The sequence below is a fragment of the Saccopteryx bilineata genome, chromosome 3, assembly GCF_036850765.1.
Source record: "Saccopteryx bilineata isolate mSacBil1 chromosome 3, mSacBil1_pri_phased_curated, whole genome shotgun sequence".
Lineage (NCBI taxonomy): Eukaryota > Metazoa > Chordata > Mammalia > Chiroptera > Emballonuridae > Saccopteryx > Saccopteryx bilineata.
In genome coordinates this window covers 102937616-103081794 of record NC_089492.1, presented here as the reverse complement: position 1 = coordinate 103081794, position 144179 = coordinate 102937616, and the positions used below count along the sequence as shown (strand labels likewise).

The window sequence follows — 144179 nt, the reverse complement described above, 5'->3', positions numbered from 1 at the left end:
AAATTTATACTTTTCCTAATAATGCATTTGAGGCAATGCAATCTGAGAGGAATTCTGAGGTGGTAATGAGTAGAATGTCTTATATTATATATTGTATAGTCCTTTATAGTTTCAAAGTGAGTTAGGACTTCATTTGATCATCACAACAACATTAAGGGGCAAATGAATTAGGTATTCCTAATTCCCGTTTAACAGAGGAAAAGATGGAAGTCCAAAGTATAGAAGAGAAATGACCATAGTCACAAACCTGATAAATGGCCGAGTGAAGATGACACCCAGGCCCTATGGTTCCTAATCAAATTCCTTTCTACCGTATTACCAGGATCAAGTTATTGACAACCCATGTTAAACTATAATAGCATGTTTTCAAAATAATATATCCCACAAACAACTCTGTAAGAAAATAAAAAGAACTCAATACCAGAAACTAAATAATAAACATGCATGTTTGACTTGTAAAGAAGAATGGTATCATTTGCTCAGTTAACAGATGATTTCCACACAGACTCATCTAGTTATTTGTGTGATTTATTTTACCACCCCCCAAAAAAGGAGTTTCCACCAAAATACTTTTTCTACTTGTAAAATCACACCTCATAAATCTTTATTTGCCATATCTAGAATATTTTAAAACTTTCCTATAAGAGATGTTGCAACCAATAGTGTTTTCCTCGCATTAATAAATTATAATTTATGTCTACCTGAGTTTTGAAACATTTCATTTCAAGTCAAACTTCTGTGAATTTCCGTACTATAGCAATCATTCAGAATTTCTGGGACAAGGAAGAAAGTAGTTTGAAGTTAAAGAATACATTAGCTTGTTACTGAGACACAGGCACAAGCATAAATAACATTATTACCAATCCATATAATGTTACTGTTTCTACTTTAAGTTGCAGAGAAATCCAATTGCTTCCATTTCTTGAAAGTTTGAGACTTAAAAATTATGAATGCTGACATTCTTGAAGAGGAACACTGTGTGTTTGTAATTTCAAAAAGGTACTGGTGTTCTCAAACATTGACAGTCAAATATATTTCCAACAAGTGGAAATATAGAACTATACTGGCAAGAGGAGCAGCCAACAAGAATTTTTATCATAATGTCGCTCAGTTTATGCTGGTTCTGACTTCCCAAAAGTGCATCTTTAAGAAGCACCTTCTACCTAGTAGAAAGCTGTCAAGAAGCAACATTAGAGGTGGCTGACACCAAAGCAACCTGAACTTACTTAAAACTTAAGAAAGTTTCCTCATTAATTGTTTAGATATGTCTCAACAAACCACAAACAAGGTTTAAATTTCCTGTTGTCCAAAACATTCTTGTGACTCTAATATCCTACCTACTCTGTGTTCAGGCTTAGTGGAAATACACTAAATATTTTGAAAGGTCATCTAACCTAAGTAGAAGAATGTTATCTTTCCGTGCAAGTAATACTTGGATATGGGAATGACAAAAAGAGACACAGAGCGAAAGAGTCGGGGGAATGATATAAAATTATTACTTTTTTGCTAGAAACAAATAATTGGGAGGAATTGAGGGGAGCTGGAGAATTTGGGTGGAAAAGCTTTAAAGAGAGGTGAGGTTTAAATCATTTGAGTAGGCAGTAACTCCATCTGGCTAGTCATAGGAATCTGTAACGGGGGGGGGGGGGGAGCCAGAGGTGATAATAGAAGGGAGGACAGTGGTGGCAGCATTCAGAGGCAATCTGCACTGCAGAGAGAGGGGGCTGCAGAGACAGGAGAGGCAACAGCATGAAGACGGGAAGTGCCCAACACGCCGCGCGAACCCAAGCCGCTGGTTGTTTTCTGTTTGCTTATTGTTATAGCTAGTTTTTCTCCCCCCTTTGCCTACATCTCCACACCTCTGCTTCCACTGCAAGAATTTGCATTCACTTGTTAGGCTTAGTCCTTGTTCACCCACTGAATGATTTGTGGAAACTGGGACAGGTAATCATCATTTAGCGAGGACTTCAGCATTAATCAATCAGAATTGGAATGATATAACTTTGTTCCCAGTCAACCCATTCATAACCACAGACTTCTTTGAGCTACAGCGCAGTAATGTGGTCTCTTAGGAATTCTGCTGCTGATTAATGGACCGGACAGAAAAATGTTGGAAGGGCCAATGTAACTCTCCAAGCTTTTCTGCCAGATTGACTTAAAACAAAAAAGAGCACGTCAAACCATGTTAGCCAAGACCTGCATTGTTTGCCTGAATTATAAAACACAACAGTACATCCTGTTCTCTTGGAATTTATTATTAGAAGAAAGAATGCGAGAAAGTGTTAGATCATGCCTATAATATATAAGATAGCTAGACAATCCTGTGCACTGCTACACTGCCCATTGATAACACATCCTTTGCACACTGATACAGTAATGATTACTCTCACAATTAGATATAATACCACCTCCTCTTCCCTTTCCTGCCCAGATGCAAGTACGTGAACAGGGACTCTCAGAGGCAGTATGAAAAGGACATAGCCTTGTCAGCTGTCGCTAAGAAGGACCAAAGACTTACCTACATACATATAGCTCATTCACTTGCCTCTTCCAAATCCCCCAATCCACATACATCATTGCCACAGGAGATATCAGGTGCTCAATGTTATCCTAAGGGTGTCTGTGGAGAGTAGTGGACACATGGGACTTTGCCTTTTCCTCCGCAGGAGGAGATTTTCTCCACAGAAACCCTTAGGATGGCCTTTGGGGGCTTGTGCACTCTCAGGAATCTGACTTTTCTTGTGTGAAAATAACAAGAGCCAGGAAGAATGGAACATAACATGATTTATCCCTGAATCCCTCATCCTGCTGGATGTGCCCCAGAGTGGAGCCATTATTGCCGTCACAAATAATTCAGCCCTTAGTCGATCAACAGGCTTAAAAGAAGTTTCCAAATACACTGTCTGTCTAAAACTCTAGGTGCAGAAACTTATGTGCCAATTAACAAGGGCAATTTAGAATAGAACAGAGGTAGCAAATTAGAAAAAGCCAAGAAAGGAATTTGGTGAGAAAAGCTTTTAGGAAATATATTGATTTCTGTTGTCTCTCCATAGTTTCTTTCCCCTTTCCCTCTTCCATTCCCACTGGTTCTATGTCTTTGCCTCAGGAGAGACTTGTGGCTGAACTCCAGCCTTTAGTTCTGAATAAACCCATCAAAGTGAATTATGGTTTGAGGAGAGCTGAATTTCCCAGACTGTCAAGATCTGATCTCCCAGAAGCAGCAAAGATGTCATCCTGCTTTTTGGCAGTACTCCTGTTATGTATACCTCACTCAGGGAGGTCATGTTTTCAAATAGCCCTTCTTTTCTAGAAAATAGCAGAGGCGTGAACCCAAAGGTACATGTAGATTGGGGTATGCCCATGTGAAGGTATGATGGGAAGGGCCTCCAGATGTTTTTATGCTCCTTAATATGCCTGGTCCCTGCCAGAGCCCTCAGTGAGTGTACACAAGATAATTCAGACCGACTGAAGTTGAATTTTCTGTCTACCCAACAGCACAAGGGCTCCAAGTTCAAGCTAAATTACCATATTCTGAAGACTCTAAGTGGTAAGATGACTTAATTTGTGTCTCATTATTTATTAAAAAACCAAGCCTAAACAAATCTTGCACACAGTAGGAAATCTACTTTCTTGGGGTTGAATTCACCAAAGGTTTACTTTTGCCAGCTACCCTGTCATACTTTTCCTGCACCAGTCCTTTCTGGCCTTCATGTTTCTCATTTGGGATATTTTTTTTGAGTCTCACCTTTGTCAGGATAATGAGTGGTACATCAGGAAGTATACAATGTCTGGCTGTTTCTCTGTGACTTTAGCATGTATTGATTCTCAATACCTAGATTTATTAATTCATTGTAGCCTGTAGAATATTCTAGTTTAGTTATTTATTTTTTGTTTATTAGCTGGAATATTTCTATAAAAAGTACTTCCTCTCATCTACTATTTGTTTAATTGGTGGTCCATTTCAGATAGAAAAAGCAAAGTAAATGCTTGGTTTTTTCCCTTTATTTACTAATTTTCATGATAATGAATATTTCCTGTCATCCTACAAAGGTGACTTTTTATTTTAGTCATCATGAATTCATGTATTCTTCATATTTAACGTGTTTTAAGTCATTGCAAACATTACCTTTAGTGAGGCTCAACTTGTCCCATTTTGGCCAGCGAGAACCTCGTCCATTGGCTTTTGAATCTTTTTGACATGACCTCAGTGGTCTTTGATAGCTTCTTTGCTATCTGACATGAAAAGATATTCTAGGTTCATCTTGTAGATCGCATGCCCCAGACTGGAATCTGCCATTTCTCCAACAAGTCCTGGTTTCCTTTGGTAAGACATGGTATTTTAAAACCACAACATAGGCACTAAGTATGTTAATCACTTCTATGTGAGTCACGGTTTCTAGGCCTTATTAAGTGAACAGAGCTAGGAAAATATATATATTTTTAAAGAGAAAATACATGATGAGTTTATTTTGATACTTCTAAGTTGAATTTAGAATCACAGGTTTAGAAACACAATAGGCTCAGAATAATTCTACCACCACCACAGTCAATATGATTGCTAAGAGCTACATTTTTTTCATTTGCATTAGATATTTGCCTCTGTTTTTAAAAAGTAATTTCTACTATCTCTACATTGTCTGAGTATATAGCCATTGCATACAATACTTTATCCGTTTTATCCCTCACTTTATCCTGATTCTACAAGTAGCTATAATTTTTTAACCCTCACAAATCTTCCTATTGATGTGGTGAGTCACTCTGAAACTTGTTTTCTAGTATTGTTCACAGAAACAATATTCCGTGAGTTCTTACATGCTGATAAAACTTGTGTTCTTTGTACCTGAGAGCCAGTTTTTCTAAATAAAAAAATTCTCAGCTCACATTTAATTATGAATCTTAAGTATGTTACTTCATTTTCTTCAGACATGTGTTATTGTTGAAACAGCTGATGCCAGCCTAATTTTTTCCCCTGTATAAAACTGTCTTTTAAAAACTATATGCCCAAAAGACTTTTCTTTTTCTTAAAATTTAGTAATTTTATTAGAATATGTCATAGTTCATCATTCTGAGTCAATATTCTCAGTTACATGGTACACCTTTTTAAATTTTTTGATTTGAGGAAAGTTTCTGGATTATTTTATTTTATTTTTTGTATTTTTCTGAAGTGAGAATCAGGGAGGCAGAGAGAGACAGACTCCCATATGTGCCTGACTGGGATTCACTGGCATGCCCACTAGGGGGCAATGCTCTGCCCATCTGGGACATTGCTCCGTTGCAGTTGAGCTACTCTAGCACCTGGGGCGGAGGTCATGGAGCCATCCTCAGCGCCAGGGCCAGCTTTGCTCCAATGGAGTCTTGGCTGTGGGAGGCGAAGAGAGAGATAGAGAGTAAGGAGAGGGGGAAGGGTGGAGAAGCAGATGGGCGCTTCTCCTGTATGCCCTCACTGGGAATCAAACCCAGGATTTCCATGCGCTCTACCACTGAGCAAAGTGGCCAGGGCCTCTTGATCATTTTAAAAGAAATATTTATTCTGGTGCCTTGTTTTGAGTTTCTTCTTTAGGGACTCCCATTATCATATGTTGGATCTTTTTTACCTATTGTCAATATTGGTCACTTTCTCTTCAACCTTTTTATTTTTCATTTGCTTATACAGATTTCACATTTTTCCCCTTTTTTTACTTTATATTTATGTTAAAGTATTATGGTATTTATTTGCTTTTGTTTTCCTTATAATTTAATTTTTAAATTCTGAAATAAATTTTCTTTTATTTCTAATTCTTTTCTCAGTTCTGCCTTATTTCTGATATTGTTCTAATTTTGATTTATGTTAGCCTTCCATGTGTAACTTTCTTAATGTCTTTAACTTTTTTTGAAATGGTAAGTTAGTTTTTATCTTATTTGAATACTTGCCTTACTGAAGTGATTTCACTGTAGGAATGTTATTCTGCTCCTTATTCTCTAGTAATGTTTGCACAAGATTGGACTTTCAGCCTTTTCTGTTGTTCATGTCTATGTAATATTAGTTTTTTTTTTGAACTTTTAGAAGGAGATATGGTTTAGTAAAAAGGTGTGGCTCAGAGTAAGAAAAGCTAACTCCACAGTGGTCTCCCTCTTTTGTTATTTTTGTGAACTGTTCAAAAAAGTGGGGCTAGCTATCTGGGATTTTCTGGCTGTGTTCTCCCCATTTTTATCTGAAATTTCTCTCCCTTTGTCTCTATTGTCCTAGTCTAGATTATATTTAGTGCTACTACACAAAGTTTCTCCTCAGAGTGGGCATTCCTGTCCTGGAAAGATGCCCTAGCTCGTCAGTCTCAAGAGTTCATAGGGTTTACATAGCTTCAAACCCTTTATTTCTTTATACTGTGAGCTCCATGCACTGACCCATTATGGGAAGCAAAATTTCTCCAGATTTAGCTATTGTTAATCACATTGTCCCACTAAATATTTCAGTGGATGTTTTTGAGCTTTACTGTTCTCAAATCTTTTGGATATACTATTCCTTCCCTTCACTTCTTTCTGCATAAGTACTGATAACATGCAGGTCTTATGTCTATTCTGTTCTGCTTGTATTTTGAAGTTCATGATGACACTTTGTCACCTAGATTTTTCTGTAAATATTTCAAGGGTCTTTCAGTTTTACTATGCACTCTGTTTTCATGAAGGGATTCAGAGAGATCCAAAGCTATCTGCCACCCCTTCTGTCTTCCCAGAACCCCTTCCTAATTTAAAATTTTGGTATATATTGCCAAACTACCTGGAAAATGAGGTGCTTACCGTGAACATTTGCTTTAAATTAAAATATTGCTATTCCTAAACAGCAAAAGGAAAATAATGAATGTTCTAGGAAGAGGCTATGCATCCTATGTATTTTTATTCTGAACCAAATGGCTGTGACTAGGTATCAAAGAGCTTTGAAAATAAGAGCTGGTGGGACTTTAAATTCTGTAGAACCTTCACAAAATGTTTATGGGCTGCTCTGAGATGATTCATGCAGCTGGAGGATGGGGGAACATACTGACTTTCAGAAGCCCAATCAGGAAGAAGATGCATATGAGTCCTTCCGTTACCACAGCATCTTTGAAACAGAAACTGAAGATCTGCAGAGTCAAGTTTGAATATAAATATATTGGAGGAGTTTATTAGGGCATCTCTCAAACCATAGGTCCCATTTCTGGTGTTTTGGGTTTTTTTCCCCCAGGTTTCTTCAAAAAATAAAGCAGCTGGGAAAGACAGTGGTTTTTTATTCTTCTATTTCAACAGACTTCTCATTAACAACAGGCAGCTTCGGATAAGGACTTGAAGTTAGGTTCTCAAAGGAAACTAGCTTTTTAGGAGATCTTAGTTAGCTTATGTCTCTACTGTGAAAATGAATCCAACACCTCTAAAATGAACGACTCACATAGACATACGCTGGTCATCTAGTACAGATATTTAAGGTAGAAACAGAAAATATTCTGTTTTGACTTCTCTTTCCAGACTAATGGGCAAAGTTCCTAGTCATTGAATAATTACGTATTTTAAAATACTAGATTCAGCAATCTCCTTTCTTATACTTGGGTCAATATTTGTCCCTATGAATTTTATATCTGCTCCCAATTTACCAAAATATGCCGCCTACTCAGTGGTCTGATCTTGTAAAGGTGACGATCCACCTACATCTTCATGCAGACCTGTGTCATTGAACCTGCCACTAGAAAACTCAGAATGAAAACTCAGTAGAGGCTTTCTTTGGGGAGTTCTGAAGCCAATGATGATTCTCAGATGAAAAGTACTCAGAACGGATCAATTAGGCAAAGATTGAAGAGACCCTGGAGCGCTTATCCTACCAATTTTCATCAGTGTTTTAAAAACAAAAACACCTTTTCCTGAGTGAATGAGTACAGTGCTGCCATTTTGAAGATATTACAAGGAAACATTAAAAAAGCATCAGTTTCTAGAATTAATTCATTTATTTAAATGTATATTGCTGCCATAGTTGTATTAATTCCACAGAATACTGGCCCACAGACTATCTCTAAGGTCCCAGAGGGAGTATTACAACCATCCATTCCATCCATTCCTTATCAGTCTATCACATGATTCCCATCCATCCATCAAAAATATTAACTACTTTAAAATTAGACTGCACAACATTGGAGTATAGTTTTAAAGCAGTTAATTATTACCTAAATGCAAGTATCCCAATTGGCAGTCATGAAGTATTAAGTATCAAAAACTGTGTTTTTAAGTTCTGTGCATGGAAGACAGTGTTGTTAATTGCTCAAGTTTATTTGGCTTAAGAGACCTATTTTCTCCTCACTGCATTGGCTACACATTAGCTGGAGAATGAGAAGTCTTTCCTTTTTTGTGTTTTTAAATTTTATCTTGTGAAAAAAAGATGAGAAAGAGCCCCTAGAGGCCAGAAAAACACACAGAGTGTAGTGAAGGAGTAGACAGAGTTAAGAGAAAATGAAGTATGTAGGGAATAGAAAAGGGTTTGTTGTTTGGAATATTGCAGGAGTAAAGGAGGGATATGTTTGTTTGGTTGGTTTGGTTTTTACATGTTTTTCTTTTATTCTGAGCACGTAGATGAGTGCTCAAGTGTGTATAGAAAACCAAAATTAGGGGCCCTGGCCAGTTGGCTCAGTGGTAGAGCGTCGGCCTGGTATGCGGAAGTCCCGGGTTCGATTCCCGGCCAGGGCACACAGGAGAAGCGCCCATCTGCTTCTCCACCCCTCCCCCTCTCCTTCCTCTCTGTCTCTCTCTTCCCCTCCCGCAGCCAAGGCTCCATTGGAGCAAAAGATGGCCCGGGCGCTGGGGATGGCTCCTTGACCTCTGCCCCAGGCGCTAGAGTGGCTCTGGTCGTGGCAGAGCGACGCCCGGAGGGGCAGAGCATCGCCCCCTGGTGGGCGTGCCGGGTGGATCCCGGTTGGGTGCATGCGGGAGTCTGTCTGACTGTCTCTTCCCGTTTCCAGCTTCAGAAAAATTAAAAAAAAACCAAAAAGAAAAGAAAAGAAAACCAAAATTGGGGAAGAGAACACAGTAGCAGGCAAGGAGTTTTAAAGGGATATCCTAGACAGGTATTTGCTATAGTAGGGCTGTTTCGTTCATTTGTTTTTGCAGTAAGGAAGTTCAAAACAGCATGAAAGTGTCTGAATAAAAACATAGCTTGATGACAAATGATTGTATGAAATACTGACTTGTTTGTTATTCAGGACTTCTGTAGATATCAACCTAGATATATGTAAGAATCATGGTAGTCTACACCTTACATGCTTATTGTCTACTCTTTTGGAAACCATACACACATCAAAACAAACATGAAGAACTAGAAAATGTCCAGAAAGGCCTCAGAAATGACTTGAGGACTGGTGGCTTACTGTAGTGAGTAAAGCTCTTTGGAAAGAAAATTGAACCAAAACATGACTAATTTTATGAAAATATGAAGTTTGTATACTGTGTAATCAGGAATGAGTCACCAGATTATCCAACACTACAATCAAAGGGGGGGAAGAGCACCTATACTTTGAAAGAAGTAATTTTAGAAGATGTAAGAGGAAATTCAACTTTACTCTTTGGGTTATAAATTTGTCATACCAAGATGTGCTAAAGACATGGACAAAATAAATGCTATAGGAGTTTAAGTACTACTATTTAAGATATATCTATTATAATTTTTTTAAATGATGTATTTATTGACCTTGGCTGGTTGGCTCAGTGGTAGAGTATCAGCCCAGCATGAGGATGTCCTGGGTTCGAATCTCAGTCAGAGCACACAGGAGAAGCTACCATCTATCTGTTTTTCTTCCTTCCTTCCTCCCACCCGTCCCCTCCCGCAGCCATGGCTTGACTGGTTCAAGCTCATTGGCCTGGACACTGAGGATGGTTCTGTTGAGCCTCTGCCTCAGGTGCTAAAAATAGCTCATGTGAGCATGGCCCCAGATGGGCAGAGCATCAGCCCCAGATGGGGGTTGCCAGGTGGACTCTAGTCGAGGTGCATGTGGAAGTCTGTCTCTCTATCTCCCCTCTTCTCACTTGGGGGGGGAAAGATAATGTATTTATTTTTATCCTTTTACAAAAACATTTCTTAGTTTGTCTATGAGAGTAATCTTCTGAATGAATCATACTAGGTCTTACCTACTGTGACATCCAGCACGTAGCACAGTACCTAGTAGATAGTTGACTGTTGATCTTTGCTTAATTTGTTGAATCCCTCTTGCACTTCAGAGAGGTGTGGTCTCTAGAAAACTGATGTTGTTGACTTAATATCTTAATATTTAATTTGGATGAGGAAGTCATTTGAGCAATGCAGATAATTGTCATTAATAAATAAACAAATGGAATGTATTGCTAATAGCAATCGGGTGTTAATGTGTAGGATGTAAGACTGAGTTAAGACTCCTGAGTTCCACTGTGGCTTCTGCTATTGCCCAAGAAATGGTTCATTACCTTTGATAAGTAAAATGACACAGATGAAGAAGGCTAGACCAAGACAGGCAGCTGCATTAATAGGCCAATTTGGTATTGCTTCAAACCCATATTCTTTAAATATGTGCTTAATATTTATTTAAAGACAGCCTGTGAACCAAGGGGGAAAGAGGGTAGGATCAGTCTCTTCCCTGTTGGCTTGAACAATGTAGTTCTGACCCCAACTTGTGCCCTCTTCTCAGGAGGAGACCTCGGTAGTTAACCACATTCTACCTCTTTGAAGGCAGGTGAGTGAACTTTTGTTGTTACTTGAGCAACTCTCTTTGGAGCCTCCCCAAGAAACTTCCTGAAAGGGTATTAGTAAGCATGATCATCTCTATTTCATTACATTTGGTATATTTTTTCATTGTATTTCAGTATATATTTCATTACATTTCAATATACTTATTCAGTATGCAGAATGAGTATACATTTCATGTACAGAATGATGCCTGGAGTTCCACCCTTTATTCAACTCTCCAGATAAAACAAAATGGAAGAGTGCTGCTACTACTATAGCAGTAGGCACAGATAGTCACCAGATTGGCATCCCATGAGGGTAGAGATTTTGTATTACTTTTGTATCCATAATATTATCTGACTGAGTGTGGGCTAACAGAGTGTGCTTACTCAGTGCTGATGGAAATAGTGCATAGATGATTGAAGGAAGAAAACACTGGGTCATTCTCTAATCCTTCTCTTTGTTTGGTCTATGAAGGCACCTTAATGACCACCACACTTTGTTATTACACTGACTCATGATGAGAATCAATTCATGTTTATGAAAGGAGGAAGCATCCCTAGGAGAGGGCTACTCATTCACGCTGGCCAACAGCACAGGAATTTCAGTTTTTCAAGCCCAACCATTTAAACTAATCTAATTTTTCTGAACAGCTCAATATGCATTGTATTAGACTGAGCTTTATGAAAAAGCCTATTTTCAAACATTTCTGACCTACGAAGAGGCTAATCACAGTGAAAACTCATTGTTTCAGCATGACTTGGTGGAGATCATATTCTGGAGTTCTGAATTAAAACCTAAGGACAGTGAAACTTTAGAAAAGCCACTTAGCCTCCCCCTGTCTCTGCTTAGTTGATAAATATTGAGTCGTATTATAAATAAGACTCCGTGGGGAACACTAAGATGTGTGAAACATAGTTTCTTCCTCCTTTAGGCTCACAGTTTACTTGGGGAGATAAAATTCACATGCAAAATATTATAAACCGAAGCAGTATATGGTGGATCAAAGTTGCCTTGTAAAAATTAACTTCATCCCCAGCAAGAAATTACTTCCTGCTGCAATAATCAGGAGAGAAAGATGGGAGACGACAGTTGTGCTTGGGCTTAAAGGATGATTAAGTTTCATTAAGCAGAGAATTGGAGGAAAGTAGTTCAAGCAAGTCACATGGCAGGCGCAAGGGTGCAGAGGCTGAAAACACCAGCTATTCTTGTGTGGCGGGCAGATGGTTTGTGTTGGTGGGCTGTGGGAGATAAGGCTAGAAAGCTGTTTCTTCCATAGCATGTAGTAGGCACTTTTTCATTTTAGTTGCTACACTGAATAAATGAAATAAGAAAGACCGGTAAAAGAACCCCAGAATGGGAATCAGGAGACCAGACATCAGTTTTGTCACCAATTTTCTGGACTCCCTTAATTGAATCACTATAGGACTGTGTTGTTTTCAGTTGTCCAAAGAAGGTTATTTGTTTAGTCTAGACATGGTTCTGACAGTTACAAGCAAGAAATGAACAATCAGAAGGAAAACTTTTGGAAAAGGAAAACTGCTGTATCTTTTCCCCCTAACAAAAATTGCTATGAATTAAAGTAAATTGAGATACTCGGGGTAACAACAAATCTGTGTACTTTCTTCCTAAAATACTCACGGCAGGGTAATCTCATTTCTCACATGTGAAAGAAGCTCGGGAGTGGGGGAAGCCTAGACTGTGATCACCTGGGCCAAGTAAGAATCCAACAAATTCTCTCAGATGGAGGCATGGACAGACCATATGGAAATAGCTGCTCAATATCAAATTAAACTCCCATCACCACATCCGAGAGAAGCCAGAGGAGGAAGCCTCCTGGAAGCAGGAGATCAGACGCAAGAATTCATTAGCCTCAGGAATATCATCAGATTGCAAAAACCTCTGGTGTCCTTCCAATTGTACACCGTGCCCTTGTCCCAGCAGCTCATGACCCATGCACAGGTTTCTGATGCAGAGCAGGGAGAAGTATTCCTTTCTTTGCCAGTGACTTCCCTGGAGCCAATCTTCTTTGGCAGCCAGCCACCAGGGCAGGATGGGTGTGCCTCCATCCTACTTCTTGGATGAGTCTTGCTGTTCTCAGCCAACTTTCCTCAGCCTCTGGTCCCAGAGTGGACTCTACAGAGTCAGAGTCTAGGAACAGCCCCACATTCCCCCGGTGATGTTTGGTTTGACGGAGTCTTCTCTGCCAACTCAGATCAGGTCAGATGCCTGCCAAGACATCCCCTATGCAGATTTCAGGGGATGCGGCTTCTTTTGGTGTATATACTCAGTGGGTATGAGAAAGCTACCAGTGGACAGACCCACCTAAGCGGCACTGCCACCAACGCCACAGGGAGGAGTAGCAATCTTCTGGGGAGTTTTCCTTGGCACTCCTGACCCGAGTCATTGCCATCTGCCAGGTCCATGACCCGATGAGCTCATTTCCCTCTGTGCAGTGAGTTATTCTAGAACATCTAGACCAAATCCCTATAGAGCCAAGCTTCACGGACTCTGGTTTTCACCGTGGAGTAGTCTCCAAGACGTCCTCCTAAGCAAATACAGGAACCTCCACCTCAAATTGAGCTTATGGGCAGTTTTAGGAAAGGAAATGAGGCCTGGGTGGTCATGCAATTGGAGCTGGGCAGAGATGCCCTGCACCCATTGCTTCTGTTCCCTTAGGCAAACCGATTGGAGGCATGTCTCAGGTATGTCTGGTAAGGAAAATTCTGAGCTCCTTCATTCAAGCTGACATTGAGAAGCATGAGTCAAAAAGGGAGAGAAGGCCCTGGCCGGTTGGCTCAGAGCATTGCCCCCTGGTGGGCGTGCCGGGTGGATCCCGGTCGGGCGCATGTGGGAGTCTGTCTGACTGTCTCTCCCCGTTTCCAGCTTCAGAAAAATACAAAAAAAAAAAAAAAAAAAAAAAAAAAAGGGAGAGAAGTCCAACTATAATGGGAAACTACCACCATGCCAAAGAGCAGTGCTGCTGGTTACCAGGTATGGACATGATGAAAGCTAACATTGCTTCCTGTGAAGAATTAGAGCAACACTTGTGGACCCTTGAGAAAGTTTCTCTGATAATTCAAGTAAGCAAGAAACATTCGGCCCAGGGCAGTTCTCCACTATGTAAGTCTCTAGGTCTGGGAAGCGATGTCAAACACCCCTATTTAAATCTGGAGGTAAAAATACTTGTCATTTCCTTGTGTGCCTTTCACTTACATCAATATTATTCCAGAAGGACTGGCTGGGTGCTCATGACATGTGTCAGCTACCACAAGATGGATGAGTTTCAGAAAATTATTGTTTATGGCATTTGAGAGCCTGTCAATGTCCTTGTTTTGTAAAAGAAGATAAAGTTAGGCCTGAGGTTCAACTCCAAGAAGACAAGCACAGAGCCCAGCGCGGAGCTATTAACAGGACTGGGATTGCACAGCAGAGCTCTGTGAGCCACACCAACAATAATTAATAACGTCCTGGAATACAGCTGGGTGTTGTTCAGCTGCCCAGAAAAGCCCTGTCAGGACAGGTGAGGGTCTGAGCCTCAGGTTATAGATTTGCATGCTGAGGCAGCCAGGTGGACCAGGGTCAAATGAGGTCTCTGAGTAATATGGCTAAGGATCCTCTTGTCTGACTCCTGAGGATGTAGTAAGACAGAGTAGTGAGGAGCATATGGATATGCTCTGTAGGGCTGTGTCCCCAGAAGCTCACAATATATAGATTTATGTATTTGATCAATCATAACACGTTTTGTATAATGATATATATTCACAGTAGATTTATGTACTGGATGTTATCTTCTCCTAGTGTAGATTATGCTAAAAATTTTAGGAAGCACATTTTTACCACGAGAGGTAGTTCATATATATGACATTTCCACGCCTCAAACAAGGTGACTTTGCAGGATTAATTGGATGTGTCAGATTTTAATTCTCTAATACTTAACCTTCTAGAAATGTGTTCAAAATAGTTTGGGTAAAGCACAGTTCCAAAAGCAACGGCACAGACACTGGAGTGCTTGGGCAGGACCTGTCCCTGGGCTTCCTGTGTGCCTGACTATTGGATTGAAAAGGATACTCCCTTTCAGCAGCTTTTCTTCCAGATGACCCCAGCATGTTCTGTTCACTCCTGTGCTGTGTGTGTCCCCTCAGCGTTGGACTCATTTCCTTTGGAATGGTTTAGCATATGTTGCCCTGTGATAATTCTTTTCTAGTAAGCCAGAAGCTCCCCGGCACTGGGACCTGCTGTCTTGTTTGCCAGGGTTTCCCCAGAGCAGGGACTGCTTCACTCGCGTCCAGCCTGGGACACACACAGGGATTCTTCACCTCCTGTCTTCTCCCCAGGCTTCTGAGAGAAGGAGCTCCTGTTAGCTGACTGGCCTCAGATTACCATCCAACCACATGGCTGCAGCAGGACCACAGGCAAATAAGCCTTTTCTTCAGAGTAAAAAATTCAGTCACACCCAAAGCTAATTCACAGACCATGGAGTCCACTGGGAACTGTCAAGTGGCTCATCCATCGAGTTTCCTCCTTCTCTCGGTTCCTACCCTTCTCTCTAACTCATGCTTTTTTTCTGTAAACTAGTTGGAAAGCCTTGAATGTGGAAGATTTTCTACATCTGTCTTGTACATTTTGCACAAGCTAAAATAAAACAAAAACAAAAAAGCAAAATAGTCTTTGTGGTCAGTGGGTGACATCATTGCCCGTAAGCTGGTGGAGTTGGGAGGTGGGCACGGGGGTGGTGTTTGGACGCCTGTTAGAGAATGTTGGAACCCTTCTCTGAGCTTCACCATATAGTATAGCCCCAAATTATTTGGATCTGTTTTGGGGCAACTGCTTGGCCTGGAATTGCCCCTGAGCGCTTCTTCTTCTTCTTTTTTAATGAATTGGCTGTATTTACCAGAGTAGAGTTAGTGTTTTTAATAGCCTGAAAAATAATATCCAGATGCTTCACATAAAGGAGGGGGCCCTTCCTCTAATCCCGAGCCTGCCACAGGCGTCCTGAGCCTCGTCCCTCCCACTGGACGGTTGCCCAGAGCTCTCTGGGGGTCTATCTTGGGAGACCGCCCGGGAGCTCCAACTGGTCCCAAACCCAAGGAAGGAAGGCGAACCATCTGGTATGCATTGTCCAGATCGGCTCCACATTGCCCGGGCACCCTGACAGCTTTTTGGGACTGCTCTAGGCTTCGATTTAATCCATCAGGCTCTCCAGTCAGAGGCCTCCAGACCTCTTTGTCTCCTTCCAGAATTTGGATTCCACAGAGGCACAATTAGGCCTTCTAGTCACTCCCAAGTTTGGCTTTCTCAGGAAAAGGACCAAGGTGTGCTCTGAGAGACTTTCCAGCAGATCTTGGACAAAGAACAAAGAAAAGAAAGGGAATGGTTTCAACAAGAACCTTGTCCTCTCCTTTCTTTCTGTTCCCACTGCAATATCCTGCCCGCCACCAGCCCTGATGACTGACATGTCTTTGGAGAGGAGAAAGGAAGCTGTCCCACTCCAGGGTGCTTTGGGAAGTCTCTATAAAAATGGCAACCTGGCTCTCCATATCGTCTCCTCACCAAACAAGGTCTGCTTGAGAGAAATAAAAGGGAAAAAGTAGTTAAGAAGAGGTTTGGAATGCACCTCAAACCAATTTGTAAAAAAAAAAAAAAGCATCAAGGATTATAAATACTATTTTCCTCTAAAACCATAAACCCTTTTATTGTCAACACCTTTATTGTAAATTATTTTTTTTGTAGAGCAATAAACACTTAGAAGGCAAGAATTACTAAATTATTCCTTTGCAAAGGCTAAACATTTTCCCTACCATCTTGTCTCTATTTCTGATTTGTTTCTTCATAGGCAAAGAAAAGAGAATTTTGCTCAACCTTCTGACCGAGGGAACACAGATTCCAAGTTAATTGGATCCAAATGAAAGAAAATCTAGTGTGCCTCATATCATGCTAGTTCTCTTAGAGTATAGTGACGTCGAATCCCAGCACCATCATCTAAGCGTTGCCTTTGAGGCCTCCAGTGTGTTTGGCAAACACGGAGAATGTTTCATATCCTTGCCTGAGTCGTCTGCCTGGCAGTTGTTTCTGGGTCAGACACTCCTCCCTGCTTCTCCCACCCCCACGCTTAGTCGCTGCTCACCCCTCTGGTGTTGACCACCTGGAACTAGGAGATGACAGCCTAGAATTGAGAGAGAATGCTGCTAGCTGCACAGGACTCAGCAAAGGGGAGGGGAGCAGGCCATACTTTTGTACACTGTCCTGCTTTCTCATGCTGCATGTCACTGCCACAGAAGCTGTACAGGTATAGCAAGATTTGGAGCAAAGAGGAGGTCAGATGGTCGCACAGCAGATAAATAAAAAAATGAACAGCAGAAGTTCACGCCACGTAGGGAATCTCTTACTGGCTACTTTTCTCCTGAGTCTCAGCTTTTTGTTTTGCCATTCATACTACTCCAGCATTATCTAAGACCCTCTGTGTATCTGCTCCCTCACCTCTAGGACCTAGCAATTCTTTTTGCAAAATAATTTAGCCAATTCTTTGTCTCATTCCAGACTATGCCTTTGGCGCATCACCTTCATATGAAAGGGGCCTTTAAGGTACTATGTGGATGGGTCTTCCGTTCTGGAGAAAAACTGAAAGTGTTTGCCCCATTTAGGATCTCTCTGTACTGGATCTCACGGCAAATGAGGGAATGTGACTAGGGTGAATGGGGGCTGGGGAACTGATCCAATGCAGAGGTTGGCTCTGGATGCCCAGTGATGGGTAGTTGAGCATCCCAGGGCCATGAAAATCTTAGTTTTGATTTCTTACCAGTCCAGCTTGGGGTTTCCAATTTGGCAACCAGAGTGCAGCCTTAAAGAATTCAAGAGGCAGTCAGTTCTCAGAAAGCCTCAGGGTGGGCAGATATAAGTGTAGGAGGTTTGCCCATGGGCTGCAGGATCCAGCCACCAGATTTTAGGCCAACTCTCCAGCCCAGGAATGGGACCAACAGAAGTACAGTCCCCCCTCCACTAGATGGTCATTCAGGGTGGAGCTCCAGCTTCAGAAGAAAACTTAGGTGCTAGGCAGAATAAATATCAGACAGCAAGGTCAAAAGCTCTAGTGAACATCCAGGTAGAAAGAGCTATATCTCAGCACCAATATGTATGACCTCTGGTCACTGAAGAGGCCCCAGATCTTTTAGTTCATTTATCAGCAAGGATATGAAGGAAATATAAAATAGGCATCTGACATTTGGGAATGGGCACCTGGCTATGGGAAGAAGACCTGCTCCTAAATTCCATTGGATGATGGGGTGATGGGCTGGGCTGAGCCATTTATGTACGAACCAGCAGGGTCAATGATGTTGGACTGGGGAAGGCGGAGGAAGAGAAAACAATGTAGATTGTAGTCTTCAGCCATAAAGGATAACATGTTTATTATTAGGATAGCACCTCCCTGGCACTCTGGCCATCCACCAACCTGAAATGGTAGAAAAAGCACCAGATTAGGAATCAGGAATCTCTGTTCTAGTCTGGCTTTAACCAATAACTAGTTGTGGGGCCTTGGACGTGTGCTTTCACTAAATGTTGGCCTTCAGTTTCCTCATCTGTGAAATCAGGAGGTTGACTTAAATCAGTAGTTCTCAAAGTGTGGTCCTCAGACTGGCAGCATCAGCATCACTTGGTAAGTTATGAGAAATTTAAATCCTCAGGCCCCATCCCCAAACTACTGAATCAGAAAGTCTGGGAGTGGGACTGAGCATTCTGCTGGCAAACCTCCAGGTGATTGTGATGTACAGCCAAGTCTGAGAAGCACTGGCCTAAATAATTTCTAAGTCCTTGTATGCTCAAATGCCTTCAGATCTGTCAGAAGAGATGAAATCAATCTCTCTCTCTCTCTCTCTCTCTCACACACACACACAAACACACACACACCAAGCTACATATAACTTGGCCACCTATAAAATACCAGTCTTTTGACCTTGTTGTTAAAAGCCCCACAGCATGTCCTCACTACCTGTCCCAGAAATCCAGTCTATGTCCTTTTTCTCCTCAGCCTGTCACTAAAACAAGAGCCTGCCTCTAAAATGGATGCATTAGTGTTCTAGTCAGCAGGTGGCAAATTGGATAATAAATTCTTGTCTCCCCTACCTCCTGCCCAATTAGCCAGAGAAGATAGGAAGATTTACTCTTTTCCACAAGCAAGGTCACAATCTGGAGTTGCAATAGAAGCCAGCTTCCATCCTCGCTCTCCTGAGGCTCCGGCAGCGGATTGGCTGCGAGGCAGGTGGGTCTGCCTGGTAGCAGGGATATAATAGGCAAAGAGACGCAGGGAGGAGAACCAAAGGGAAGAATAGCTGTGCTAAGCCTGTTGCCTTCTAGTTAAAAAAATTATAGATCTATTTATAGCCTGTCTTGCTCCACAGAGGATTTGAGGCACTGCCTTCTTGTTGGAAAACCCCTGATGCCAATAGTTGGCATCGGAGACTGTGGACTTCCTGGCCAAGTTTTGTCCACACAGCCTTTGTGGAGGGTCCTCCGGGCAGTCTGTTTCAAAACCACCTCTCCCCCTGCTCATCCCTTCCTTCTGCCTGCCCCCAACAGAGAAAATGTGGTCCCTGTGGTCCCATTTCCTTTTGTTCTTAAACCGCATAACCTGACTGCTGGCTGTTCGTTTTCTCATTTGAGCAGATAAACAAGATCAACCAGGAAAATGTTCAGAAGCTCAGTTGGAGGAGCGGTTGCCAAGGTCTGTACATAAGGGGAATTCTTCGGCTTCCCGCCATTTGACTGATCACTCATCAGCTGGATACATTCTCTGAGTTGATTTGGTTTGGGAGGGCTGAATTTAGATGAATTAGTACATGGGAAGTGACTAGCAGAGAGCCAGCTCCGAAGTAAATGCTTAATAAGTGTCAGCAAATCCAATAAACAGACACAACTACTAGCAATGGACATGGATTTGACTGGAACCAGCTCCATTCTCTCTGGGAGAAAGCCGGCGAGTGCTGTGGGTTTGTCTGGGTTTCCCTCGCTAGGAGACTAGCGGGTGCCTTTGAGCCAAATGCCCAACTCTGGCCTCATTTTCCATTTTCACTTATCTACGTAGGCTAGAACAGTGCTCAACAATGAAGTCACTGCTCATTTTTCTCATTTTCTGAATAAATAATTTCAGTTCCTAAATAAACCTCCCCAAAGCAGGCTTATGATAGAGGATTGGTATCTTTGCAATGCCCCTGGGCCACTGAGCTGATAAAAACAGGCAGAGGTAGCCTCATGCCACTTTCTGACATCGGCTAAGCTTCCGCATACCAGGTGGTCTGGTTCTGGCTCCCAGAAGCCTCGGCTCTGGGACTTCAGACATGCTCTGGTCACTGGCACCAGCTCTCATCACCTCCTCCGCCCTGAGCGGCCCTCCCCTCCCTGCTGTTTAATCCATGACACTGCCTGGCGGAGAGGTTCTTTTTGAAACCCAATGAACCATTAAAATTTTTTTACAGGAAAGATCCAAGAGCAAAGAATAAACAAGACACTTCTAAAAAGAAAAGTACCACATCTTACCAGATATCAAGACATCAATAAGCCATAGAAATTTTAACTGTGCTATTGGTGCAGGACTATATTAATAGACCAATGGAATATGAGAAGGAATCCAAAAAGAGATCCACACACACGTAACTATATGACAGAGAAGGCACTAAAGGTAGAGAAGGAAGATGAGGGTCTATTCAAAAAGTGGTACTAGGAAATTGGTTTCAATTAATATGGGAGAAAAAAATGGATCCCTACCATATACAAAAAATACATAGAATAAAAATTTAAATGTGAAAGGCACAGTTAAAAAATCTTTTAAAAGATAAGTTTATCAACTCAGGACAGGAAAGAGTATCTCATATAAGTCACAAAAGGCACACACCATAAAGGAAATGATCAATACATTTTTCTACATTAAAACTGAAACTTATATTCATCAGAATTCACCTTAAAGAGAGCAAAAAGACAATAATACAGTTTCAGAAAAGTATTTGCCACATATGTAACTAGTAAAGGATTAGCATTCAGAATATATGAAGGACACCAAAGAATCAAAAATAAAGAGAATCACCCCAATATAAAAACAGACAAAATACATAAACAGTCATCCACAGAAAGGAAACACAATGGACAATGAATGAGTGAAAAGATGCTCAACATTTCATTTGCTTGGCAATGAGATCCTTCCTTATTTCATACTCATCAGGTCAGCAAACATTTTAAAGTCTAACAATAACAAATGTTGGAAAGAATGTGGAGAAACTAGAACTCTCATACCTTATCAGTGTGAGTATAAATTGGTGCAGGTACAGGAAAACAACTCAGCATTTCCTGGTAAGGGGCAAGGTAGGCACATCCTGTAACCCAGCTACTCTATACCCTAGATCAGGCGTCCCCAAACTACGGCCATTTATCCGGCCCCCGCCGCACTTCTGGAAGGGGCACCTCTTTCATTGGTGGTCAGTGAGAGGAGCATTGTATGTGGTGGCCCTCCAAAGGTCTGAGGGACAGTGAACTGGCCCCCTGTGTAAAATGTTTGGGGACCCCTGCCCTAGATTATCTATATCCATATCCATAATCATACCCACACAAGAGATATGCACAAGAATGTTTCAAACCACATGTTTAGAATAGCCAACCTTAATATCTATCAACACTAAATGAACGTGTAAATTTTGCTGGGCTGACCTGTGGTGTTGCAGTGGCTAAAGCATCGATCTGGAATGCTGAGGTTGCCAGTTCGAAACCCTGGGCTTGCCTGGTCAAGGCACACATGGGAGTTGATGCTTCCTGATCCTTCTCCCTTCTCTCTCTCTCTTTCTTGTCTCTCTAAATAAATAAATAAAGTCTTAAAAAAATTTGATATAATGGTTCACTGCAATGCTATACAGCAGTGAAAATGAACAACTGCTACACACATTGAGATGGTTGAATCTCACAAAGTAATACTGAGAAAAACAAGACAAAGAAAAATATACTGTTTCATTTATGTAAAGATCAAAACCTAGAAAAACTAAAAATATATTGTCAGGGTCACAGATGTATTTTAGACCATGCTCTGGCAGAAAAGATATGGCACATATAAACTGAGTTGTTATGATAGCTTATTGAAGTGTAGGGAATCACCTATCTGATCTTGGACCCTCTATAACTTGGATTAAGGAACTTTAGTTAAAAAGCCCTGAGTGTGAATGGTGATGAGAATATAATCCCCTGCTGCAAGCACAGGGAAATAGGTTTCTTGGATGCAAACACCAAGAAGCTGTGTGAGTGAGTGACCTTTGTGAAACACAAGGGAATGTATGTAAATGGGCCTTAGGAAATTAGCACAGAGGTTTATAGATTGCCCCTTCCTTTGTGCTTGTTAATTAGCAAAAGAAAAAGAATGTACTGACCAAAACTAGCCCTTTTTCCATTTCAACAAGAAGTACATTAGTCATTCTTTCCCCTTCTCACCTGATCTCCCTCCCCTGCAATCCTGTTACCTTTGTTCTGCTCCTGAACAATAAAAGCTCTGGGAGAAGGAGACTCAGGAGGTTAGTCTCTCTTGACTGCCTCTCCCTCTTCTTTTAACAACAGTTTGTGTCTTGAGCAAGTTTTTTCCACACAATATTGGTAGTTCCCAGTGGGCTGGAGGACTACATTAAAGACATGCTTTACAAAAATGTGAGTTTAGTTTTGGCCAATTGGTGCAGTAGATGGATCATTGGCCCAGAGGACCAAGATCATCGGTTCTATCCTGGGGTCGCCAGCTTGATCCCAGAGTTGCCTGCTTGACCCTTGAGGTGGCTGGTTCAAACCCCAGTCAAGGCATATATGAGAAGCAATCAATAGTATAAGTGGAATAACAAGTTGATGCTTTTCTCTCTTTCTCCCTTCTTCTCTTTCTCTCTCTCTCTCAAAAAAAAATGTGAGTTTAGAGTTTAGTTAGGGCATGCATTCTCATTTAGGGCAGTATTACCCCCAAGGGGGTGAAAATTGGTTCTTGGGGACAAAAATATTATTTTCATGTAAAAAGCATTAAAAAGTTGTACAGCAGTCTGTCTGTGGTATTAAAATCTCATGGTGGGGAAGATGAGTAGGGGAAAAAATCTGAAAAGGCTACTTAGTAGGAAGTGATCATGAAAAGATTGAGAAATACTAGATTTTTGGGAACCAGCAAAGAATGGTACAATGTCCTATGGCTAACAAAACATTCTAGAAGCTTTACCATCCCCAGGCCTGAAGGAACAAGGAGATGGCGGAAAGGGAACAGCTGCATGGAGGGGGCTCTGCCTTTGACAGAGGATAGCAACCAATTTACGGCGGGTGACCCAGCAGGGAGAGGGCACAGGAGCACACACCCTGACCTCATTCTCCTCATCCTCAGATCTCCTGTCCATGCTTCACTTGGGCCAAACCCATTGGGAAGCCAGGGAGCAGGGGAGCCCTGGTTGGGAACAGGGCAGGATGGAAAAGATGAGAATGGATTCTGGAGGGGCAAATAGAAATTACACAGAAAATACACGTGGTGAAATTCTAGGAAGCAAAAGGATTATTGGCACACCTTTGAAGATTGTGGTTACCTCTGGGGCCGGGATGGGAAGGACATATGAGGGCTTCAATAATATTGGTAATATTCTATTACCAAAGGTGGGCAGTGGGTTCACAAGTGCTTATTTTATTCTTAACAAAGCACTTATGTTATTCCTATTCATTTGCAATGTAATCCATTTCATATAATATTTTTAGAAAGTTAACATGGTAGAAACTAGGTAGGAGAGGTAAAATAAAAAAAAGCTATCATAGGATCTGGAGATAGAAAAGGAGGATTAGAATCTAGCTTTTACCACTAACTAGCTGTTTGAGATTAAGCAAATAAGTTAGCTTCTTTAATGGACCTAGTTAGAGGCCACGGAATCCCAGCACCGCCTACTCCCAGGCATATTTGGATTAAGTAAATTTATAAATAGTATGTGAAATCATGTGATGCATTAACTGGTGCATAGTAAAAAATTTTTTCTCTTTTCTATTCTACCTATACAATCCCATGTCCTATTGTTTACTCTCTCACAAGTCCTGTGCTTTAGCCAACTCTGTCTCCGTCCTGACACAGACCCTGGCCCTATGGCCAGACGTGAGTCCATGCCCTGTGTTTTTCCCCAGCCTGGTCCTTCCTGGTGGCAATCAGCCTGGCTCAAGCCCCACCCAAACTCCACCCCTTCACATTGGCCTCCCTTTGGCTCCAGCAGTGTTTCCTTAGACCTGTTCCAATTGTGGACATTCATAAATATAAAAATTAAGATATCATCATAGATGGTCTCATCTAATGTAATTAGAACTATTGTTGATCAGTTACTTGAAAAAATGGGTTAGAGCTGATAAGACAATGAAACACCAACCTGAAGTGTCTTAACTTAAAACATATAGATATAGTTTATTTGCCAGTCTTTTGATAAGAAGCTTGGGCTTTTTGTTTGAGCATGAGTTCCTCATCATTTTTCTTGCATCATTTCAGATTCTCTAAGGTAGAGCAAGAACAAAAGTCACTTGCGAAGCTCAAGGTCACAGAGCTTGCAACAGACCAGGTACCAGCTGACTCTGGATTCCTCAGCGCAGTGCTGAGCGGAGGAGTGTTCTATAAATCTAGTTGAACTGCACAGAGCAGCTTGGATAGGTGCCCGAGGAGGGCTGGGATGGGAACAAAGAGAATAAGCTGTGAGATGCAGGCGCGTGCCAAAGAAAACTTGACTGAAAGTATTATAACACTGCCTCTGGTGGTCATCTCCAAATCAAGTACTGGGCACAATACACACACACACACACACACACACACACACACACACACACACACACACACACACACACGCAGCTTCAACCACAATCTTATACCCGCTGCTCATTCTGGGACATAATGCTTTTTTGGTGTGGGTGTTGGAGGTGGGTTTGGGGAGCTGGGAAGGAGAGAGGGACATGGGGTTAGGGGGGCAGGGGTAGCTTCCCTCTTAAACTCAGCTTCCCTGGCATCTTTGTCCGATTTGTGCTCTGAGGTCAAAATCTAGTCCACAGCTATTTAAAAGTCTTGCCTTGACTCTGGAATGCTGGCAAGCTCTAGCGGAATGAAGAGTTCATAAGTACAGTTTCCTAGGGCTGTTGATGCGTCATATAAGAGACTTAGCAAACCCCAAAGAGAGAGTCAGTATATATACATGCATATATACACATATATGTGTATGTGTGTACATGCATGTACATGTGTATGTGTGTGAGCCTTCCCCCTTATCTAGGCTAGTTGAGTACAAATTGCACAGAGGGCCAGAAAACGGCCTTCCAGTTCCTGGTTCCTAGAATTTCAAGGTGCACATGCTGATGTAGATTTTATTGTTTCTTATAAATATTCCTTATTTCCTCCACATGGGCAGTGCTCTCCCAGGGTGCAGGGGAGGCCGTGCAAGTTCGGTCTGTTTGTCTTGGCTGGGTAGCCCAGGATAAAGCGCGGTGGGAAGTGGCCCTTCCTGCGGTGCTGGCAACAGCAGTGGGAGAGCACACGGGCCGCAGAGGGAAGGATGGCAGGGGTGAGGCACACTGGCTCCAGCTGTGGGGGCAGGTGTGGAGGAGCAGGGACGTAGAGATCTGAGTGATGCAGAAACTGTTTAGTGCTCCCGATGTTTCTCCATCTCACAGGTCCTGATTTGGGAAAGTTAGAGCACGGCTCTATAACTGCTGCCTTGCTGGAAAAAGGCTGGACTAACCTGATGTGTTCCTGACTAAGGCCCCTTAAGTACTGATCATTTCTTTCATGTTAGTGTGAGGCAGGTTCTTGAGAGATTTGCGCTGGGCAGGAGGAAGTCCTTCTTGGAGAACAAGGGTAATTAACAACTAGGTCAGAAGCTCTTGGATGGCAGATCCTTGATTTTATGAATGTTCAAACTATAGCCCAGAGAACTTCATTGACTTGCCCCATATCACACAGCTCATAGATGGCACACTTCATGCAGTCTCCCACCTTTTTTTTTTTTAAGGGTTGAATCATCTAGGAAGTGTTCACTAAGTTTTATACTTAATGAGAGTGAACTAGCGACTGCCTTCTCTGTTTACCAACCCTGGTACTTTGTATGCAAATATGCATTTCTTCCTCTGTAAAATTGGATAAATGACACTTCCCAAGACCACTGGAAAGATAAATGGTAGTGTGCATGAGGCATCTCTCTCGAGCACTCCAAGGGCTCCATAAACACTGCTTCCTTTCCATTCCCTCAGCGGGGTTTTCTCCTCTCCGCCCTTTAAACTCACAATAAACAAAAGTGCATTAAGTTCACACCTAATTTCATTGACTGACTCACCTCATATCCATGAATGGAAATGGAAATGTCCTGGCCAGCTCAGATAAGTCAGTGGTGGTGTGACAGATACTGTGGGAAGGACCCTGAGAGCGAGGGCTGACGAGGCGGGTGGGTGTGGGTTTATTGAGGAGGAAAGATCTCCAGATGGAAGGTCAGAGGAGACTCTTTTCACAGTTAAAAAAAGAAATGTGCTCAAGGAGGAGAGTTCTCAGAGAAGGAAGGGAAGATGACAGTGACCACAGGAAATGACTAACAAGGCTCCCTTCTCTAGTGGGTACTCAGAACACCATCCGTAGAGGTCGGACTAAGCAAGGAGGCCAGTGACGACTGCACAGCCCACGGATCCGAGGAGAACAGCAAGCAGGGACTTCATATCAGTTCCCAGGGCAGGAATGGGCATGTCAGAAAGGTGGGGGCTCCTGGGAAGGCCGAGGAGAGACACATCGAGGAGAGACACATCGCACCTCTGCAGCACCGTGAGCTGAGGATGGTCAGTCTTGGGTGGCATGGGCAGAGAGGGGCTTACCAGCTTCATAACCCAGCCACCAAATCAGTGGTTCTAAAAACTGTGTTATGTGTTGTGCTGCTGCTTACAGCACCTCTGTCAGAGACACTGGGCAGTGGAAAGCAGACTACTTGATTTGTGTAATAGGCATTGTCACATACAGCATACATTAAAGCAAATACAAAAGTGTCTTAAAAATATTAATCTGGGCCTGACCAGGCAGTGGCGCAGTGGATAGAGCATCGAACTGGGATGCGGAGAACCCAGGCTCAAGACCCTGAGGTTGCCAGCTTGAGCTCAGGCTTATCTGGTTTGAGCAAAGCTCACCAGCTTGGACTCAAGGTCGCTGGTTCAAGCACGGGGTTGCTCGGTCTGCTGAAGGCCCATGGTTAAGGCACATATGAGGAAGCAATCAGTGAACAACTAAGGTGTTGCAACGAAAAACTAATGATTGATGCTTCTCATCTCTCTTCATTCCTGTCTGTCTGTCCCTGTCTATCCCTCTCTCTGAGTCTTTCTCTGTAAAAAAAAATAAAAAATTAATTTGGTCTTTTTCTAACAGCAATAGGAAATACAAAGACTTCATTATCGTGCTATGTCATACAGGATCTGTGGAACAAAACAGAATGTTCATGGCAAAGTGTTGCTAAAATGTAAAATTGGACTGAAGAATCACTTGGAACAGTAAAGGAGACCTGAGTGCTCTCTGTGTGACTCATCCTTCAAGCCCAGTTGAAGCCCAGTTCCAGTTTCGGAAGCTTTCTTAGCAGAACCCTAGAGACACGTGATGACTTTAGCTGAGTTTCCCCAGAAAAAAACATCAGTGTGTGGAAAACAATTCAATGGCCTCTGACCACCAGGCTTCCCAGGTGCTTGGTTCCTCCCACAGAAACCTCCACCTTCCCATTGCAGGGGAGTCTCCCCGTTGTGGTGCTGCATTCTGCAGCATCCCACCCACAACCCAACACTCCGGAAACCAGGGCTGAAAGGCCAGGCAGCAAGGTGGCTGCAGCCATCACCCAAATCCTCCTCACAGACAAGGGGGCCCGAGGCACTGGCCACGGCTGTGCATAGCGTCCACTTAAAGGGGAGAGATAGAATTTGCCAATACTGGATGCCAATAATTTGAGAAGGGCAGCATCCAGAGGAGAAATAGGAAAACCAAGTACCTTTCAATCCAGCCATCCTTCCAAAAGGGCTCAGGAGAGATGAAAAACTCATTTGGAGGCAAAGCAGTGCAGTCTGCAATAATTACCTGCACCCAAGAGCATGGCTCCAGCCCCTTTTTCAGAAATGAGGGTGGAGGAAAGGGATTGTGGCCTGGCTGGACAGCCAGTGTTCATTCAGTGTTTACTGCTCTTGCAGCTCGACCTGCAGAAGGGTTCTTGTTCTCTTCCTGCTGCTAATTACAACTCTTACTAGGTTTCCAAAATGTAGATTAACAGAACTTGGGGTGAGGTCTTTGGACTTGGCCGGAAGTCTAGCGCCGTTTGTGAGCATCGTTGCCACATCCCTTGCCAGAGAGATTCCCTTCACCTCACGCAGCGCTGTCCAATGCTCTGTGCCCCCAAGGTCCCTCCACCTAGGGCACATAGAGTGGTGTGCCTTGCCTGGCAGTGGAGGGCACAATCAAAAATAGAGCAGGAGAAGGAAGAAGGCTGAGTGAAGTGAATCGAAGTTGAGAGTCCAAATGGATGAAGCCAGAGAGATAATGCCAGGACAACAGTGGTTTTGAGTTGGCAAGCCAGAGGGCTGTCATGGCAGAAATGTGGAACATGCACTGGAGCCTGCCCCATCCAGGCTTTCTGCAGCCAGAGGAAGAACAGACAGCACTGGGGGCCACCGCAGCCTCGCGGCCCCACGCCCAGGAGTGGGCTTCTCCAGTGCCTCAACTTTCCCATCGGGGCTTCTGAGGACTTCTTCCCGGAGGCGAGGGCTTGTTAATTGTCTCTCGTAGTTCAGAAAAGTAAAGCCCTGAGTTTTAGGACCAATTATGGACCCTTAAAGTGCTCTTCACCGTTTTTCCCTAAAGGCCTAGAAGGTCTCTCATGCAAATGAGATCTTTAGGTCTGCCCCCAGTTCCTAAGTTCAGGGTGTTTTATGTACCCTGCCCCATCCCAGACTTTTACTACTTTACTCATTTGGCCATTTCCTTAAACTGCCAGTTATATATATATATATTTTTTAATTTTATTCTGATTGTATTGCTTTCTTGTCTTCAGGAGGAAAGACTTTGACTTCAAAAGTAACAAAATATTTGAGAAGGGCATTTACATCTTTCTGTTCTAGATGGTATTCTTCTGCTATTTTCTTAGAAGTCCATGTATCTGGATAAAGCTTATGGTTATTGAGAAGTGTCAATGCCTCGTCAATGGAAATTTTGCCTTTGGGAATGTTCTCAATATTTAGGTCAAAGTGATGGCCTTTTGGCAATCTGAACTACTTTGCCTCTTGAGGTATGCCAGCATCTTTCACCTGCACCGAAGACACAGGATCTTTGGAATCAACATATACATCTTTAAGTAACGACAGCAGTTTGTCATCTTTTCTATCAATTTCCCCCTAATATGTGGATGACTTCTCGTCTGCTCTTGCAGGAGGCTCTTGGTGGAGGGGTACCTGGGCGTGGGAGAGGGCTTCATGTTGCTGATTTCCCGTTCCGCCCGGTTCTCGAGGTTGAAATTCCTGATTACACGAATCACCGCAGCCCCCTCTCGTCACAACATGCCAGTTATATTTTTGATAATTATAGCAAATAATGTATGAATTGTCGTTCCAATTAAATAAGGAATGTTGTGTTTAATTATCCAGCACTTACTATGTTCTAGACCAGTGGTAGTCAACCTGGTCCCTACCGCCCACTAGTGCGTGTTCCAGCTTTCATGGTGGACAGCAGCAGAGCAACCAAAGTGTAAATAAAAAGATAGATTTAACTATAGTAAGTTGTTTTATAAAGATTTATTCTGCCAAACTTAGCAAAAATCTGACATAAAGTACTTGGTAAGTAATTATTATTATATGCTTTAACTTGCTGTAACTCTGCTTTATAAATTTTATGAAGTAAAGTTACTTCCCTACTTTATAAATCACCATTACCGTGGAACCAGTGGGCAGTTAGAAAATTTTACTACTAACAGAGATACAAAAGTGGGTGGTAGGTATAAAAAAGTTGACTACCCCTGTTCTAGACGCTTTGCTAAGGGCTTTGTATAGATTCTCTCATCTTATCCATGTAACAACCCTATGAGGTAATGTCAATACTTTATATCCCCACTTTTCCATGGGAGCTAGGGAACAGAGATATCCACAAACTTGCCCAAGGTTCGGGGGCTCCTTGTGAGAACTGAGCAAGTTTTTTTTTTTTAATTTTTTTTCTTTATTAATTTTTAGAGAGGAGAGAGAGTGAGAGAGAGAGAGAGAGAGAGAGAGAGAGAGAGAGAGAGAGAAGGGGGAGGGAGGAGCAGGAAGTATCAACTCCCATATGTGCCTTGACCCGGCAAGCCCAGGGTTTTGAACCAGCGACCTCAGCATTCCAGGTCGATGCTTTATCCACTGCGCCACCACAGGTCAGGCAGAACTGAGCAAGTTTTAACCTTTCTGTGCCTCATCTGTAAGTGGCTGACTAATTAAAATACCCACCTGGTAAAGACTGCTAGGAGAACTGAGTGAGCCAATGTGTGCCAAGTTCTCAGAACAGTGTCCGGCCTGCGCATGTTTGCTAAATAATAAATGAACATCTAAATGCTAGAGCTGGATGTTACCCAAGTGGTTGGATTCCAGAGCATCCATTCCTAACTGCTCTTCACTTCCTGTTGGTTGTGCCCTGTTCTGTTTCTTCTGAAAGCTTTGGCAGAGCTTTTGATTTCCACTTTAAAATGATGAGGAAACAGCTATAGAAGGTGATTTATCCAGGGCGACACAAAAGTTTCTCATCCTGAGAATTACGTGGTGACACTTTATGTATTCTTTGGGGCAAGTCACTGTGCTGAGCACTTTTCACATATTAACTCATATAGTTCACCCTCAGTCTTAGGAGGTAGATGCTGTTATTGCATTTTACAGATGAGGAAACTAAGGGGCAGACCAGCCTGACTCTGCTGCCCTATCTGTCCTCTACCCAAGACCTCCCTCAGGCCTGCCCTTAGGTCCTGGAGCCAGTTCTGCCCTCAGGTCCTATAGCAGGGGCTCTGGGACAGTAATCCAGGGACTCTCCAGAAAGGTACCTTACCTTGTCCCACCTTTTCTGCTTGGTCTATGACCAAGCCTGCCACCGGAACCCAGGTTTCAAAAACTGCCACAGCTTAACTTCCATGGGTGTATCAGACCTCCTACTCTGACCCATTTCTAGGGTATCTAACATCATGGTTTGCCCAGGAAAGTCCCAGTTTTAAAGCCGAAAGTCCTGAGTTATGGGAAATCTCTCAGTCCTGTGCAAACCAGGACCGTTGGTCACCCTACCCACTGCACAGGCCTGCAGCCATTTTCTGACCAAGGAGGTTTTAGTCTTGGTGCTTGGTAACCCTTGCATCTTCCTGTGGATCTTCGTAGAATAACTTCTTTTCTCCAAATTAGTCCTCAAATCACTTTAATTTAGCAACAGCTGCATCACATTTTAAATCATAAGGGCATATGAAATTATTATTAGGTAGACTTTCTGTCCTGATGGAGGAGCTCTCTCGGGTTTATTTTTCTAACACACGCTGATGGAGCATAACCAGCAAAGTCAGCAGTTTCCTCTCCGCCCTTCACAGATGACCCACGAAGCTATTATTTTCCTTCCGCACTTTCAATCTTCTCAAACACTTCTAATGGTTTCTTTTCAGCCAAATGCAAGCGGCAGAATAAAGAGATCTGGGCTTGGCACTGGGGGAGACAGCATGGGTTGAAGCAAGAACATAGACTTTGAAGGCAGAAAGACCTGGGCATGAATCTTGCCTCTGTCATTTTGTGTAAGTTATGTAACTTCTCTGAATATCATCTGTAAAAGGATTATCTGAGATCAGTGATAATACAGTGTGTCCGTAAAGTCATGGTGCTCTTTTGATGGGTCACAGGAAAGCAACAAAAGACGATAGAAATGTGAAATCTGCACCAAATAAAAGGAAAACCCTTCCCAGTTTCTGTAGGATGATGTGGCAGCATGTGTGCATGTGCAGATGATGACGTAACACCGTGTATACAGCGGAGCAGCCCACGGCCATGCCAGTCGAGATGTGGACGGTACAGAAGAAAGTTCAGTGTGTTCTGTGGCTAAGTTCGAATCCGTGACCAAAGTGCAACGTGAATATTGACGTGTTTATAATGAAACGCCACCACATAGGAATAACATTACTCGGTGGGATAAGCAGTTGAAGGAAACAGGCAGTTTGGTGGAGAAACCCCGTTCTGGTAGGCCATCAGTCAGTGACGAGTCTGTAGAGGCTATACGGGATAGCTACCTAAAGAACCCTAAAAAAATCTGTGTGTGAGCCCACATCGAACTGCACTGAATAGGTATGAAACTGGGAGAGTTTTCCTTTTATTTAGTGCTGATTTCACATTTCTATCGTCTTTTGTTGCTTTCCTGTGACCCATCAAAAGTGCACCATGACTTTACGAACACACTGTATATGCATGGGGACTTTTGTAGAGGGGAATGTGAGAGATACTAAATGCCTGACAACAGAGGCCACAGTTTAAGGTTGAAGTGCTCGATGGACTGGCAGGATCCTGATCCTAAACGGGACTTGAAGTTTCCAGAAGATGCGGCTGGGGGGCTGGTGCATGCCTGATGTTCTCTTCTTACCTTTGATGTCACTTCCCCAGGGAAGTCTTTTTACTCACTCACAGGATCCTGTACTCCTTCATATTGCTTTTCAGAGTTTGAATTCTAAGTTTATTTGGGAAATTATTTCATGTCTGCCACTCCTGCCTGCCCGTAGACTCCCTAAAGGCAGGCCCACGTCTATCTTGTTCACTGTTGCAGCTTCCGCAGCCAAATCAGTGCCAGGCACGCAGTAAATACTTGTTGAGTCAAATCAATAAATCAATCAAATGGCCATCAGAGATGTGCACTAGGGCAGTGGTCCCCAACCCATGGGCCACAGACCGGTACCAGTCCGTGGGCCATTTGGTACCGGTCTGCAGAGAAAGAATAAATAACTTACATTATTTCCGTTTTATTTATACTTAAGTCTGAATGATGTTTTATTTTTTTAAAATGACCAGATTCCCTCTGTTACATCCGTCTAAGACTCACTCTTGACGCTTGTCTCGGTCACGTGATACATTTATCCATCCCACCCTAAAGGCCGGTCCGTGAAAATATTTTCTGACATTAAACTGGTCCTTGCCCAAAAAAGGTTGGGGACCACTGCACTAGGGGAAGAAAAAATTCTGTAAAGAAAATCAGGCAGTGGCAAACCACTAGGTGGTGCTTATACCCTGTATGTAAACTACCCAGCTAGCTTCTCAAACGGACTCTTATTTCCAACATGAAGCGGTTCTGCTGATATTATAACATCTATCTCTTATTGAGCATCTTGGTAGAATTTTCTACAGTTCTTACAACAACTACAGGAGCAAGTATCCCATTTTGCAGAGGTAATAAATTCCTAGTAATTTTAAGTAACTTTTCTAAAGAATACACAACTTACAGCTCATGTATAAAGCTCTGAACCTGGGTCTGTTGGCCTCCGAGCCTGTGTTCTTTCCAGTACACCCCAGTGCTTCCACTTGAGTGGTCTAATGCAACCAATCACATGCTTTTTGCTGTAACAGGTCCCTCCCCCACCCTCCTTCGCAGCTGACGGTTATTTTCCCTTTCAACTTTATTTTGTATAGGTTTCAGGTGTACAGCTGAGTGGTTAAACAATCATATACTTTACATAACATTCCCCACATGATCACATATCCAATAAGAAACTCTCCACACAGTCATAGCTTTCTAAAAAGTCAACATACCGGGGAGGGAAAAATGAGAGGCAGGGTAGACCTAATGGCTCTTAGACCAGACATTTAAGTCTTGAGCTCATTGATGAACTAGGTTGTAGCATTCTGAGTAAGTAGAAAATAATCCTCAGTTTGTCAATCAATCAATAGTTCTTCATTCAGCATCTGTGTAGCCCACTCAGGGCTGAGCAAACATAGAAGGGCTTAGACTCTGATGGGGTATATAGGACATACACATATGGGACATAACAGTACACAGCAGTATCTAAGTGTCTTGTGTGTACACACACACACACACACACACACACACACACACACACACACTAGGACTTCAGAGGCCAGAAAGACTCTGACTGGGGTAGTCATAGATCTGAAACTCTGGGTTGACCTTCACAGAAACACCTATAGGTAAATCAGTCCCTTTCCACTAAAGATGTGGACCAACGATCAGGGGCATCACCACCACTTGAGAGCCTGTTAGAAATCTTGGGTCTCATCTCAGACCTCCTGAACCAGAATCTGCATTTAAACAGGACCCCCAGGCGATTCACACACATTAAAGACTTTTGGAGACTAAGTATTTGTATCCATCAGTCCCTTAAAATAAAATAATATTCTAACTAAAACATTCTTTAATTTCACTGTTTAGTTATAACTTTGGCTTTTGATTTGGTTTTAAAAGACTAGTACTAAATACTCTAAGCTTCTGCCCTGCCTCACTACAAGAACTGATGGGAGAGTCCTAATAGTTAAATTTTCTGTGCTCTGGAAAGAAATCTCTTATCCAAAGCAAGTTTGCATGTGTTCGTGCACTGGACATAGGTCTTCAAGATACTGGGCCTTGAAATGTTCTAAAGGATATTTTTTGAATCACTAAAGTAAGTTTACCTTACATTAAATATGGTTTTGGTATAATAGTCTATGTTTTTGCAGACCGCTTATCTACATGTAGTTTATCTTGGAAACATGATCAAGTCTCCTCGGATCACTCTCTACCTCCCCACACTGTCCTTCTACCCATCTTTTTGGGTATATGAAGGTTGAAATGTGGAATTCATGCTAACTCTGATGGAGAAAGTTATATACTGAGACACCAGCATATCAATAAGACTTGATTTAACATCTCAGTGAAGTAATGGTGGCACTACACCTGATTGTGGCCTCATTTCTCTTATCAACTCAGGGAGTTGAGTCCATTTGGAAAGGCAGCCTGGTATAAAGAGAAGAGAAGAGCCCTAGAAAACTAAGCGAGGAAACATGGCTCAGGGTCGACACGTGGGAGCCGTGTGGCGTCACTTCTGCGAGTCTCAGTTCCTCATCTATAAATCAGGAGTCGGAAGTAGATGATTGCTAAGGTTCCTTCTTGGTCTAGCATTATCTGAGCTCAGTTAACTACAAGTTAGAGCATGGGTAGTTAGTTAGTCATTAAACCCAGATTATGTACTCCCAAGGATAAATGGCCCACACTATCCTTACTTTTTATATAAAAGTTGAAGAGGCTGATTTCCATAGCCATTCACCTTCATGAAGTCATTCATAAATTCAATTCTGTAAAGTGACAATATTATGTACTGGCATCTGCAAAACTCCCTAAGGTTCCTTTGCTTCCGTTCTTGCTCCAGGTTACGGTGCCAAGAGTTGTCCTAATCTGGAGAGGCAGTCAGAGTTCTCAAGCTGCCTGTCAGTCTGCTAGAACAGAAGGTGCTGACAGGGGTGGGAGTGAAGGCAGGCCTCCTTTTAGTTTACTTATTCTGCAGCCGCTGTTCACCAACTTCAGCAAATATTTGGTGATGTTGCAAGGTGTTACGAGAAGTGAAAAGCAAGCTGTGATTCAGCTGGATAAAGACTGCAAACAAAAAAAGAGTGATCTGTTTTGCAGCAAACTATTATTCCTGCCAGAGTCCACAGACTGAAATACTACAAGAAATATTTAGGCAAGACATTGCCATCATGCATATTGGATTTTCCAGCTGAAAGCAACTTCACATTAATTGGCCCAGCAGGTCCTGACTTGTGGACCTCAAGGGATCTGCAAACCCATGTGCACCTTCTGACTGTAGACTGGATGAAAAATGTGCTCAGTCACATGGATTACTCCTCAAATATGCCTAAATGTTGTAATGAATTAAAGAAATTGACTCACAATTTTACTGAATGTATCTTAGCTTTTAGTTTATGTATTTTCTTAATCAGTTGATACTAAAAGTAGAGTTAATATCATGTTTGAGTTAAAAAACAATATTTTCTCTTCACATTTGTCATCATTTGACTTGATTCTTAGCTCAGGGAATACAAACCCCTTCCTATCAGGACAGAACATTTCCCCCCAGTTTTTGGCTCTACTTTCATGGCATATGTTAAATAGTATATCACCATTTGGTTTCTAGAATCTTAAAACCAGTAAGGAAGACATTTAAGTGGCTAGTTGAGCACTACTCCTTTATGAGAAATGTCATCCTGGAATATTTTTATTATATGCGGCTTAAGTGTCTGTTTGTTGCTGATAGCTTATTGGTTGCTTGCATAACTGTACTAGCCAATGGGGTGAAGTTGCCATGGCATTCAAATAGTCCCGCCTTCTGGCATGCCACTTCACAAATTGAGGTTAAAGATTGGAGCAATTATTATGCTGTTAAGAAATCTTAACACCAGAAGGGGTCTTTGCAATGGTATAAGACTAGAGGTTCTCCAATTGAAAAATAATGTCATAATAGCTAAGTCTTTGACTGGCTCCTCTAAAGGTGAAATACATGTCATTCCAAGAATTGATTTGGCTCCATCTCAAACAGGGTTGCCGTTTCAATTGAGACGTAGATAATTTCCTGTAAAACTTGCCTTTGCTATGACCATCAATAAGTCTCAGGGCCAAACACTTAAGCGTGTTGGCATTTTTTTACCTGAGCCTGCATTTGGACACGGTCAACTTTATGTTGCCTGTTCAAGAGTTCGTGAAAGAACGGACGTAAAATTAAAAATAATTGATGGTTCTCTGCAAGGCAAGCTTAAAAATGATGGAAAGATCTACACAAGAAATGTTGTGTACAAAGAGATCTTTGATATGTGAATTAACATTTTATTATTTAAATCACCTTTATTTATTGAGCTAGCGGTGGCTCTTAAGAAATGTACCGCCAGTGGTTTCCTTCATTGCACTCTACTTTAAGGAATTAAGCAAGTAGAAGGGGGAAACCCCGTGGGGCACTAAGCAAAGGGGTGTCCTCACCGCCTGCCCTGGGTAATTCAGTTTGAATTAGCAGACACCTTTGCACAAATCATTTTAATTACAATTTATAATATCTAGAACAGCGGTCATTTCATATGACCACCGGGCTTTCTAGTAAGCTATAAGCAGTGGATACATTTCTTAGTCCACAAATTTATATACACAAGTATAACCTAATTTTTATTTCAAGCTTCCACTTCTTTGCATTGTGAGAAACCTGATCTCAGTGAATTCTATTTCAGTCTCCCCTTTCCCTAGGATTGTGTCTAGTTTCTGGGAGGAGCTTATCAGGTGTTAGACCGCAGAGGGAGAAGAACTGGTCCTCGAGAGCATCCTCACACGCTGGTATTTATCAACCCATCTCTCACCCTGTTTGCATGACTCCTTCAGGTCCAGGAGCACCCTCCATTTTTCCATTGCTCCCTTGGGCACAAGAAGACATGCTTCTGCGTCTCACTGGGGCATAGAAAACTTTGCAAGGAAAAATATGTCTTCTCTATTTCTAGACCCCACAGAAACACCTGGGATTATGCCACCTTCCTGGGGTGAGCCTGCGGAGTAGCACTGAGACTCAGCAACATCTCTGCCCTTGGTATTTCCCCATGAATTGACATCATTCCCCGCCCCCCTCTTGCCTAGAAATAGCACACTTATTCTACTCTATCTTTTCTTCCAAATACTCTGTCTATTCTGGTAATTTTTTTCTCCTTTTTTCTAAGGGCAGCTTCTGAAACAAAAAGCCAGGAAGACACTCTTGTTCCTCTGTCTCTTGCTCTCATATCCCTCCTCTGAGATAAAAAGCACAGAATAGGCTAGGAGCTGAATGAGGAGAAGGAAGGAGGAGGGTGAACACGGGGAGGGAATTGGTTATTATTCTGCCACATAGGCAAATTAATATAGATTTCATGACTGCAAAGAGGAAGTCAGCCCCAAATGAAATCAGACAGTGTAAGGCCAGTGGCTATGGCCATGCAGGTTTACATTGGATTCAGGCAGATGGTAAAGGAACTATGGAGCCCAAAAGTGGTGAGTCATTCTGTTTATTAGAGTCTCACAATGGCAAACGAGCAAGCAGGCAGGGAAAACTGTTTCCCACTCTCCCTGGGCTGATGAGCAAACAGTCCAAGGTTAGGGGAACCCCTTCTCTAGCAAACAATGGCAAAAAATGGCCCCTCCCAATGGCGGCAGGCAATCTGCAATCTCCAATCTGCCCTGAGGGCAAGCACCTGCAGCCTTACATAGACTATACACACGTGGTGCTGCCCCATGCTCATGCACCAGTCAGGCAAAGTACAAGCGAGCAAGCTTAGCACACTTGTTTGCCCAACACTAAGCAAAAAGTAAAATTTTACAGAATAACTAAAACAAGACCTTCAGCACTGGTACAGTTTTCTTACACACCTTCCACATTTTCTGCAGTGTAGCACCTGGAGCTAAGTGACTTTTAGACACAAGGCTGAAATAAAGGCACCTTTCCCAAGAACTGGGTAAGCAATGAAAGCACCATCTATGGTATGTGGAGGCTCTTCAGCAAGTCATACTAGCATGCTGGGAGCAGAAGAGGGGGATAAGAAGGGAGGGCAGCTGCACCCTGCCAGGCACCACTTGAGGCTGTCCTCTCGTGCCGGTCCTTTCTGAGACTTACCTGTCCCTGGGGCAGATGGAAAGCCAGCTGCCTTTACCTCCAAAGTTCCTGCCCCCCCCCCCCCCCACCACAGATCTAAAATCCCATCATTCATTCACTTAGTCTTTCATTCAAAACCATTGAATTTCTAAATGGGGCTAGTTTGGTCTTGGTGAACTTTTAGAGTTTTGTTGAACAAAAAAGACATGGTCTCTGGATTTAAGGATCTTAGAGCTCAGTTGGAGAAGGGAGGAGCCGTGCAAAGACAGATGAAGAAGTGACTCAATGATGGGTAAAATGCAGGTTGCATGGGACCCTGAGGCAGGACACCTAGCGAAGCCTTGAGGTGTCAGAGAAGGCTTCCTGGGTAGGACAAGAAGGAACAGATGGTACTTGAGAGAAGAAACACCAGGACTCTGGGGCAGGACAAGCTCTGACAGGCTACAGGCTAGACAACTCTGAAGTGGGAGAAGGATCAGGGAGCAGCTGATCTGGCTGTGACCCAGCCCCAAATTTCCAGTCGTGATGATGGCTATACATTTCAAATTTGGTAATTATGTACACACATTTTTCTCAAAGAGCTAGCTGCTGCCTGTCTAGGCAAGAAGTTTCTATTTCTGTGTTGTTTCTCAGCTTGTGCTATTTGAATCAGGAGCCTTGGGGAGCAGCACGGGGGTGGAGGGTCCTCCACAATACAAAAACCTCAATGTCTCTCCCCCTTGACTCTTGGAGAAAGAGTGACAGATGACATAAAAGAGCCTATATTTCAGGCAAAGAAGAGTATTATTTTTATCATCAAATTCTTGGCTAAAGCTCCAAGTGGGCAGCCTTACCTGGGTATGCTCGCCCGAGTATGGGGTAAGCTACTTGAAAATATGAGTTTGCTGCAAATGATCCGCAAAGAAACAAAATTAACATTTATTTTATTTAAAAAAATAAAGATAGGATGAGAAGGTTGGAGGCTCTTTAGCTCACTAAGTCATGAAATCGAATTATGTTTCTCCCTCTGTGAAGAGGGAAAATTACCGTCGTGTTTGGGGAACCTCAACCACATCGCTGAAAGGCCCACTCCATGCCATGAAAACAAATCAGAGGTGCATTTGGAGAAAGACCCAACGTTCCGGATCACACAGGATCTAAAGTACGTTCTATTATTCTTGAGTGAATGTAGAAGGTGTAATCCTTGGGTAGATAACCAGAACAAACTAAAGGCATTGAGGTTAAACTATAAACAATCACTAGATCAAATTACTTAATAGTTTAGTTATCAATGTAGAATAACATATCCTCTAGCTTGTGCCAGGAAGACAATCTTTAGAGATGTCTGAGTGACTTCTTGCCCTAAATTTTGTCCATTTGGCCCTGGCCGGTTGGCTCAGCGGTAGAGCGTCGGCCTAGCGTGTGGAGGACCCGGGTTCGATTCCTGGCCAGGGCACACAGGAGAAGTGCCCATTTGCTTCTCAACCCCTCCGCCGCGCTTTCCTCTCTGTCTCTCTCTTCCCCTCCCGCAGCCAAGGCTCCACTGGAGCAAAGATGGCCCGGGTGCTGGGGATGGCTCTGTGGCCTCTGCCTCAGGCGCTAGAGTGGCTCTGGTCGCAACATGGCGACGCCCAGGATGGGCAGAGCATCGCCCCCTGGTGAGCAGAGTGTCGCCCCATGGTGGGCGTGCCGGGTGGATCCCGGTCGGGCGCATGCGGGAGTCTGTCTGTCTCTCCCTGTTTCCAGCTTCAGAAAAATGGAAAAATAAAATAAAATAAAATAAAAATAAATTTTGTCCATTCAGTGATTAAGGAATTAAGAAACAGTAATAATTCCCTGGGAAAACATTGTGCGACTACTCTGAGACCACTAACCTTTTTACATCAACCCAAGGTTTTTCCAAAAATGCTGATCATTTCTAGAACTATCTAGAACATGGGTCAACAAACTTTTTTTTAAAGAGCCAGGTATTTTTAATTTATTTTTTATACTTATATTTTATTTTATATTTATATTTTAAATATTTCAGGCTTTGCAACTCTGCCATTATATACAAAAGTAACCATAGACAATCTGTTAAAGAGTAGCTGTGGCTGTGTCCCCAAAAAACTTTATATACAAAAATAGGCGACTGCTCTATGGGCCATCGTTTGCTGACTCTTACACAATTGCATAAATGTAGAGCAATTATAAGTTCTTTTGGAAAAATTATGAGTCCCTTGGAGCTCCACAGCAGACCAATTTCTGAGGGCTGGGGTGGCAAAGGTGCGTTGGACTACTGGCAAACACGCTATGGCCTTTATCTATAAACATTACAAAGAAAGGCTGGACCAGGACTGTCTGGTGCTGTCAGAGGCCAGATGACTGACAGGCTGAACTCTGGGTGAGTTGTTAATTTCAGGTACAAACTGCTAATACAGATGGAATAAGCACACTATGCTCATCTCATCGTCTATGCACTTATCACTCCCTTACAGTGGCTTTGAGAGGTAGCATGGGGATTCTGTATCTGATACCAACTACAAAAGGTAAGACTGTACACCAACAAGCGCCAGCTTCCTTTCTAATTCAGATTCATTAAAACAACCATTTCCTTTGGGATTGGGCAGGTCGACTTTCCTGCCATATTCATGGTTGCTGCTGAATGGACATGGCTGTGTAATCCCTCCCTCCCCAACCCACCCTCTGCCAGAGTTGGCCGCCCAGTGAACTTTTGCACCCTGACTTGAAAGGTGGAGCTGGGCCCTCATTTTCTTTCAGGAATTTGAACTGAAAGACTAGAGGAAAGATGTAGTTGGTGACAGAGATGTAGCCAGAAAGGTCATGTGGCCTCAGGATTACCGACCTTGTACAGACGTGTTCCCTGAAAAAGCAGAAGTGAAATAGAGTGTTTCAGTGCCTTTTCAGTGCCATGATCCAAGAAGGCTGGTGTTCTTCAGGAGTCCCTATATTCCAATGTCACCACTCTGTGGACTTATAATAGCTTCCCTTTCCCTTTTCTTGTGTTGTCTTTGTTTTCTCTCAATAATAAAACCATGTGATGCTTTACTAGGCGCATTTCCTGCCACAACCAACATTTTATTTAATGTGTTTTAGACCTGTCATCCAGAATATAAGATTCCATAGGTTAAACTGTGATCTATTTAACTTCTAAAAACAGCCAGTAGGCCTGACCTGTGGTGGTGCAGTGGATAAAGCGTCAACCTGGAACGCTGAGGTTGTCAGTTTGATACCCTGGGCTTACCTGGTCAAGGCACATATGGAAGTTGATGCTTCCTGCTCCTCCTCACTTCTCTCTCTCCCCTCCACCTCTGTCTAAAATAAATAAATAAAATCTTTAAAAAAAAAGTGCTGTTAAAAATAAATAAATAAATAAAAATAATAAAAACAGCCAGTGGTAATAAATACAATCAAATTTTCTTTGTCAACTACTTTACAATCTATTCTGCTCCCATCCCTCCTGCTATGGCCTAGTACTGTATCACTCCTATCTGGATTTCAGCCGCAGTCTCCTAGAAAGCTCCTTTTCTTTTATTCATTCTCTATTCTTGCCCATCTGTTGTCAGATTAATTTCTATAAAACCTACTTTCATCAAATCACTTCTCAGATGGAAAATCCATAATGCTTTCCTATTTCTTCTTGGATCTAATTGGATCTCTTAAAACTAATATTTTAGCCTTCTTAATCTGATCCCACCTTTTTTCTATTTATTGTCTTCACACCTCTCATGACTCTTCAATATCAACTTCAATTTTGGCTAGGTTATCTCCCAAACCCTCTGTTTAATATCTCACTCTCCATTCTTCCATGTCTTTGCTTCTTTTTGTCCCCACTACTTCTCCTCTTACTTGGATAATCGCCTCCCTGGGTTAAAATATAGGTTATCTATAGGAAAACATGGTGAGTAGGGAAAAGGCCGTATCTGTTCCTTTCTACCTGACAGTCCACATTCCGAACAATGTCTGGTGACCATTCGAAACATGATGAAATCATCAAAAATCAATGATGAAATGGAAACTTCTGGATAAAGAGAGCAGAATAAAACTCACATCTAATTTTTATCCTTCCCACATAAAACTACATTAAAGGTGGTTTGGGGGGTTGACATAAATCCTAAGAGTAAAGAGAGTGAAAGAATACCAAAGGAACCAAAGTGTTTGGAAGGTAGCGAGCAGACAGACAAACAATATCAGTCTTGGCACACTTGAAAAACCACATTTTAAACTGACATTAAATAAAGATAAAAAATAAATTTAATATGCATCCAGAATCTTCCAGAGACTCAAGGCTTGATGGCAGCTTTGGAAGTGGGGTGAATTAAGATGTTGAATTAAGGAAGACTGGTTGAATAAAGCCTATATGAGGATCAGGTGGATTCCTGGATTTCTCCCCTGTCCACCTGCAAACCACTGATTGATTGCTCCTCCCACACTCTGGCCAAGGTCTAGAGCAGTGGTTCTCAAACTTTTTGAAATCCGGGCACATTTAAAATCCTACAAATAACTGTAGGCACACTATATACAAATTTCTGAGAAATATGTTATAATAATTAAATCAAATATTAAAGAAAAATATAAAGTCCAAGCGTACTTTTATGATAATTAAATGAAATAAATATGACAAAATTAAATTTATTCTGACATTAAAAAACATTTTTTTTTTTTACAGGGACAGAGAGAGAGTCAGAGAGAGGGATAGATAGGGACAGACAGACAGGAATGGAGAGAGATGAGAAGCATCAATCATCAGTTTTTCGTTGCGACACCTTAGTTGTTCATTGATTGCTTTCTCATATGTGCCTTGACTGCGGGCCTTCAGCAGACCAAGTAACCCCTTGCTCGAGCCAGTGACCTTGAGTCCAAGCTGGTGAGCTTTTGCTCAAACCAGATGAGCCCGCAATCAAGCTGGCGACCTCGAGGTCTTGAACCTGGGTCTTTCTGCATCCCAGTCCGATGCTCTATCTACTGTGCCACCACCTGGTCAGGCAAAAATACATTTTTATGTTACATTTTTTTGAGTTATGTTTTTTAGAATTCGTAAAAAAGAGGGGTTAAAAAATTTTAAAAATGACAAAAAGTTATCTTTTTATATATATATAGATACATTCTTAGTAAGATTTAGTAAATTCAGCAGGTCTTACGCAAATGTGTTAATGAAACATTCTTGTGTTTATGAGAAACATGAGCCTGATGTGTCCTAGCAATTTCAATATTTGGGCATATATTTGAAAGGCAAACTCTCATTTCCTTGTCAATACATTGAAGAATTCCTCTCTTTTTACTCTTAATTGTGTTGAGCACAGAAAACCCCCACCATATATATCATCTTAACTTTACACCAAACAAAGGATAGAAGAAACTTGCTTCCAGTCTTTCCAGGGAACATGGAGGATAGTGTAAACAATCCAGCACCACAGCTTAACAGCCTTTTGCAACCTAATCAGGCAAGTGAGGTGGGGGGTTGGGTAGACTGTCAGCTTACAGCCAATTTCCCACACCTCTGCCCCCCAATAATCTAAACTCCAAAAACCCTGTTAGTTTTTTGGTCCCCAACAGGCACATATTTCTCTGGAATACCATAGGGCGCACCTGGAAATCTTCTAGGGCACACCAGTGCGCCCTGGTGCACACTTTGAGAACCACTGGTCTAGAGGTTTAGGCCCCAGAGTCTGGGAAACAGATATTTTTGAATTGGAGGAACACCAGGCACAGGTGAGGATGGGTGTGAATTACTTAAAACAGGAAGAATATGTGAATGCATGTATATTGAATAATAAAGCTCCCTGAATTCTTTCCACTTTACCCTGCAGGCAAGAGAAATTGGGGGATGATTTTGTGGAGACTTATCTCAAGAGGAAATTGCTAAAGATACTGACAAATAGCCCAGATAGATCATTCTACATCAGTAACTCTCAGCTAGAGGCATCTGGCAATGTCTAGAGACATTTTTGGTTGTTACAATCCTCAGGGGAGTGCCACTGGCATCTGGTGAGCAGAGGCCAGGGATGCTACAACGCACAAGAAAAGCCTCCCACAACAAAGAATTATCAGGTCCAAAAATGTCAATAGTGTCATTTTTGATAAACTCTGCCTTACATGAAATCATGGTCAACTTGCCCACCAACACACAGTTTCCAATAGTCCCCCTACCTTATTAAGAGTGAGCAGAAAACAAAAACTGATCAGACATCTGAGAAAAAAAACCAAGGAAGATAGAGATCTAGACAGACAGATAAAAGTGACAGGGAGGGAAAAGACTCAATAGGAAGAAAACTCTAAAAAACTGTCCTTGACTTCCAGTTAATGACCATGATGGACTCCTGAGGACCCAATTTACCTTTTTGTCTGAACAAGAAAAGTGGACAAAATTTAGAAAACTGTTTTCTGATATTGGACAACAGGCAGAGCAGGACTGTCTTTCACATCTATGTCCTGGATTTGACTTTTGTCCACTTTAAATTCGCTGAAGAATTTCCCCACTAATTTACAATGCCACCTTTCCATGTACGTATTCAGCTACACCTGGCCTCTTTGTTTCTGTCTTTGTTAATACCATACTGCCTTAATACTTCAGTTTTATAATAATCATTTATACTTGGTACATCAGATCCCTCCAACTTGTTATTCTTTAAAAGTGCTGTTTGGCCCTTTGCTCTTCCATATAAATTTTATGATCAGCTTGTTGAATTCTACCTTGTTCAATAAAATTTTATAACTTTCTATACAGAGAACTTGAATACCTTCTATTATATTCTTCTATTACATTTTTGGTCACTATTACATAGAATCTACTTTTAAATTACATTTTCTGTTTTTGCTGCTATGCAGAAATACGTTTTACTTCTGTGTATTGATCTCCTTTGTGGCAAATTAGATAAACTACGTTTATTTATCTTAATAATTTCCTGTGGATTCTTTTGGAATCCACAGAATACTGAAATACTGCAAATAATAAGGGTTCTGTTTCTTCTTTCTGATCGCTATACTCTTTTTTCCTCCTTTGTCTTATTTTATTGCACTGGCTAGGATCTCCAGTACGTTGAATAGAAATGGTAAGAGTGGACATTTTTGTCTTGTTACTGATTTTAAAGCCAGTGTATTTAACACTTGATATATTTTCTGTGGGCTTTTTGATGTTACCCTTTACTAGGTGGAGGAATTTTTATTCTAGTTTACTAACAGTTTTATTATGATTGGTTGTTGTTTATTTTGAAAATGGTCATAGTTTTTTCCCCATGAATTTGTTAATGTGGGTATTAATAGTTTTTTCCTAATGTTGGCCAATCTTGCATTCCTGGTATTAATTCACATTAGTCACAAAATATTAACTGTTATGCATTGCTGGATTCCTTTTCTAGCATTTCCATCTTTGCTCCTGATCAATAATGCCCTGTAATTTTCCTTTACAAGACTAGCCTTGTAAGTGAGTTGAGGAATATTCCTACTCTTAGTATGTTTGAAAAAATGTGTGTAAGTTTGGAAGCACTTGTTATTAGAATTTTGGAATAACTCACCTATAAAACCATCTGACTCTGGAGTTTCTTTAACTTCTGATAATATTTTTTTAATGATTATAGATCCTTTAAAATTTTTAATTTCTTCTTGAGTCAATTTTAACCCCTATTTTTTTAAAAAGATTTTATTTATTTATTTATTTATTTACTTAGAGACAGAGAGAGGGATAGATAGGGACAGACAGACAGGAACGCAGAGAGATGAGAAGCATCAATCATCAGTTTTTCTTTGTGGCACCTTAGTTGTTCATTGATTGCTTTCTCATATGTGCCTTGACCACGGGCCTTCAGCAGACCGAGTAACCCGTTGCTCGAGCCAGCTACCTTGGGCTCAAGCTGGTGAACTTTTGCTCAAACCAGATGAGCTGGGCTCAAGCTGGCAACCTCAGGGTCTCGAACCTGGGTCTTCCGCATCCCAGTTTGACGCTCTATCCACTGCGCCACCGCCTGGTCAGGCAACCCCTATTATTTTTATAGAAAACTATTTCATCTAACATTTTTCAAATATGTTGGCATGTTTATTCAAAATATTCTTTTTAAAAATATTTGTTGCATCTATAATTATGTTCTATTGCTTATACTTAAGATTGATCATTCCTGACTTTTTATCAGTTGCTAGAGGTTGTACAATTTTACTAGTCTTTACAAAGCACTGACCTTTTGCTCTGTTGAGCTTTATTTCTTTTATGGTATGTTTTATGTGATTCATTTATATTTTATTAATTTCCTTTTCCTTCTATCTTTGGACTTCCTTTTCTAACAAGTTCAATTCTCAGCTCCTACTTGCATTCTATTTTCTAGTGCTTTAGTTATTATTAACTCCACAAATTTGTTACTGTCATCTTATACAATCAATGTTTGACTACAGTTCCCTACATACAGGGGTGGGCAAATGCAGGCTTACAGTTGTGAGTACACAAATGTTTATTCTTGTCATTTTTTGGTATGAGCTATAAACCTACTTTTGCCAACCACTTTATTTACCGTTTTCTGGAACTCACTATTCTTTCTCATGTTTTCTACCTTCCTTCTGAGCTCATTTCCTTCTTCCTGATATACTTTTTAGAAATGTCCTCTAGTGAGGATCTGTTGGCTGTAAACTCACTTGCCTTCCTAAAAATGTCATTTCATTTCATTTCTGATTTTTAAGATTATTAAAAAAAAGTTAAATATATCTGTTCTGGAACTTTGGATGGTATGGGAGACTCTTCTACTTTTCATGTCTTAATTTCCATTTCATATATATATATAATATATATATATATGTATGTATATATTTAATCTTTGGATCTTTGTGCTGAAGTCTCTGGAGAGATTTTTAATCCCCTCTCCTCCTGCCCTGGTCTTCCCAGGGTGAAGGCCAAGATAGGAAAGTGTCCCCACTGTCTTTATGTGTATGTGGGTGCTGTGTTCTATATTTTAATGGCACCATATTCTTTAAACCCATCAATATTACGAAAGACAAAGAGAGGCTAAAGAACTGTTCCAGATTTAAGAGTCATGATAAAGGAACATATAATCTTAAACTAGATATTGTAACAAAAAATAAAAACCTAATTGAACAACAAATGTAATTGGAAGGGGGACTGTAGATGAAAGTATTGTCACCGATGTTAAGGTCCTGAATTTGGTAACTGTACTTAGTATGCTTATTCTTACGAAGCATAGACGTAGTGTTGAAGAGTAAAGGATATGATGTCTGCAATATACTCTCAAATGAGTCAAGGAAAAAATATATAACAAGAGATAGAGAAAAAATGGTAAAGTAAATATGAGAAACACTATAAAAATAAGTCACAGTGCAGAACAATATGTTAAAATTCCAAAAGTATTGCCTTTATGCTTTATGCACATCTCTGATCTAAGTTCCCATCTTGCTCAAGTCCATGACTTTGTCTTCCATGTGTGTGATGCCCTTTAAAATTATGCTTTAGAGACCCTGGGGATTGGCAGATGCTCCTAACGGTAAGCACTGGCTTTGGTGTTAGTTTACCCTTTGAATTTGCACTTTCCCTTTGTTTCTGGCTTTTGAGAATCATTATTAGTTTCTTGCCAGTTTAATTATATACATATTTATTTATTTTTGCTTGTTTACTTCTTTTTTATTATTTTTATTTATTTATTCATTTTAAAGGAGACAGAAAGAGAGAGAGAGGGGGGGGGGAGCAGAAAGCATCAACTCCCATATGTGCCTTGACCGGGCAATATCAGGGTTTTGAACCGGCGACCTCAGCGTTCCAGGTCGAAGCTTGATCCACTGCGCCACCACAGGTCAGGCTCTTTTTTTTTTTATACATAAATTTTCATTAATTTTAATGGGTGACATCAATAAATCAGGGTACATATATTCAAAGAAAACATGTCCAGATTATCTTGTCATTCAGTTATGTTGCATACCCATCACTCAAAGTCAGATTGTCTTCCGTCACCTTCTATCTAGTTTTCTTTGTGCCCCTCCCCCTCCCCCTCCCCCTCTCCCTCCTTCCCCCCCCCCATAACCACCACACTCTTGTCCATGTCTCTTAGTCTCGTTTTTTTTTTCTTTCTTAGTCTCATTTTTATGTCCCACCAATGTATGGAATCATGCAGTTCTTGGTTTTTTCTGATTTACTTATTTTACTCCGTATAATGTTATCAAGATCCCACCATTTTGTTGTAAATGATCCGATGTCATCATTTCTTATGGCTGAGTAGTATACCATAGTGTATATGTGCCACATATTCTTTATCCAGTATATATATATATATATATATATTTTTTTTTTTTTTTTTTTTACAGTGATTAAAGCCTTTAAGCAAACTCTTGGCCAATACAGCAAGAATCCATAAAAGAGTAGTGTCCTTAACATGTTCACCAAGTCCAAGTTGGCACCAACACCATTCCAAATCCCTGTGAATGCAACCCAACCCCAGTTCAGTCCGTTAGGAGCTATTCCAAGGAGCAAGAGTCCAGAAGAAGTCCACATCCAGGAAAAGTCCGCATGGCACTGGAATTGTCACAATTCTATACTTTGCAGCTCACGTCCAAGTCCCACTGCTTCTAGCTAGTAATGATTCAGGTAGACTGGAAAATTTTGTATACATATTTAAAAATGTGTGTGTGCATGTGTGTGAATGTATATGTATATGTATATGTATATGTATAATATGCGTGTGTATATATTTTCCCAGGATTTGTATGGCAAGTTTCTCTGGCTAACTTGTTCACAATGTTGTTGGAAATTTTTTTTTATTATTATTATTATTTTTTTGTATTTTTCTGAAGCTGGAAACGAGGAGAGACAGTCAGACAGACTCCCGCATGCGCCCAACCGGGATCCACCCGGCACGCCCACCAGGGGCAACGCTCTGCCCACCAGGGGGCGATGCTCTGCCCCTCCGGGGCGTCGCTCTGTTGAGACCAGGGCCATCTTTGCTCCAATGGAGCCTTGGCTGCGGGAGGGGGAGAGACAGAGAGGAAAGCGCGGCGGAGGGGTGGAGAAGCAAATGGGCGCTTCCGAACCCGGGTCCCCCACACGCCAGGCCGACGCTCTACCGCTGAACCAACTGGCCAGGGCCTGTTGGAAATTTAAGTCTACTTATTTGACCTTTAAGTTGCTAAAACTAAATCTTTTAGCAAGATGGAAAACCAAAGAACACCATTGCCATCTGGTGGAGAAACATACTATTACCACATCTAAATGACACCCACTATGACTCTTCTCATTCCCCCCACACTCAGATGACAAATCCTGTCAAATTTATTATCCGGTTTTTCTAAATCTCCCTTTATTTCCGTTTTCCTAGTACCACCTTAGTTTTGTTCCTGGTTTTTTGTTGTTTTGTTTTGCTAAAATTTTTGCTTTTGAACCACTTTCTCTCTTTAGTCAGTATTCTTTCAATATATTTTTCTTCTATCTATTGTCACACCTTGTTATAATTTGACATTAATTTTATGGGTTATCAATTTCTTGCTTATAAGCAAAAGTTTTAGCACCTATAACAGTAGTCTAAGGATGAAAACAAAGTAGAGGTACAATAAATGTTAGATGAATTGAAAAAAAGTACTTAGTACCATTTGTTCATTTGTCAAACTTTTCTGGGACGCAGCAAATATATATTGTTTCCAAGATTTTTATGTAATGACAGACTGATGAATGACATTTGCATGTGTGTAATTTGCCTGTGGGGTTTCCTAGATTTTCTTTTTAAAGCTTAAAATTATTTTTTAATTACAAATACATGACCACTATGAAAATCGAGTAATTATATTGATGATGTTGGGAGCTAAGGTTCTTACTGTGGAAGAAGACACAAATATATATATATATATATATATATATATATATATATATATATATATATATTTTTTTTTTTTTTTTTTTTTTACAGAGAGAGAGAGAGTCAGAGAGAGGGATAGACAGGGACAGACAGGAACGGAGAGATGAGAAGCATCAATCATTGCTCATTGTGACACCTTAGTTGTTCATTGATTGCTTTCTCATATGTGCCTTGACTGCGGGCCTTCAGCAGACTGAGTAACCCCTTGCTCGAGCCAGTGACCTTGGGTCCAAGCTGGTGAGCTTTTGCTCAAACCAGATGAGCCCGCGCTCAAGCTGGCGACCTTGGGGTCTCGAACCTGGGTCCTTCCACATCCCAGTCCGATGCTCTATCCACTGCGTCACTGCCTGGTCAGGCCAAAGACACAAATATTGAATGGAGAAAGGCTCGGAAGAGTCTGTGGGGTTAGATTGGAATTGGAAATATCAATAGAACATGTAATTTTTAATATATACATTTTCTTGCTTTTTCTGTGGAAGAGGCCTAGATGCAATGACATCCCAGTAGGCCCAGATCTTAGGTTCTAAACACAATAAAAAAAAAAAAAATAGAATCTTTGGAAAAATGGATGATTTCAGGCTGGGTGGGAAAAGAAAAACAGTAAGATAAACTTGAAACACTTGTGCTGGAAAATAAGGCATTTCTCAAAAAATGGTAAGGACATGTCAGAATGAGCCAGGAGCCAGCTTGAAACATCTGGCCAAATCTGGGACGATTTAATATATAAACAAATGAGAGTAACAGACTGAATCAAAGAGGAATACATGAGTTCATACTAATATAATAAAAAGAAAAAGCTTTTCCTTACAACAGAATGCCAACTAATACATGCACAAGGAATGACATAATTGAAAAACCAACTGGCAACCATCAGAGTAATAATTAATTCAGCCAAGAAACATCACTGGATGCTCAATAGGCATGAAAGTTCGCTGAGAAATAAAGTATTCACAGTCTCAAAGTATCTCTCCACAAAATGCTTACTAAATAAAAAGATACTTTATCATGGAGAATCTAGCAGATGCCATCTAAAAGAAGTGGTAGAAATTGACACTTTGAAGTGGGACAACTGACATCATGATGATGCACTAAAAAGGACACACCACTTCGAGGACATTCTGCCAAAAATGCCTAAGCTCACTCTAACCAGTAAGAACCATTAAAAAAAAAAAAAAAAAAAAGAAGGGCCTGACCTGTGGTGGCGCAGTGGATAAAGCATCAACCTGGAAATGCTGAGGTTGCTGGTTCGAAACCCTGGGCTTGCCTGGTCAAGGCACATATGGGAGTTGATGCTTCCAGCTCCTCCCCCCTTCTCTCTCTCTCTGTCTCTCTTCTCTCTCCCTCTCTCTCTCCTCTCTAAAAATGAATAAATAAAATAAAAATAAAAAAAGAAGCTAGGATTAAGGGGCATTCTATAAAATAATTGGTCATAACATGTTTCACCTTGACATTTTTGAAAGACAAATTGAAGAATTGTTCTAAACTAGAGACATGGAAGCTAAATTTAATGTATTATCCTGGAATGTGTCCTGATCCAATTTAAAATTCAAAAATAAAGGCCATTTACTGAGTATGGCTCTGTGGAGCTTCCACCTCAGGTGCTAAACATAGCTCAGTTGTGAGAACGGTCCAAGATGGACAGAGCATTGGCCCCATACAGGAGTTGCCAGGTGGATCCAGTTGGAGCACATGCAGGAGCCTGTCTCTCTATCTCCCCTTCTCTCACTTGAAAAAGAAGAAAAAAGAGTTTTTTTAAAGAAAAGAGAAAGCCCCTAGTGGAAGTTAGTGAAATATGGAAAATAGTATTGCATTAAAGTTAATTTTCTGATTTTGATAATTGTGCTGTGGTTACATTAGAAAATATCCTTGTTCTTAGGAAGTATACAAATATTTGAGGTAAAGAGGCATCATATCTGTAGCTAACATGCAAATGGTCAGGAAAAAAAAGCATTTATTTTGTACCGAAAGGGAATTTTAAATAGAAGAAATGCATATATTGTTCTACACTTTGACTTTAATGTTTCTCATGTTTGCTTTACTATTTTCTATCCCTTGTTAATTATATTTTTCTTTGACCCATTTGAGAGTGTATTGTGGACATCATACCTTTTACCCTTCAGTGCTATGTCTGTACTTCATAAGAACAAGCATACTAAGTAGTTACCAAATTCAGGACCTTAACATTGATAATATTTTCATCTACAGTTCCTTTTCCAATTGCATTTGTTGTTCAATTGGGTTTGTGTTCCTCTATCACAGGGGTCCCCAAACTTTTTACACAGGGGGCTAGTTCACTGTCCCTCAGACCATTGGAGGGCCGGACTATAAAAAAAAAAACTATGAACAAATTCCTATGCACACTGCACATATCTTATTTTAAAGTAAAAAAACAAAACGGGGAAAAATACAATGTTTAAAATAAAGAACAAATTTAAATCAACAAACTGACCAGTATTTCATTGGGAACTATGCTCCTCTCACTGACCACCAATGAAAGAGGTGCCCCTTTTCGGAAGTGCAATGGGGGCTAGATAAATGGCCTCAGGGGGCCGCATGTGGCCTGCGAGCCATAGTTTGGGGACCCCTGCTCTATCATAACTCTTTAGCCTCTCTTTCTTTTGTAGTATTGATATATTTGAAAAATATATAACAGTTTAATGCATAGGACATCCCACACCTTGGGCTTTTCCAATGTTTCTTTACGTTTAAATTCAGGTTATGCAGTGTGGGTTGAAATACTGTGAGTGATGTGTCTTTATTGGTAATGTTCACTTTGATCACTTCGGTAAGATATTGCCAGTCACTGTGTAGTTACTGTTTCTCTTTTGCAATTAGTGGTTAATTTGTGAGGAAAAAAAATTGAGACCATGTTGATATTCTATTCCTCATCAAACCTGGCCCTCCTAGATTAGCATACTTTGATGATTCTTACCTGAAAAAAATTTTACCATGATGTTTACAAAATTTTGATTTGTCTAACTACATCATTCTTCTGCTATGCCACCAAACTAGTTTGCCCACATAATACATTAAGTACAACACTAATGGCGTAAACCAAAACACTCACGTCTTAATATTTTTAAGTTTTTATGGGAGCGTCGCAAACTCAAAATACCGTATATTGAGACTGTCATAACCCAAGGACCCCCTGTATTTATTTATTTATTTATTTATTTATTTATTTATTTATTCTTCTTTTTTTGAAGCTGGAAACGGGGAGAGACAGACAGACTCCCGCATGCGCCGGACCGGGATCCACCCGGCATGCCCACCAGGGGCGACGCTCTGCCCACCAGGGGCGATGCTCTGCCCCTCCAGGGCGTCGCTCCGTTGCGACCAGAGCCACTCTAGCGCCTGGGGCAGAGGCCAAGGAGGCGTCCCCAGCGCCCAGGCCATCTTTGCTCCAATGGAGCCTTGGCTGCGGGAGGGGAAGAGAGAGACAGAGAGGAAGGAGGGGGTGGGGGTGGAGAAGCAAATGGGCGCTTCTCCCATGTGCCCTGGCCGGGAATCGAACCTGGGTCTCCCGCACGCCAGGCCGACGCTCTACCGCTGAGCCAACCGGCCAGGGCGGACCCCCTGTATTTAAATATTAAATGCAGTCATATTTAAATGTAGTATGAGATTTAAAAAAAAATACCTATTTTATCATTTTTCTGTTTTCTTTAAAACTATACTTGGCCTTAGGGCCCTTGCCAGTTGGCTCATTGGTACTATCAGCCTAGTATGTGGAAGTTCCGGGTTCAATTCCTGGCCAGGGCACATGGCAGAAGTGCCCATTAGCTTCTCCACCCTTCCCTCTCTCCTTCCTTTCTCTCTTCACCTCCCGGAGCCAAGGCTCCATTGGAGCAAAGTTGGCCCAGGTGCTGAGGATGGCTCCATGGTCTCCATCACAGGCGCTAGAATGGCTCTGGTTGCAATGGAGCAAAGCCCCAGATGGGCAGAGCATCACCCCCTGGAGGGCATGCCGGGTGGATCCTGGTCACGCACACATACACACACAACAAATTACACCTGGCCTTAATTCTGTTATCTTAAATGTTTTATGTCTTCTTTTAAAAAATATTTTATGTTCATGTTTTGTTTTGGGATTTTCCTTCTCATCTAATAAACCCTATTAAATGTATGGCAATCATATTATTTCAATGATATGAAGATTTGTAATACTGTATTTATGTTCTGTTCTGAGTGAGGCTTAACACTAATAAAAACCTTCATAGGAAAACCTGAGTCTGGCCTCTGGATCACTTATGGAAGGAGGCTACTCAAAGCATAAATACAAAATGTGAGTTGTAGTTGATTCCAGTTAATATCCAAGAAATGTACCTTTCCCAAAGTTGGCCAACCTGACCTCTAACGTTATTTGGGCCACCTTCTCAGTAACTGAGCCCCATTATGAATCCCTTTTCTTGGTTCTGACTAAAAGTCCCAAATTGATTCAAGCATGAGAAGCCATTTCCTACCTTCACAGATATAGTTATTATAGTTTACATTATCCCTGTGATTTTTCTAGATACTAGTAACAACATATGCCAGAAACACAATTTAAAGAACCTGGCCCTGGCCAGTTGGCTCAGCGGTAGAGCATTGGCCAGCGTGTGGACATCTGGTTTGATTCCCATTCAAGTCAGGGCACACAGGAGAAGCGCCCATCTGCTTCCCCACCACTCTCCCTCTTGCTTTTCTCTCTCTCCTCCATCCTGCAGCCAGGGTGACTGGAGCAAGTTCTCCATGGGCACTGAGGATGGCTCCATGGCCTCGCCTCAGGGTCTAAGAGCTCGCTTACCAGGCAATGGAGCAACACCTCAGATGGGTAGAGCATTGCTCCCTACTGGGCTTGCCGGGTGGATCCCAGTCAGGGTGCATGTGGGAGTCTGTCTCTCTGCCTCCCTTCCTCTCACTGAATAATGAAAAATAATTAAAATAAAAAAACCTTATAAACAGTCAAAACTTTATTTTCCATGATAATTTTAAAATAAAAATGCAATATCTATACTACACATATCATGTTTTCTATTTTACACGTTTAATAGAGGTATTTATACATACTGTACTCAGCCACAGGGGTTTACTGTATTGGTCTTCCCTAGCAGGCTGCAGGTTTCCAAAGCAGAAGTCCTGAATCTCTGAAAGTAGCATAAGAAAATTCTTCCTTTGAATCAAAATGTTCTTTTATTTTGTGTAAGGGGGAGTTAACAAAGTTTCATTTTTACTTCAAAGAGCTTTCCCAAAAGAGTGGTGATTTATTTTCATTATACATCATCACAATAAACACAATCTCCTGGCTTTCATAACAGTGTGCATTCAAGGTCATGAGTGTAACATGTTTTCCTGAAATTCGTGAGTTCAATTGGGTATACTGTGGGGTGTCCCTTGTGTTATTCTCACATGAGTGGTGGTATTAGCACTATGGCTTCAAGAATAAATTTTTAAATATCATTAAATACAACTTGTATTTCATTTGGGTCAAGGCTAGTTTCTAAGAAACCATTCAGCAATAATAGTCTCAGATAGTTAAATTAAATACCCAGATAGTTAAATTAAGGTCTTTAATTAACCAGATAGTTAATAATGGTCTCAGATAGTTAAATTAAGGGACTGATGATTCTAAGAACTAGGCAACCAACAGGGAGTGAGGGGAAAATTATAATTCTGGATGTCAAGTTCTGAGCAAATATCAATAATCTCTTTTTCATTCTTGCAATAACTGCAAGTAGAGGGAGAGGATAATAAGAATTATGTGAATAATGTTAAATAAAAAGTGCATGTAGAACTAGGATAACATTTTTTTCCTGTTCAACAAAATGCTATAAGGCAGACTAGTAACACTGTTAATATTAAGACTTCTGAAAACATGTTATTTTGTAATTTGAACATGATGTATGCCCTGAAAATTTACAACAGAAAGCAAAATCATATAGAAAGCCAGACGCTTCATCAATACACCTAGACAGACGTTTGCTTGTAGTTTTTGGTATCCAAAACCTTTTTTCCACACATTGCACAGATGCCTAAAACAAAAGAAAACATATGAGCATCAAATCATAATACCAACAAATATCTAATTCCAACAGTTTGGCTAATTTAAATTAATCCTGAAGCTAAAAGCATAATTTTACTGCATCAGAAAAGGAAAAAAGAAAATATATACTTTTAATGACAAGTTCTATTTTACTTTAGAAAGAAAGGATTTGACTTTAATAGGATGTATAAAGGCTACTCCTTTTTCTACATTATCCAAATCAGTACCAAATAAAATGTTTAATACAAAAATGCTATTAAACTTACCCTTTTTGTAGGCACAGCCCTGGCAGTAATTAGAACCTGGTTGGTGCACAGAACTTTTACAAATTCTGCAAGTGGAGAACTTATTCTTTCCGTATGGATCAAATCTAGAGATTTTTAAAAAAGAAATAAAAATGTGTAATACCATAGAAACACTCTCAGATAATCTCACTTAAGCAACAGATGGGATTAATCTATGCTCTCCATTCCTCAAGCAAACTCTATACTTGATAGGCAAGCACTCTTCCAGCTGGCTACTCTATACTTGCTTATGGCCAATGTATTTGTCAATCTGTGTGACAGAATTAAATACTATGGAAACTGATAAAATAATGAAATATGGGTACAAAAAGAGTGATTGATTCTATTAAAAACTAAGTAAATGCTTTAGGATGACTAGTTAAGTGTGAACTATTAAAACTGCTATTGATCTAGGTATGGGAAAGACAACTGTTAAAAATTGGGAAAAAGGCCCTGGCCGGTTGGCTCAGTGGTAGAGCGTCGGCCTGGTGTGCAGAAGTCCTGGGTTCGATTCCCGGCCAGGGCACACAGGAGAAGCGCCCATCTGCTTCTCCACCCCTCCCCCTCTCCTTCCTCTCTGCCTCTCTCTTCCCCTCCCGCAGCCGAGGCTCCATTGGAGCAAAGTTGGCCCGGGTGCTGAGGATGGCTCCATGGCCTCTGCCTCAGGCACTAGAATGGCTCTGGTCGCGACAGAGTGACACCCCGGAGGGGCAGAGCATCGCCCCCTGGTGGGCGTGCTGGGTGGATCCCGGTCGGGCGCATGTGGGAGTCTGTCTGACTGTCTCTCCCCGTTTCTAGCTTCAGAGAAATACAAAAAAAAAATTGGGAAAAAATCCTAAATGGCAGCATTTGGCACTTTGCAACTGTCAGTTCTTATTCCACTTTAAAGATACTGGAGATATATAATCTGGTTATGAATTATATGAGGAAAATGAAGAACTCATACTCAAAAGGCTTTGTCTCGATACTAAATGACTAATGAATGTATGTTGAATTATGTGCTTTAATTTAAAATAAAATATGTATATTTTTAAAGATTGCCTACTTTCAATGATGTCTTCAGTTAATTGATCTAATATCTTTGGATAAAAATGACCCTACTATATAAAAATGCCACCTTACAGTGACTTATAGGGAAAATAACTTCAGAGGAAATACTTTCCCTTAAATTGGCAGTAACTTTTTTTAACAATACTCATATACTGAATACGAACCCTCTTTTCTCTTGGGGTAGATAGAGTACAATAGCTCATATTCAAAGGTTAATTTTGTCAAACCCAACAGAATGTTACTTTGCTCCCCACAAGAGAAGATAGGCACTATTTGTTTTTTTCAAAAACTTAATTTGTTTCAACCTGTATGTCTGGAGATTACTTTTTCTTAAAACTGTATTTTATCATTCTAAGATGTACATTTTCATATTTCTGAAATCTTACAACTGGCAGCTTTTTCTTTCTTAAAGTAATGATGCATCTTATAAATTATGGTATTTTGATTCAATGCAATACATTAGTGCACTTTTCAAAGTGACATATTTAAAGACCCCCAACAGTAATAGTTACTTTTTAATGATTGCGGAGTAAATTTGGGAGTAAAAAGGAACTAGAATTATCTAAATTATACAATCTTTAAAAATAAATTATTAAATAACTAAATGGTCTTAGAAGACAGCAATATGTCAGTTAAAATATATAGTATGACACTGCTCATCACTTAAAAGATTAAGTCTATTGTGCTATTTTTGTGCCAGGCACTGGATATAATAAAAGCTTTACTTTTATTATTCCTTCAATCCTTGGGATGATGTTATCAATAGGTATTTATTTCCTCAGCAAATTTATACTGAGTGCTATATACAACATGCCTGTGACTGTTTTAAAACAAGCTGACATTCTACTGAGAGGAGAGGGACAGTAAGTAATGAAACATGCTTTTTAGATAGTTATATGTACTGCAGAGAAAATTCAAACAGGGGACTGTGGCAAACATGAGGAGAAGGAAGAGTTTAGATATTGGTTAGGAACCTTCTCTGAGGAGGTAAAATTTCCACTGAGACCTGAGTAATAATAGGAGCCGACTCTGTAAGGTCTGAGGGGTGAGCTCTGGAAGAAAGGAACAGGAAACACAAACCTCTCCCAGTGGGAGTGGGCTTGGATACCTGACACAGGGGTTGCTATAATAAGTCAGAGAGGTGGGAGGGGTCAGATCATGGGGGGCCTTGTAAGAGCATAGCAGGGGGCTTAGATTTTATTCAACATGAAAAGAAAACCAATGGAGGTTATGAGCAAAGAAGTTACATGTCCTATAGTGGACTGCTCTGGTTACTGTAAGACTTAACTATAGGGAAAAAGAGAGGAAGCAGGGAGATAGAAAGTTAATAAGATACACAAGTAAGAAATAACAGTGGTTTGGAACACGGAAATAGTAGTGAGATGGACAAAGGCAGATGGAATCAGGTTCCATTTGGGTAGCAGAACCAAAGAACTTGCTGATGGGTATGGGAAGTGAGGGTAGGAGAGCACCAGTGAGGAATTCTAGCCTTTAGGCTTACACAACTGGATTGGACAGTGGTGCAATGATGAGAAGACTGAAAGAAAAAGAGGTTACCTGTTAAAGACATCCAATTGGATAAGTCAAGTAGACAGCTGGATGTATGTTTGGAGCTCAGAGAAGTCAGGACTAGAGATATACATTTGGAAATTATTAACAGATACTTTGAATTTAAAGCCATTGGACTAAAGTCAATTTAGTAGAAACTATAAATTTATAAATAGAAAAAAAAAAAGGCTAGGACTGAGTCCAGGGGCACCTGATTGAGAAGGAACAGCCAGTGAGTTGGGAGAAAAGAAGTGTGGTATCCCAGAGCCAAAAGAAGAAAGGGTTCCAAAAATAAAGAGCTGTTAAAGGTTACTAACGAAAGAATAAAGAAGCAGACATCAGTTTTAAAGGTCAGTGTGATTGATCTTGATAAAAGCAGTTTCAGGGGTGTGGTTGGGATAAAGGTTTGACTGGAATGGCTGAAGGAGAGAATGGAACTTAGGCCAGAGAAAGTATCTAGATAAGGTTTTTGAAAACTTCTGCTGTGAAGGGAAGCCAGGAAATGGGTGGCAGCTGGGACGGTTCACGGGGTTTTTAAGACTGGATATAATAAAGCCTGGTGTCAAGAACTGTTTTTAAGGTAGAAGACATTTTAATTGACATTCTAAGATGTAAAAGTAAAGTTCAGAAAAGTAACTGGCTTAACTTGTGTAAGGTCACAGAGCGAGACAGTGACAGAATCTAGATTCAAATTCAGGTCTGACTCCAGAACTTATGCTCTTTCCACTTTCCAAAGTGGTTTACTTTGGTGCCACAGACTGTGGTTTTCTCTGTTGCCTGATTTGCAAGATAATTAAGAAGTAGAAAAAATAAAAGCCATATTTTCTGGTGAAATTAGAAAAAGCAAGTAGGACTAATATCTTCATTGACAGTGAGGAAGAACAGGGTGAAACCAGCAGGCTGTAACAGATAGCTTGGTTTTGCATGCTAGGAATTATGTGTCTTATTATAATAAAATGGCACACACCAAATTCACTTAAGTATGCTTAATAATAAAGAGTAGTAATTTTATATATTACTGCTTTATAGATGTTCCTATACCTACCTACCTTGCTTTTTTTGAGGTCAAAGCTTTATTTTCATTCAGCTTTCTTCCACCACTTTCTATATTGAAACATACATATTTCAGTGAGTTATTTCAACATATTTCACATATAATACATACATATAACATTAAACAGTTAAAAAGCTCACTTTTTGACCTCTTACCAAGAGACTACCTTCTATCAAAATTTTCAAAAATCTTCACTGAATAGCTAGATTCTTAAGACATTACTTAATAGAAAAGTTATTAAAAACAATGACAATTTAGATAAAACACAATCATTTTATTTCTCAGACTCAAAGGAGGACTTTTGGAATGGATCTACATTTAATTTATGCACTGTAAAATCTAGAAACCATTACTGTGGTTTACTTTGGTGCCACAGACCTGAATACAGTGAAAATGTTTTTTTCCTTCCCTTTGACATTTGCACTGTTTTTAATGATTAGGAAGGTGATACTAGGTAGTCTGTAATAAATTATCTAATAGCAAAAAATTGATTAAGAAGGTGGAAACATTTAAATCAGTGGTCCCCAACCTCCGGGCTGCAGACTGGTACTGGTCCGTGGGCCATTTGGTACTGGTCCGCAGAGAAAGAATAAATAACTTTCATTATTTCCATTTTATTTATATTTAAGTCTGAACGATGTTTTATTTTTTTAAAATGACCAGATTCCCTCTGTTACATCCGTCTAAGACTCACTCTTGACACTTGTCTTGGTCACGTGATACATTTATCCGTCCCACCCTAAAGGCCGGTCCGTGAAAATATTTTCTGACATTAAACCGGTCCGTGGCCCAGAAAAGGTTGGGGACTACTGATTTAAATGATTTAAGAATGTAACAATCAATTGAAGAGAGGGGAATCAAATACCAACTGTAATTAAGCTGAATCAAATCAATTACTATATTATTCATTGCTTGAAAATCATTTAATTATTTTACAATCTCCTGCCTACCAAATTAGGAACCTTGATATGTAACTGAGAGAACTAAATAAGATATTAAATTGTTGAGGGATCCATTATAATTTAATGTTTAATAGATGAAATATTTTGTACATATAACATGTCATTTTACAAATAATCTAAAAGTTAAAACATTATTCACAGGAAGTATTTGATCCAACTTCTGTGTTCTAAAAGGAAAATACCTGTGGTATTCCTTGCACCATCTTTCCATGTGTCTGGAGTGATAACAGTACCAAGTTTCTTTTCACCTGTTATAACAAGATAGTAGAAGTGAGGGGAATTTACCTAATAAATACACAATGTTGTGCCTAAAGTTCACAATGATATCAACAGTCATATTATAGTAGGAGCCTATTAATGCTAGGGTCAGGGCCAGTGAACTGAGATATTAACTGTGGGCAATGGATAAACGACTTTGGTAAAATTTGTAGTATAATAGGCTTATACGAGGCTTCCTCTGTATACTTTAAACAAATCTGTTAAGTCTATTCATTCCATAAATGAATCTATAAACCATTTATACCAAGTAAAAAAACAAAACAAAACAAAAAACTATGGTACAAAATACAGAAAAAACCACCCAATGAGGCAGATTAAGTTCTAAATTTCAAGGAGCCTTGTGATTTCTCTAACAGTAGTTCTTAACTTGGGTTTTAGGGGTGGACCTTAGGAGAAATTATTTATATATACAAACTTTTTGTATACAGTATTCCCTTTTTTTCACAGACTCTGATGAGTGTACAGCTTTTTCAGATTTTCAAAGGGTTCAGAGAACCCCCCCCCCCAAGTTAAGACCCATTTAACTAAAATATAAGGTGGCAAATAAAAAGTATAATAATTAAGCCTGACCAGGCAGTGGCGCAGTGGATAGATCATCGAACTGGGATGCAGAGGACCCAGGTTCGAGACCCTGAGGTCGCCAGTTTGAGCGTAGGTTCATCTGGTTTGAGCAAAGCTCACCAGGTTGGACCCAAGGTTGCTGGCTTGAGCAAGGGGTTACTTGGTCTGAAGGCCCACTGTCAAGGCACATATGAGAAAGCAATCAATGGACAACTAAGGTGTTGCAACGAAAAACTGATGGATGCTTCTTATCTCTCTCCGTTCCTGCCTGTCTGTCCCTATCTATCCTTCTCTCTGACTCTTTCTCTCTTGTCTCTGAAAAAAAAAAGTATAATAATTGAGAGCTAAAATAAATAGAAAGCTAACACACTTGAAGAAATTCCACAGAGAAAGAAATAATCTTGGCTAGGGAAATCCAGGAAAGCTCTGTGGGAAAGGTGAAAGAGAGGGTATGTAGCAATGGGACTGTGAGGAAAGAGGATGAAGACAAAGGAGAAAAAGGACACATCTCAAGGAAAGGCATGGAAAACGCAGGGTACACATGAGCATGCAAGATAGTCTGGTATGGCCAAAGCGTGAAAAAGATAAAGGCTAGTGAAAATGAAGTTGGAAAGCTGTGAGGCTTTATTGTGTAGGGTGGTCCTGATGCCAGGCTCTAAATATAAAAACGCAAAAGTATTCTTTGCACACTGAGAATTTATTAAAGTAACTTGTCCGTGGCCATTCTTTTACTTAATATAAGATCTGTGATTCAAACTCATGGGTGTCTGTGTTCAAAGTCGTATCTACTGAGGGTATACAACCAAAATGGATTCTGTTAATTAGACAGTAGTCAGGACACTGGCTTCAGGCTGTCAGATAAAATACAGGATACCCAGTTAAGTTCAAATTTCAGATTCACAATACTTCTTTTTTTGGAGAAAGATTGTTCTAAAAGTGCTTCAGGACAAAGCACTCTTACAGTAGTAATAAGGAGCAGCAAACAGAACCAAGTCACCAATACTTAGTGGGATATACTTATACCAAAAAGTATTCATTGTTTAACTGAAATTCAAATTTAATTAGGCGTTTTTATTTGCTTAAATCTGGCAAATATATGTGACTTTTAAGATCCTTTCCTTGAGGGTCAGTGGGGAGAAGGAGCCAGTCACAAAGCTGTATGGGATGAGACCCAGGATTGGACGGAAACAACACAAATAAACGAAGAGGTGCAAAAACAGAGCCACCTAGAATGCAAAATATTTAGGGCAATATGGTCGTTGGGGATGGGCCGGAATGGTCAAAGGACAGTAGGAGGACAAAAACTAGAACCAAAGACCAGCGGCCGAAGGGAAAAAAAGAAAGGACACAGTTCCCAGGGAACTCCAGTTAGGTTCTCCTACCCTCTCTCTCCTGTCGAAGCGGCACCTTAACTCACATTTTTCGCACACCATCCTTCCGCAAAGGTTCTCTTAGCCGTAGTCGCTGTAGCTGCTTGAAAACATCAACACAACCAGGAAGGATTCCCCTTCCGGGTTATAAAAATCCACTTCCTGCCCCCGGCCCTCCGCCCCGCCTATTCTACACCTGGAAAACCGAGGGAGGAATAAACACCAGTGGGAAGGCGGGGCTGTTTCCTTTGCCTGCTCCTCCGCTTCTGAGATTGGCTGTGCGGCCTTGGGTCTCCGCCCCACAGGCCTGCGCCTGCGCGAAGGTTCTCAGGGCGAGTCGCACCTGATGGTGGGAGGTAGTAGCTCCCCTTACCCTTCTACGGGCGGGAGTTAGGTAAGCCCAGCCGAACGGTCCGGCACGCGGACTTCCTGCGGGTGCAAGCCACCCCTGCCAACTACCCAAAGAACCGCGAGTCCCTGTGCCCCCGGCCCGCCCGCGCCATCCTTCCCGCGTGACCCAGGGGCTGCCCTGATGGACCGGCCTTCTGACTTTCTGTGTCTCTCCGTTTCTCCTGGTCTCCATGCCTGTGCTTTTTGATTATGCCTTTCAGCTCGTACCCCGCTGCCCGCACTGCGGCCAGCTGAGCTTGGACAGAGTCCCAATAGACCCAGTTTAAGATGGGGCTGCAGAAAAAGGCCCGGCGATTGCCGCGAAGTCTCCTCCGGGAGCCGCTTAGAAGGGCCTTGTCTCACCCCACGATGTATGCGGACCCAGGCCAGGTCAGACCGCGGACGCCTGGGCCGAAGCCTGATGGTTGTCTTCGTGCGCTCTCTCGCCACGTCCTAAGTAGGCTGGTATCTCCAGAGGGGCAAACAGTTGACTCAGTCTTGTTGGTCCCTCCTTCATTCATTTATTCGTTCGTTCATTCATTTATTCAGTAAGCATTTGAATTTGGGTGCTGCTCACTGTATTGCATCCAAATATGCTCGTGTCAGTTGGGATTCTGAGAGTGGCCCAGAAGAACAATGTGCTAAGGGATGTCTGTTGAGACAGTGTATTGTAACTCAGCTTCCCTGCCCCTCAGCTGAGAATAGCACCTCTGAGAAACTTCCTTTAGCCCATCTTGTCATTCATGCTCTTCTCAACCCCTTGTGTGTATCTTTATTTGAAATGGCTTTAGCACTTGGAAGTTTGAGACCTTGTATGTGTCACCTAACCGGTTTTAGCCTGTTTCCTTATCAGTAAAAGATTTCCCTTTGAGAATTATTGTGCGCATTAAATAAGAGCTGTTAGGGTAAGGCGTGGGCTAGTTTGTGATAGTGAGTGCCTCCGTATATGTGTGGATAAAATATATATATTCTGGAATAACCACAATTACATGTGGACTATTCATATTTTTGAACTTTCTTGATTACACTGGTCATCATTTGAGTATTCAGGTGTAATTTGGCATTTGCTAGAAGATGTGAACTACTGTAATATTAGACAAGGACCCACCATGGTAAAAAATGCCAACAATTTAGCCAAAGTGTATTCATGGGGTTTCTAGAATGCATAGGTTATATTTCCAACAGGCGCAGATCATTAATGTGTCACCACATTAATTCATGCAGCCTGTTTGGAGAAAAAAAAAAAAAAAAGATTCATTTAATTTACCCTTTTGCAGAAAGCAGTCACAAATAAAAATTAGAAAGTTTATCCTTTTTAGGCTCTGAGAACTGTTTACCATATTAGTCTACATGTGCATTTACACATATGCATCTTTCTACATTCTGAAATTAGTACAGAGAATTGAGGTTGGTTCATGACTTATTTTTAGGTGTTGAAACATTTAAAACAATGCAAAAGTCATTGCATATACTCTTTTTAATTTGTTTTTCATTAGAGAGCAACTCAAGAAAACATGAAAAATTCTGATATCAAGAGACTACTGTATACCCATCTTTTATGCATATTCTCAATTATCTTAAGCATCTTCATTCCATCATTCTTCTTGGAGAACTTCTCAGTATTGGAAACACACTTGACGTGGTTGTGTATCTGTTCTGTTTTTGTAACTGCCATCAATCTAGTATTATATTTAGTGGTGAAACCAAATGCATCCACTAAAAGAAGTTCATTATCATACAAGGTAAGGCTTATTTCTTGACAACTGATTTTTAGATAGTGGTAGTGGTTATTTTAATGGAAAAAAGACATTAGGTCAAGTACTCAATTGAGTTACTTATAGTGACTAAAGGGAACCTGTTTTTGTTGTTGTTTTTTCCAAATTAGTGTCCTGTTACATGCTGGAAGGCTGTCCACGACATTTGATAGATCCTTGCGGTGCATTAATTGTTGAATTAGGGTGTCTTCAGTGAATAATACAGCAAATATTTCATGTATCATCACCGAATAAGGACTGTGTTTGTGTTTTCTTGTATTCTAGCAGTCTGTTAAGGGTAAATAAAAAAATCCTGATTAACAACGTAGCTCAATATATACTATAGAAACAGATGCTTTTTGCTACAGTGCTAGTTTGGTGGGTAGAATGGGGGGTGATACTTGCCTTATAGCCTTTTTTAAAGGGCTGTATTGTGGGCTGTGTACAAGACTGCACAAGACTTTATCTGACTTCAGAATACCCAAATATAAAGAATATTAAACTGTTCACACATGGGAATAAGTTATGTTTGTACACAAAATGGAAATATTTGCTGTCCTTTAGGCATTATCTTGAGTCTTTAAATTATTCATTTCTTTTTTAGGTAACCAGATTTTTGAAATGCGGTATCTACTTTCTTATGTCTTGTTTCCTCTTTCACGTAATTTTTGTTCTATATGGAGCACCATTAATAGAGTAAGTCTGAAATTTCTATCTTAAGGCAATTATATCTTAAAATTCTTGTTTACTAAACAAAGGGCTAATTCTGTTGATGATTAGAGAAAGACTTGTGTGTTTGATTATTGGATCATGGAAGGATACTGACATAATTGCCCTTCCTTAGCAGCGTTATTCTTTTAAAAACAGAAATAACTTAATTCATCAAATGCTCTTATTACCTACCCTTCTATTATGCAAGTGTACGTAAGGGTAGAGGGAGGTAGATGAGAAACTGTACTATACCAATAAATGTGTGACGCTTAGAACCTCTCAGGGAACTTACTACAGTGAGGAACAGATAAGTTAATTACTATACATATTAGCACATCAGTTCTTGGTAAATGTGATTCTGAAGTGCTTGAAAAAGAGTTTATTTTCTTAAGAAAAATCAATAGATTCCTGCATTTAAATGTTTAATATGCTTAATAAGCTAATGTTCATAGTTTATTTTTATTTTTTATTTTGAGAAAGAGAGAGCGAGAGAGAGGAAGGGAGTGAGGGTAAGAAGTATCAACTCATTGGTTTCACTTTAATTATACATTGAGCTTCTTGTAAGAGCCTTGACCAGGCCCTGCTAGTGTCCCCTTGCTCAACCCAGCAAGCAACCTTGGGCTTTTCATGCTAGTGACTTCTTTGGGCTCAAGCTGGTGAGCTTTGGGTTTGTGTAGATCAGTGGTAGTCAACCTGGTCCCTACCACCCACTAGTGGCTGTTCCAGCTTTCATGGTGGGCGGTAGCAGAGCAACCAAAGTATAAATAAGAAGATAGATTTAACTATAGTAAGTTGTTTTATAAAGATTTATTCTGCCAAACTTAGTGAAAATCCGACATAAAGTACTTGGTAAGTAATTATTATTATATGCTTTAACTTGCTGTAACTCTGTTTTATAAATTTTATAAAGTAAAGTTACTTCCCTACTTTATAAATCAGCATTACTGTGGAACCGGTGGGCGGTTAGAAAATTTTACTACTAACAGAGATACAAAAGTGGGCGGTAGGCATAAAAAGGTTGACTACCCCGGTCTAGATGATCCCCCGCTCAAGCCAGCAAGCCTGTTCTGACAAGCCCCTGCTGAGGAGCCCACACTGAGAGCCGTTGACCTCTGGGTTTCTAACCAGTGACTTCTGGGTCAACACTTTATCTATTGTGCCACCACTGGTCAGATGCTAATGTTTATAGTTTAAAGGTAAAATTCAACTCAACACTTTTTCAAAACTGACCAATTTTAAATTAGTGAAAATTAAATTCATGAATATTTCTTATATAATGTTCATTATAGTTTGGGAAACTTGGCAGTGAGAAATGATCATGTGGTCAAATGAGTGATTTATATATATACACACAAATACAGCTATGTATATAGTTATATATATTTAAACAAAGTTTTTTATATATATGCACATTAAATTAACAAGTAATTGTTTTCTAGAGAAGGGAAGACAAGACCTTTGCAATGATAAATGGATATTTTTATCTAATCCGTTAGAGTAGAATGAATGTCTAGAACAATGATTCTCAAAGTGTGCTTCTAAAACCATCGTCAGCATTTTATTGAAATGCACATTCTAAGGCATCAGTCCATCAGAAACTCTAGAGGTGGGGACCCCATCTTTGTTTATTCAGCTTTCTAAGTGGCTCTAATATAAGCTAAAGTTAAATCACTGGTTGCAAAGAAAGTTCCAGAGACAATGGAGGAGGAAAGATAATTTCTAATTATTTAGAAATGGCATTTTTACCTTGGACAAAATGAATTGTAGGATATTTAACACTTCTGAACTCTATCATTCTGAAGTCATATCTAATCAGATATTTGCTAGATTTTTTTTTATAGTCATCATTTTGGTAGGACTCCCCCTACTCTTCAAAGTAGAGTACAATAAAATATTTTTATATTAAATCTGTTTAAGTAACAAGGATTATGTATGTGTGTATATGTGCTCTTTTAACACTTTTAAAAAATTAATGAAGTTCTTTTTTTCTAGGTTGGCGTTGGAAACATTTTCATTTGCAGTTTTTTTGTCTACTTTTACTACTGTACCTTGTTTGTGTTTGTTAGGACCAAACATCAAAGCATGGCTAAGAGTTTTCAGTAGAAATGGGTAAGTTTTAATTTTTTATTTTAATGATGTTTGAAAAAAATTTTAAATTGATATATTTTTCTATTCATGGCAGTTAGCTAGCTAGCTGTTTGTTCCATGAGTGTTTCTCAGTACTGTATAGTTCTCAGAGTTGCCTTAGAGACCAGTGCCTTTGAGGACTGGAGAGAGGGAAGGAGTGGTATACAACTGAGCGGGACCCAGGCAGGCAGAGCTACAGGCCTCTCCCTCTACTTTAGCGTGATCAGCTCTGCATGTTTCAGTGGTAGAATTCCACTTAGCCTTTTGTTTGGAAAAAGGCCTGCTACCAAAGGAAAGCTTTGAAAACCACTCCTCAGTGATAATTTGTCTTTGTGATAAAATTGCTACAGATAAAATTGCTTCTATGCATCTTATAATGTAGAATTGGGGTCCACAATCTAAAAATGTTTAGTTAGTTTAACAACAGCCATCTCGTAGTTATACTTATAGACTAGTTTGGTTGTGCCCAGTGAAAGAATATGCAGTACAGTGTACAGTACAGTAAGTATATTTATGTCCTTTTCCTTTTTCTGTGGCTATGTTTTTATGTTCTAGACTATGATTTTTACACCTGTGTTAGGACAGGTAAGTGACTTAGTCTAGGGTGTGTTTTGGCTTACATCAAAATTTGGGTTACTTCACTGTCATAGGAACCAACTGTGTCATAACCTGAGGACCCCTGGTATTTCCTTAGTGACCATGTGCATTTTCAGCATAGCTAAATGAAGATTTTAGCTTCTTTTTTATTTTTTTTTCTTTTCCAAGAGAGAGGAGGGGAGAGAGACTCTCACATGCGCCTAGACTGGGATTGAGCTGGCAACCCTCATCTAGGGCCGTTGCTCTGCTCATCTGGGACCATGCTCACAACAGAACTATTTTTAGCACCTGAGGCGGAGGCTCCATAGAGCCATCCTCAGCACTTTGGCAGTGAACTCAAACCAATCAAGCCATGGCTACAGGAGAGGAATAGAGAGAGAGAGAGAGAGAGAGAGAGAGAGAGAGAGAGAGAGAAGGGGGAGGGGTAGAGAAGCAGATGGTCACTTCTGTGTGCCCTGACTGGGAAATGAACCTGGGACATAACACACACTGGGCTGATGCTCTACCACTGAGCCAACTGGCCAAGGCCAGATTTTAGCTTCCTGAAAGGCTTTGAGATGATGTGTAGCAGAAATGGTTGAGTCGTAACTAGTAAACTAGAAAGTTACTTGGTGCCCATAGTTTTTTCCTGTTTATCGCTTAGCAGCAGGAACTCTTCAGCTCTTGCTCTGTGTGCCTTGTTGTGCAAGCTCTGTGTGGATTCTGAAGTGTTGGTCATGATTCTCTCCCCACGAAGCTTGTGTGTTTAAGGGACAGGAATGAAATGAGCTAACGATGTGAGGCTAGAATTGTGTAAATCAAACAGTAAGTACTTTAGGAACTCAGAGGGGTAGGAGAGCTGGAGATGTGAAGCTCTGTGAAGGACTGGGATCAGGAGTGTGAGATTTGGTGAAACTAAGGGGAAAGGAAAAGACTTCGTGCTAGCAGAATGAATGAAACCGTAGAACTGAAATGAACATGGTATTTTCATGTGATTTGGAATAGAACAGCTCAACTAGAGCAGAGGATGTCTGATGGGTAGCGAGGCTCCATATATTACTGACTTTTTCTTTTTGAAATGAATACTGTTTGTTCCCCTTCAGAACTATCTTCTAGTGTTCATAAAGTCTTTAGAAAACAAAAGTTTAATTATTGAAAACTTTTCCCACATTGTTAGCACATTATCCCAAATGGCATTAATTTCTTTTAGCATTTTAGGTTGAAAATTTTAAACAATGAAAATGTTGAAACCTTATTGGTTTGGATTGGTGATTTACCCAGCTTTGAATTCTGTTCCTGATAATAGTGTATTTGGGGAGACATCTTATTCTATAGTTAGTCCTGCTATAATATGGCATATGCAGTACTAAAAATCCCTGCACTATGCAAACTTGGACAGTAAAAAACATATAACCAGAGACCAGAACTTAATAAAAATGGTAGGACAGTTTTATACATGTTAAACATGTTAAGAAATACATAAATGTTATAATAAATATAGCTCTTTTACCTGGAAAAAACCTGCATTTGATTTTGGCAGTAGGTGTGGGAAGAGTTGCGTCTTCTAAGTTATTATAACATGATAAAGAAGGGTTGTTGGAAATCTGACACAATGTTAAGACCAGATGTAGAGGGTGTGGCTCATGCACAGGAGGGGAACTGAGGTAATTGGAAGATGAGCTTTTTATTTTATTTATTTATTTATTTATTTATTTATTTATTTATTTATTTTTTGCATTTTTCTGAAGCTGGAAACAGGGAGAGACAGTCAGACAGACTCCCGCATGCGCCCGACTGGGGTCCACCTGGCACGCCCACCAGGGGCGACACTCTGCCCACCAGGGGGCGATGCTCTGCCCTTCCTGGGCGTTGCCATGTTGCGACCAGAGCCACTCTAGCGCCTGAGGCAGAGGCCACAGAGCCATCCCCAGCGCCCGGGCCATCTCTGCTCCAGTGGAGCCTTGGCTGCGGGAGAGGAAGAGAGAGACAGAGAGGAAGGCGCGGCAGAAGGGTGGAGAAGCAAATGGGCGCTTCTCCTGTGTGCCCTGGCCGGGAATCGAACCCGAGCCCTCCGCACGCTAGGCCAACGCTCTACCGCTGAGCCAACCGGCCAGGGCAAGATGAGCTTTTTAAACAGTAGTATTGAGATATAATACATGTATAGTGCACGTCACTTATTTGAAGCATACAATTCAATGGTTTTTAGTATATTCACAGACATATGCAGAAACAATCATCACAGTCAATTTTAGAACATTTTCATCATCTCAAACAGAACTCTATTTATTTATTTTATTTTTTTGTGACGGAGACAGAGAGAGGGACAGACAGACAGACAGGAAGGGAGAGAGATGAGAAGCATCAATTCTTCGTTGCGGCACCTTAGTTGTTCATTGATTGCTTTCTTATATGTACCTTGACCGAGGGGCTACAGCAGACTGAGTGACCCCTTGCTCAAGCCAGTGACCTTGGGCTCAAGTTGGTGAGCCTTGCTCAAACCAGATGAGCCTGTGCTCAAGCTAGCGATCTTGGGTTTTCGAACCTGGGTCCTCTGTGTCCCAGTCTGACGCTCTATCCACTGTGCCACTGCCTGGTCAGGCTCAAACAGAACTCTATACCCTATTGATATCACTTCTTTATTTCCATTTCCCCAACCCTAGGCGACCACTAATCTTTTTGCAATCTCTATAGAATCGCCTATTCTGGACACATCATAAAAATGAAATCATGTAATTATGTGATCTTTTGTAATTGACCTCCTTTCATTTAGGTTAATGTTTTCAAGGGTCATCCATGTTGTAGCATGTGTCAGTGCTAAATTCCTTCTTATGGTTGAATAATGTTCCATTGTATGAATATATGCCACCATTCATCAATTGATGGACATCTGGTTTGTTAACACTTTTTGCTATTATGACTAAGCTGCTATAAACATTTATGTACTGATTTTTGTATGGATTTTGTTTTCATTTCTCTTAAGTATATGCGAGGAGTGGACTTTCTGGGTGGTCATATAGTAACTCCATGTTTAATCTTTTGAGAAACTTCCATTTTCTAGGTGAAGATATTGGAAAGCTAACAGGTTAAGTCATTTGCCAAAGCCCAATAGCCAGAAACAGGTAGGAATCCCGATCATCTAATGGTATAGAAATTCTTAGAGGACTCCACTAATTGAGGGTCAGAAAATGAGTTCTTACTCTGTCTTCACTATTTAGTGGCCAGTGACGTTAGACAAGCTATTTAACTTTACAGATCCTCATAGGTAACATTGTTAGAATAATACTGATTTGTACTTTACAGGCTTATTGTCAGAACTGAGTGAAATCAAATACATACTAAGTGCTTCAAGAAATGTTTGTCCAATGGATTAACAAATGTCAGGGAGCATTTTTATATTACATACCTTCGGTCTGTTTGAATTAGCACCTCTTCCTGGATCAAGTAACAGATCAAGGAGTGCAGGGTATATACAACCATGAAGAAGGTACAGTTTTTTTTAGTTCATTGAATGTGAAAAATAATTTGAACTTTTTCATGAGAGGGGAACTTAAGTCTTCATGTCTCCCCTATCCATTAGTGATAGTTCACTTTTTTCCCTAGCATATTTATCATACTTTGAGAATTCAGAATAAAAAGCATGTCAAATTTTGGATGACTTAGGAAATAATTTGATAGCTTAATTTTTTTAATGTTAGAGTTTCTTAAATGTTTATTGTTAAGCAAAAATATTTTCAAAATTCAAAGATGTGGTGGTTCTGCAGTGAGAATATAAAATACAAAAAACAATTACTTTAGTGTTATTTTGAAATTGTCCCAATATACAGTTAGCATCATTTATATTGAGTCACAACTTTAATTTCAGACAATTATATTATTATTTAAAGAGGTTATACAGGCCCTGGCCGGTTGGCTCAGCGGTAGAGCGTCGGCCTAGCATGCGGAGGACCCGGGTTCGATTCCCGGCCAGGGCACACAGGAGAAGCGCCCATTTGCTTCTCCACCCCTCCGCCGCGCCTTCCTCTCTGTCTCTCTCGTCCCCTCCCGCAGCCAAGGCTCCATAGGAGCAAAGATGGCCCGGGCGCTGGGGATGGCTCTGTGGCCTCTGCCCCAGGCGCTAGAGTGGCTCTGGTCGCAACATGGCGACGCCCAGGATGGGCAGAGCATCGCCCCCTGGTGGGCAGAGCTTCGCCCCTGGTGGGCGTGCCGGGTGGATCCCGGTCGGGCGCATGCGGGAGTCTGTCTGACTGTCTCTCCCTATTTCCAGCTTCAGAAAAATGAAAAGAAAAAAAAAAAAATAATAAATAAATAAAATAAAGAGGTTATACAAAACATGAATAATGTGTTTTTTCCTGCCCAATAATTATTTACAACAGAAATTAAAAAGTTCTGATTTGAAGTTCTAATGCGATAGTCCTAGTTAATTAAAAGTTTTAAAATACTTTCCTTTCTTCTAAAGAGAAGTAGTCTGACTACATTAAAGAGCTGATTGAAGATTTTAGAGCTTACAATATTTTTATCATTCAACCTGTGTACTAGTATATTATACATGGTAGAATTTTTGTTTTGTTTGTGTAGAGTTGACCCTTTTAGTTAGTATTATATTATCGAAATATGGTAATTTAGATGTGCAGCATGAACAGGCCAATTTTGTACTGGGTTGACATCTCACTCAGCATTGAATCGATATACATGTTTTATATTACTTTTAAGTGAAATAACTATTGCAGCCTAATATTTAATGTATTTATTTGCATGTTTAAATTGAGTAGAAGATAATCAGTTGAAAACTGAGAAACACAAAAGCATTAATTGTGAGAACTGAGTTGGGATTATATCCCAAGAGTAAAGGACCTTGGGATACTATCAAGATTATACTATTTTAACAAGACTTTCCCTTAATGCATATGTAAAGTTATTCCAGATTTTTAAAAAATGCTGATTTAAAGAAACTTGAAGGTAGAAAAGTCATTTGGTTTCTTTAAAAGTTCTGTCAACTTTTTAATATGCTATTACTGAATGATTATACTCAATTAGTTCTACTTTAATTTAGTTTGTTGCCTTTGTGTTATAATTATTGTGGGGTTTCTTTTCACTTGTAGATTTTGTTCTAAAGGAAAATAATAATCTGACTACCTTAAACCTGTATTTCTCATTGAAGTTTGCTTTTTGATTTATTAGTTCTTTTATGCTGTTATGTAGATGTTTAAGTGAGAATCTGGTCACTTTTGGTGAAATGAAAAAATTGAGTTACTGAATAGGTTCCTGAATCTGTAGTTATGTTGCCAAGGTAAAGCCAGTAAGACCAATTTGTGTAGACAAAGACAACAGGCCTCTTTTTTCTTTATTATGAAAACTTATAAGAATAAACCAATGTTAATGCTGCTATATATTAATAGGAAGAAATTTTTTATTTATTTTTATCATAATTGTTTATTATAAGAAACATATTGTAAAAATTTTAATAATAGAAAAATGTAGAAAGTTAAAGATGCTAGTAATCCTATCAAAAACAACTATTAGTAACATTGTCTATATTCTAATTTTGTCTATATATATAGCATATATGTAATGTAAAAACAAAATTGGTTACATTAATTATTCACTACAATAAAAATGAAAAATAATTCATTTTTATTATTTATTAGGAATGTCTTTATATGTGTACATAACCTACCTCTTTTTACATAGTATCCTTAGTATATTTTAATCTGTAAGCAATGGAAAACTTCAGTTTATATTGGTTTGAACAGTAAGGAAACTGATTATCTTACATAACAGGTTGTGTGGTTCTAGATACAGATAGTCAAGATGTGGCTGTGCTTCTCATTGATGCTCCTGTTTCTCATCCTTGGGCTGGTAGTGAGATGGCAGCAGTCCCTTGTCCTTGCGTTTTTATAAACTAATCATTTGGAAGGAGAATGGGATGACTGTTATTTACTTAGTGTAATCAGGGACGAGATGAATGTTGGGCTGTTGATCATTATTACAAGTATTCCATGTACTGTGAGCTAGTTATATAACTAGTTTACTATTGTAGGTTATTATCACATTTTTTATGATTATAAATGATATTGATATGAACATCTTTGTACCATTTAATTTTGAATACTTATGCAAGAGTTTCTGTTGACTAGATTTCTGGAATAGAATTCCTAGATCAAAAGAAGTTGATAGATACTGCCAAACTAAATACTAATTTAAAGAATAGGTACATACGAATATAAACATATACATACATATATACGGGTATCTAAAAGTGCCAGTTTCCCTAAATCCCCATTAGGGCTGTTGTTAGCGGTCTACTGGGGCTGCTGCCTTATGGGCTCTGCCATGGGGGCAGACTGTGTGCTACAGTGACTTTGTCTGTTTTCTAATGGGATACATACACCCTGGTCAAAGTTTTTTAAAAGTTTAATTTATGGAAACATAAGTTATTAAATTTCAGCTGAATATTACTGATGAAACTCTAGAGATAGCATTTCCCTTTCCTTTCCTCCATTTTCTCCTTCCTCGTGTTACAGAAACCGGATAGAAAATAACAAATCCTCAAAATACAGCTTCAATTCAGGAAAAAATTGGTGTCAGTTAAGATGGGATGACAGTTTCAAACATAACTCACTTATTGTATCGGAGCAGAGAGGTGGTGTGGGCAGCCTGCCCATGTGAAGTATTAGCAAGATGAAAAGAAATGGCATGGCAACCCTGAAGACATACTATTGAAGAAAAACATGTGCAGAAGACAAAGAATCCAGCTCAGAAGAAAATACTACCCAAGGAACAGAAACAAAACAGAAATACCAACAGTTTACCATAGAAAACTCATCTGACTGGTGGTGGCGCAGTGGATAGAACGTCAACCTGGGATGCTGAGGACCCAGGTTTGAAACCCTGAAGTCACCGGCTTGAGTATGGGCTCACCATCTTGAGCATAGGGTCTTTGGCTTGAGCATGGGATCATCAACACGATCCCATGGTTACTGACTTGAAGTTCATGATTGCTGGCTTAAGCTAGAGCCCCCTGGTCAAGGCATGTATGAGAAGCAATCAGTGAACAGCTAAAGTGCCACAACTACAAGTTGATTCTTCTCATCTCTCTCCATTGCTATCTTTCTCTCTCTTACTAAAAAAATAAAATAAGAGCTCAGCCCTGGCTGGTGGCACAGTGGATGTAGTGTTGTTCTTGAGCACCGAAGTCGCTGGTTGGATCCTGGGGCACCAGCCTCATCCCAAGGGTGCTGGCTGGACCCTGAGATTGCTGGTTCGAGCCTTCGTCAGGGCATCTATGAAAAGCTATCTGCATGCTATCCACAACTAAGTGGAATATGAGTTAATACTTGACTCTCTCTCTCTCTCTCTGTCTCTCCCCCCCTCCTCTATTTCTTTTTCTCCCCCTTCCTCTCTCTCAAAAAGTTAATCAGTGGAAAAATAAAGAGCTCAAAAATGAGATAATAAAACAAAATTAGGTGAGAGATATTCCACATTAATGAAATAAATTGAGAATTCAAACCATACCCTTATAGATCTTAAGTTAGAAATATAGACAAATTAGAAACTAACTTTCTAGCATGGAGGAAAGGTCTGACCTAATTAAAATGAATGAGGGGTAGGAAAAGGGGAAGAATAAAGCAATTCTAGAAGAAATGATGTAGAGAACTAAGGTATTTAGTATACAGTTTTATACCAATCACCACAATCTCATTTGAGAACATTTTACCACTCCAAAAGGAAACCATGCCTATTAGCAGTCATCCTCTATTCCTCCCTTCCCTTCTCTTCCACCTCACTCCCCAGCCCAGGGAACTGCTAAACTATTTCTGTCTCTATAGATTTGCCTGTTCTGGACATTTCATATATAGTATTCTAAGGAGAATAAGAAATGAAGAATCACTAGACATTTGATGAACACCTCTAAAATGAAATCCAGAAATGAAAACAACAAAAAGGAAAGTGAAAACAAGGGCAATATAAAGACCAGAAGATAATGTACATTTTTTTTTACATCCATAAAACATGAATAGGGGCAAGCAAGAAGTATTCAGAGAACAAGAAAGCTCTTGGTAATTAAAAATATGGTAGAAAAAATTTTAACAGAAGTAGAGACAAAGTTGACAATATCCCTTAGTCAAATTAAAAGAGAGAGGAGAAATTAGTTAAAAAGGTAAGGAAATCAGAAGACAAATTTAACAGTATAATATTTCCACAAAAAGATTAAGAAAAAGCAAGTCATTAAATAAAAGAAAATTTCAAGAGCTGAGATTGTAGATTAAGAAGGGCCATGTGTTTCTACCATAAGGGATGAAAAGACAGCCACATCAAGACCATTAGTGTAAAGTGTTGGATAACCAGTAATAAAGAGATGATTCTTTTTTTTTTTTGTATTTTTCTGAAGCTGGAAACGGGGAGAGACAGTCAGACAGACTCCTGCATGCGCCCGACCGGGATCCACCCGGCACGCCCACCAGGGGCGACACTCTGCTCACCAGGGGGTGATGCTCTGCCCCTCCGGGGTGTCGCTCTGCCGAGACCAGAGCCACTCTAGCGCCTGGGGCAGAGGCCAAGGAGCCATCCCCAGCGCCCGGGCCATCTCTGCTCCAATGGAGCCTTGGCTGCGGGAGAGGAAGAGAGAGACAGAGAGGAAGGGGGGGGGGTGGAGAAGCAAATGGGTGCTTCTCCTATGTGCCCTGGCCGGGAATCGAACCCGGGTCCCCTGCACGCCAGGCCAACGCTCTACCGCTGAGCCAACCGGCCAGGGCTAAGAGATGATTCTGAAGGGTACCAGAGATGGGGTGGTAGAAGAAACATGCTACTTTCAGAATACTAGGAACCAGAATGGCTCTGAATTTCTCGGGCTAATCAAAACAGTGGACCAGTACTTTTAAAATTTGGAGGCAGATCCTGACCGATTGCTCATCGGTAGAGCATTGCCTGGGGTGTGGATGTCCTGGATTTGATTCCTGGTCAGGGCACACAGGAGAAGCAACCAGCTACTTCTTGACCCCTCCCTCTCTCCCTTCTCTCTATCTCACTTCTAATAGAGCTATGGCTGCAGGAGGGAAGAAGATGTTTCCTGCTCCTCCCCCCTTCTCTCTCTTTCTCTATCCTCTCTAAATGAATAAATAAAAAACATTTAAAAATTAAAAAAAAATTGACTGGCATTGGTAGGTGTTACATCAGTGGTAGTCAGCCTGGTCCCTACCGCCCACTAGTGGCTGTTCCAGCTTTCATAGTGGGCGGTAGCAGAGCAACCAAAGTATAAATAAAAAGATAGATTTAACTATAGCAAGTTGTTTTATAAACATTTATTCTGCCAAACTTAGCGAAAATCTGACATAAAGTACTTGGTAAATAATTATTATATGCTTTAACTTGCTGTAACTCTGCTTTATAAATTTTATAAAGTAAAGTTACTTCCCTACTTTATAAATCACCATTACTGTGGAACCGGTGGGCGGTTAGAAAATTTTACTACTAACAGAGATACAGAAGTGGGCGGTAGGTATAAAAAGGTTGACTACCCCTGTGTTACATAAAATAAAGAACAATAAATCCCATCAAGTATATATAATGATTGTCCCCAACCTTTTTCTCACCCCAATTTTTTTTTATTAAGTGAGAGGCAGGGAGGCAGAGACAGACTCCAGCATGTGCCCTGACTGGGATCCACCCTGCAAGTTCCCTACCAGGCAATGCTTTGCCCATCTTGGCTGTTGCTCCATTGCTTGGCAACCAAGCTATTTTAGCGCATGAAGCATCCTTAGTGCCTGGGACCAACTTTGCTCAAACTGAGCCATACATGTGGGATGGGAAGGGGGGTACGTGAACGAGCAGATGGTCTCTTCTGTGTGCCCTGACCAGGAATCGAACCTGGGACCACCACATGCCAGGCTGACGCTCTACCACTGAGCCAACCGGCCAGGGCCAAACCCCAATTTTCAATAGAAACAAGCTTAAGCTCTTGTGTGAGTGAGAGGGAGGAATAATAAGATGGACAAGTGATGGATTGGTTTATGAACTGACTTATCATCTGGGACTTCTTTAACTCAGTGTACATTTTGGTGTAATAATTGGCTTATTTCTAATGAAAGAAATCATCTAACATAACAGATGTTTGACCCTTATTCCACAGTGACGGAAAGAAAGTACTTTTCATAAACTTTATAATAACCCTGCATTTATACAATTAAATGTTTGGAGTACAAATACTCCAAATTACTGCGTTGTGGTGGGGTTTTACTACGGTAACCAGACTGATATTCCACACAGCAGGCTGAAATAGAGACCTACTAAGAGAATGGCTGAGTGTTGTCTTTCCACCTTTACACTTAAAGTGGTAGGCAAAATTGCTGAATCTTTTGAATTATTTTGTTCTTGTTCTTTAATCCTCCACCAAATACAGTTGACTTGTGTAAACAAAATGTGCAATAAGAAGGACCTGAATAAATGAAGCTCCCTCTATACAATGGAATACTCCTGTTATGGAAAGATAGTGAAACTGAGTTCATAACATGATGCTTTGAGTTTTGTTTTGAAGGACATATACATATATGTGTGCATATATGCAAATATACATATATCATTCTAAACAGAAGGGTGTGTATTGGTGCATGCATAAAGTATTTCTGGAAGGATACATGTAATAAGTTGGTAATAGCAGTTGCTTCTGGGGAGAGGTACTAGCAGTGATAATAAAGGCAGGAAGACTTAGATTGCACTGCAAGTGCTCTTTCATATTGTCTGACTTCTACTATGTGCACGTTAGCTTTCCAACTGAAAAACATATCTTCTTGCCAGTTAATTGTTAATAGTTCACGGGAAATAAATGTCAATTTGAGGTGCCTATTTTAAATGAACACTGTATGCATGTGTTAATTTGTGCTTCAGCTTGGATACATACTACCACTGATTTACATATTTGTGTTTTACAGAGTTACATCCATTTGGGAGAATAATCTCCAGATCACTACAATTTCCAGTTTTGTAGGAACATGGCTTGGAGCCTTTCCTATTCCACTCGATTGGGAAAGACCTTGGCAGGTTGGTTTCAGTTACTTAAAGCAACAAAATAAATGTTTGTACAATAATAAAACTGGTGAAGCTAACTCATATATATATATGTGTGTGTGTGTGTGTGTATACATACATATATATATATATATATATATATATATATATATATATATATAGTTTTGTTGTTCATTTTAGGAGGGCTGCCAGTTCTGTCACAGTGATGTAGGTGACTTCTTATTGGAGCCTGTCTCAGTGCCACAGGCATCCAAATCAGCCTGGTTCTAATCTCCCAGCACTGGGTTTTTTCCTACATATATAGGTGAACAAACAAACTTAGTCTGTGAATATATATAGGAGGTGTTTTTTTTTTAAATAGGCCAGAAGTTGCAGGAATTCCCTATTTCCAACTTTGATATTCATTGCCTCTGTGGTCTTACTTAAGTCATGTTTTTGTTAATGTGATTGATGGCGGCATTGAATGTTGACTTTGAAATATTTTTTTTAATTTAGATTTTTATTTATTTATTCATTTTAGAGAAGGGAAAGAGAGAGAGAGAGAGAGAGAAGGGGGGAGGAGCAGGAAGTATCAACTCCCATATGTGCCCTGACCAGGCAAGCCCAGGGTTTTGAACCAGTGACCTCAGCATTCCAGGTCAACGCTTTATCCACTGCACCACCACAGGTCAGGCAAAATATTTTTTTAAAAGCATGTAGCAAAGTAGGTTTTTAAAAGGGATACATGATATAGATGGAAGCTCATTAACATCAGGTTTTCTGTTTTCTTTCAAGATAGGATATATAGCCAATAAGCTTAGGTAAGCACTGTAAGTGTTTTTTTAATTCCCATTTTACAGATGAGGAAACTGGTACCAAGAAGATATGTAATATTTTAAAGTTCACTGAGCTACTAATGCATATATCATTGTCTTAATTTTCAATGGCTTAGTACAGGGGTGGTCAACCTTTTTATACCTACCGCCCACTTTTGTATCTCTGTTAGTAGTAAAATTTTCTAACTGCCCACCAGTTCCGTAGTAATGGTGATTTATAAAGTAGGGAAGTAACTTTACTTTATAAAATTTATAAAGCAGAGTTATAGCAAGTTAAAGCATATAATAATAATTATTTACCAAGTACTTTATGTTGGATTTTCGCTAAGTTTGGCAGAATAAGTCTTTATAAAACAAGTTAATATAGTTAAATCTATCTTTTTATTTATACTTTGGTTGCTCCGCTACCGCCCACCATGAAAGCTGGAATGCCCACTAGTGGGCGGTAGGGACCAGGTTGACTACCACTGGCTTAGTAGTATACTATAATATAGTAATCCCAAAATTTATTTAACAAATTCACTGTTGATTATTTAGGTTATTTCAATATTTTACTATTATAAACAGTGCTGTCATAACACCTTTGAATCGATAGCTTCACATCTTTTCAATTATTAGTATGATTTGGAATTGTAGAATTAAAAATATACTTTCCAACATAAAATGTTGGAAAATTTTGTTAAGAATATATTTTAAGATAAAATGGAATTGTAGTATTAAAAAATATATTTTCTTTTTCTAACATGAATCTTTTTTCTGGTTACAAAGACAGTGGATATTTATTTAGAAAATTTAAGCAATATTAATTACAAAGAAAGTAAAAATTATCAAATATCCAACTATCTAGATGCCTTTAAACTTTGGACTTTAATGTTACTATCTCCAAAATGAAATTAAGCCAAATAATCCAGTCTCCCCTGAGCATACTTACTTCTTAAAATGCATAATTGATTGAGATTTTCTTTAAAACAATTTAAAATTATTTTAAAGTATTTGTACTTATTCCCATCAAATACCAGATAAATGAAGCATTGTTGTTTAAAAATCCTTTTTTTCCCTCTGGTTTTATTAGGTTAAAATTTTAATATTTGGGAAGCATATATTAATTTTCTAAAATCACAGCTGCCATAGATAATTCTTTCATAAATTGAAGCTAGGAATTATAAGGATTATAACTAAATGAATTACTATAAATAATGCTAGAGTGAGAGACAAAACTAAGATTATGGATTTAATTATTGAAGAATAGCCTGCTTTTAGGTTACTTAAACAGTGTTTGAGACAGACCAAAATAAGGTCAATTTATATGAATGATATGTTCCAAGTATGGGAAAAAAACTATAATACTTGTAAGGTATTTTCTGCTGAGGAAGAAAGGAGGATGTAGCAACAAAGTGTGGACAAGCAAAAAAGCTTTATTTAGAGCAGTGGTCCCCAACCCCTGGGCTGCGGACTGGTACCAGTCCGTGGGCCATTTGGTACTGGTTGCAGAGAAAGAATAGATAACTTATATTACTTCCGTTTTATTTATATTTAAGTCTGAACGATGTTTTATTTTTTAAAAATGACCAGATTCCCTCTGTTACATCCGTCTAAGACTTATTCTTGACTTGTCTCGGTCACGTGATACATTTATCCATCCCACCCTAAGGCCGGTTCATGAAAATATTTTCTGACATTAAACTGGTCCGTGGCCCTGGCCGGTTGGCTCAGCGGGAGAGCGTTGGCCTGGCATGCAGAAGTCCTGGGTTCGATTCCCGGCCAGGGCACATAGGAGAAGCGCCCATTTGCTTCTCCACCCCCCCACTCCTTCCTCTCTGTCTCTCTTCCCCTCCCGCAGCCAAGGCTCCATTGGAGCAAAGATGGCCCGGGCGCTGGGGATGGCTCCTTGGCCTCTGCCCCAGGCGCTAGAGTGGCTCTGGTCGCGGCAGAGCGACGCCCCGGAGGGGCAGAGCATTGCCCCCTGGTGGGCAGAGCGTTGCCCCTGGTGGGTGTGCCGGGTGGATCCCAGTCAGGCGCATGTGGGAGTCTGTCTGACTGTCTCTCCCCGTTTCCAGCTTCAGAAATATACAAAACAAAACAAAACAAAACAAAAAACCGGTCCGTGACCCAAAAAAGGTTGGGGACCACTGGTTTAGAGCTCTCCCCGGTGAGGTTCACTGGTCCACAAGACAGGGGCCAGGGGAGTCGCACAGCTTCTCCCGCGGCGGGGAGGGGTAATTTATAGCGTTGGTAGGGTGGTGGTGGGTGACAAAATTTCACTGGCTGACAGACAGTTGTTCTTTTTCAAAATGCTCCTGGGCTGTTTCTTTTGGTGGGCATGGGCATGTGGTTCCTCATGTGACCTTACCCCATTGCCAACCAACCAAACATTCCGACCTTTTATGTTAGATGGGGCTCTGCTATTTGTCTGGCTACTTCCTGCTGATTAGGAGCTTCATGGGGAAAGGAGCTCCGAAGGTGGTGGCTCTGCAGGGAGTTGTGTATATGGGTGTAGGAGCATCTGGTTGCCCGTGACTCGAGAAACCTTGTGGATGCGGCCCTGAAAGAATCTAAGAAAAAGAGGAGCAAACGTGAGTAATATGCTGATAATTAGAAGAGGACCTAGGGTAGGGGCAACTCAGGTGAGGATGGGTAACTGCCACCAGGAGTTAAGTGGGTTGTAGGAAGAGAGGTCCTTGCAGTTTCTCTTGCAGACAGTTGAGGACATTGATGTTTTCTTCCACCAGGCCAGTCTCATTGCTCCCTGTTTTAACTCACTCTGGTGGCAGGTTCCTGGTGGGAGGGACAGGAGTAACAAGAGGATCTGCAGGGCCCAACCTTTTGGTGAGCCGGAGATGGGTGGGGCCCAGTGGTTCCGACTGCCAGTGGTCCTGTATGGGGGCAAGCTTGAGGCGAGAGACATGATACCAAGGTGTTTGCCCTAGGAGCTTGGCTGCGGTAGGAGTAGTCAGTATTACCGTACGGGGTCCTGTCCACCTGGGGTGTAGGGAGCCAGGCTGGAGCTCCCTCAGAAGAACCCTGTCTCCTGGCTGGAGGGGGACCGCTGGGTGTGCTTCATCTAGACGCCCTATGGGAGGAAGGGTCTGGTCTGTGTGTTCCCAGAGAAGATGGCAGAGTAAGGATAGAAAGGGGAGGTACGTGGCAAGAGGAGCCAGGTTAATAGGTAAGTTGTGATTGATTAGGAATGGTCTACTGTGAACCAGCTCAAAGGGGCTGAGTCCAGTGAGGTTTTGCAGGGTTGCTGTGATTCTTGTGAGTGCCGGGGGAGGAGGTTTGGCCAGGAGAGTCTGGTCTTGATGGAAAGTTTGGTTAGCTGACCCTTCAGGATGCCATTAGCCCTCTCCACCTTACCCGACGATTGAGGGTGATAGGGTATATGGATCTTCCAGGTAATGTTGAGAGAGGTGGCAACCTGCTGGACTATTTGGGCAGTGAAGGCCGGGCTGTTGTCTGACTGGATGGTAGTCGGCACTCCAGATTGCGGGATGATACGTTCAACGAGAATGGAGGCAATGGTGTCTGCTGTTTCTCGAGAGGTGGGAAAGGCTTCTATCCACCTTGAAAAGGTGTCAACAAAAGTTAGGAGATAGCGGAGTTTTTTGTGAGGGGGCATGTGAATGAAATCGATTTACCAATCTTGGCCTGGTAAGTGCCCCCTCAGTTGATGAGTAGGGAAGCGGGGGTGAAGACCCCCTTGCACAGAGGTTTTGGAACAGGTTGTTCATGCTGTGTGTACCTTTTCAATAGTCTGCTGTAGGCCTGGGAAGAAAAAGAGTGGTTGCAAGAACCAATAGAAAGCTTTTGGCCCTATGTGTAAGGAACAGTGGATATCAGAAAGGAGTTTCAGCCTGTCCTTTTGGTAGGGCAATTCTATCTCTGAGAAATATCCATCCCTGGTTGCACACGTCTCCACCCTTTCTGAGGAGGGTCTGTTCTTCCTCAGGAGTGTAGGAAGGTTTCAAGGAGGTGGAGAGAAACATGAGAGGAGATGGGGAGGCTCCCAGGGTGAGGTTTCGAGCTGTCGCGTCGGCCCGAGCATTTCCTAAGGCCACTGGGTCCTGAGAGGTTTGATGGCCCCTACAGTGTACCATGGCCACCTCAGCAGGAAGCTGTAATGCCTGCAAAAGTTTAGAAATGAGGGTAGCATTGATTATGGGGGAGCCCTTGGTAGTGAGGAAGCCCCTTTCCTTCCAGAGGGCAGACTGGCTGTGGGTGTTAAGAAAAGCATATGTAGAGTCAGTATATGTGGTTACGCGTTTTCCCTGGGCCAGAGTGAGTGCCCGCGTGAGGGCAATCAGTTCTGCCTTCTGGGAGGTGGTGCCCTCTGGCAGCTGTTGTGCTTCTAGGGTGGAGGAGGTGGTGACCACTGAATAGGCCGCCTGTCATTGTCTGTCAGGTCCCTGTACAGAGCTCCCATCTACAAAGAGTATTAGATCTGGATCTTTTAAAGGATAATCTGATAATCCATCTCTGGGTCTGTTGAGGAAATCTGTTAGCTCTATACAAGAGTGGGTGGGTTCTGGAAGTGTCGTTGGAGCTGGCAATAGAGTGGCTGGGTTGAGTCAGGGAGAGGGCAAAAGAGTGACTGAAGGGTTTTCGCTGAACAAGAGATGAAATTCTTGTAAGCAGGAAGGACCTAATAGAGAGAGAGAGACATAGTGAAAGGAGGTCGTGAGTCGGTGGGAGAAGACAGTGATGGGTTGAGAAAGGGTGAGCTTAATAGCCTCCTTGGTGCATTCAGCTGCCGCGCCCAGTGCCCAGAGGCAGGGCTGCCAGCCATTGACAGTGGTGTCTAATTGTTTAGAGAGATATGCCATGGGGCGGTATGTAGGCCCCATAGGTTGAGTCAGTACTCCAGTTGCATTACAATGCTTTTCATCAGTGAAAAGGTGGAAGGGGCATCTGGAGTCAGGTAAAGCAAGAGGGGGAGAGGAGATGAGGGTGTCTCGAGGGTAGAGAAAGCCCTTTTAATGGCTTTGGGGGATATGAGAGGTCCCAGTGGGAGTCTCTTTTGCAGCCTCTTAGAGGGGTTTGGCTAAGAGAGCAAAATTGGACTCCAGTGTCTAAAGAAGCCTATTAGACTGAGGAAAGAAAGGATTTGATCTGCGGTGGTAGGTGGTTGGAGATTGTGGAGGGTCTCAGTTCGATCTAGAGTCAGACCTCAGGTGGTGGGGGTTAAGGCGATGCCCAGATAGACTACGGACTGAGAGTGAAGTTGAGCCTTAGTAGAGGAGACAAGATACCCCTTCACGGTGAGGAAGTTAAGAAGGGTGGCGCTGTGTTTCCTTGAGGCGGACAGGGAGGGGCTGCAGAGGAGTAGGTCACCTACATACTGCAAGAGGATTCTTGTCTTGATCGCATGCAGCTAGATCCTGAGCTAGCGCCTTTCCAAACACGTGTGAGCTGTCTCTGAACCCCTGGGGCAGGATGGTCCACGTAAGCTGCTGGGCTGCATTAGTGTCCAGGACAGTCCAAATAAAGGCAAACAGAAAGTAAGAGTCAAGGTGTAGAGGAATGGTAAAGAAGGCATTCTTGAGGTCTAGGACTGTGAAGTGAGTGGTGTCTGAGGGAATGTGTGACAGTAATGTGTAGAGATTAGGGACTACTGGATGGAGGGGAACTACTGCCTTGTTGATTAGGCGTTAAGTCTTGTACGAGGTGATAAGCCCTGGAAGGTTTCATGGGGATGAGTAAGCCTTGGTTCAAGAGGCAGGTAATTATTGGTTTAAGACCCTGGCGGTGACTTGCTGAAATAGGGAATTGGGGTCTAGATGGGAATTGGGAGGGATTCTTCAAGCAGATGTGCACAGGTGGGTGGTGGGTCGCTACCACTGGGGTCGAGGCGTCCCAAATTTGGGGGTTGACAACGTCTGGTGTGATCGGGTTAGGGTGATCTGTAGTAGTGGGAGAGCCTTCAGTAAGGAGTGGTAGAAGTAAGTGGGAAGATGTCAGCTGGATAGTGGCTCTGAGACTGTGTAGAAGTCCCAATCCAGGAGGGGTACAGGGCATGAGGGCATAACTAAGAAGGAGTGCGAAAAGGGGATTCCATCCAAACTGCATGTCAGGAGTGGCGTGCGAAGAGGAAAAGGGGTCCCATCAACTCCCATAACCAAGACCTGTGAGGGAACTAGAGGTCCAGAGTGTGATGGCAAAACAGAGAAGGCAGCTCCCGTGTTCACAAGAAATGAGATGGACGTACCCGCTACCTGCAGCATTACTCTGGGCTCGGCGAGGGTGATGGGGTCTTCGAGTCCAGGCCACGTCAGCCGTCCATGAGACCGAGAAGTTCGAGCGATGGGCCTGCCTGGCTGGCCTGGCCTCCCATTTGGGTGGCTTATCCTCCGCATGGGGACACCAAGAAAGAGCCTGTTACCCGAAGGGGGCAATCACTGTGCCAGTGACCGGGCTGATTGCAGTCAGGGCAGGGCTTAGTGGGCGGCCTCGGGCAGGGCACTGCCAAGCCCAGTGACCCTCTTTGCCACATTTAAAGCAAGCTCCTGAGGGGGTTCCTCTTTGCAGCCTGGACTTGGGTCGGGCACCTCCTGTGCCTTGCCCCTGTTGATCTGCCAGCCTCAGGGCTGGACAAGAGCCTGGGTTTGGAGTGTTACCTTCTGCTGCATGTGGGCCTGGCGAGCAGCTTCGGCCTTTTCCTCTCAACCATTAAAAACTTTAAATGCCATATTCATCAGGTCTCGGATAGGGGTTTGGGGGCTGAGAATAAGAGGAGGGGGGCTCCTGGGGAGCCTGGCACCCAGATCTGGCCGGAAACGCTGGAGCCAGAGGCAGGATAGGGCCAGGCCTTCCTGCAAGAAGACTAGGGCTGGGCTGTGGGGTCAGGAGCCCTGCAAACCCGGGTGGGTGCCAATGGCTGGCGGAGGGTGGCCTGACGGGGAAGGGGCTTAAGAACACAGTGGAGAAGAGAGGGGCTTCTGGCCAGCGGGGGAGGGGGCTTCCTGGAGGGAAGAGGTCCGCCAGAGGGACCAGAGAGGAGTCCCGAGAGAGAGGGTTTAGCTGAAGTTACTCTGGCTAAAAGGACCTATGCCATAGAGCAGGCGGCACAGAGATTAGGACGGGAGCGCAAATACTAGAAGCCCTGAATGTAAGGGATCTCCAACCATTTCCTAGTTCTCTGGCAATAGTTCTGTAATTCCGTGAGGGTGTTAAAGTCGAAAGTCCCTTCAGGAGGCCACCTGGTCGGGTTATCCAGTGGGTACTGTGGCCAGGCCACAGTGAAGAAGATCAGTGTCTTCTTCTTTAGAGAGGGATCTATGTTTGAGAGTTTCCGGATAAGGCACCCTAGGGGTGTTTTTGAGTCAGGTTTAGATTCCTGTGCCCCCATGGCTTCCCTCAGCCTTGGGGAGATCAGAGATGAGAACTGGCATCCTGTAACTCAATCTCTGGCCACCAGTCAGGCAGAGTGGATGTGTCCGGGACGTCCCCACAGGCACTCACACACTCAGAAGGGGTAGGAGGTCCCTGACGCAGCTGTGATTACGGACAGGGAGTCTCGGAGTCAGAAAGAACTGAGGGGAGGCTGAAGGCAGGGGACTTACCACACCATGTGCCAAAGTGGGTGGGAGGTCGGAGGTTCCTGGTCTTCCTTGGAAGGGAAGGGGAGAGGAGCGGCCTTTGTGGACTCAAGCTCCTCCTGGGTTTTGGGACCAGATGTAAGGTATTTTACGCCAAGGAAGAAAGAAGGATGTAGCCACCAAGTGTGGACAAGCAAAAGCTTTATTTAAAGCACTCCCGGGCGAGGTTCACTGGTCCGCAAGACAGGGACCAGGGAAGTCGCACATCTTCTTGGGGTGGGGGGGGCAATTTATAGCATTGGTAGGGTGGTGGTGGGTGGCAAAATTTCATTGGCTGACAGTTGTTCTTTTTCAAAATGCTCCTGGGCCGTTTCTTTTGGCGGTCATGGGTGTGTGTGGTTCCTCATGTGACCGTCCCCCATTGCTGACCGACATTACAATACTTAATTGACAGCAAATGGTTTTGGATTTAAAAGGTGGATTCCTAAGGTATCATGTTGCTAGTGTTAGGACTTTCAACATGAGAGAGAACAGTGCTGGCCAGAATAACTCATTTGCATAATCTTGGCAAGAACCATTTAGCATTATTTTGACTAGAAGTTCCAGACTGCAGACTACACATCACACCACAAATAGCTCTTCCCAAATAAGTACTGTTAGGCATAGGAGAGTGGTAGAGTATGCAAAGATCAGCAGACATTTACAACTAGAAAACTGTGTCCAAATGAGTATATTATCTGTGCATATACTCTTACATCAGACAATGGCATTTGCTTTAAGAACATCTGGAAAAACATATTACTTACAACCAAATTCAGAGGAAAATATAAATGGTGATTTAAAACTAGAAGTCTCAGCAGGTTTTGAAAGATAAATTGTGATGCAAATGCAAATTTGTGATAAACACAACAAACAAAACCATTAAAAAGGAGCTTGTGAGAAATAGTAGAACTGGCTGCCTGGGTTTAATCTTCCTTTTTTATCTGAAGGAGCTAGTAATTCTAATGGCTGTTGAATTGTTCTGAGTGTTCTAGATCAGAGAGGTCAATTTCCTTATCTGTGATGGCATATAACTCTCCAAAAATTACAATTATATTGCAACACATTTTTATGGATTTATTAAAATATATCCCAAATAATCTTAGTTTGTACCTTAACTGCTTGGATTATAATAGAGCCCCAATAAATAGTTATGAATGAATGGAGTAATTCATATTGAGACTCTTAATAATGATACAAATACCTAACAGTAGTTCATTTAGAACTATTTTCTGTACTTATGCTTTTTAAAATTATGGAAAAAAAAAAGTCCTGGCCGGTTGGCTCAGTCTTAGAGCATCAGCCCAGCATGTGGAAGACCCGGGTTCGATTTCCGGTCAGAGCACACAGAAGTGACAATCTGCTTCTCCACCCCTCCTCTCCCGCAGCTATGACTTGAATGGTTTGAGCAAAGTTGGCTCTGGGCGCTCCACAGCCTCACCTCAGTTGCTGAGCAATGGAGCAGTGGTCCAGATGGGCAGAGCATTGCTGGGTAGGGGCTTGTTGGGTGGATCCTGGTCAGGGTGCATGTGGGAGTCTGTCTTTGCCTCCCTGCCTCTCACTTAATAAAAAAAAAATTGTATTACAAGGACAAGGTAATACTGTAGTTCTTACAGCAAGGTATAATATTGCTTATGAACAATTTTATTTGTTCTAAACTGCTGAGTCTAATCATTACCTAACAGTATCAGTTACCTAAGAAATACATTAGTGATCATATAAGTTTAACTTTTTTCAACTTAGAACATGTAATACACAAAATTATACCAATGCATGGTACTTTACAGCTTTCACGACAATTTAAAAATACTCTTTCACTTAATACAGTAGCTCCGTGTTTTAAGTACAAGAGGTGCTATTATTCCTGTTCTGCCCATTGGAAACTGAGGCTCACATGGCCCATAAGTGGCTGACCTGGCCCTGCAAACTCAGATCTTTCTCACTCCACTGTCCCTTGCTTCTTCCCAGAAAAGCAAAGTAAAGCTCCTAAGTAAAATATGAAGTATTTTTTAAAGCAGCCTAATGTTTTTGTGTAATTATTTTAAAACTTTGTTGAGTATTTTTAACTAATTTCAATAAATCATAATTATCCAATAAATACCTGATTATCATTTTAGTAAGTCTGCAGGAGCTTATACACAGCCATAGTCAGTGACATACCAAACTAAGTTATGTAAAGTATTAAAACATGTGACTATCATTTTAATGACATTAAAATCTTAAAAATCTATTTGCACTTAATACATACTAAAGGGACCTACATAATACTGTGCATATTATAATTAAGCAAAATGTATTTAAACTGTTTACTCTCAAATCACAGAACAACAAACAAATGCCATCTACATCATTGAACATGACCCTTAAAATGAGGAAACCAAAAATATAAAGGGTCATCGTATTTCTTTGGCCAACAGAGCAGTTAATAAAAATACTTGTCAGAGTGATGGGATTTCTAACTAGGAGTCCTTAGTTGGGCTTCAGAGATCTGTGAATCCCTGAAAGTAGATGCACTTTATATATATAATATATGGATCATGTTTGACAAGGAGACGTAAATTTTGTTAGATGTAGTTTTTAAAAATTATTTTCCAAGTACTTAAAATTTGGGCAGGAATTTTTAATTTTTTTAAATAGGAGCAGCTTTAGAAATCTTAGCTGTAGAGATTTGAAGAATGATGGTTTTCTATACTGTGGTAACTTTGCAGGGTAGGGCAAAAGTAGGTTTACAGTTCTGAGTACATGAAAGTTTATCCTTTTATTTTGTCTAAGATTTTGTTTATTGATTTTATGGGGTGGGGGGGGGGAGCAAGAAATATCAGCCCATAGTTACTTTAACTTTAATTGTTAATTGATTTCTTGTCATATGTGCCTTGACCAGGCAAGCCCAGGTTTCCAAACCAGTGACCTCAGCATTTCAGATCAACACTTTATCCACTGCACCACCACAGGCCAGGCTCTTGTATTATTATTTAATTACTGTAAAGTTTTTCTTATGAACTACTGTGAACCTACTTTTGCCCCACTCTGTATGTACTGATTTGGGACATGAACTAAAAGATATCAAGTGTAGCTCACATATATCAGTCACTTGTACTGTGTATCAGATACTATTACAGGTATGGTTGGAAGTTCTGCATAGTGTGTTATCTCATTTAATTATTACAGCAACCCCAGGAGGTGAGTTTTATGATGATCCTCACTTTCCAGATGAGAAACCAAAGTGCAGAAAAGTAACTTGCCCAGATCACATATTTAACAAATGGCAGAGCTGATTCATTCAGTCTAATACAAAAATCAGTGTTCTTCATCTCTATTCTGCTCTACTCAGAACATGCTTTGAAAAACACTACATAGATATATTAATATGTTTTCCTTTCCTAGAATGTAAGCAGAGTTCTATAATAATGCTCAGTCAGAAGAGAGCAGTGTGGTCTTTGGGTGGAAATAAGCTTGTATAATTTTGAAATGCCGTTCAACCAGACACAGTATCAACTTGAGAGAGAAAACACAGTTAAAACTATTATTTATTAAAGAGTCTTTTTAGCTTATTGGGATGAAATTGTTTTATTTCTGAGAAATAATTTATTTCCGGATACCCTGTACCCAGAACCTATAATATTAGGCCCTTGTTAATGCTGATTGTTTTAGCACTGGCCTTTCTTAAGTGATGAAAAATATAAGGTGTGTCATTTGATATAGAGAAAGGATAATAGTACGCTAAGCAAGATACTTTCTTCACGATATAGCTGTTCATTTTTTCAAATGTTTTTCTTTTTAACAGTAACTTTAATAATTTTACCTACTTGCATTGTATTATGTTTTGTTATGCAATGGGTTTTTTACTCTATTTCATGACTTGAAAATTTTTTTAATTTATAAAAAATTGGATAAAAAGAGGACCATCATTTTGGTGGCAAAGACTTATGATGAATGACTTCCTTTACGTAAATGTCTATGAGTATTCTATTTCCTTAAACAAAACAAGATAATTATATATAGCCATCTCAGATTATTATAATTGGAGAAATGTTTGTAACAATGCAGTTGAATTGTCTATTTAATAGAAGATACCATGTGTTGGTTTTAACCCTTTTAGACATGAAGAATGTTAAATAGAAACATCTGTGTGTTAAACAAGTAATTTTAAATATAAACTTCAAGATCTAATTATGAATACATGATGAAGCTAGGATTGTTTGACAAGTCTATGAATTCTGTTGCTCGAGTATAGGTTTAAAGTTTTTGAAACAATTATAGGAAGGTTAGTAAATTTTTTAAGGAAAAATTATTAGTGGGCACTCCTCCAACTACTTTTTAAAAATTTCTAATATTTTTTAAAGACTTTATTCAATTTTCAGAGGGTGGGGGAGAGAGAGAGAAAGAGAGAGAGAACGGGGAGGAGCAGGAAGCATCAACTCCCATATGTGTCTTGATCAGGCAAGCCCAGGGTTTCGAACCAGTGACCTCAGTGTTCCAAGTCGACGCTTTATCCCACTGCGCCACCACAGGTCAGGTTCAGCTACTCCTTTTGCCATTCCCTATCTTGGTATACAAAAATCAAGGAAGTTACCCTATATAAAGAAATTCTCTTAAAATAAAAATGACTGTAACAAGACTCAAGAAAGCCTGATCCATCACTAGGAAACAATCTTCAAAGCCAGTCCAACATTTTAATTTGCTGACAGCATAGATTTCTTGAAACATTTAATAATAGCAAGTATTCCAAGAAGCCTTAACCCCTCATTAGACAACATTTTTAAACCGATATTTACTTCATTTTTGGCATTCCACTGGAGGTGAAGTACAGTAGCTTTTAAAGAATGTGTGTGAATATATGTATGTGTTTAGAAACACAGGGCCACACTGAAATTACAAAATAATTAAAGTAGAATTTAGTAACCCAAATTGGATTTTGACTGGGATTCCCAAGGAATTATTCTCCCTACTCATGGACAGTGTGCTTTTTAACAAAGTGCAGATGTTTACACTTGGCCGATGATGAGTAATGAGAAACAGAGGAAAGAGTATATTATCCCAAATGTTTCCACAGGGTGTTAAATAAAACTAAGGTAAGAAGTTCAGTGCTTTACATAGACAGTAAACTATGCATGATATTTTATTTGTAACCCCATGTATTAAGATGGAACACTGTTAAAGTAACAATCACTTTAAAAAGCAACAACCAACAAACCAGTACTTAATTTGGTACTTAAGAATAATTAAAAATCAAATGGAAGTAATGTCTAAAGTAAGATAATTCACAATAAAAACCATAATTCAGGCTCTACTTATTGGAAATACGATAATTCAAAATGGGCTAACCTAAAATATACCTTGAGAGATAGAATGAGGGTATAAGTTAGCCAAGTGTTAAATGAGATTTCAGGAAGCCTCTAAAATTACTTTTAATAACTTCAGAGCTGATTATATATAAAAAATGTTAACTATAAGTTTAAGTTCATTCATACCCTTATTAGAAGCAGTATATTTCCACTCACTAGCAAAATTCATGTCAGTATTTTTGAAGTATTGTATTTCACTATTTTCAACTAGTTGTCCCAGTGATTAGTGTGAATTTCTGTTGAGCCTTTAATGAAGATGTTTTCCTGAAAATAAGGCAATTTTCTACAATCTGCATATGAATAGAAAACAAATCTTTGGTTTTTGAAGTGGCAGAAAGGATTTTGCAAAAAGAAATACATACTAGAGAACCACAGCAATGAAGAGGCTCTTAATAAGCAATGGGAAACTCCAAACCCCATCAAGGTCAATAGAGTACCTAAGGCACCTCAGGTTCAGACGACACACTCATCTTTGTTTAGCATTCTAACAATCTGTGCACAGGATTTGTACCATCGTAAGAATGTAAAGCTGAGAAGGTAATGTCCAACCATGATTATTGTGAAAAATAAAAAAATCCTAAGAACTAAAAAATGGAGTGATATTGGAGATCTTCTGTTCTATCTTCCATATTCAGAGATGAAGAAACTGAGGCCCATTCATGAAACAGGAGTTACCAGAGCTGTGTTTCCAGATTCCTAGTCCATTTCTCTTAGAGGACAAATTCCCGAGTTTAACTTTCATTGGCTAGTAAAACCAAGTGTGAAGTTTCAGAGATAAGAATTTGAGAAAAAATAAATTCCCATCAAATCCCCAAAGACAAGTTGGAAATGTGCAATACTTTACTGTCTTAATTCCTTTATACCATGAGTTGGACAACTTAGCTAATATACCAACTGATTTATACAGTTTCTTTCAATTCTATCTAAAAATAGCAGACCAAAATTAAATGAGAGCATTACGTAAGATTCCATTTGAGCATACATAATAAGGCCATGGCACTTAATGTGAACTACCACTTCTTGGGATAAAGAAGGCATCCGTTGTCCAGTTCAGAGAGAAAGCTCCTGACTAGTTATCCAGTAGACGCTCTACTCTTCAATGGGGAAGGTGATGCTTATGTTTTAAAAAATGTTTACAAAGCTCACATACAAGATAGTCCATCCTAGATTTGTGACTGATGTATTTAAGGCTGTCATTTTCAAGTATAAAAGTTTAGTGTTCCATTACCCAATCTGTGCAATAGACATAGCTGTATGCTCAAGTCATGGAAATTAACAGATCACTAAAGATATAAAATCATAATTTAGGCAACAGCAAGTTTAAATGTAGAAAAGGCTGGGGAAAATGTATAGATTAGATTATGCTTCTCTGCACTGCACTGGTTTGTCCACACTGAAACTTTGTCTAACACTATTTATTGCATGGCATTTGGAATAGGCAGATCCACAGCAGACCAAACAGAGCCTTTCACCTAGGGACCAACTTGCACTGCCTGTGGACTGATTAAATCAATATTATTTACTTCTGGCTTGGTGTAATATTGTGAAATGTAATATGGCTGCAAAAAAATGGGTATCTGGAAGCCAGTATTTTGTTTAACCTTACGCTCTAGTTGTTTGACGTAAGTTGTAGTTCTGTAACTTCTGCTATGGTTCCAGTATTTGTATCTGAAAGGTGACATCAGTTTTATAATGGAAGCAATTGTTTTGTTATAAATTCCAGGTAACATGCTTGAATTCTAGGTCTTTTCTCTTTAACACAACTTAAAAGTTTCTTGTGATTTGGTCATCATACATACTTCTCATTTCTTTTGATATACAAGCCAATGTGGAAATTCAAAAACAAATTATCAACTTCAGAGAGCTAAATTGAGTCCAAGATTATGGCAAAGTCTGACCCAAAATTTTAATTTGTAATTTTAGCATGTCTCTCATGCAGTTTGGGGAGCATCAAACTAAATCTACAGTCGCAGGAGCCTTGTTACAGTTGAATGCACACTAATAAGACATGTACATTTTTAGTGTTCATGATAAATGCAGTTATGATCTTATTACACTTTTGGCATTCTTTAAGAAAGCACATTAAGCTTTAATATAGAAATATTTAGTTTACACTTAACTTGTGCTCAAGTAATAATAAAACATTTGTTCTCTTTTGATCTCATACATTCTCTCCTCAGGTATGGCCCATCTCCTGTACGCTTGGAGCGACCTTTGGCTACGTGGCTGGCCTTGTTATTTCACCACTCTGGATATACTGGAATAGAAAGCAACTTACATATAAGAACAATTAATTGGAACAAAGGAAGAAGTTGTTTTTTTTTGTTTTGTTTCTTTGTGCAGATTCCATAAAGACTGTGCAGAAATGTATATGGTCTCAGCCGGGCAGTTCCATTTACAGCACTGTTTTTTATGTAGTTACATGATGTGATTGTAGCTTTTTAAACTATGAAACCCCTGAGAGATTGTACCTTCTAGTTGAAATAAAGTATTTATAATAGATTGTGGCTTCAGATGCTGTCTGCTGCTTCTTGGACCTTTAAAAACATTCTAATGAACTTTATAGAATTTGAGGACAGGGTTGTTTTCTTCTTTCAAGTTTTAAACTGCTGCAGTGTTTATAAGAGGTCTAGGTATAGCTGTAGCATTTCGTATGCTTTTTTAGAGAGAAATGAACAGTTTCCTTGGCCACTGAAGATATTTCTCACGTAATCAAACAACAGTTTATACATCTTGATCCTATTCTTTTTTTTACTGTGTGTTTCTTTGGAGTTAAAATGGCTATGATAGCCTCATCAAAAACAGTCTTCAATCCCTTCTGGGTTAAAGCTGAACATTCCACATAGCAGCATGCTCCTATCTGGGAGGGAGAAAAAAAAAAATCACAAATACATAAAACCTTTTTTACACAATTGATATGACACAAAGACACCATTATAAGGAACATTATAAAATACAGCTATGCAAAAAGAATGAAATTATCATAATACCCAGAGACATCTGTTAAATTACTAGTATATACCCTTCCAGATTTTCTTTTTTAAGTTCTTTCATCAGATATTTACTGGGTACCTACTATATGCCAGGTACTGCTTCAGGTGCTGAGTATGTCAATGAACAACTGAGCAAAGTCCCTGCTGTGTGATGCATGCATTTGCCTAAGTTCTGGGGGGACAAAGGAGGAACGGTGGTACATGTTCTGGAGGAAAAGAAAGAAGAGTGAGGAAGATGGGTATAGCAGCGACGGTGGCGCTGGTCAGGGAAAGCACTATAGGTAAAGTCTGAGCAGTGAGGGATACCTAGAGGAAGAATCTCTGGGCGGACAGATCCCAGGGGCAAAGACCCAGACGCAGGCTTGCTTGGAGTGTTCTGTAAAGAAGCCACAATGGCAGGAGAGAGTGAGTGGGCAGAATGGTAAGAGATGAGGTCAGTGAGGTGGTCTTGAGCACACTAAAGACTTTGGCTTCTACTCTTAAGAGGAGACCTATTCATTCATTCATTGAAAATGTACTGAGCGCTTTTATTTGTCAAATGAGAGAATAGAGGCAGGAACAAAAGCAAGTCTCTATTCATGAAACTTAGGGAGAAGACCATAAACTAATAAGAACTAGAGGTAGACTGTCAGAGGGTAATGTGTGGTCTGCAGTAAAATGGATAAATGAAATAGGTAAGGATTGGGGACAAGATCAGGTAAGGTCTCATTGACAAAGCGATTATTTGAGCAGAGATCCTAAAGGAATGAAAGGACGAATAATGTTCCAGAAGGAAGAGCATTTCAGGCAGAGAGAGTAGCAAAAGTTCAGAGCCCTGAGGTAGAAGACTTTGGGGAACAGCAAGGCCATGTGCCTGGAGGCCACGTGCCTGAGTGAGGCAGAGAGGTAGCAGCAGCCACACTGAGGACTGGCCTCGACTCTGCACAAGCTGGGAGCTGCTGGAGGCCTCTGAGCAGAGCAGTGACCTGATGGGGTTTATATTTTATTAATAAAAAACTCATTCAGGATGTTGTGTTGAGCACAGGTTAACACGGGGCACAGGCAGAAGCAGAAAGATGGGTTAGAAACTGTCCCAGTAATCCAGGCCAGAGATGGAGGCATCTGGGCCTGACTGAAAGAGGAGGGAATGGTGCAGGGCATTTCGATTCTGGCTAGATTATCAAGGTCGAGCAGTATGTTTTGCTACAGGGTTGCTTTCTCATCTAAGAAGAGCAAGGTCAAGGGTGACTTCAAGGTTTCTGACCTGAGTAACTGGGAGGACAGGCTTGGAGGATAAAATTAGGAATTGTTTTCATCATGATAATTTTGAGATGCTCAGCCACCAAGATAGACTTGTCAAGTGAATGGATGGACAACCAAGCCTAGAGTTTAGGGAAGAGGTCCAGGCTGGAGACAGGAATTTGGGGATCTACTGTCCAAACCCCGAGACTGCTAAAAGCTTACCCAGACCAAGAGAAAGATGTCCAAGAAGCTGAGTGTTATCCCTGGGCCCTCCATCATTCAGAGAAAGGGACATGAAGAGACAGAGGAAAGGCCAACAAGAGGGCAGAAAAACCAAAGAGGATATTCAAGGAAGCCACATAAAAGTATTTCATGAAGGAAATACTGTGCCAAATGCTGCTGAGAGGCCTAAAATTGGGATCCTATTGTTTTGCAACCACTTTTTTCTTAAACTACATAATAAATTTGAACACCTCAATGGCTACACTAGTATACATTTTTAATAGATGGCAGGGTTTTTTTTATTTTTCGCCTTTATAAACAATGCAGCAGCTTTGTAGCTATCTCTTTAAGCACATCTAAATAATTTTCTTGGGATAAATTCCTGCATACAGAATTGATGATCAAGTGTGCATAACTTGAAGGCTTTTGTGTATTATCAAGACTGCTTTTACTCAACAACCAACATTATATAATAAAATGCCCATTTCCTTGCAACCCTGGAAAAGGGGTTATTATAATTCATTTCTTTTCTTTTATTTTTTTGCCAACTTTATGGGTAGAAATTGAACTTACATTTGACTGTTAAGGAGTTTAAACATTTTCTATCTTCAATGGCAATATGTATTTTTTGGTGAATTTTATATTGATGTTGTTAGCCCAGTTTTCTACTGGGGATATGTCTTTTTCTGATTAATTCATATGCAAAAGGTTCCTGTGTACTAAGGATATTAACCCATTACTCTAATTGATCAATGTCACCCCATTAAATTTAATTTTCTAAATTTTTTCTAAAAAAAGGGTATTAACCCATTTTTCTGCCATACGTGTCAAGTTTGTTATATTACTTTTATTTTTGGTATATGATGTGTTAAATTTTTATGTAGTTAAAACATTAATATTTTCATTTATGACTCTCCCTCTTTATGGCATTTAGAAATTTCTTGTTTCCCCAAGTTTACAAAATTGAATATGTGAAATTTCTAAAGTGATTTGTTAGTGAAGTTATTTATCTTTTGCATTAGGAAAAACTGTCCTCCTTAAAGTTTTCCTGCTTCCTTCTGTCTCCTGATAGTACATTTTAAAGGACTTTATTAGAATCTGTTTCCACCCAAGTCCTATTAAAGTCATATATAAAAAACAGAATCCAATAATGTTGGGCCCAACGGAGAAAAAAGTAAGCCTAGCTTTGGGGTGAGGAAAATATAGAAGTTAAAAGATACATCACAGTTATAAATGCTTTAGAATGCTGCTACTTCCTATCTTTTATTAAGAGATTGGAAGAAAATTCAACTCATCTCTTTTCGAACCTAGCCATAACTTTTTGTTTTTAACTGCAGCTTTAATCTGTCGCTCCGCTACCTACTCCATGAGTGTTAACTGCAGACAGAGCCTGCGGTGGCACAGCACAGATATCTAAGTGATGAAGAAGGGTGTATAGGTCAGCACCTTCTTCTGATGCCTCTATCTACACATATGACTTATTAGGAAAATACTGGCAGTCTAAGAGTCAGGGCTCTGGAGTCAGGCCTTGACTGAAACCCAGCTCTGGCATTTATTTATTACTTGCAGGACCTAACAAGTGACCAGACATTGCCGAGCCTCCGTTTTCTGTTCTGTAAAACTGGGAACCAGTCAGACCTGACCTACCTCAGGGTCGGTGCAAGGATCAAAGACGATAATGCACGGAAAGCACTCAGCACAGTGCCCAGCGTGTAGTAAGTGCGCAATAATGTTAGCTTCTAGTATTACTTTAGCTGCTTTTACACTTACTCATAAATTCTGTAAAGGTTCCATTACCTCTTTTGCTAGTTTCTGTCCTTGTTCCACACATACAGGTTTTTCTTTCATATCATTCAGTCTTGCTAAAGTTTTGGGGTCATCTCGGAGATCAATCTAATTAAGAAAGGTCAATAACGTCCCATAATATTACAAGTCTTTAAAGATGAATCAAGCATGTAGTCCCACTTAATCCCCACATACCAGTAAAAGCTTAAACAAAGAAACTTAATTTTAAAACCAACTAATATAACTGGCTTTCTTTTAGCACTACTTTTCCCAAAAATGTAATAGAATTTATCATAACTACAACTGAGCTTAACCACATAAATCATCTACTAAACTAAACCTTAGGTGCATGTGTCTGAGGGCAGCACCACACTGTTGCCTGAGAGAGTCTTCTTCAATGGGGAAAATCAAAGCAGACATACCTGAGTTCCTATCAATAAAAAGGGTACATTTGGTGCATATTCCTTAAGTTCTGGCACCCACTCCTCTTTCACATTTTGAAACGAGGCTGGATTTACCACAGAGAAGCATATAAGGAAGACGTCAGTCATTGGATAAGATAAAGGCCTCAGACGATCATAGTCTTCCTAAAGAAGAAAGAAAAACCTCATTATTTCCATCTCCATTTCTTTAGTTGACTAATAATAATAATATGTACATTAGATTAACACGGACAAAGAAGCAAAGTCAGGAGTATTCCACAAGTAAAATGTATGGCCCTCTTCATAAAACAAGATAATCCCATTTGCGTTTGCTATGTTTCCTTCTGAAGTTCTCAGCACCAGTAGGGTGAAAATACGACAAGACCACTGACAACTACAATGAAACCTGGAGAAAACATACTGTGGTGACTAAAGCTGTCGCTGGAAACATTTTCCACTGAAAAGTTTGCACAAAGAATTGATTCTAGCTAGGTGTTGTCTAAGTGTTATTGTTTATAACAACTAACATACTGAAAGTTTACTGGGTCGGGTCCCTGCCAAGTATTACTTGTTTAATTCTCAAAACAACTATACCAGGGGTCCCCAAACATTTTACACAGGGGGCCAGTTCACTGTCCCTTAGAACGCTGGAGGGCCGGACTATAAAAAAAACTATGAACAAATCCCTATGCACTCTGCACATATCTTATTTTAAAATAAAAAAACAAAACGGGAACAAATACAATATTTAAAATAAAGAACAAGTAAATTTAAATCAACAAACTGACCAGTATTTCAATGGGGACTATGGGCTTGCTTTTGGCTAATGAGATGGTCAATGTGCTCCTCTCACTGACCACCAACGAAAGAGGTGCCCCTTCCAAAAGTGCAGTGGGGGCCGGATAAATGGCCTCAGGGGGCCACATGCAGCCCGTGGGCCGTAGTTTGGGGACCCCTAAACTATACTATAACAAAGGTACCATTATCCCTGTTTTCCATGTGAGTAAACTCAGCCGCAGAAGTTAAATAACTTGCGTAGGGATGTATAGCCAATTAGGAAGAGATGGGATTTAAACCCTGGCATTTTTTTTTATTCCAGAACCTATGCCTTAGCCACCACACATCTTCACTGAGACATTAGATCTTTGCTTTCCCTGTTTATATAGGCTTTTAAAGTGTGTGTGTGTGTGTGTGTATAAAAATTTAAAGATAGAAACACATTGAGGAAATTCACACAAAAAAACCCTTTCCTCTCCAATTTCCATTCCCTTCCTGAAATGGAGATGTTTTCAGATGTATCTTTCCAGTTCTTTTTTCATACATGTATATGCATACAACTGTATACATTCAAACGTCTGCGCTAGAAGAGATCGTGCAGCGCAAGTTCTACACACTTCAGTGTGTCGCAGATCTTTCCAGACCAGAATACAAACTGCTGCTTTGTACTTCACAGAAGGGCTGTACTGTTGAGGGCTTTAGCATCTATCACAAAAGGCAGTGGAGATCCTCTTTTGCTTCGACTATTTTCTATGACACAAAATCCTGCTTAGTTACATCCTAGTGAGTGAACAGTCAGGATTCTATTTTGGTCAGGGCTAGCCTCTCATCTGGTTTCAAGGAAACTTTATTTTGGGTCTAGGCCACTACCCCTCTTAGATGACCCACTTCACTACTAAACTGCAATGAGCAGAACTAAAGGAACAAATATGAAGAATATCCACTTGAAGTTTCAGCAGCAGTAGTTCCTTCCCTCATGGAACCGTTTCCCTTGCACGTCATCTTCTAACATTTTTCTTAGTATAATGTTCAACTCGAGCATATTTTTACATCTCAAAGTCTTGACTTTGGAGTTAACCCTCTGTTTCTCTGTGATGCATCCAAAAGGCACACCTACAGTCTGAAGCGTGGGTGCTGAAAGATGTCTCAGGCATAGGCTAGTGCAGGACAAGAAGGAAAATGCCATCCTCAGTCTTTGTTACCCTTTATTTTTAAAAGTGGAGGCTTTTGATTGGTTTTGAATAGAGCAGTGCTCTGCTATTAAAAGAAATTAGCCTGACTTGACCAGGTGGTGGTGCAGTGGATAGAGCATTGGATTGGGATGCAGGGGACCTAGGTTCGAAACCCCGAGGTCGATAGCTTGAGCGTGGGGTTGCTGCCTTGAGCATGGGATCATAGACATCACAGACATGACCCCATGGCCACTGGCTTGAGCCCAAGGTCGCTGGCTTGAGCAAGGGGTTACTCGCTCTTCTGTAGCCCACCACCACCTCCCATCAAGGCACATATGAGAAAGTAAATCAATGAACAACTAAGGTGCTGCAATGAAGAACTGATGCTTCTCATCTCTCTCCCTTCCTCTCTGTCTCTATCTCTCCCTCTCTTCATCTCTCTCTGTCACAAAAAAAAAAAAAAAAAAAAAATTGGCCTGACCTGTGGTGATGCAGTGGACAGAGCTTGAAACCCTGGGTTTCCCCGGTCAAGGTGCATACAATAAACAATCAATGAACAACTAAAGTGAGGCAACTATACTTCTCTCTCCCCACCCCTCTCTACTATCTCTGTAAAAATTAATAAATAAGATATTAAAAAAAGAAATTAATAAAGAAATCAAGTAATGTGGGTGGCAAACATGTTCCACCCCAGCAGTTACTATCAGAGAATTCCTAACAAAACAGAATATTTGTAAAAATTAGTTTAGAGTGTTAAGTAGTATGATTGAATACACTAAATACACTTTCCTGTACTCTGCTGCCTACTTCAAACTACATGTCAATAAGAGGGAAGAAGTGACAGCACATCATCCCAGCATCTACCCAGCTACTTGACATTCCAGAGAGAAAACTCGGCATGGTCAGGGAACGGAGTGCTCTTGTTAAAAATCTCTCCTCATCCATATTTAGATCTCCCAATTTTCTCAGAATTAGACATGGGAATACTATCACATAGGATTATGAGGAATGAATGAAATAATGCAACTAAATCCTTCAGCATAGCACCAGACATGTCAAAGATTCCAATGCTTCCACATAAATTCTTCATCCCATGGGAAACTGATTCTCCTAAATCTTCCATAATCCACACAGGGTCCCACAGCCCCACAACCAGTCCTTGTTTTGCATCTCTCTCCAACCACAGAGAAGAAACTCCTTTAGTGAGAAATAAAATTTTCTGTACTGGCATCAAAACACACAAATCAAACTGAGGTCTCTTGAGGACAGTATAATTTTCACATTAATAAAAGAGAATATTATTGTTGTGCTAATTAGTCACCTGGGGACTCAATAGCCTTAAGACTATTTAAAATGTAGCCAAAAAAATATGTATATATTTCTAAGAAAATCAAATGAGATTTTTAAATGAAATTTTACTTTTCAAGTAAGTTTACCTCATCAGGGAGCTGGAATGCACATTTTCTCTAGAAGGATATTACAAAGAATAAAAAGTAAGTGAATGCAAAATTCCCTAGATATGCTTAATAAATTAGTGTATGTATTCTACAGAACTTAAGTACTGTATGGATTGCTTTCATAACCATAGTGAATACTGACTTCCCTCAATGAGAGACATGTGGGCATAAAGGAAGAAATTAAATTAATCATTTCTAGATATTGGTTAAATTGCAGATTTTGTTGAAATAATTAAAATGTAAAGGACTTGGGTTATAGAAAGAACAAAACAAAGACAAGTATGCTTAGAACTCCTTAAAAACAAATGTTATCTCTTAAATCAAACTACCTAAAATGAATTCCTTCTGCCTATAATCTCCAACTAAATAATTGGCAGTTATTATAAGAAGGAGACCTTTCTGCTTCCATCCAGTCTGAGTAATTAGAAGTCTAATAATAGACAGCACATTAAAAAAAAAATAAATGAGCCCCTATACACACTATAACCTGCTTCACATAAAATCATTTCTATCTACTGTGCAGTATCTGGAGTGAATTTAATGTGAAATTCTGGATTTGGGGGATAAATAAATTTCACCTCCAGCTAAATGGTTTAAATTCAACAACACAAAGAAATTAAATGTGGAACAACTGCCACTTATCAAAGTCAGAACTTCTCAAAGCCAACTCTCTAGTGTCTTCTTAATTAACAAATCGATTATATTTTAGTTCTTTAAAAAAAAATAAAAAGTAGGTTTCTAGATATTTCAGCATGGTAACTGGAACTTTCCCAGGAGTAGAGAAAGCTGTATTAAAGACAACTGTCTCACATCAAAATCATAAAAACAAGCATGAGTTCGATCAATAAGATTACTGAACTGCTTAGTAAAAGCTTTAGTTTCTGACCCACTGGATAACTACCAGAAGTATCAATTCTTTAAAAAATGTCTTCTGGTAGCTTAATGATTAAACTTACTCTCCACTCTTGTCAAGAGTCTTTGATCTGTGATGATGACAACTTAACCCCTGAAAAATAGAACACGCAACCTGACAAGGATCCACAGACAAAAAGATTCAATGACGGTGCTCTGAGAGGAAACTAAAGACCTCTGGATGTAACAGAACTGGAGCAAGTGGCCATGGGGGGGGGGGGACTTTTCATGGACAGCTCAGCCAGCAGTGCCCATGACCATGCCTTTTTCTTTTTTTCTTTTTCTTTTTTTTTTCTGAAGCTGGAAACCGGGAGAGACAGTCAGACAGACTCCCGCATGCGCCCAACCGGGATCCACCTGGCACGCCCACCAGGGGGCACGCTCTGCCCACCAGGGGGCGATGCTCTGCCCCTCCGGGGGTGTCCGTCGCTCTGTTGCGACCCAAGCCACTCTAGCGCCTGGGGCAGAGGCCAAGGAGCCATCCCCAGCGCCTGGGCCATCTTTGCTCCAATGGAGCCTCGCTGCGGGAGGGGAAGAGAGAGACAGAGAGGAAGGAGAGGGGGAGGGGTGGAGAAGCAGATGGGTGCTTCTCCTGTGTGCCCTGGCCGGGAATGGAACCCAGGACTTCTGCACGCTAGGCCGACACTCTACCACTGAGCCAACCGGCCAGGGGACCATGCCTTCTTCTAAATGACCTTTGTCCCCTTCATGTGGACCTGGTGCTCCTATTTTTGTGAATTCTCTTTAAAATACGTATTTTTAACATGTGTATGTCTATTTAAAATACACATCCAAAACATTAATTTTAAACAAAACCAGTTACACTGGATAGCACTACAGGCCTCACATGCTTTGTTCATGGGTATGCTATCACATGCTGGTCACTTAAATCAATTAGCAAAGATTTATTGAGATTGTACTACATGGAAGATGTTCTGGGGATACACAGACATATATACAAGAAATAGTTGTCTTCTCTGGAGCTTACAGTTTAGTTGGGAGTTCAAGACATCTTTATTATATGCGGCTTAAGTGTCTGTTTGTCGCCGATAGCTTATTGGTTGCTTGCGTAACTGTACTAGCCAATGGGGTGAAGTTGCCACGGCTGAACACAAATTGAGCGGGTCAAGGGGAAGGTGAACATTTGTTTGCATTGGCAATCATCTGCTTTTGAAACAATTTAAGGCTGAACACAAATTGAGTGTGTCAGGGGGAAGGTGAACATTTGTTTGCATTGGCAATCATCTGTTTTACATAAAAACTACGTCTTAATGTAATTTCTTTTAAGAATGCCTCCTAGAAAATACAGCACTGAAGAGGAGAGAAAAGGAGCTAAAGCTGCACAAAAATGGCTTTCTCGACAAAAAGAAACCACTGAGCAGAGAAAGACAAGGCTTGCTTCAGTCGCAGAGCAAATGCGTCTTTCTCGGCAAAATGAGACTGATGAGCATAGAGAAACAAGGCTTGCCTCAGATGCAAGACAAAAAAGCCTGTCTCGACAAAATGAGTCCCTTGAACAAAGGCAGGAGAGAAATGCAAAAAAAAAAACAAACGACAGAGTAATGCTGACCGAAACGCAAAAAGGATTAAAACAGTTTCAAACGGAGAAACTTTAATTTTTGAGCATTCCTCTGGTGACATGAATATTAAATGTGAACACTGTCAGTCCTTAAACTTCAAGTTAGAAACTAATTGATTTGACCGTGGCAAGAAAGGATTTTCTCAGTGTTGCAAGTACGGAAACATTGTAGTTCCACTAATTGAGAATTATCCACTAGACAATTTCCTGTAAAACTTGCCTTTGCTATGACCATCAATAAGTCTCAGGGCCAAACGCTTAAGCGTGTTGGCATTTTTTTACCTGAGCCTGCATTTGGACACGGTCAACTTTATGTTGCCTGTTCAAGAGTTCATGAAAGAACGGATGTAAAATTAAAAATAATTGATGGTTCTCTGCAAGGTGAGCTTAAAAATGATGGAAAGATCTACACAAGAAATGTTGTGTACAAAGAGATCTTTGACATGTGAATTAACATTTTATTATTTAAATCACCTTTATTATTGAGCTAGTGGTGGCTCTTAAGAAATGTACTGCCAGTGGTTTCCTTCATTGCACTCTACTTTAAGCAATTAAGCAAGTAGAAGGGGGAAACCCCATGGGGCAGTAAGCAAAGGGGCGTCCTGGCCGCCTGCCCTGGGTAATTCAGTTTGAATTAGCAGACACCTTTGCACAAATCATTTTAATTACAATTTATAATATCTAGAACAGCGGTCATTTTGTATGACTGCTGGGCTTTCTAGTATACATATAAAAGAATAGTCATTTTAAATAATGGGAGAAAGAAAAGTATAAACTGGGCAGGTAAATATATAAATGCTTAACCCAACAAACATTAATAAGCACCTACTATGTGTCCAGAATTGTGTGAAGTGCAATCATTAGAGAAATGAAAGAAGAGCAAGATTCAGATCATATTTGATTTATATAACACCTTATAAACGTTTGCAAAACTCTGCCATAAGGTATCTATATTTTAAAAACAAGGCAATGGGATCAAATGAGCAATAACAGTGCCCACTATGTACTTGTGCACCTCAATAGAGCTTTGCAGACCTCAAAGCCACAGCCTAGAAGAGAAGAATGAGCTGCAGAGCCGGCATGGGAACATGCGTAAGGTTAGAACAGAGGAGGAAGAATTTGACAGGTGAGAGACAGACAAACATTTATAACAGGCCCTGCTCTTAGGGAGTTCAGTGTAAGGGAGACAAATGTATGTGAACACTATATTACGAGTCAGATACCAAGAGTGGTAATCAGGGGATGCTAAAAGACTTATCAGAAGAGGTAAGAACAGAGAAGATTAGCACATAGAAGATTAGCACATAGCAATATGGCCTTAGTCAGTCACTTACTTCTCAGAGGCTTAGCTTCTGTCTGTAAAATGGGAGAAAGTCAGTGACAAAGGCTTTGGAGACTATAAAGTGCTATAGCAACATTATATTCCTGAAAAATACAGCATGCTACTTTAAAAAACAGTCATTTATGAAAACCTACAACAACCTTGAAAGATAAAAAGTAGGCTCACAGGTGAATAATTCTTGAACAGATAAGCCCCACACTTCTCAAATCTAAAACAGCTTCTAACTACTTCGAGAGATAAAATGTAAGACAACGACGAATTTCCCTGACAACTGGTGGCTTGCGGTATGTGAAGGAACAGCTCTGTCACTTCCAAAGCACACAGTAGTATTCTCCCTCTGAAACATCTGTTTCTTGTGAGAAGCCCAGAACAGGGAGCAGGCATGGCTCCCTGTTCCTCAAACTCTGGAACCCCCAGAGCGCGCTGTACTGAAGTCCAGAGGCCACACGTTATGAAGCTAACTTCTGAAGAGAAAAAACGTTTCGTCACAAATCTAATATAAATTATAAACATTCCTACAATAATTCTTAGTAATAGTTGTCTATGAAACCTTATCTCCTTTATGTGGTCCTGTCACTTTTGAGTTCATTTTGTATTTAACTTTGTGAAAGGAAAATATCACTTTTCACCCCCTTAACAATAATTGTCTTTTTCACAGAAGCTGGGTTGGGTCCCTTTTGGAAGCATTTTGGTAAGTTTGGTTTAAAATACATCAGTAATGAGTTTACTGATTTTGCCTACTACCTTCTACTACTGCTGAACTAAAGGAAATTTGGGGAGGAAAGTAATTTTTTTAAGTGCTATAAATTCCTAAGGGGTAACTGTTTTTCAAAAACTTTTCAAATATTTGGTATTTTTTTTTTTTTTTTCATCTTCAGTTTAGTTGTGAAATGGTTTTTAATATATATCACTGGTCTGATTAGCTCTTAGTAAAAGAATTCTTGAAATTGAAGGTTTTGCTTCTAAGTTTCAGCAACTGTCATCTTGATGTATTTTGATTTATGATATAATAACTCAGGCTCCCAATTGATTTACCAATTATTTCGGAGCTAGTGAACCAAATCTTTGGCTCCTTTCCACCACTACCTTCCTTCTGACCACCTGACTGATCCTAACTCCCATGCAGGCTGGCTGGAGAAAATGGAAAGTTGAAATGGGCTGCAGCAGAAAGATAACCCACCAGAGAACTGGCCCTGCCCTTATCTACCCGTGTCATTATGAACCAGCACTTCCTCTTCTCCCAAAGCTGGGGCTGAACCAGATTGCCACATTACATGGTTAGAAATCGTCAAAAGAACAGTTTTTACCCTAGTGACAGATTTAATGTGGGAGGAGATTTAACGGACCGAGTAAAAATCAAGTTTTAGGATTCTGTTTTATCTAAGCTGACCCCACAAGGTAGAGGATCAAGACAGCTAAATATGGCCCTTAGGCAAGCTGTAGTTCCCCATCTGTGAGGGGAGAATAAATATAGCATACACATGTTAAGATAAATGAGAGAGCTGGTCAAGTGTTTTGAGCTCTTCAACAGACAAGCCTGACTTTCCAAAAAAAGACAAACCACAACTTCGGAGCCAGTGCAGTTTCTTTGGTGCATGGTGAGATGACTTGCCTCATTGTAAAGGGTTTAGAGCTGAAATTCTACACTGTCTGGAGCTATAATGACAAGTCTCTTTCACTAACACAGAGGTTTGCTGCCCTAAGGCATGCAGAGAGAGGTAAAGGTCAGGTCATGTTTCCACGCAGTATATTCCTTTTCTAATTTTCTTGGCACAAATTTCATGTTGATGGAATATTCATTCATTCACTCACTCATTCAAACAAGAATCTGTCAGCTCAAGGCTGAGCTCTGTGAATGCTCCCTGCCCTATGGAGTTCAGTGTGACAGAGGAGGAGGCAAGTGCCTCTCAACTAGGGCTGAGCGAGTGTCCAGGGACTGTTTTTAAAATGTAGGAGGTGTCGACATGAATGGGGGAGGAAATGATTTTTTGTTTTTTACAGAGACAGAGATCAGAGAGAGGGACAGATAGGGACAGACAGGCAGAAATGGAGAGAGACGAGAAGCATCAATCATTAGTTTTTCGTTGCGACACCTTAGTTGTTCATTGATAACTTTCTCATATGTGCCTTGACCGCGGGCCTTCAGCAGACCGAGAGACCCCTTGCTCAAGCCAGCAACTTTGGGTCCAAGCTGGTGAGCTTTGCTCAAACCAGATGAGCCTGCGCTCAAGCTGGAGACCTCAGGATCTCGAACCTCGTCCTCCACATCCCAGTTCAACGCTCTATCCACTGAGCCACTGCCCGGTCAGGCAGGAAATAAATTATTTTAAGTGCTATAAAATTCTAAGAGGTAACTGTTTTTCAAAAACTTTTCAAATATTTGGCTTTTTTTCCCTATAACTTTCAGTTTAGTTGTGAAATGGTATTTATATGGTATCCCTAAGCGTTCAAGGAGCCAGGGTGCTAGGTACCCTGTGTGCATGATTGGTGAGTGTACTGCCTGGCACCAGTGAACAAAAAAAACCATTTTATAATTACCCGAATCGAAGACCTAACTTTGGTGTACATAAAAACACAAAGTATTTCTTGCACGGTTTTAATGAATTTTCTAGGAAGGGAATTTCAGTGCAAAACGAAGGAGTAAAAGAGACTATATTTTGTTCAGAACATTACAGGAGTTGCTAACCATTGTAGAAAGTTGCATACCACTAGCAATGTTGCTCTTACTGTCTGAATCTCCAATAAACCACAACTATGTTAGTCAACTTTTGTGGCTGTTCTATTCATGGTAATTCTACCTCTAGGTGTAGGCACCTGATTATTTATGTTTTCTGGAGAACTGAGCTCTGAGAACTTAAGAATTTAACACTGAAATAAGTATTTTTATGACGGGTCACTTTACTTTTAGTTCTCCTTCATATTACTGCTGGGATATTGTACTGATTTAAACTTATGTGTATAGAGAAGTTATATTACCTGCAGATTTCATTTGAGGATAAGTAAAGGAAAAACATTTGTTATAAAAGAGGGGATGACCCTGATTTGGTTGAGGCACTGAGGTAGGCATTCAACAAATAGGGACAAAAGGGACTATAAATGCAAATTGGGATACTTGCACTGAAGGAAGAGAGCCAGGAACTAGGAGAATCACCAGGATGACCTCTCAGAGGGAGTGACGTCTAACCTGAGATCTGAGGGAAGGCTTACAGAGTTAGAGACAGGATAGTATGCACCAGGGTGACTAGGTGGGCTTGGAGAGCATCATCAGAACCTACTGCAATGGAAAGTCAACAGAAAGTTGAGAGATGCTTGACCAGGCAGTGGCGCAGTAGATAGAGCGTTGGACTGAGATGCAGAGGACTGAGGTTTGAAACCTGAGGTCACTGGCCTAAGCGCAGGCTCACCCGGCTTGAGTGCCGGGTCGCTGGCTTGAGCACGAGATCATAGACATAACCTCATGGTTGCTGGTGTGAGCCCAAAGGTCATTGGCTTGAGCAAGGGGTCACTCACTCTGCTGTAGCCCTCTGGTCAAGGCACATATGAGAAAGCAATCAATGAACAGCTAAGGTGACACAACAAAGAATTGATGCTTCTCATCTTTCTCCCTTCCTGTCTGTCCCTATCTGTCCCTCTCTTTGACTCTCTGTTCTCTGTCACAAAAAAAAAAAATGTTGAGAGAAAGGAGTCATGTGTTTTATTTTTAAAAAGAGGCAATTTGCCTGACCTGTGGTGGCGCAGTGGATAAAGCGTTGACCTGGAAATGCTAAGGTCGCCGGTTCGAAACCCTGGGCTTGCCTGGTCAAGGCACATATGGGAGTTGATGCTTCCTGCTCCTCCCCCCCCTTCTCTCTCTCCTCTCTAAAATGAATTAAAAAAGAAAAAAGAGCCAATTCAGGCTGCTTTGTGGAGAATGAACCAGAGGTGGACAGGAGGAGTACAAGGAGAGAGTATTACAGTAACTCAGGCGAGAGAAGATGGTGGCTTAGACGAAGTAGTAGCAGTAGGCAGCTAAAGAAATGGCGGGTTCTAGAAATATTCTGGAAATAAACTCAGGCTTGAGTAATGGGCCGGATGTGTGGCTTGAGGTCAGGGAGGTCTTTGGAATAACCCAGGGTTCCTGTGCAGCTGCATGGATAATGTCTTCTGCAGGGCGGTGCGGGAGACTAAGAGTGGAGGAGCACATTAGGGAGAAAATTCAAGAGGCCAGTTTTGGACACGTTAAGCTTGACGTGTTGAAGGAACAGTCAGAAAGTGTTTATCTGAAGCAGATCTCTGCCTCTTGAGGTCCAGACCCCGCTCCCGACACCTCCTTTTGGCTAAACCAGAAGCATCTCAAGTTCATTATTTCTGAACTGAACTCATTTATTCTTCTTCAGATCTGCAACACCTCCTGTGTTCACCATCTCAGTTAAAAAAAAAAATCACCACGCACTCAGGCTCAAGCCAGGACCCGGGAGGTCCTCAGTATCACCCCAAAGACACATCGGATCAGTCAGTTGCCCAGCCGGTCTCACTGTCCTTTCCCTCTCTAGACTTCCATACCTGGGCAGCTCCGACCCATCTTTCAGGCTCTGGTTTAGAAATCTCTTCATCCAACAAATCTGTAGCATCCTGGGCTTTTTTGTCATTCCCTTTCTTACACTGTAAGAGGATTGTCTCTTTTCTTATCTGTAATCTCCACAAGACTCCCTGAGAGCAGGACACTACTCTTTAAAGCCTGGCTTATGGTGACTGCATACTAAATTCTTGCTGAGTGAATGAGGATAGCATGTGGGAAGGTGAAATCAGAAAGGTAAACTGCAGCCGGATCACGAGGCTTGGCAAGTGCTGGCCCGCACCGCCTTCATCAGCTACAAAGCTGAAGAAGGTGAAGCAAGTATCTGACTTTTCCAGTCACAGGCTTGTTCTTCAGGTTGCCGTCACCACATTTAGCCAAGGCTCCTGGGATCACGGCTCTGGGATCAGGTACACCAATGAGTCCAACCCCCCCACCTGAATAATGGGAGCTTTAAAAAAAGAGAGCCTCAGACTGGGTGCTACTTTCAGCATGTTACTTCTTTTTTTTTTTTTTTTTAATTTTTTTTATTTTATTTTTTTTATTCATTTTTAGAGAGGAGAGAAAGAGGCAGAGAGAGAGAGACAGAGAGAGAGAAGGGGGAAGGAGCTGGAAGCATCAACTCCCATATGTGCCTTGACCAGGCAAGCCCAGGGTTTCAAACCAGCGACCTCAGCATTTCCAGGTCGACACTTTATCCACTGTGCCACCACAGGTCAGGCAGCATGTTACTTCTTGTTACCACTTTACACCACTGTCATCGTCTTGACATTTATTTTACCAAGGTATGAGGGGTATTACTGATTGTCTACCGAGCATCTTTCAATTTCCTTCTTCTGAAAACTGATTTCCTTACGACCCACCTCACCTTCATCCAGACAGATGCCTCTGGGGACTGTAATCCCATACTCAGCTAAACGAATTCCTGATTGGATTAAGCCAATCATGGAGTTTCATTCCCCACCCCCTGGCCAAAGGCATTGGTTTTCAGAGGAGCACATGACCTAAATAGCCCAATCAGAATGAAGTAGTCTCTGGATTATCCAAGGGAGCTCCTCACTCCCAGCTTTTCCCTTTCTGCTATTCCTCTGCTTTTTCTCTTTTCCTCCTTCCCTTCCACCCTCCCTCCTTCTCTCTCAGTATACTGTTGCCATTCACTGGGCCCCATGAAGACTATTCGGGACCCCCTCTACATTAGTTATTGCTATAGTCCCTGAATCACACTGGGGTAGATACCACCCCAGGGCTAGCTATTTAGAGGGAGACACATATAATAACCAGGCCTCACACTTCCATGGGAGCAGCCCTCTTACCCTCTCCAACACTTAGGCTACAGAGGACTCTAGGGCACTGTGAATGTAGGTCACATGGGCTTCTCATAGTGGGGGTTACGGGGGAGAGGAGAGGGGAACAGCCAACACAGAACTGTAAGTAATGGATGGGCCAAACCCAGAGGAAACACCATTCTGTTTGGCTGTGAACTGACACCTACTCTTCTCTGCTTCTGAGGTTGTGGAAGAGGCTTAAGAATACTGAAGTTTCTCACTGGTCTTTTAATATACCAAGACAAGCAGCCAAGCATAAGATAAGACCCCAGCCACTATACCCTGATTAAGTCTGAAATGCTGGTTTTCTCCATGCTCAGATGAGGCAGCCAAGCTGCATGGAGGAGTTGAACTATGACTAACAAACCCATTTGGAATCTGAGTACTTAAACCACCCTCCTTAGCCAAGCATACAGTGAGGCCTGCCATCTGAGGGTGAGGAAGGCTATTCAGTAGGCAGGCAGGCAGAATCAGGATGACCTAATGCAGTTCACAAACATGCTTTCCCTGAACTGAGCCTTTAAAGCATACAGTTTGCTGGGGTGATGAGAATGTTTCAGAACTCGATCGAGGTGTAGATTGTGCAACATCGTGAATGCATTAAATGCCACTGAAAATGATCCATTTTGTTTTGTGAATTTCACTTGAATTTAAGAAAGACATTGGTCCATAAATGTGCAAGCTGGAACCTTGCAAGTATTCACACACATGCACGCGTGCACACACACAGTTAACAGAGATTTCTCTGAAATTCAGAAAGGTGTGGCACACAGCAAACACACCCTGCAGGAAGTGCCTGGAACCCAGCGCACCAACCGTTCGGGAGCTGCATTAATCCCCACGCTTGCTTCCCCACTGGCAAGCACTTCCATACATGTGTTATACCCCCTCTGCCTATTCTGCATTTCTTCCTTCATCTTCTCCCCGCCGCTTCTGGCCCTCCTGTGCTACAGGAAGCTGCCAACAGAGCTCTTCCAGGCTTATAACAAGTAACCGTATCACATTACTATGGCCTCATTTAACCCCCCAGCTCTGAGAAGAGCACCCTGTTCCTGCTTTCACACAAACCCCAACTACCCCACCAGCCTACGGGACAGGGCAGCTCCCACTTTCCTGAAGAGGAAACTGAGACTCGAAGAAGCCTATTGCTTCTCCCAAGTCACCGGAGAGGAGGGCAGAAGTGAGGCAGGGATCTAGTTCTCTTATCAACTAGTTTAAGACCAGCCTGGCCCCTTCATTTTAACCAGGTAATAGATCATAGGTTTTGAACACAGACCTTCTGAATCTCTGAATCACATGTGTCCCTTGTCTTTTCTGCTTCCCTTATCTATAAAATGAAGTACTAATATATGTTTCCTTGATCTATAAAATCGAATTACTAATAGATCCTCCTCTTCAGCTGCTGGGAAGATTAAATGAGCTAAGGTATGAAAGGCACTTAGCAACATGGCTGCTAGCTTATAACCATGCTCAGTAGATCTCCTTCCCCACTGAGCTGTAGCAGATTTGGGGCAGAAGAGTAAATGGGTGGAAAATGAAGACTGAGGTTAAAATTGACTTTGTGAAAAACACACTGAGAAGTTTTGTTGGCTTAACATGGCAGGCAAGTACTGAAGTCAGTATTTTCTGAAAATATCTGAAAACAACTATACCATATACCTATAAAAAAATTTTTTTAAATGATGGTTAATGAGACCTGGGAAGTCGAAGACTCAAGAAGCAAGTGGACCCGAGCGCTCGCTTGCTCATGCTGCTCAGAGCCATGGGCAGTTTCCAGGGGCTGAGGGGCAGTGTTCATGAGACCCACGTGTGCACCAGCATCCCCTGTGCTCTAAGAATCTCAGCCAATCCAGGGTGCGGACTTCCACGTTAAAGAACCTGGTTAGGGATACATAACATTTACGAAGCCAACCAAGAGCCAGGGCAACACAATCCAAGAGAAGCAGCACTACAGGCAGGTGATGCAACTAGCAACAACAACAAAATTTTATAAAAGCACCAAATAAAGGTCATTCCAGTGGTTCCAAGTGTCTATTCTCTTTTTTGTATCCTCAGATAATCCCTGGAGGCACTGCAGGAACAGGGGCTGTCATCCCGCCCTCCAGGATGGTGTGGGCTGCTGCTGAGCCCAGGGCACTAGATGACATGGTGGCAAAACTATCACTGGAGCAGTCAGATGGGTCAGGATGAGAGTGAAGGAGTTTTCAAACTCTGAGTATGGACCCAACGATCTGGTCAAATTGCACAGAAACCTGTGAGTTTCCAGCTCTTAGCCCTGCCCTGTGTTACCCACTCGAGTGAGTCCTGTTGTCACATCAACTCCTTTATTGAGTCTGTGTTATGTGCTGCCTGGAAAATCCAACAGCACACAGCTTCCCTTCAGAGAGCCACTAGCTTGGGTAAGCAACTTTGTAAGATGCTGGCAGCAGGAGGAAGTCACTAAAGATGGTCAATTCTAGATCTAGAGCCAGAGGGACTGGTTGAAAGTCCAGTGTTGCCTCTCACATGGGCTGTGCATGTAACCTGGACAGGTCAGTTCACTATCTCTGAGTCTGTTTTCTCATAAGAAAAATTGGAGAGGAAGGAGTAAGATAATATTTTCTACCTCATAAAGTCACTATTATCACAAAATGGGGTAACCAGGTCCATAGAAGGCCAATGCATGCACAAGATCAAAGGTAAGAGACACTTAAGTTGAATGCCACAGAAATTCAGAGGGGAAAGAATATGTCCACCTCTGAGGACTAGAAAAGGCTGCATGAAATACCCTGTCCTACCTGTGCCCCCTCCTCACCCCAAACCCATATACTTACACCGTCTCTTTACCTAGAAAAACTGTCCAGACCCTCTGCTCACCATCCCCAGAGTTGAAAGTGCTCCTTCCAGCCTCCCAAGGTCATTGATAACATACAGGTATAGCTAATAAGTACAGCAAAACCATACTAAATTATCCTAATAATCTGACATAAGGCTACATTTAAGAATTAAATTGATGAAAATCAAACCATAATAGTTATTAGTCATCTGCAGTATGGGTCATATTAAGATGACTAAGACATATGAAAACATCCAAATCTAATCAAGGTAACAAAAGTGTAAATAAAGAAAGCTGTATCCTAATAAAGTATGCTTTGGCCTGCCTGAAAAATATTAACTAAAACATCATGGTCTGTAGAGACTACAGAATCTAACAAAGGAGAAATTGCACAATTAGAATACTGTATTAGTGTCCATCAAGCTCTGCCAATGGTAAGATGCTGGATCTGGTGGATACACATATCCTGGTCACGAGAAAGCCATGCTCTCATGGAATGGCAAGTTCATTACATGGTTTCAGGACTCAGATGAAATATACATCTCCTCTAAGACTTCTAATTCCTTTTGCTGAAAATCCTCAATCCCAAACAAGCTTATGAATTGATTTTTTTTAGGTACCTTGATGCTAAGGAAAGGTACACAAGGTAGCAGGCACTGGAAAAAGTATATAGCACTGTAACTTTTTTCTTCTTATTTATGTTTTCTAATTATTAGGAAAAAATGGGGAACTCTTCAGTTAAACCTCAATTGACTGAAAACATGCACTTTTCTCTGATCGCTCCAAAGTTCTCTAACAGGTACAATAATTTTTTTTTTAAAAAAGGAAAGATCTAAAGTCACAAGGACAAAGCAAACAGGAAAGGAGACAGAAGAGCAACCCAATTTTCGAAGCTAGAAGTCAAAAGAAGAAGTTGGAAGTGATTTAGCAGACTCAGGGAGCCAAATCCTGGGCTAGCAGAGAGGGGGGAAGTTAAGAAGCACCCCCTCCTGCACAACAGAACCCCCAAAGGTGTGGGGACTAAACTATAGCCCTGTGTTCTGCACGGGCAGAAGGCGGAGCCGCACGGAGGGTGGACTGACAGCAGGCTTCGGAAGCAGTTTACTCCCAGATCCCTCTCTCTATCATGGTAAACACTCTCCCCAACTGTGATGAGAGGCAAAGGACAGTTATTCTCTGGAGAAAGCAGAGCAGAAGTTTCCCTGGATGGGGCGATGGAAGGCCCAGTTGACCAAACATACAAGGCTAGGGTCCACACTGAAAACTGAGACCCCTCCCCTGCTACCTCCACTCACCTCCCAGAACACTGGCAGCCCAGCAGGAAACCCTCAGGCAGAAGGGTGGAAGATTCTTTTCTGGGGAATATACCAGCCCAGGAGGAAAGACCAAAGTCTGACATTACAGCTTCCCCAATGAAAGGCCCAGACAGATCACCCGACAGCAGTGGTTCTTAATTGAGGAAGTGACAGGAGTGATGTTGCCCCACGGGAACATTTGGCAATGTCTGGAGATACTTTCGATTGTCATTATGGGAGTGGGGCCTCTACTGGGAAGAGGCCAGGGATGCTGCTAAACATCCTACAATGCACAGGACAGCCCCTACAACAAAGGCTTATCCAGCCCAAAATATCAAAGGTGCTGAGGGTGAGAAACCCCCACCCCCACCTACAGTCAAGGCCAGAGTCAGCCAGCCCCACACATACACCAGGCTCCCCATGAGTAGACACTTGAAGAACTGCCATGAAACAGAGATCAAAATGAGAGACTACACAGGGAAACAAAGCTTCAGAAAACTATCATTAAGCCTGACCAGCCGGTGGCGCAGTGAATAGAGCAATGGCCTAGGATGCTGAGGACCCAGGTTTGGGGCCCCAAGGTCACCTGCTTGGGCACTGGCTCACCAGCTTGAGTGTAGGATTGCTAGCTTGGGTGTAGGATCATAGACATGACCCATGGTCGCTGGCTTGAGCCCAAAGGTCGCTGGCTTGAGTAAGGGGTCACTTGCTCTGCTGGAGCCCTCTGGTCAAGGCACATGTGAGAAAGCAATTAACAAACAACTAAGATGCCACAATGAAAAGTGGATGCTTCTCGTCTCTCTCCCTTCTTAACTGTCTCTCTCTCTCACTAAAACAACAACAAAAAAAACCACCCCACAACTATAATTAGTATTTTTAGAGAAATTAGAGCAAGCCAAACCAAAAAGTACAATACAGAACAGGAAAAGTTTCTTGAATATTAAAAAATGGAATACTTAAAAAAAAATAGAAGGGGTAGATTATAAAATTAAGGAACTCTCCAAAATATAGAGCAAAAAGATACAGATCAAATACAGAGTGAGATAAAAGTATGTTTACAGTTTTGAGTATGAGAAACAGAACTTATTCTTGTGTTATTATTTATTAATTATTATACTATTCTCCATATGAACAAACTGTAAACCTACTTTTGCTGCATCCTATAAAAGGAAATTAGAGGATCATCCCAAGAATTGCAACATCTAAATACTGTGAGTTCTAGTGTAACAGAACAGATTAACTGGAAGTGAAGAAATCAAAGAAATAAACCAAGAAAATTCCTCAGAACTGAAGGACGTGAGTTTCAAGATTTAAAGGGCCCACAATAGTCAGCAAGCTACCCCAAAGTCACTGATTGTAAAATTTCTGGAGGGTAAAATGGCAGATCCTAGAAGTTTCCAGAAATGAAATCCAGTCCTTTTTTTGTTTTTTTGGGGTTTTTTTTGTATTTTTCTGAAGTTGGAAATGGGGAGGCAGTCAGACAGACTCCCGCATGCGCCTGACCGGGATCCACCCGGCATGCCCACCAGGGGGCGATGCTCTGCCCATCCGGGGCATCGCTCTGTTGCAACCAGAGCCATTCTAGCACCTGAGGCAGAGGCCATGGAGCCATCCTCAGCACCTGGGCCAACTTTGCTCCAATGGAGCCTTGGCTGCGGGAGGGGAAGAGAGAGAGAGGAAGGAGAAGGGGAGGGGTGGAGAAGCAGATGGGCTCTTCTTCTGTGTGCCCTGGCTGGGAATTGAACCCGGGACTCCTGCACGCCAGGCCGACGCTCTACCACTGAGCCAACCAGCCAGGGCTCCATGTTCTTGACAATGAATCATGGATCAGAATGGCATCAGACCTGGAATAGCATAAATTGAAGCTAGAAGGCAATGGAGACTTTTTTCTTCCAAGTTTAAAAAAAAAAAAAGACTTCCAATCTATTTTCAAACTATCAATCAGATATGAAGGAAATATAGACCTTTTCAAATATAGCAGGTATCAAAATGCTTTGCCTACAATGCAACTTTTCTCAGGAAGTTAATAAAATATATGCTCCACCAGAATGAGAGAATAAACCAAGACAACCAAAAAAATGTCAAAATAGGGATCTATTATGAGGGAAAGGGAAACCCAATAATGAAGAAGGGAAATCCCAGGATGACAGTTGTGGGGCAGGCTGGAGGCAACCAGCCCCCATCGGAGCAGATCTGTCTCAGGAGGGACGCCCTCAAGAAACTCAGAATAACTCTGTCAGGTGCATGGAAAAGATACATTGGTTTAAAAAGCAAATAGCAGCAAAGGAAAAAATATATATATAACCGCTGACCAGTGATCAAATTATAATATAGTTACTGAGAAAGGGTGGATAAGAAGTGGAAAGTATGTGTGCAAGAGAACTAATGCCTCATCATGCATGGTGTCAACAGAGAATATTTTTTTACCAAAATAAACAGCTAAGAATTGAAAGTGGTTGCCTCAGGGGAGTGGGAAATGGCACTACTATAGGGGAAGTGGAGAGGGATATTTGTTTCTCCATAATAGGATCTTACAAAATTGTTGACTAAGCCATTTGCATGTATAACCTTAATAAAAATGATTTTTTTAATTGGAGGAAAACAAAATAACGTATAAAGAAGTAAATTATTAAAAATATTAAATATCACTACCTAGAGCTAACCACTCTAACATTTTGACAATTTTGTTCCAATTCTTTCCTTGTACATTATACTTATGCAAATTCTTCATAGTTGTAATCATGCCATATATAGTTTTGATTCCTGCTTTTTTTCATACTCACATCGTTAGCCTTTTCATATATCTTTAAATATTTGTTGAAAGCAGTTTTTAATGGCTATGATTATGCTAATACACATCATGCCATCATTTAACAAATTCCTTTTTACTATTCATTAATGTGTTTATAATTCATCACTATTATAAATATTGCTGTGAAGAATATCATTTTATGTAAATATTTCGGTGCTCTGAATGTTTTGGTGTAAATCAAAAGAAACAGATCATTGGAAATTTAAGGGTTTTTGCTAAATTAACCTCTGTGATATTGTGATTTATAAGAACTATATATTTGGTTTGGATCCCCCTTTCTGGCACAGAACTCCTAAAACCCTTGGAATTTCCTAAGTGAGGACAGAATAAAGGCGTCTCTTGTTATGTTAAGGAGGTGACTTTTGGACCCCACCTAAGGATGGGGCCAGTTCCAGGAGACCCAACCGTGTGATTAGAGGGTTGGAACTTGGAATTCCCAACTCCTCCCCACCCCTTCCAGGGAGAGAGAAAGAAGAAGGGCTGAAGTTGCATCAATTACCAATGGCCAATGATTTACTCAATCGTGCCTATGCAATGAAGCCTCCATAAAACCCCAAAAGGACACGGTTCAGACATCAGAGTTGGAGAACTCATGGAGGAGCATGGCGAGTGGCATGCTCATAGAGAACAGAAAAGCTCTATGTCCCTTCCCACACACCTTGCACTATGCAGCTCTATGTCTGGCTGATAGTCCCTTTACGAAACCCATGATCTAGTAAGAAACACGTTTCTCTGAGTTCTGTGAGCTACTCTAGCAAATTAACTGAACTCCCTAAGGAGGGAATCATGGGAACCTGATTGATAGCCAGTTGGTCAGAAGTACAGATAACAATCTGGACTTGCAACTGGCATTCTGAGTTGAAGCGGGTCCTAGAAACCTACAATCTGTAACTGGCTGGTCAGAAGCACAGGTCAACAACCTGGACATGAGACTGCTGTCTGAAGTGGGAGAGGTGGAGAGGGACTGAACCCCTAACCTGTGGAATCTGATGCTGTCTCAGAATACAGTGTCAGAATTGAGTTGAATCCTTGGACAACCCTGCTGATGTTTGCTTGTTGTATGGGCAGAGAATACTCCCACACACATTGAAACTGAGTCTCAGAACACTAAAAGAACCTCTAAATTGTTGTGCCTGTTTTTACTCCCAACAATGGTGCCCAGAGCATTCACTTCCCTGACTCCTGGCTAACATTGTTGTCCCATCTTATCCAATGTGATAGGTAAAAAATATATTTTTTATTTGCATATCTTTGCATAGCAAGTGTTCACTGGTTATTTGCTTTCCTTTTTTTTGGTGAATTATTGGTTTATGTCTTGTATCCATTTCTCCACCAAGACCACATGGTAAATTAATCCTTTGACACGCTCATTTATATCTAGATCTCTTATGAATCAACACGGATCAGACTTGCAGACCAAAACACTGGTGAATGCCTCAATAAAGTCCGTTTCTGAATCCAGATAGCCCCGCGGAGACCCTGCCTGTCTGTGAGGCTCTGGGCAAGCAGCCAGGCAGCAGAACACCTTCACAACTCTCCTCACACTTGACCATTTTCACCTTCTCACAGCACATCCCATTGTCTACTTGCATTCTGATCATCTGTGTATATATATATCTTCCCCTCCCACCAGACTCTAAATTCCTACAGGGGAAGAACCCTATGTGATGAATCTTCACATTCCTCACTCTACTCGCCTGTGTTTAACAGCTACTCGTGTATTTGACAAATAAAGATATAAGGATGGAGACAGAGATGGGGGAGGCTATGAACAGAACACTGGAAGGGGAGAGGGGAGACCACCCCCACCCCTACCTGAGGCTGGGTGAAAACGGCACCAGACATGCATGACCAGCAGTACCTCACCCTCTGCCTCACAACCTCAAAAATGGTTCCCAGAGCCCAGGGCAAAATGCCCATGTAATGAAGACAGAAAAAAAGAGAATAAAAAGGAAAAACAAGGATTATTCAGCCATAAAAAGAAATGAAGTATGATACATTCTACAACACAGTGAACCGTGAAAACATTATGCTAAGTGAACGAAGCCAGACATAAAAGGTCACTTATCGCATGATTCCATTTATATGAAATGTCCAGAATAGGCAAACCCAAGGGGCAACAAGTAGATTAGTGGTTGCTAGGCGCTGGGGGGAAGGGAGAATAGGGAGTGACTGCTAATAGGGTACAGGGGGTGATGAAACTGTTCCGGAATTAAATAGTGCTGATGGTAGTGTAACTTTGTAAGTATATAAAGTCTACTGAATGTGAGCTGCATCTCATTTTTAAAGAAAGAAATTGGAATAAACTTATATATTCCAGGCATCCCCAAACTACGGCCCACGGGCCGCATGCGGCCCCCTGAGGTCATTTATCTGGCCCCCATCGCACTTCCGGAAGGGGCACCTGTTTCATTGGTGGTCAGTGAGAGGAGCACTGTATGTGGCGGCCCTCCAACGGTCTGAGGGACAGTGAACTGGCCCCCTGTGTAAAAAGTTTGGGGACCCCTGCAAGCAGTCTGATCCACCAGGAATTCTGAGTAATCACTTTCTTCATCACACCAGCCTGCCTAGATGTGCCTGTTTCTATACGCTGGCAGGTCAGGAAGTGGGTGTCAGGGACCCCCCAGGGCAGCATGTGGCTTGTGGCTTCCCTCCTGTCCAGACAGAGCTGATCAGGTCAGCCCATTCTCTTCACCTTCTTTCCGTTGCTCACAACAGAGGGCCACAGGATACCCTGAAGGGATAGCTCACATCAAACATCCAGGGTTCCTAAAGGCCCAGACTTGCTGGAGAACAATACACACTCCAGCCAATATTATGCCCATATAGATCCGGCAGCCTTTCTACTAATAGACTCCATGAGTTAAGAAATGTGTTTTACTGTGCTTAAACTAGCAATGCATTAAAATGACCACCTATACCCTGATTTTTAAAGGCCTTCAGTAATGTCCAGACAGATCAGAATTCCCTTCAAAGTGAGCTGATAAGAAAGCCAGCATGGAGGTGACATCAAGTCATGGGAAAGGTTCTTTCCATTAATGTTTCTGACAGATTCCCCTAAATCCAAAACATACCTGGTTTCTTTTGCCCCTCCATCCCCTGTAAACCCTGTGCTAAGTGCTATCTGCCACATTACCATCTGGGTGCTGAGTAAAGATTTACACGTGAATCATACCAAATGCTAGACTATAGCCAACAGATACTTTGCTCAGATGAAACTGAAAGAAGGGTTCAGCCTCCAGAAGGCAGGAGTCCCTGAGGAGGAGGGCACGGATGTCTCAGCCTCGAAAGGACCTTCTCACTTTCTGCAACTGAAGACCAGAAGCTACCTCCTGCCAGTCTAAGCCCAGCCCCACCCCACCAAGGCCAAGGAGCCCGGGAGAAACTCCTTAAGGCAGTAAATGTGAGCTCCAAACCGGCCTGCTGGGGAGGACAGCCCTGAGAAAATTAAGCTGGGGTAAATGGAATTTTAATTGAACTGGACAATCTGAATTAAATGTTCTTTCTCAGCAGTGGCTCTCAGAGGGAGCATGTTCTGAGCCAACCCATTTGTAATCCCAACTATTATGCCATTTGAAAGAGCTGGCTTTTCTACACTGGACGAGTTTGGGAAAGAGAGAGAAAAAGTGAGACAGACAGACAGACAGACAGAAGGACAGAAAAGGAAAGAAAGAAGATGGAAGGAAGAAAGAATTTTAAGGTGTGTGTGTGTGTGTGTGTGTGCGCGCGCGCGCACGCATGTGCATGTCTGTCTGGTGTGTGTGTCTGTGTAGAAATGGAGTAGGAGGACACTCACACAGAAAGCCTGGGTTAGCCTCAGAAGGAATTACTGCCAAGATGGGTGTCTCAGTAACGGTCCTTCCTCCAACATTTCCTGGTGATCTGCCTGGGGAGTTTTAACACAAAAAGACTTCATCGTTCATCTGTTGCTTTGGAACTAATTTAGCACAAACCACAATGGCATCTTCCTCAGGGGCAGGCCTGTCGCCACCCCGAGTGCTGACCTCCGCCATGGTGAACAGGCATGGCCCGGGCCCCAATCTGTCTGGCCGCTTAATGCACAGAAGAGAAAATGGCTCATCAAAAAATGCCCATGGAGCCTGCTGTGTGCACAGCCCTCGGCCAGACAGGACACCAATGGAGCCAAGGGAGGCTTAGAAAGTTCTGCTTCTGTTTTTCCCTGAGAGTGCCTTGGCTCCACCTCCATGAGGAGAGCCAGGAAGACAGCAGCAGTGCTTGCCTCAATTCACTGCAACAAATCCGGGGAAGTCACGACCACGTGAAAAAATCTAGAAAGGAGGTGCGTTTGGTGGTGCAGGGGTTAACAGTGACAAAATTATGCACTCCAGGGTCAGTGAGGGTGCCTGGGAAAGGGGGAGTATTTGTGTTGGAGGAGGGGGGAGGGACAGTGGCTCACTAAGAGGAGGTAGTAAGTACACAAATATCCCTTAACTCCCTCTGTGGCTCTGCATTGCCACCTGCACCGGAATCACCGGGAGGGCTCATTGTAAGAGACTTTCCAAAGTTTCCCATTCAGGTCTGGGGTTGAGACTAAGAATTTGGATTTGTAACAAGTTCACTGGATACATGTTGGTTTGACGTGCACACATGAGAACCAGTAACTGGAACCCTTCTTAAACATATTGAGCATTTAAGAATCCAATCTGAGCAACTTTCTTCATCAAAAATTGACCTGGAGAACCCCTTGGTCAGCTTAGCTCTAGGAACCGTTAATTACCTTGGAAGGACAGAACCTGACCCCCTCTGTGTCCCCAGTGAACAGGTACCTGCTCCCCTTTCGTGACTCACTGTTGGCTCCTTTAGTGAACTGTGAGCTCCTGGGGACAGGGCCTGTGTCTGGCCTGTCTTGTAAGCCTGGCCACTGGCACAGGTTTCAGCTCACATTTGGTGCTTGGGGAATGTTTGCTGACTGACTGCATGAATGTTTTCATCTAGTCCTGACAGCCAGCCCAGGCAGGATGCAGTTCACGCAGAGGTGGTGCTAATAGGAAGAGCCCAGGAAGGCAAACAAAATGAGTAGCAGGTGACAGAAAAAGTTTTGGGTATATGCAGTGCATATTCAAATGGAAGAGAGACAAAACAGATTTGAAATGGCTGTTTTCACCTACAGAAACTCTCAGAGAAAAGAAAGGCTTGGGGCAGCTGCTTGGCACAGAAAAGACACCTGTCATTTGCAGGCCAAAGCTGCCTCGCTCTGCAGCACCCAAACAGCAAGCTAACGTCAAGTCAAGGCCAGCAGGCAGAGCAGAGGTGAGAGCCCTGGAGCAGGGAGGGAGCCCTGCTGCCCGGGCCTGAGGAGAGACAGCTACTGTCAACGTGGCAGAGCCCCCTTCCCCCGAGCCCCCTTCCTCCTTCCAGGGGAAAGGCCACACCTGCACACGGATGGCCTGGGCTTCTCCCATAGCCCCACCAGCAATGCGGCCACCCGGGCATGTCCTGTATAAGCAAGAGTAGAGGTTAATGAAAAAACTAACAAAAGACCCTTCCCTTCCCAGGTAGGGGGCAGTTTTTTTGAAGCCATTTTAGCAGCAGCCCCTACCGTCCCATTTTTAACCCGAGCCCAGGAAGGGCTGGTTCACTATTCCTACCAGTCACTTGAAACAAAACAGCAACAATAAAGGCCCCTTCCGCCACTTTTTGTTCCTTCTATTAAAATCAGCAAGGAACACAGCACCAAATTAATATCTCCTAATTACTAAATTGTCAGTTACTGGATGGGAAACTCCCTAATTTAGTTATAAACCCTATTCTATATGTTGATACTGATAGCAGAGATCCGAGGTTCATAAAAAGACACATTTGGGACACCTCATGCCTATACCTCCAACCAGAATGTGAGCCCCCGTGACCCTCTGCCTGCATGACCTCGTTTACTGCAATGTTTCCCAAGTTTTTACTTCAGGATACAGAGAAAAGAATACCGGTTGAGCACACAGCAGGTGGGAGGGAGGGGCCATGGGTTACGTGACTGAGGTTGGATTGCTCACAATGGAAAGGACAGTCTGATCCAGGGCTGTCTGTCCCAGGCCCCAGTCAGCTAGCTGCCTTGAGCCTGAGAAAATCCATTATATGGAAGCTGAGAAGCTCTGATTTGATCCAATGAATCTACAAGGAGGTACTATTATAATCCCCATTACACAGATTAGAAAACTGAAGTTTTGAGAGGTCAAGCTCCTTGCTGGGAAGTAGGCTCTGGCAGTCCACTGTGGGGCCCACAGAGGTAACCAGGATACTCTTACCACCTCCCCGCTCTTCCTGAATGCCTAGATCTTCCAAAAAGCTCACCCCTGCCACTATTCCTAGTTGGGACTGAACAGTGCTCAGTTTCACATAGTGAGGTTTTCCAGTTGCACAGATGGACCTTTCTGTGATCTGATCCCCACCCACTTCTCCCACAGAAGGTCGAACCAAGAGCAGGTGCTGAATCAACACCATCTGAACTGCTGCAAAGCCCCCAAGCTGGACTGCACCATCATTCTCAGTAACCACAGGCTGAGCACCAGGCCATATGGGGGAACCGCACCTCCTCTCTAAGCTTCACAGTAATCCTGCACCGTAGACATTATCTCCAGTTTACAGGAAGCGGAGAGGGGCTCACAGAGGTGAGCTGGCTGGCTGATGGTCTGTCTCACAGCTACAAAGAGGAGGAGCTGGGATTCAAAGTTGGTCTGGAGAATCTAAAACCCACACTTGCACTGCCAAGCTGCCTCCTTCTCAGGAAACCTGCGGGTGAGGTCTCAGGCAAGACACGAAGACCTGAGAGCCAGGCCTTGTGGCCTGCTGCATACCTCCATTCCATCACTTCTTTTAACCTTGGAGACTTCTACTGGATTGACAAAGCTTTTTCCCAAGAAAAGGGTTACGCCTGAAGCTATTCTCTAACAGCTCTAACCTTAGTCTTTGGTTCACTTTTTAGCAAAAAATGACTTGACAGCCAAATGAGAACTCAATCTAAGAAATAGTTGATGTATGCCTTCCACGCACCAGGCTCTGGGCTAAATGCTGAAAATGTGGTGGAGAAAAACTCAAGACACAGTGGTCTGTCCTCGTGCAGCTAAAAAGAGCCAGAACTGGCGCGGGAGGTGCTGGCAGGCAGTGGACCTAGATCTCTCCTGGGGGAGCTCTGATGACCCAGGCATGACCATCCTGCTGCCCCATGCTGCCTCCCTGGCTGTGTGTCCCTTTGCTTCTTCATGCAAAGCAGCTGTCTGTCTGAAACTAAAAGAGGAAGAACAAGCTGCTGAGGTCAAGGAGAGCTGCTCCCTGGACCTAGCATGCCAAATTAGGGCAAAGCCAAGTCCCTCTGAGCGAAATGAAATTCAATGGAAGCACAGAAATTTTAGTTTTTAAAAAAGATGTGTGGCCTAACCAGTGGTGGCGCAGTGGACAGAACACGAACCTGGGATGCTGAGGCTTCAGGTTCGAAACCCCGAGGTCGCCAACTTGAGTGCAGGCTCACCAACTTGAGCACGGGGTCACCAGTTTGGGCGTGGAATCATTGACATGACCCCATGGTCGCTGGCTTGAGCCCAAAGGTCACTGGTTTGGACCCAAAGGTCACTGGCTCAGCTTGAGCCCCTGGTCAAGGCACATACTAGAAGCAATCAGTGAACAACTGAAGTGATGCAACTACGAGCTGATGCTTCTCATCTCTCTCTCTTGCTTTCTCTCTCAAAAAAATAAAAAAGACATGTGGTCCTTGGTTTTGTTTGTAATTGCTTCTCTTGCCTCCTCCTTGCAGTATTGCTATTCTATATCTGAGGCCTCTTGACAGGACCTGCTGCTGCCAATACATGTGTCGTTGCCAGAAACTGATACCCCTCTGGAGAGCCGCTTTATTTTGTTTCGTTTTAATACCCTTAGGTCTCTCTCCTGAAACCCAAAATTCCACAACAAAACCACAAAAACCCAGCTCTTCACTGGGCCTCTGACCCATGAGCTTTAAAGCCACGCTTCCTACCTTTTTCATACCCTGCAGACACAGATAATGAATGGCAACACAGGCTCAGCTTTCTTGGGGCTGCAAACTACCCCACCCCCAGCAGCACACCTGTAACACCCTGATACACCTGCTGTCACCAGACCTCAAGAGAATCACGACAGAAGTGGAGAAGCCAGATGGATCAGAGGGTCAGGAAGGGGTAAGGCACAAAGAGAAACCTATCAGAACTGATGGGGGCTGTCCTCACCCCGAGGTCCCTGCCTGCCTGTCTGACCTGGCACTTCCCAAACTCACATTGGAGTCCTAAGAGAAGGAACACAGGTCACTCAGTCATGGCTAACGTTCTGGAGCCAACTAAGGCCATCCACCTTCCCAACACAGAGCGGGGAGCCAGCATTCCATATGATGTGGTGCAGGCTGGAGATATAAATAGCTTCTGAAAAGGTTAGTGAAATGCACAGATGACAAATCTACAGTAGGTTACTAAGGGAAACCAGGATGTTTAGCGCCAGCATCTCACCTGTTGCAGCTGCCGTCTGGAAGGAACTCTGCGGCTCCTCCTAAACTCTGCTCCCTGCGCCCCCCTCACGGATGTAAAGTAGGGCTTCAGGGACTTGGGGCCTGAGTGATGTGAGCAGGCACTTACTCAGCCCTAGCGATGTTCCCTGCAGGTCCCCTTCAAAGAAAACTTTTTTTCCTAATCACATCTTTGTTTGTCATAAGCCCACTCACTCTCAATTTCCCCATCTGGGAAAAGTCTACCTGGGAAGGTATTGTAAGGAGTGCTGCCTGAAGGTGGGAGGAGCTCGCCCAGCCCTCCTCCTTCCCCCTCCCCATTATACAGGGCCCTTGGGTGCTGCCCCACGAAATATAGAAGGCGGGGCATGGTGGGGAATTCTGAGGCTGCCTTCAGAGGCTGCCTCCCCTGGAGATTCCCCTATGGAGGGGAAGTGCTTCCCTCGGTGCCCAGAGGGCTTGCAGGGCAGCCACAGCTGCTGGGCAATGTCAAGTGAGAAAGAGATCTTGCTTGTCACTAAAAAAGCAACCCCAAAGAACACCTGAGTTAAGGGTATTTATAGCTCTCATGTATGCGTCCTTGAACTTGAGTGTGTTTAAGTTAACAGACACAGCAGCAGCACATCCAAAAGCACACATATGGACTTCCACACACTGTGGCTAAATCTGGAACTCTAGGGAACCCAAACTCACCCCCAACACTCCTTCCTGAGTGTGGGTATTCCGGGACCTGGGATAAACGGGGCGTCAGTCCTCTCTGTTCAGGGTATCAAGTTCTGCCTTCCTGCCAAGGATTAAGAGATCAGTCCAGAGCCAGCAGCTCCAGAGCAGCTTGGCAGGCAGCTCCCCACCACTCCTCTGCACAGAGAGCGAGAGCTCTTCCCACTTCCCATGTGCTTCCAAACAGTGCAGAGGCAGGAAGGAAAGTCTCGCCTCGCCAGGCCCTCCCTGAGCAACAGCGGGGCTGCTGCAGAGCCTACGCTGAAGTTCTGAAAGCTGTACAAGAAAGGAGAAGCTCCACAGAGGCCCAGGCCGGAAGCCAGACCCCTGCACAAGGCCCCAGTGAGGAGGAAGGCGCTGCCCTCAACTTCCACTCCAAAATGCTTGGCAGTTAAAATGTCAGCTGCTCCTGGACCACCCAGGGGCTTGGCCAGCCAAGGGGGCTTCCCTTTGGCAGTAATGCTAGTGAGTGGTGTTGGGGATGTGGAGGGATGTCCCCAGGCAGAGCATGTGAGGGAGACTAACACCGCCCAACACACTCACATTCATATTTCTTCCTCTTCCTCGCGCTCTCTCCCAACAGCAGCGGTACGAGAGAGGTCAAGAGGGGAAGCAGCCTGCTCTGGAAGGCAGCAGGTCACCTTCTAAAGTCATACCTCAGAAATACTGCAGCTTCTGATCCAGACCACTGCAACAGAGCAAGCTGTAATCTTTTTGCTAGTGGAGGCTCCTGCCTTCCATTTGTAAAAAACCCCCCAAAATATCTGTGAAGCGCAATAAAGCAAAACACAATGAAACGAGGTAGGCCTATACAGTCATCTCTTGAGCTCCCTAACATGCAAATTGGGCAAATGTTTGCCTATGGCTTTGAATTTAACTGGGGTCAGAGACCAAGAAGAATAAGCATGTAGACTAGAAGTGCCAACCAGAGGCAGGTACTGTTGTGCAAATACAGTGAGTGCCCATGTGCATGAGGGAACTTTCTGGAGAAAGGAACTGCTCTCCAGTGCTGCGAGCTTCCTCCTCATCCCATCTTGCCTCCCAAAGTAGAAACAGCTGAAACCTACACACCCCACTTGTTTTTCAAATTTTACATTGAGTTCTTAGTTTTTCTAAGAATTTCTTTTACATCACTGAGGATGCAGGCTGATTCAGAAAGGAAACTGTCATATGACACAACAGGGCGCTTGGAGCAGGGAGTACTCCACCATGTCCATGGGGCGTGGGGATTATGTATAAAGTGCACAGCCAGCTCCACATCGCTGCTGAGAACAGTACAGAATCTGGAATCCCTAGTGGAACTAAGATCAACTCCAGCATAATACACTGTTCTCGTCCACCTGTGATCCCTTCTGCCCACAAAACTGCTCAGGGTAGAGTACAATAATTTATTGTAACACGTTGTACATCTACTATGAGTAAAAGAAGGACAGTGTCTATGCTTTTACATAAATTAAACAATATAAGTTGGCTCAAATACACTTCGGTCTAGTCTAATTATCCACATTTTTTACTAGATCACAAAGAAAGAAAATAACTTAGAATCATATGACTAGTAGAGCATGGGAAAGATCTGAGCCCAAGCCTATTGGGTTACAAAGCCCACTGGTCACCCATCAGGCCTAAAAATTCTTGTGTGTGTGTGTGTGTGTTCTTGTGTGCATGTGTTTATCATTATTGTTATTGTAAGATTAATCAGATACCTATTCAGAGGCATGGGTCATAATGACCAAATACAACACAGAAATCGCCCACATAACATGCATGAACAAGCATCTGATCCAAATACTTTCACCAATGTTGTCATCAGCCATGGCAGATACTTATCTTAAATATACTCTTTTGACCTCCCAGGTATTTAGCACAATGCTAGGTATACAGTAGGCACTCACCATTTAATCTTACTGATCATTACTTTATTAAGATTGCTTATTAATAATAAACCTTTAAATGCTGAAAGATGAATTATCACTAACTTTGATCCAAAAACAAAAGTCTCAGACACTGGGAGAAATACCAAAGGGGTTTAATACATATCTTGGCCAACAGAAGAGGGGTCTCACCACTGGCCAAAAACAGTAGTATTTGAATCTCATTAAGAGGTTAATCTCACCTGGTATATATTTTAGAATCTCCATGGGAAACAGCAATTATGATGACATAAGGGAAGTCCTGGTTTTGTGAGTAGGCTCTAATTTTGGGTGACTCTTTGGATCTGGGTTCTCTACTCTGTAGAGGTGGCATATAGCCCCCACTCAGAAAATAGCTGTGAAGATTCCAAATACCATGTCTACAGACACACAAGCAATTCAATCAACCCAGGTGGTATCTCAGCACCTTCCATGGCTTCCTGTGTACATAACCACTTCTAAGTGGGGCAGAAACAGACCCATGTCCTAAACCCAGCACTATGTCACAGTAGCTGCGACCATCTGTCAGCAGCCCTGACTCTCCGAGCCCTTTTCCTCATCTGCAAAGATGGAGTACCTTCTATCTCATAAGGTTGTTTTGTGGAGAAAATACAAAATATTTGCATGTGGTTATCCCATGCCTCATCTACAGAAGAAACTCAGTAAATATTAGTTGGGTTTGAATGAGCATAGAACAGTTCTGATACATTGTCTTACTGAATACTACTCATGGATAAAAACTGGTCATGGTGACAGTAAAGGAGAAAAAAAAAAGAGGTAGTGACCAAAGTTAAAAATAGAGACCATATTTTAAAACCTGTCTTCTTTCAACCAGTAATTTCAACCTGTTGTTTAAAAGTTAACTGTTACTTAAAAGTTAGTTTCTATGCATTCTAATAGTGAGAAGGAATTACAACTATAATGCAAGCAACCAAAAGGGGCTAGAAGAACTCTTTGTACTAACTTGGGTCAGTTTGGAGAAAGGGGGCAGCCTCAGGCACCTCCCACTACAACAGCTTCTCAATCCTCAGGTGCTCCTCTAACTTAACAGTTTAGAAACCAGAGGCCACATCAAGGCACACTACACTCCTGATAAGACATTTTTTAGAATCTAACCTGGTACCACAATTCTGAAATCTAAAACAAGAAAAGCCATAAAGAACAGCTCCCCTTTATTGAGCACTTACCTAACATGTGCCAGAGACTCAGTGCTAAGTCCCTTTTACAAATAAGGAAGCTATTGCTGGACATCCCCCAAAGACACTCACTAAACCCCTCAGCTGCTCAAGGTGTCCTCAAGGACCCAAGTCTGTATGATCTAATCACAGGGCTGGATTTTGCAAAACTTCACACAATCATCTTAGCCCCAGAGCAAAAGTGGGTCTGAGAAGAGGGTGGAGCTGTAACAGAGGAAGAGAGAAGTGAACTTACTCCTTTAGTTCACTTCTAACTTGCAAATAATGGCCAGAGACTGCTGGGAGAAGTGTGCATTTTCTTTGTGCACAATAACCTCTCCCATAAAAAAAGCCAAAGTCACCTGGCCTTCCCAGAGAAAATAAATAAATAAAGCCCTACTTCCAAGATTCACACTGAACTCCTAACCCTTCCTGCCCCTCCCTACCTCGGGGGAGGGGCTGAATAGTTGTTTTTTTCTTTTCTTTTTTCCCTGTAGTCCCCTGGTAACAACACCAATTATGTTTTCAGGGACTCCAGTCCCAGAGTGCAGTGATGTTGTAATAAACATAACCAGTACCAAATGCCTTCCCATCATATTAGATGATGCCATTTTCCACCAATCAGGCTCCTCGGGCAGGCAGACCACTCACCAATGAGAGACCAGACAGAGGATGTGAGGGGGAGACCTGGTCATCTGCAACCAAAAATAAGGGCGCTTCCCGATTGGCCGCTGCCACTTTGCAACAGGAGTTGGGGACCCACACACCGGGCATCATACAGAAGGCACACACAGGCAAAAACTTTCACAGCCCAGAGCTTCACATGGTGTGGGCTGCTCTGGGTTGATGTTGAGTTTTTTTCCTTCTTATCTGCCGACTTGAAAAAAGAAAAGACTTGATCCAGAGCAGCCCCTCGCAGACACGCCCTCCCTCCTTAGACACCTCAGTTACCAAAGGCCCTTCGCAGGCACCCGGAATCTGGAAAGGGTAGGGGGTGTCGGCCAGGAGCTAAGACACTCACCTGTCCTGCCGTGTCATAGAGTCCCAGGAGGTACTGCTTGCCCCCTACGGTGACGCTTACTGCAGGGGCAGAAGTGGGGGCGGGGAGAAAAACTCACAATTACATAGACTCTGGGACAATTTCGCTCCCCCAACAGGACCTTCTTCTCCCAACCCAGCTGGATGCTTGAGGGCGCTCGCAGCGAGACGTCACCCCTTTGTGCTCAGCTCACTATTAACTGGCGTGAGGTCCGGGTGCGATGTGGCCCCAAGCTACAGCCTACTCCCCTCCCCCAGGTCCGGTAGCCGCGTCTCTCCCGCCGGGTGCCCCAAATGTAATCCCGGGGGCTTGGGGCAGAAGGGGAGGCGTTTGTGGGAAGGTCAAGGAGGTCGGCCCAAGACGCCAAAAGGGTTGGGAAGTGCGGGGAGCTGGCACTGGGCATGGGGGTGGGAGAGTGGGGGTAGGAAGAGGGGTCCAATCTGCCCGCAAAGGGAATGGCCAAAGGCAAGCCTGGGGGTGGGGCTGGCCGCCCAGCGGCTGGCGCGGCGGGGGAGGGGTGGGGAGCGCGCTCAGGGGAGGCAGAGAGGGGGCTCCTCCAAAGTTGCTCCAAAGTTCCCGGTCCGGGGCGCAGCCCCCTAGTCAGCAGTCCCGAGGCTTACCTGCGTAGTGGTCGAAGACGGTGGGCACGTACTCCTCCGGGAAGGCGTCGTTGGCATAGCTCATGAGTAGGCACGTCTTGCCCACCGCCCCGTCGCCGACCACCACACACTTGAGCATCAGCGCGCCGGGCCCGTTAGCCATGCTGCGGCCGGCCGGCCTCCGGGCATGGTCCCCCGGGAACCCCCGCCCCGGCACCGGGCTCAACCCCAGCCCGCCTGGGGGGTCCGCCGCCGCCGCCGCTCCGCGCAGCAGGGCCGTCCCTCCGGACCCATGCAGCGGCTCCCCCCACCCAAGGGGAGGGGGCGGCGGGCCGGGGGCGCTGCCGCCGCCTCGGTCACTGCCCGGATCCCCACCCGGGCCCCGTTCGCCGCGCCCGCCCGCTGCCCCCGCCGCTCGGTACCCGCGCGCTCGCCACGGCCCGGCCTCCCCGGGAGGATCCGCTGGATCATAAGACTGTCCGGCCCGGGGGGGAGACCGCAACTTTGGGGAGGGCAGAGATGGGAGGGGCCAGGCGGCTCTCCCCGCCCCGCGCGGGTCCGGGCCCACTCCCGGCTCGGCAGTGCAGGAGTGTAGACCAGGCGCCTCCTCCGAGTGCGGGTCGCCCGCCCGCGCACGCCGGCCGGCTCCTGCGACCCGCCGGCGGCCGCCACTCGGCGCTGCCGGCTCACCCTAGCTTGACTCCCTGTCAGGGCAGCAGAGAGGGGGCGAGGAGGAGGAGTCCAGGAGAAGGGAGGGGAGAAAGGTAAGGCTGGGGGAGGGGGCCGTGAGGGAACCGCTAGGGAGGAGCCGAGGGCTCCTCGCGAAAGTGCCCGAAGCGCCCGGAAGCGTCCAAAGGCCCCAATGCTAGGAGAAGACCAGGAGGCCTCTTGGGGGACTACGACGACTCCAATGATGACGCAATAGGCATGCAAAATTATACATACATTTTAAACTCCACCCGGAAGGCAGGATCCATCCCATCGGCCTCTAAGTGCACAACAGAACGAGAAATCAGGAAGAGAGAAAGACCAAGAGAGTTATAAAAAATTTTCTTTAAGGTTCATGGAGTGGTGGCAGTGGTCCTTAAGCTGGAAAGTGGGAACCTCTGGCTTATTTTTTGGGCCCCTTTGCCACAACCACCCATGCCTTTCACAGCAGAAGCTTGAATCATTTACTATGAAACTGGTGACTAAGGGAGTTGCAGCATCTTGAATCACTGTAGCACCCCACAACCATCCAGAAAAGGGACAAACCACCAGCTGTGAAGGCAACAAATGTTCCTTTGTTCCCACTGCAAGAGACATTCTCAGAGGCCCCCTGGCAGTCCCCAGTGCCTCTTGAAGGTGTTGTGATCCCTGAGAAGTGATACACTCTGGTGCTCTAAGCATTGGCCACTAGGGCAGCAACCTCCGTCTCTCTGCCTGGCAAAGCCTGGAAACACCTGGCCGCCCAGGTCCCATTTACTGACCAATAGTGCTACTTTGAAAGTTAGACACTGTGGGAGAGGGAGGAGGAGAGTGGGTACACTCCACACTGGCATGGCACCCCACCCTCTGCTGACATGAGGTTGAACCACTTCCTTTCATTGAGCCACAGGACTAGAAAATGCTGTGTTGAGAAGCAGCGCGGAGGTCAACTGGACCATCTTCCTCAGACTCCCTTAGGTTGTAATTAAGCGAACAGACTTGGAGAGTTGAAGTGCTTATCCCAAAGGCTTCCAGCTAATTCCAGTGTTCAAGAACATTTCACTTTGGGAAATACTGTTATGTCCTTATGGCTCATTTCTGAGGCATCAACTCTCAACCCCAAACCTGATTGTCATTTTCCCAGGAGGACTTCCTAGATTATTGGTAGATCCTTGTGAAATCACACTCAAAATCTCACCTAAAAAAAAAAAATCTCACCAGAGCCCTCCAAATGTTTCTAAGGGTGGGTGGGCATTTGCATTGCCCACTGCTTTAGCTTATACAATGAATCTGGAAGATACTTTGTATGAATGACAAGAAAGGCAGTCTTGAAGTCAGATCTTGGTTCAGGGCCCCTTACTGCCACTTCTTACAGGGGAAGAGAGAAGGACTCGCTCCCCTTTGCCTATAGGACCATTTCTTTAGGCAGCATTTGCTGGGACTAGTATTCTGAAAGAAAGTTCCATTAGAAAAGGTTAGAAACTACTGGAGTGTACTCAACCAACCGGGAGAGTGCCTTTGATCCCAGCTCAGATGCTAGTTAGAGGCCTGCTTCTCTGGGCCTCAGCTTCCTTATCTATAAATGGAAGCTGTAAGAATAAGATCAGATCTTTCCCTTGAGAACTCCAGGGTGCTTTGGAATGTGTCCTGAGAGCTCTTGAGAACAGCTTTGGGACAAGGGGAGAAGCAGTTGCTGAAGACATGGGGAACACCTTTATGAGGTATGACAAAGTCTGTCCCATAACTGGAGGCTTCTCAGAGACCTGCCCAGTTCAGGACTCCAGCTTACCAGTGCTTTTGGGACACACATTTACTAAGGATCCAAGGTGCTGGAGGATCAGCTCTACAACCTTAAAAAATGTCAGGCACCCCAGGTTCTGGATGGTCTGGGAGAAGCTCTGAAAATGTCAGTGCATTTCACGTGGGGAGCTGATGTCAGATGAATCATGCAGAGGTGACTTCATTGGTAATGGTGACCTCATCCCTTTGGCCCATAGAAAAGCCAAAACTGACTGCCAGGAATACTTAGAGCTCTCGGCTGATTCCACTAGTGTGTATGTGAAGTGGAGGGAGGAATTATGCTGGATACCCCAGGTCAGCCCATGGGTGGGTTAGCTTGAAGGACTAAATAGATCTTAACAGAAATCTCACTTTCCTATGGCTGAAGAGGATAATGCCTCAAATGGTAAAAACAACAGTAATGACAACAAACACAGTTCTCAAATTTTAGGGATTTGAGAGACAGAAAGCAACGTTGTTTCTAAGCATCCCATAGGCCCTGTGCTTGCTTGCTTTTCTCCTGTTGTGTCAAGTGTAACTGTAAAGACACACAGTGGTCTGTGTGAGCACAGTGAAATCTCCACTTAGCCTTCTCTTGTTCCTGTAGTTCCTACTCTTCATTGATTCATCCAGTATTTCATTTAACAAACATTTATTGGGGTTTACTAGATGCCAGGCTCTATTCCCGGGCAGGAGACAAAGACCTGGAAAACCATGATCGCTGGAGGGGAGGAGGAAAGGGAACTGATGAGCAAATAGATAATTACTATATAATGTGATCAGTGGAATGGTAAAGGATAAAGAACAGGCTTCTGGAAGTGCAGGAGAGGCTGTTAGTACCTAGCTAAGGAAGGATTTGCGGAAGAGTGTCTTTGGCCTGGGGTTTAAGAAGCTAATAGGGGTAAGATAAGAGTGCCTGGGAAAGCCTGACCCAAACCAGGGCAAGAAGGAACAGCACACAACTTCTTGGGAATGGTGAGTCATCTAGGGTGAACAGAGTGCTAGATTAGTGGCGCAGGGGAACTGGCTTGTATTTATTTGGAAACTATAATGCTCACAAAAATTAGGGGATATTTCAAAATGAATATGAAGTGACAAAATATCCCCTAATTTTTGTGAGCAGTATATAATATTGATTGTGCTTCATGTAGAGGTTCCCATTTCTGCCATACCCAAGTAACGGGTATAATATTTACCTTCTGTCTTAGTCCATTCCAGCTGTTGTGACAATATACCACAGACTGGGTAGCTTATAAACAACAGAAATATATTTCACATAAAATTCTGGGGATTGGAATTCTGGGATCAGGGTACCAGCGTGGTTTGGTGAGGGCCTTCCTATGAGTTGCAGACTTCTTGTGTGTCCTCACATGGTAGAAGGCATTCGGCAACTCTGTTGAGCCTCTTTATAAGAGCACTAATTCTATTCATGAAGGCTCTGCCCTGGTGACCTAATCACCTCTGGAAGGGCCGATCTACTAATATCAACACTTTGGGCTTTAGTTTTTAACATACAAATTTGGGGAGACACATTCAACCTATAATACCTTCCTAATGTAAGTAACTTGGAAATTGCACAAAATATATGAAACCACTGTTTTCAGAGACTGGACAGCACATGGCATGGGACTGTGATTCCTGAAAGAAGAGGACAAATGAGGCAAGCTTTACTCTGACCTTGACTTTTTCCAGAAAGTACCTTCTGAGTTGCAGTACAGTAAGGGGGGAACAGAAGCAGACCACAGTGGCTATCTGAGTTGAGGAGATAGGTGAGGAGGTTTTTCAAGACGCAGTACCAGAGAGGAGGGAGTATAGCAGTAAAAAAAGCCTCCAGCATGACCTTCTTGAGTCTGCTGCTGATACTAAATTGTACATGCATGGAGTGAAACTCCACAATGCTAGGCAAAGAACTGCCAGGGAACGTGAGCTGATTACTTCCCAGGGCTCACACAGAGTTGGGAGATGTTTACGTTCCAGCCAGCCAATAGGGAGAGATCTTGTAGACTGTCCAGAAGGTTTGGTAGAAATTCCAGAAGGGGTATGCATTTGTTGAAAGGCTAAATTAACCCTAGAGTAAAAGTAGCTGTAGATGTCCCCCCCAACAAAGTTTATAAACAAGACTCATAAAGAACAAGTGCATTCACTATTACCATAACTGCCAGGCAAAATAATTGTCATTTTTTAAAGGACAACAACAGAATAGAGACATTCAATAATATAACATTCAGAATGACAAGAATTACTAGACATGCAAATAAGTAGAAAAATGTAATCAAGAGAAAAAACAGTTAGTAGAAACAAACCCAGAAATAAGAGATAATGGAATTAGCAGGTGAGGATTTGAAACAGTGTTATAAATATAAATAAGGATTTAAAGAAAAATGTGAAGATGGGGAGGAAGGGAATGGAAGATATAAAAAAGAACTAAATCGAACTTCTGGAATTGAAGAATACAGTACCTGAAAGGAAAAATTCTCTGGCTGGTTTTAATAGCAGATTAGATATTGTAGAAAAAAATATCTGTGCCTGGCAGTGGTACAGTGGATAGAGCATCAGCCTGGGGTGCTGAGGACCCAGGTTCAAAATCCCGAAGTTGCCAGCTTGAGAGTGAGTTCACCACCTTGAGCACAGGGTCTTTGGCTTGAGCATGGGATCATAGACATGACCCCATTGTTGCTGACTTGAGCCCAGAAGTCACATGTGTGAGCCCAAGGTCACTGGGTCTGAGCAAGGGGTCATTGGCTCAGCTGGAGCCCTCTAGTCAAGGCACATATGAGAAAGCAATCAGTGAACAACTAAGTTGCCACAACTACAAATTGATGCTTCTCATCTCTCTCCCTTCCTTTAAGGAAATGAAACAAAACAACAAATACCATATCTGTGTCCTAAACTGTGCATTCCTAAGGCCTTTAGTTAAAGGTAAAAATTTCCAGTAGATTCCACAGGGACAGAGCTAACCTTCAACCTCTGTATAATGATATAGTAGAACAGGTTATAAAATAAGTAAAATGATTTCATGTTGGTTGGTAAATGCTGCCTGCCTTGAAGCCCTCTCTTGCAGGTGCCCCAGTCCTTGCAGGCCTTTCCCAGGCCTGCTCTGACCTCCTCATTCAACATAAAGGGCTAATACGTGACAGAGCCAGGGGCCTTTAGGACCCTGTTGCTACTGAGGCAGGACTGCTCTGGTTGGTTAACTGTTTGTTATTTATGTTGAGTGTCATCTCTGATAAGGGGATATGTTAGGATTGTGGGAGCCTTCTTGGGTTTTTAAGCCACCTTTCTAGTAGAATAGACTTGAGGACCCAGGAAAATTATTTAAATAACTTACATTTTTAGCGTGACCTGGGATGGCACAGTGAACATTTGGTGACAAAGTGTCGACTTGGAACGCTGAGGTCGCTTGTTTGAAACTCCAGGCTTGCCTGGTCAAGGCACATATTGGAGTTGATGCTTCCTATTCCTTCCCCCTTCTCTCTCTCTCTCTTTCCTCACTAAAATAAAAAAAAATTAACTTACATTTTTAAAGTTCTTATTGATCTCTCTGTTCTAGGAATGTGATCAGGACAGGAGGAGGTGTCCCTCTGGGCACTCTTCCCATTTTCCATACCTCCCTTTTTCCTCTGAAAGAGGGCTGCAAATCCCTAATGTTGTGATTGCCCACAGGGGAGACTATTCCCTCACCACTCATCTATTCATCTATAGGTCCAACTAATACACTGCTCATAAACATTAGGGAATATATCTAAATAAATATGAAGTGATAAAAAAAAGAAGCATTTGATTTTTTTTATTATACAAGAACATCAGAAAAGCAAATGACAAATCAAACTTGTTCAATTATGCAAATGAGATGCAAAACCAACTTTTATTTCATTGGTGAAAATGCACTACACAAAAGGCTGAAAGTACTAGAGTAGCTGCACGTTCCTTAATCTTGAAAGTGCATTTTGAAATATCCCCTAATTTTTGTGAGCAGTATATAATTAAGTGATGCTGTGTGCTGGACTCTGTGGGAAGTATATATTAAGATGAGTCAGAAATAGTACTTTCCCCAATAAGATCATCACAGAAGTCCTCATCTATAGTAAGGAGCAGAGTTGGATGGATACACTCTCCTTACAAACCAGACCCTTCCCTGTGTCAGGGATTGAGATGTGTCTCTTAGCAGAGGTGAGGCCAGCCAGGACCTATCACAGTGAGAATTAAGTCAGTATTAAAGCAGCGTTTGCATACGCTGGTGTCTCTTCAGGTCCTAGAAGTCTTTCACCTTTTACTAAAAGCAGTGTTTGGCATCTCTGTCCCCTGAGCTGAAGACTGTGTTTCTGAGCAAGCAGAGCACCTGTACTCCACTGGGGCTGTTCCTGCCCACAACTCACAGGCTGGAGGCTTGGCCAGCCAGTTCTCAGCAGGGCTTGTGTCCTGGGGCTCCCTGCTGACCTCAGACCCTCTGGAAGCTTCCTGGGGCTCTGGCCTAGGCCTACCTCCCCACAGGCAGCTTGAGGGCTGTGGTTCTAGGAAGGGCAAGATGAGACGGAGGGTATTTTGTGAATGGCCTCTGACATTGACCTAGCACAGCACAAAGCTTGTTCACTCCTTACCTCATTTGGCTTTCACCGCCCCATTGACAGAGCGGCAGAATTCCTTATTAACCTTCTTATTTTACAGACAAGGCTTTGTGTCTTTATCCCGATGGAATTCAGACAGATTTTGAGCCTTTATGCACGTGGCCCAGGCTTTGAGTGACGTCAGGACTGAAACCTGAAAGAGTCCTTCGCACTTCTCACCGCACCCCAAGCTGCTGCCTAAGGAGGCGTCTGAGGCCAAGAGAGAGATTTTTAATTTCAGGGGCAGCTTGTTTCCTACCCTCAGAGGTCCCCTGGTATGAAGAGGGAGAAGTGGGTCCTGCCTTGGAGGAATTACCATCCCATGACATCCTGTGTTTACTGAGCACAGTAAACATCAGCCATATAAACTGCTTGTACTCATGGAGCCAGAATCTTAGGCCACCTCTCCCCCTTAGAAGAGGCCTGTTTTGGAGGGTGAATACTTTGATAAGTAGATTGAGTGAGACCTTCCAAGGATCTACTTGAGTAACAATAAATGGTTGCTGAGCTGCTTTCTGAGGAGGGTAGATTCCATTAACTTGAAGGCTGTGCTTCTTAAAGGTTTTATACTACAAATCACAGTAACAAATATATTTTTCACTGTGAATCAGAATATGTACATACATCTTATATGTATATATACATGTATACATCTAGATATACATATATAACATAAAAGTTTGACTACATAATATTTAACCTTACTACCTGTAATAAACTCCAGATTTTGTATTCGATTTGGTTGCATGGTTCACACTTTGAGCACTCCCCCCCACCCCACCCTACCCCTCGCCGCAGGGCTCTGTTTGCAGGATGGCTACCTGGCTTGCAGCTGGAAGTGAATGCTCAGAACCACAGAAAGTTAAAGAACTCCTACAATTCACCACCACCAACAACTAAAACAAGCAATCAGATTTTTAAAAAATGGGCAAAGGGCCTGAATTGACATTTCTGCCAAAAAAGATATGCAAACGAGTGATAAGCGTGTGAAGGAGGACACAGCATCACTAACCACTAGGGAAATGCAAATCAAAACCACAATAAGGTACCACTTCATGCCCATTAGGATGGCTATTATCAAAAACCCCAGAAAAAAACAAGTATCGGTAAGGATTGAAGAAATGGAAACCCTTGTGCCTTGCTTGTGAGATTGTAAAGGGGGACAGCTGCTGTAGAAAGTGGTTTGGCAGTTTCTTTAAAAAATTAGAATTGCTGTATGATCCAGAAGTTCAGTTTCTAGGTATATACACCCAAAAGGGTGGAAAGCACGAACTCAGAGAGATATTCGTACAGGCGTGTTTCTGGCAACATTATTCACAACAGCCAAAAGATGAAAGCAACCCAGATATTCATAGATGATGAACAAAATGTGCTAGGTACATTCAAGAAAATGTTATTCAGCTTTATAGAGGAAAGAGATTCTCACACATGTTACAACATGGATGAACCTTGAAAACAGTATGCTAAGTGAAATCAGCCAGTCACAAAGGACAAATATTGAATGTTCCATTTATATGAAGTTCTTGGAATAGTCACACTCATAGAGACACGCAGTGGAATGAAGGTGGGGCTGGGGAATGGGGAGTTAGTGTCCCATGGGTACAGAGTTTCAGTTTGGGAAGATGAGAAAGTTCTGAAGATGGATGATGGTGGTGGATGCACAATAATGTGAGTGTACTGAACGCCATTGAACGCTACTGAGCAGTTAAAATTGTAAAAATGTATGCCATGTATATTTTACCATAATAAAATGAAGAAAATAGGTGGATTTTTCTTTTAAAATGGGATTTTCACTTCTCTAAAATATCAGATCTTATGACCCCAAAGTTAATATTTCTTAAGATGGCAGAGGCCTGGGCCCCTTAAACAAGAATGGAATCTTTGGAGAGAAACCATGGTTGAAAACCTTTGAGATATGCAACTTTGAAGCAAATTGCTCTTGGGGAGAACCTAACTGCTTCCAAGCAACCTTCCTACAGGTGTTTGAAAAGGGGAAATAAAGGTGTGAATTCTCAGTGTAAATTATTTGGGGAGAAGTGTTTCTTCTCCTGCTGGTTTCTGGCCTCTGTAGGCATTAGCTTTCTCCTGCCCTGACCCAAGCTTGCTTTGCCACTGGGGGTGGAGTACTTAGAGTAAAATTGTACGTGTCCCCTTACTCACTGGCACTGAGCTGAGCTGCTCGGCTTTGTGAGCTGCAGCGGTGACGCGCCAGACCTGCCGCTGGCTCAGTACCGCATCTCCTTCCACCCCAGTGCTCCGTCCTTGTGTTCTTGTCCAAGCCCTCAACCATGCACAGTCTCCACCTGGCATTTGGCTGATAACCAGACTCTCCTCTGCTAATCTCCTGAGCAGGGCTAGAATTTGGCCAAACCTAAGTTCCAGCCCTACTTAGAAGGCTTTGATGGGTCTCCTTTGCTTAATACCCCAATCTCAGTCTGACATTTCAGACCATCCGCGGCTGAACTACACCCATCTTTCTGGACACTGCTCGCTCCCACCACTCCGGCAGGCCCGCTTGCTGCCATCCAACCAGTCTGTTCTCTGCACCCAGTCCTCCTACATGTCCTTACCATGGTGCCTTGGACCCAGCGCTCTCCCGAGCTAGAGCATCTCACCCTCTCTTTCTGCTTATCACAGCATTAGTCCCTCAATGCCTGTCTTTACCCCTCCCTTCTGGATTGACCCCTTCTCCACAGGACCACTCTTGGCTAAAGCCTGCAGCCGTTCTACCTGTATCCTCTCCTGGCTCTTATCCCATCCCATTTTGGGTGCCAAATACCTTTCCAAGTTTCTGAACCAAGGTTCTCTCTAGAAACCCCAAGGTATTGCATAGAGTCAGGTGTTCATAAAGATTAGCGATGTTGAACTTTTTTTTTTTTACATGCTTGTTACCCGTTTGTATATCTTCTTGGGCAGAAATCTCTATTCTCCTTAATGAATACTACCAACTTCTTACT

The 144179-nt window shown here is 42.0% G+C and overlaps 3 protein-coding genes, 1 non-coding gene and 1 pseudogene across 5 annotated transcripts; 2 read left to right on the top strand and 3 right to left on the bottom strand.

Annotated features, from left to right (window-relative positions):
- Window positions 1–8606: 8606 nt before the first annotated feature.
- On the top strand, window positions 8607–8682 carry TRNAT-GGU (transfer RNA threonine (anticodon GGU)). The gene has a single exon. It is a non-coding gene; the product is annotated as a tRNA-Thr (tRNA).
- Window positions 8683–28708: 20026 nt separating this feature from the next.
- LOC136329829 (NADH dehydrogenase [ubiquinone] 1 alpha subcomplex assembly factor 4-like) lies at window positions 28709–32627 on the bottom strand (annotated as a pseudogene).
- Window positions 32628–55039: 22412 nt separating this feature from the next.
- Window positions 55040–63408, bottom strand: CRIPT (CXXC repeat containing interactor of PDZ3 domain). Its single transcript, XM_066264747.1, has 5 exons — window positions 63283–63408; window positions 61208–61273; window positions 60059–60113; window positions 56394–56497; window positions 55040–56116 (listed from the first exon to the last, which is right to left on the bottom strand). The coding sequence occupies exons 1-5, from the start codon at window positions 63296–63298 to the stop codon at window positions 56052–56054; spliced, it is 306 nt and encodes a 101-aa protein (XP_066120844.1). The 5' UTR covers window positions 63299–63408; the 3' UTR covers window positions 55040–56051.
- Window positions 63409–63526: 118 nt separating this feature from the next.
- PIGF (phosphatidylinositol glycan anchor biosynthesis class F) lies at window positions 63527–96048 on the top strand. The gene is made up of 6 exons (XM_066267048.1): window positions 63527–63629; window positions 65122–65367; window positions 65984–66075; window positions 68083–68199; window positions 79719–79827; window positions 95727–96048. The coding sequence occupies exons 2-6, from the start codon at window positions 65140–65142 to the stop codon at window positions 95838–95840; spliced, it is 660 nt and encodes a 219-aa protein (XP_066123145.1). The 5' UTR covers window positions 63527–63629; window positions 65122–65139; the 3' UTR covers window positions 95841–96048.
- RHOQ (ras homolog family member Q) lies at window positions 92855–134791 on the bottom strand. 2 transcript variants are annotated; one of them, XM_066267049.1, is made up of 6 exons: window positions 134174–134255; window positions 133536–133594; window positions 133166–133391; window positions 100190–100354; window positions 99780–99875; window positions 92855–96406 (listed from the first exon to the last, which is right to left on the bottom strand). In XM_066267049.1, the coding sequence occupies exons 3-6, from the start codon at window positions 133289–133291 to the stop codon at window positions 96251–96253; spliced, it is 543 nt and encodes a 180-aa protein (XP_066123146.1). In that variant the 5' UTR covers window positions 133292–133391; window positions 133536–133594; window positions 134174–134255; the 3' UTR covers window positions 92855–96250. The 2 variants fall into 2 exon arrangements, with proteins under 2 accessions (XP_066123146.1, XP_066123148.1); XM_066267051.1 differs by lacking the exon at window positions 133166–133391 and having other exon boundaries at window positions 134174–134791.
- Window positions 134792–144179: the final 9388 nt, after the last annotated feature.

What these genes read in the sequence shown, in the direction of transcription:
- CRIPT (XM_066264747.1), bottom strand. An exon ending in TGGTGCAAGGAATACCACAG is followed by an intron (nt 60,114 to 61,207) that starts GTATTTTCCTTT and finishes GTTTCAATATAG; the next exon opens with AAAGTGGTGGAAGAAAGCTG. An exon ending in GGGCTGTGCCTACAAAAAGG is followed by an intron (nt 56,117 to 56,393) that starts GTAAGTTTAATA and finishes CTTTTGTTTTAG; the next exon opens with GCATCTGTGCAATGTGTGGA.
- PIGF (XM_066267048.1), top strand. Translation starts at nt 65,140, where the DNA reads ATGAAAAATTCTGATATCAAGAGACTACTGTATACCCATCTTTTATGC. An exon ending in AGAGTTTTCAGTAGAAATGG is followed by an intron (nt 68,200 to 79,718) that starts GTAAGTTTTAAT and finishes TGTGTTTTACAG; the next exon opens with AGTTACATCCATTTGGGAGA. An exon ending in ATTGGGAAAGACCTTGGCAG is followed by an intron (nt 79,828 to 95,726) that starts GTTGGTTTCAGT and finishes TTCTCTCCTCAG; the next exon opens with GTATGGCCCATCTCCTGTAC.
- RHOQ (XM_066267051.1), bottom strand. Translation starts at nt 134,315, where the DNA reads ATGGCTAACGGGCCCGGCGCGCTGATGCTCAAGTGTGTGGTGGTCGGC. An exon ending in CGTCTTCGACCACTACGCAG is followed by an intron (nt 133,595 to 134,173) that starts GTAAGCCTCGGG and finishes CTGCCCCTGCAG; the next exon opens with TAAGCGTCACCGTAGGGGGC. An exon ending in GACAGAAACTAGCAAAAGAG is followed by an intron (nt 96,407 to 99,779) that starts GTAATGGAACCT and finishes TCTCCCTCCCAG; the next exon opens with ATAGGAGCATGCTGCTATGT.